Genomic DNA, 135506 nt, shown 5'->3' on the forward strand with positions numbered 1-135506 from the left:
ATATGGGGTCTATGGGGCCAGTTATGGGGTTTATTGGGGGGGTAATGGGTTCTATGGGGTCTATAGGGGGGGGTAATGGGTTCTATGGGGTCTATAGGGGGGGTTTATGGGGGGGATATGGGGTCTATGGGGGGGTTATAGGGGAGTTATGGGGGGATATGGGGTCTATGGGGTCTATGGGGGGGATATGGGGTCTATGGGATCTATAGGGTCTATGGGGGGTTATGGGACCTATAAGGGGGGATATGGGGTCTATGGGGTAATTATGGGGGCATTATGGGGGATATGGGGGCATTATGGGGTCTATGGGGGGGTTATGGGACATATAAGGGGGGGATATGAGGGGGATATGGGGTCTATGGGGTCGTTATGGGGTCTATGGGGGGGATATGGGTCTATAGGGTTATTATGGGGTCTATGGGGGGGATATGGGGTCTATGGGGGAATATGGGGGGATATGGGGGGATATAGGGGGGATATGGGGGGATATAGGGGGATATGGGGGGGTATAGGGGGGATATAGGGGGGAAATGGGGTTATTATGGGGGGATATGGGGTATAGGGGGGATATAGGGGGATATAGGGGGGTATAGGGGGATATGGGGGATATAGGGGGGATATGGGGGGATATGGGGGGGATATGGGGGGATATAGGGGGATATAGGGGGGAAATAGGGGGGATATTGGGGGGATATAGGGGGGAAATGGGGTTATTATGGGGGGAAATGGGGTATAGGGGGGATATAGGGGGGATATGGGGGATATGGGGGGATATAGGGAGATATGGGGGGGATATGGGGGGAATTAAAGGGGAAATATGGGGTTATTATGGGGGAATATGGGGTATAGGGGGGATATGGGGGGATATGGGGGGGAATAGGGGGATATAGGGGGATATGGGGGGATATATGGGGATATAGGGGGATATGGGGGGATATGGGGGGAAATAGGGGATTTGGGGGGATATGGGGGGATATAGGGGGGATATGGGGGGGATATGGGGGATATAGGGGGGATAGGGGGGATATAGGGGGGATATGGGGGGATATGGGGCGATATGGGGGATATAGGGGGGATATGGGGGGATATAGGGGGGATATAGGGGATATATGGGGGATATAGGGGGGATATGGGGTTATTATGGGGGGAAATGGGGTATAGGGGGGATATGGGGGGATATAGGGGGGATATGGGGGGATATGGGGGGATATGGGGGGGGAAATGGGGGGATATGGGGGGGAATAAGGGGGGTTGGGGGGGGAAATAGGGGGGCAGGGGGGATATAGGGCGGATAAAGGGGGGATATAGGGGGGAAATGGGGTTATTATGGGGGGAAATGGGGTATAGGGGGGATACAGGGGGGATATAGGGGGGATTTGGGGGATATGGGGGGATATGGGGGGGATATGGGGGGATTTGGGGGGAATTAAAGGGGAAATATGGGGTTATTATGGGAGAATATGGGGTATAGGGGGGATATGGGGGGATATAGGGGGGATATGGGGGGATATAGGGGGGATATGGGGTTATTATGGGGGAATATGGGGAAATAATGGGGTAAATGGGGGGATATAGGGGATTTGGGGGGACATGGGGGGATATAGGGGGGAAATGGGGGGATATGGGGGGATATAGGGGGATATATGGGGGGATATGGGGGGGAAATGGGGTTATTATGGGGGAAATAAGGGGGAAATAGGGTAAATGGGGGGATATAGGGGGATATGGGGGGATATGGGGGGATATAGGGGGGAAATAGGGGGAGAAGTGGGGGAGGAAATGGGGTAAATGGGGGATATGGGGGGGATATAGGGGGGATTTGGGGGGATATGGGGGGGATATGGGGGGATATGGGGGGATATATGGGGATATAGGGGGGATATGGGGGGGATATGGGGGGATTTAGGGGGGATATGGGGGGATTTGGGGGGAATTAAAGGGGAAATATTGGGGTTAGTATGGGGGAATATGGGGTATAGGGGGGATATGGGGGGATATAGGGGGGATATGGGGGGATATAGGGGGATATGGGGGGGGAAATAGGGGGGATATGGGGGGGAAATAGGGAGATATATGGGGGATATGGGGGGATATGGGGGGATATAGGGGGGATATAGGGGGATATGGGGGGATATGGGGGATATAGGGGGATATGGGGGGATATAGGGGGGATATGGGGGATATGGGGGGGATATAGGGGGGATATAGGGGGATATGGGGGATATAGGGGGGGATATAGGGGGATATGGGGGATATAGGGGGATATGGGGGGATATAGGGGGGATATGGGGGATATGGGGGGGATATAGGGGGGATATAGGGGGATATGGGGGATATGGGGGGGATATAGGGGGGATATAGGGGGATATGGGGGATATAGGGGGATATGGGGGGATATAGGGGGGATATGGGGGATATATGGGGATATAGGGGGGATATGGGGAGATATAGGGGGGATATGGGGGGTTATAGGGGGGATATAGGGGGATATGGGGGGATATAGGGGGATTTGGGGGGGATATGGGGGGATATGGGGGGGGGAAATAGGGGTATATGGGGTTATATAGCGATTATATGGAGTTATATGGGGTTATATGAGGATTATATGGGGGGATATGGGTATTATATAGGGATATATGGGGTTCTATGGGGTTTATATGGGGTTATATGGAGGGATATGGGGTTATATGGGGGTTATATGGGGTTATATGGGGTCCTATGAGGTTATATGGGGTTCTATGGGGGTTATATGGGGGTTATATGGGGTTATATGGGGCTTATATGGGGTTATATAGGGGATATATGGGGTTATATGGGCGTATATGGGGTTATAATGGCATTATATGGGGTTATATGGGGGTTCTATGGGGATCTATGGGGGTTCTATGGGGGGATATGGGGTTATATGGGCGTATATGGGGTTATATAGAGATTATATTGGGGATTATATAGGGGGTATATGGGGTTATATAGGGTTATATGGGGGTATATGGGGTTCTATGGGGTCCTATGGGGTTATATGGGCGTATATGGGGATATATGGGGTTATATCGCGTTATATGGGGTTATATGGGGGTTATATGGGGTTATATAGGGGGGGATATGGGGGGATATAGGGGGATATAGGGGGATATGGGGGGATATGGGGGGATATGGGGGGATATGGGGGGGGGAAATAGGGGTATATGGGGTTATATAGGGATTATATGGAGTTATATGGGGTTATATGAGGATTATATGGGGGGATATGGGAATTATATAGGGGTATATGGGGTTCTATGGGGTTTATATGGGGGGATATGGGGTTATATAAGGTTATATAGGGGTATATGGGGTTATATGGGGTTATATGGGAAGATATGGGGCTATATGGGGGGATATGGGGGTTAAATGGGGTTATATAAGGGTATATGGGGTTCTATAGGGGTATATGGGGTTCTATGGGGTTATATGGGGTTATATGGGGGTTATATGGGGTTATATCGGCGTATATGGGGTTATATAGAGATTATATGGGGTTTATATGGGGGTTATATGGGGTTATATGGGGTTATATGGGGGTATATGGGATTATAAGGGGGTATATGGGCGTATATGGCGTTATAATGGCTTTATATGGGGTTATATGGGGTTATATGGGGTTATAATGGGGTTATATGGGGGTTATATGGGGTTATATGGGGTTCTATGAGGTTATATGGGCTTATATGGTGGGATATGGGGTTATAATGGCGTTATATGGGGTTATATGGAGTTATAATGGCGTTATATGGGGTTATATGGGGGTTATATGGGGTTATATGGGGTTATATGGTGGGATATGGGGTTATATGGGCGTATATGGGGTTATAATGGGGTTATATGGGGGTTATATGGGGTTATATGGGGATATATGTGGTTTTATAGGGGTATATGGGGTTCTATGGGGTTCTATGAGGTTATATAGGGGTTATATGGGGGGATATGGGGTTCTATGGGGTTATATGGGGTTATATGGGGTTATATGGGGTTATATGGGATTATATGGGGTTATATGGGGTTATATGGGGTTATATGGGGTTATAATGGGGTTCTATGGGGTTCTATGGGGTTATATGGGGCTTATATGGGGTTATATGGGGTTATATGGGGTTATATGGGGTTATATGGGGTTATATGGGGGTTATATGGGGTTATATGGGGTTATATGGGGTTATATGGGGGTTATATGGGGTTATATGGGGTTATATGGGGTTATATGGGGGTTATATGAGGTTATATGGGGTTATATGGGGTTATATGGGGTTATATGGGGTTATATGGGGGTTATATGGGGGTTATATGGGGTTATATGGGGTTATAACGGGGTATATGGGTGTTAAATGGGGTTTTTAATGGGGTTCTATGGGGTTCTATGGGGGTTCTATGGGGTTATATGGGGTTATATGGGGTTATATGGGGTTATATGGGGCTTATATGGGGTTAATATGGCGTTATATGGGGTTATATGGGGTTATATGGGGTTATATGGGGTTCTATGGGGTTATATGGGGGGATATGGGGTTCTAATGGGGTTATATGGGGTTATATGGGGTTATATGGGGTTATATGGGGTTATATGGGGGTTCTATGGGGTCCTATGGGGTTATATGGGGGGTATATGGGGTTATATGGGGTTATATGGGGGTTATATGAGGTTATATGGGGTTATAAGGGGTCTATGGGGTTATATGGGGGTTCTATGGGGTTCTATGGGGTTATATGGGGTTATATGGGGTTATATGGGGTTCTATGGGGTTATATGGGGTTATATGGGGTTATATGGGGTTATATGGGGGTTCTATGGGGTTCTATGGGGTTCTATGGGGTTATATGGGGTTATATGGGGTTCTATGGGGTTATATGGGGTTATATGGGGTTATATGGGGTTATATGGGCGTATATGGGGTTATATGGGGTTATATGGGGGTTATATGGGGTTATATGGGGTTATATGGGGTTATATGGGGTTATATGGGGTCCTATGAGGTTATATGGGGTTCTATGGGGGCATATGGGGTTATAATGGCGTTATATGGGGTTATATGGGGGTTATATGGGGTTATATGGGGGTTATATGGGGTTCTATGGGGTTCAATGGGGTTCAATGGGGTTATATGGGCGTATATGGGGTTATAATGGCGTTATATGGGGTTATATGAGGTTATATGGAGGGATATGGGGTTATATGGGGTTATATGGGGTTATATGGGGTTATATGGGGTCCTATGAGGTTATATGGGGTTCTATGGGGTTATATGGGGGTTATATGGGGTTATAATGGGGTTCTATGAGATTATATGGGGTTCTATGGGGTTATATGGGGTTATATGGGGTTATATGGGGTTATATGGGGGGATATGGGGTTATATGTGCGTACATGGGGTTATATGGGGTTATATGGGGGTTCTATGGGGTCCTATGGGGTTATATGGGGGGTATATGGGGTTATATGGGGTTATATGGGGTTCTATGAGGTTATATGGGGGTTATATGGGGTTCTATGGGGGTATATGGGGTTCTATGGGGTTATATGGGGTTATATGGGGTCTATGGGGTTATAAGGGGTTTATATGGGGGTTATATGGGGTTATATGGGGTTATATGGGGGTTATATGGGGGTTATATGGGGTTATATGGGGGTTATATGGGGTTATATGGGGTTATATGGGGTTATATGGGGTTATAATGGCGTTATATGGGGTTATATGGGGTTATATGGGGTTATAATGGCGTTATATGGGGCTATATGGGGTTATATGGGAATTATATTGGGGGATATGGGGGTTATATGGGGTTATATGGGGTTATATGGGGGTTCTATGGGGTTCTATGGGGTTATATGGTGGGATATGGGGTTATATGGGGTTATATGGGGTTATATGGGGTTATATGGGGTTATATGGGGTTCTATGGGGTTCTATGAGGTTATATAGGGGTTATATGGGGTTATATGGGGTTATATGGGGGGATATGGGGTTATATGGGCGTATATGGGGTTATATGGGGTTCTATGGGGGTATATGGGGTTATATGGGGTTATATGGGGGTATATGGGGTTATATGGGGGGAGATATGGGGTTATATAGGGGGATATGGGGGTATATGGGGTTCTATGGGGATATATGGTGTTATATGGGGTTATATGGGGTTATATGGGGTTATATGGGGGTTATATGGGGTTATATGGGGGTTATATGGGGTTATAACGGGGTATATGGGTGTTAAATGGGGTTATAATGGGGTTCTATGGGGTTCTATGGGGTTATATGGGGGGAGATATGGGGTTATATGGGGGGATATGGGGGTATATGGGGTTCTATGGGGATATATGGTGTTATATGGGGTTATATGGGGGTTATATGGGGGTTATATGGGGTTATATGGGGGGTATATGGGGTTATATAGGGGATATATGGGGTTATATGGGGTTATATGGGGGTTATATGGGGTTATATGGGGGTTATATGGGGGTATATGGGGTTATATAGGGGGTATATGGGGTTCTATGGGGTTCTATGGGGGTATATGGGGTTCTATGGGGTTCTATGAGGTTATATAGGGGTTATATGGGGGGATATGGGGTTATATGGGGTTATATGGGGTTATATGGGGTTATATGGGGTTATATGGGGTTATATGGGGTTATATGAGGTTATATGGGGTTCTATGGGGTTCTATGGGGTTATATGGGGTTATATGGGGTTATATGGGGGTTATATGGGGGTTATATGGGCGTATATGGGGTTATATGGGGTTATATGGGATCCTATGGGGTTATATGGGAGTATATGGGGTTATAGTGGCGTTATATGGGATTATATGGGGTTATATGGGGTTCTATGAGGTTATATGGGGTTATATGGGGCTATATGGGGTTATATGGGGTTATATGGGGGTTCTATGGGGTTATATGGGGTTATATGGGGTTATATGGGGTTATAATGGCGTTATATGGGGTTATATGGGGTTCTATGGGGTTCTATGGGGTTATATGGGGGGTATATGGGGTTTATATGGGGTTATAATGGGGTTATATGGGGTTATATGGGGTTATATGGGGTTCTATGGGGTCCTATGGGGTTATATGGGGTTATATGGGGTTATATGGGGGTTATATGGGGTTATATGGGGTTATATGGGGTTATATGGGGTTATAATGGGGTTATATGGGGTTATATGGGGTTATATGGGCATATATGGGGTTATAATGGCGTTATATGGGGTTATATGGGGTTATATGGGGTTATATGGGGTTATATGGGGGTATATGTGGTTATATGGGGTTATATGGGGTTATATAGGGGGTATATGGGGTTATATGGGGTTATATGGGGTTATATGGGGGTTATATGGGGTTATAACGGGGTATATGGGTGTTAAATGGGGTTATAATGGGGTTCTATGGGGTTCTATGGGGTTATATGGGGTTATATGGGGGTTATATAGGGTTATATGGGGTTATATGGGGTTATATGGGGTTATATAGGGTTATATGGGGTTATATGGGGTTCTATGGGGTTATATAGGGGTTATATAGGTGGTATATGGGGTTCTATGGGGTTCTATGGGGTTCTATGGGGTTCTATGAGGTTATATGGGGTTATATGGGGGTTATATGGGGGTTATATGGGGTTCTATGGGGTTATATGGGGTTATATGGGGGGATATGGGGTTATATGGGATTATATGGGGTTATATGGGGTTCTATGAGGTTATATGGGGTTATATGGGGTTCTATGGGGGGATATGGGGTTATATGGGGGTTATATGGGGTTATATGGGGTTATATGGGGGGTATATGGGGATTATATGGGGTTATATGGGGTTATATGGGGGTTCTATGGGGTCCTATGGGGTTATATGGGGGGTATATGGGGTTCTATGGGGTTCTATGGGGTTCTATGGGGTTCTATGGGGTTATATGGGGTTATATAGGGGTTATATGGGGTTATATAGGGGTTATATGGGGTTATATGGGGTTATATGGGGTTATATGGGGTTATATGGGGTTATATGGGCGTATATGGGGTTATATGGGGTTATATGGGGTTATATGGGGTTATATGGGGGTTATATGGGGTTATATGGGGGTTATATGGGGTTATATGGGGGTTATATGGGGTTATATGGGGTTATATGGGGTTATATGGGGTTCTATGGGGTTATATAGGGTTATATGGGGTTATATGGGGTTATATGGGGTTATATGGGGTTATATAGGGTTATATGGGGTTATATGGGGTTCTATGGGGTTATATAGGGGTTATATAGGTGGTATATGGGGTTCTATGGGGTTCTATGGGGTTCTATGGGGTTCTATGAGGTTATATGGGGTTATATGGGGTTATATGGGGGGATATGGGGTTATATGGGATTATATGGGGTTATATGGGGTTCTATGAGGTTATATGGGGTTATATGGGGTTCTATGGGGGGATATGGGGTTATATGGGGGTTATATGGGGTTATATGGGGTTATATGGGGGGTATATGGGGATTATATGGGGTTATATGGGGTTATATGGGGGTTCTATGGGGTCCTATGGGGTTATATGGGGGGTATATGGGGTTCTATGGGGTTCTATGGGGTTCTATGGGGTTCTATGGGGTTATATGGGGTTATATAGGGGTTATATGGGGTTATATAGGGGTTATATGGGGTTATATGGGGATTATATGGGGTTTATATGGGGTTCTATGGGGTCCTATGGGGTTATATGGGGTTCTATGGGGTTATATGGGGGTTATATGGGGTTCTATGGGGTTATATGGGGTTATATGGGGTTACATGGGGTTATATAGGGTTATATGGGGATATATGGGGATATATGGTGTTATATGGGATTATATGGGGTTCTATGAGGTTATATGGGGTTATATGGGGTTATATGGGGGTTCTATGGGGTCCTATGGGGTTATATGGGGTTATATGGGGTTATATGGGGTTATATGGGGTTATATGGGGGTTATATGGGGTTATATGGGGTTATATGGGGGTTATATGGGGTTATATGGGGTTATATGGGGTTACATAGGGGTTCTATGGGGTTCTATGGGGTTATATAGGGGATATATGGGGTTATATGGGGTTATATGGGGTTATATGGGGTTCTATGGGGCTTATATGGGGTTATATGGGGTTATATGGGGTCCTATGGGGTTGTATGGGGGGTATATAGGGTTATATGGGGTTATATGGGGTTATATGGGGGTTCTATGGGGTTATATGGGGTTATATGGGGTTATATGGGGTTCTATGGGGTCCTATGGGGTTCTATGGGGTCCTATGGGGTTATATGTGCGTATATGGGGTTATAATGGGGTTATATGGGGTTCTATGGGGTTCTATGGGGTTACATAGGGGTTCTATGGGGTTCTATGGGGGTTATATAGGGGTTATATGGGGGTTCTATGAGGTTATATGGGGTTCTATGGGGGTTATATGGGGTTATATGGGGGATATATGGGGTTCTATGGGGTTATATGGGGTTATATGGGGTTACATAGGGGTTCTATGGGGTTCTATGGGGTTATATAGGGGATATATGGGGTTATATGGGGGTATATGGGGGTATATGGGCGTATATGGGGTTATATGGGGTTATATGGGGTGATATGGGGGTATATGGGGTTCTATGGGGTTATATGGGGTTATATGGGGTTACATAGGGGTTCTATGGGGTTCTATGGGGTTATATAGGGGATATATGGGGTTATATGGGGGTATATGGGGGTATATGGGCGTATATGGGGTTATATGGGGTTATATGGGGTGATATGGGGGTATATGGGGTTCTATGGGGTTATATGGGGGTTATATGGGGTTATATGGGGTTATATGGGGTTCTATGGGGTTCTATGGGGTTCTATGGGGTTATATGGGGTTATATGGGGTTATATGGGGGTTATATGGGGTATATGGGTGTTAAATGGGGTTATAATGGGGTTCTATGGGGTTATAATGGGGTTATAATGGGGTTATATGGGGTTATATGGGGTTATATGGGGTTATATGGGGTTATATGGGGTTATAATAAGGTTCTATGGGGTTCTATGGGGTTCTATGGGGTTCTATGGGGTTCTATGGGGTTCTATGGGGTTCTATGGGGGTTATATGGGGTTATATGGGGTTCTATGGGGTTATATGGGGTTATAGTGGGGTTATAATGGGGTTATATGGGGTTATATGGGGTTCTATGGGGTTATATAGGGGTTATATGGGGTTATATGGGATTATATGGGGTTATATGGGGTTCTATGGGGGAATATGGGGTTATATGGGGGTTATATGGGGTTCTATGGGGGTTATATGGGGTTATATGGGGTTATATGGGGTTATATGGGGTTATATGGGGTTATATGGGGTCTATGGGGTTCTATGGGGTTATATAGGGGGTATATGGGGGGATATAGGGATGCGATTGGACGTCAATCACTCTTGGAGGGGGGCGGGACCACGAACCCAACCAACCAATCACAACACAAGGTGGGCGGGACCAAGAGCGAAACCAACCAATGACTCACCACGGAGGTGTTGAGTCCCGCCATGTGGGCGGAGCTGATTGGTCGGCACCGTCCCACCCCCCCGCTCCTACAGGCTCCGATTTGGGTCAGAACCGAACCCGGATCCGTCGCCGCTTTGACGTCACCCAAAGCCACGGCCCAGGCGCACGAACTGACCAACCACAGGAACGCCAGGAGTGACGTCACCAGCAGGTCCTATGGGGCACAGACCCATAGATGTGGGGCTGGGACCCATAGATAGAGCTGCTATGGGGCTGGGACCCATAGATGTGGGGCAGACCCATAGATAGAGCTGCTATGGGGCTGGGAGCCATAGATATGGGGCTGGGACCCATAGATAGAGCTGCTATGGGGCTGGGACCCATAGATATAGGAGTTATGGGGCTGGGACCCATAGATATAGGAGTTATGGGGTATGGGACCCATAGATGTGGGGCTGGGACCCATAGATATGGGGCTGGACCCATAGATATGGGGCTGGGACCCATAGATGTGGGGCTGGGACCCATAGATGTGGGGCTGGACCTATAGATGTGGGGCTGGGACCCATAGATAGAGCTGCTATGGGGCTGGGACCCAGAGATATGGGCTCTATGGGGCTGGACCCATAGATGTGGGGCAGACCCATAGATGTGGGGCAGATGTGGGGCTGGGACCCATAGATATGGGAGTTATGGGGTTGGGACCCATAGATGTGGGGCTGGGAGCCATAGATGTGGGGCTGGGAGCCATAGATAGAGCTGCTATGGGGCTGGGACCCATAGATGTGGGGCTGGGAGCCATAGATATGGGGGATCTATGGGGCTGGGACCCATAGATGTGGGGCTGGGACCCATAGATAGAGCTGCTATGGGGCTGGGACCCAGAGATATGGGAGCTATGGGGCTGGGACCCATTGATATGGGGCTGGGACCCATAGATATGGGCTCTATGGGGCACAGAGACCCAGAGATGTGGGGCTGGGACCCATAGATGTGGGGCTGGGAGCCATAGATATGGGAGCTATGGGGCTGGGACCCATAGATAGAGGTGCTATGGGGCACAGAGACCCATAGATGTGGGGCTGGGACCCATAGATGTGGGGCTGGACCCATAGATAGAGCTGCTATGGGGCTGGGACCCATAGATATAGGAGTTATGGGGCTGGGACCCATGGATGTGGGGCTGGGAGCCATTGATATGGGAGCTATGGGGCTGGGACCCATAGATATAGGGCTGGGACCCATAGATGTGGGGCTGGGACCCATAGATGTGGGGCTGGGACCCATAGATGTGGGGCTGGGACCCATAGATGTGGGGCTGGGACCCATAGATATAGGACTTATGGGGCTGAGACCCATAGATAGAGCTGCTATGGGGCTGGGACCCATAGATGTGGGGCTGAGAGCCATAGATGTGGGGCTGGACCCATAGATGTGGGACTGGGACCCATAGATGTGGGGGATCTATGGGGCTGGGCCCCATAGATATGGGGCAGATGTGGGGCTGGACCCATAGATAGAGCTGCTATGGGGCTGGGACCCATAGATATAGGGCTGGTAGCCATGGATGTGGGGCTGGGACCCATAGATGTGGGCTCTATGGGGCTGGGACCCATAGATATGGGGCTGGGACCCATATGGGGCTGGGACCCATAGATATGGGCTCTATGGGGCTGGGACCCATAGATGTGGGGCAGACCCATAGATAGAGCTGCTATGGGGCTGGGACCCATAGATGTGGGGGATCTATGGGGCTGGACCCATAGATGTGGGGCTGGGACCCATAGATAGAGCTGCTATGGGGCTGGGACCCATAGATATGGGAGTTATGGGGCTGGGACCCATGGATGTGGGGCTGGGAGCCATTGATATGGGAGCTATGGGGCTGGGACCCATAGATATAGGGCTGGGACCCATAGATGTGGGGCTGGGACCCATAGATGTGGGGCTGGGACCCATAGATGTGGGGCTGGGACCCATAGATATGGGCTCTATGGGGCACAGAGACCCAGAGATGTGGGGCTGGGACCCATAGATGTGGGGCTGGACCCATAGATGTGGGGCTGAGACCCATAGATGTGGGGCTGGACCCATAGATGTGGGGCTGGGACCCATAGATGTGGGGCTGGGACCCAGAGATGTGGGGCTGGACCCATAGATGTGGGGCTGGACCCATAGATAGGGGCACTATGGGGCACAGAGACCCATAGATGTGGGGCAGACCTATAGATGTGGGGCAGACCCATAGATGTGGGGCAGACCCATAGATGTGGGGGATCTATGGGGCTGGGACCCATAGATGTGGGGCTGGGAGCCAGAGATGCGGGGCTGGGACCCATAGATAGAGCTGCTATGGGGCTGGGACCCATAGATGTGGGGCTGGGACCCATAGATGTGGGGCTGGGACCCATAGATGTGGGGCAGACCCAGAGATGTGGGGCTGGACCCATAGATGTGGGGCTGGGACCCATAGATGTGGGGGATCTATGGGGCTGGGACCCATAGATGTGGGGCTGGACCCATAGATGTGGGGCTGGGAGCCATAGATGTGGGGCAGACCCATAGATGTGGGGCTGGACCCATAGATATAGGAGTTATGGGGTTGGGACCCATAGATGTGGGGCTGGGAGCCATAGATGTGGGGCAGACCCATAGATGTGGGGCAGACCCATAGATGTGGGGCTGGGACCCATAGATATGGGGCTGGACCCATAGATATGGGCTCTATGGGGCTGGGACCCATAGATGTGGGGCAGATGTGGGGCTGGGACCCATAGATATGGGAGCTATGGGGCTGGGACCCATAGATGTGGGGCTGGGACCCATAGATGTGGGGCTGGACCCATAGATGTGGGGCTGGACCCATAGATGTGGGGCTGGACCCATAGGTGTGGGGCTGGACCCATAGGTGTGGGGCTGGGACCCATAGATGTGGGGCAGACCCATAGATAGAGCTGCTATGGGGCTGGGACCCATAGATGTGGGGGATCTATGGGGCTGGGACCCATAGATATGGGAGTTATGGGGCTGGACCCATAGATGTGGGGCTGGGAGCCATAGATATGGGGGATCTATGGGGCTGGGACCCATAGATGTGGGGCTGGGAGCCATAGATATGGGGGATCTATGGGGCTGGGACCCATAGACATAGGAGTTATGGGGCTGGGACCCATAGATGTGGGGCAGATGTGGGGCTGGGAGCCATAGATATGGGGCTGGACCCATAGATGTGGGGCTGGGACCCATAGATGTGGGGCTGGGACCCATAGATATGGGCTCTATGGGGCACAGAGACCCAGAGATGTGGGGCTGGGACCCATAGATATGGGCTCTATGGGGCACAGAGACCCAGAGATGTGGGGCTGGGACCCATAGATATGGGCTCTATGGGGCACAGAGACCCAGAGATGTGGGGCAGATGTGGGGCTAGGACCCATAGATGTGGGCTCTATGGGGCTGGGACCCATAGATGTGGGGCTGGACCCATAGATAGAGCTGCTATGGGGCTGAGACCCATAGATAGAGCTGCTATGGGGCTGGGACCCATAGATGTGGGGCTGGGACCCATAGATATGGGAGTTATGGGGCTGAGACCCATAGATAGAGCTGCTATGGGGCTGGGACCCATAGATGTGGGGCTGGGACCCATAGATGTGGGGCTGGGACCCATAGATGTGGGGCAGACCCATAGATAGAGCTGCTATGGGGCTGGGACCCATAGATGTGGGGCTGGGACCCATAGATGTGGGGCTGGGAGCCATAGATGTGGGGCTGGGACCCATAGATAGAGCTGCTATGGGGCTGGGACCCAGAGATGTGGGGCAGACCCATAGATAGAGCTGCTATGGGGCTGGGATCCATAGATATGGGCTCTATGGGGCACAGAGACCCAGAGATGTGGGGCTGGGACCCATAGATATGGGCTCTATGGGGCACAGAGACCCATAGATGTGGGGCTGGGATCCATAGATATGGGCTCTATGGGGCACAGAGACCCAGAGATGTGGGGCAGACCCATAGATAGAGCTGCTATGGGGCTGGGACCCATAGATATGGGAGTTATGGGGCTGGGACCCATAGATATGGGGCTGGGAGCCATAGATATGGGGGATCTATGGGGCTGGGACCCAGAGATGTGGGGCTGGGACCCAGAGATGTGGGCTCTATGGGGCACAGAGACCCAGAGATATGGGGCTGGGACCCATAGATATAGGCCAGGATCGACGTCACCAGCAGGTCCTATGGGGCACAGAGACCCACAGATGTGGGGCAGATGTGGGGCAGACCCATAGATATGGGACAGATGTGGGGCAGACCCATAGATAGAGCTGCTATGGGGCTGGGAGCCATAGATGTGGGGCTGGGAGCCATAGATGTGGGGCTGGGACCCATAGATGTGGGGCTGGGACCCATAGATATTGGGGGTGACCCAAAGCCACGGCCCAGGCGCACGAACTGACCAACCACAGGAACGCCAGGAGTGACGTCACCAGCAGGTCCTGTGGGGCACAGAGACCCATAGATGTGGGGCAGACCCATAGATGTGGGGCTGGACCCATAGATGTGGGGCTGGGAGCCATAGATGTGGGGCTGGACCCATAGATGTGGGGCTGGGAGCCATAGATGTGGGGCTGGACCCATAGATATAGGAGTTATGGGGCTGGGACCCATAGATGTGGGGCAGACCCATAGATGTGGGGCAGATGTGGGGCTGGGACCCATAGATGTGGGGCTGGGACCCAGAGATGTGGGGCTGGGACCCATAGATGTGGGGCTGGGAGCCATTGATGTGGGGCTGGGACCCATAGATGTGGGGCAGACCCATAGATGTGGGGCTGGACCCATAGATAGAGCTGCTATGGGGCTGGGACCCATAGATGTGGGGGATCTATGGGGCTGGACCCATAGATGTGGGGCTGGACCCATAGATAGAGCTGCTATGGGGCACGGTATGGGGCTGGGACCCATAGATATAGGAGTTATGGGGCTGGGACCCATAGATGTGGGGCTAGGACCCATAGATGTGGGGCTGGACCCATAGATGTGGGGCTGGGACCCATAGATAGAGCTGCTATGGGGCTGGGACCCATAGATGTGGGGCTGGACCCATAGATGTGGGGCTGGACCCAGAGATGTGGGGGATCTATGGGGCTGGGACCCATAGATATGGGAGTTATGGGGCTGGGACCCATAGATATGGGGCTGGGACCCATTGATATGGGGGGTCTGGGACCCATAGATGTGGGGCTGGGACTCATAGATGTGGGGCTGGACCCATAGATATGGGGGATCTATGGGGCTGGGACCCATAGATAGAGCTGCTATGGGGCTGGGACCCATAGATGTGGGGCTGGGACCCATAGATAGAGCTGCTATGGGGCTGGGACCCATAGATATGGGAGTTATGGGGCTGGGACCCATAGATGTGGGGCTGGGACCCATAGATGTGGGGCAGACCCATAGATGTGGGGCTGGGACCCATAGATGTGGGGCTGGGAGCCATAGATGTGGGGCTGGACCCATAGATGTGGGGCAGACCCATAGATGTGGGGCTGGGAGCCATAGATGTGGGGCTGGGACCCATAGATGTGGGGCTGGGACCCATAGATATAGGACTTATGGGGCTGGGAGCCATAGATATGGGGCAGACCCATAGATGTGGGGCTGGGACCCATAGATGTGGGGCTGGGACCCATAGATGTGGGGCTGGACCCATAGATGTGGGGCTGGACCCATAGATGTGGGGCTGGGACCCATAGATATAGGACTTATGGGGCTGGGAGCCATAGATATGGGGCAGACCCATAGATGTGGGGCTGGGAGCCAGAGATGTGGGGCAGATGTGGGGCTGGACCCATAGATAGAGCTGCTATGGGGCTGGGACCCATAGATGTGGGGCTGGACCCATAGATGTGGGGCAGACCCATAAATGTGGGGCTGGGACCCATAGATGTGGGGCTGGACCCATAGATGTGGGGCTGGGACCCATAGATGTGGGGCTGGGACCCATAGATGTGGGGCTGGGACCCATAGATGTGGGGCTGGACCCATAGATAGAGCTGCTATGGGGCTGGGACCCATAGATGTGGGCTCTATGGGGCTGGGACCCATAGATGTGGGGCTGGACCCATAGATAGAGCTGTTATGGGGCTGGGATCCATAGATATGGGCTCTATGGGGCTGGGACCCATTGATATGGGGGGTCTGGGACCCATAGATGTGGGGCTGGACCCATAGATGTGGGGCTGAGACCCATAGATGTGGGGCTGAGAGCCATTGATATAGGGCTGGGAGCCATAGATAGAGCTGCTATGGGGCTGGACCCATAGATGTGGGGCAGACCCATAGATGTGGGGCTGGACCCATAGATGTGGGGCAGATGTGGGGCTAGGACCCATAGATGTGGGCTCTATGGGGCACAGAGACCCAGAGATGTGGGGCTGGACCCATAGATGTGGGGCTGGGACCCATAGATGTGGGGCTGGACCCATAGATGTGGGGCTGGACCCATAGATATGGGAGTTATGGGGCTGGACCCATAGATGTGGGGCTGGACCCATCGATAGAGCTGATATGGGGCTGGGACCCATAGATGTGGGGCTGGGAGCCATAGATATGGGGCAGATGTGGGGCTAGGACCCATAGATGTGGGCTCTATGGGGCTGGGACCCATAGATGTGGGGCTGGGAGCCATAGATATGGGGGATCTATGGGGCTGGGTCCCATAGATGTGGGGCAGACCCATAGATAGAGCTGCTATGGGGCTGGGACCCATAGATGTGGGGCTGGGACCCATAGATGTGGGGCTGGGACCCATAGATAGAGCTGCTATGGGGCTGGGACCCATAGATGTGGGGCAGACCCAGAGATGTGGGGCAGATGTGGGGCTGGGACCCATAGATGTGGGGCACAGAGACCCAGAGATGTGGGGCTGGACCCATAGATGTGGGGCTGGGACCCATAGATGTGGGGCTGGGACCCATAGATGTGGGAGTTATGGGGCTGGACCCATAGATGTGGGGCTGGACCCATAGATAGAGCTGCTATGGGGCTGGGACCCATAGATGTGGGGCTGAGAGCCATAGATGTGGGGCTGAGAGCCATAGATGTGGGGCTGGGACCCAGAGATATGGGGCTGGACCCATAGATAGAGCTGCTATGGGGCTGGGACCCAGAGATGTGGGGCTGGGAAAGTGCTATGGACTATGGGACCCATAGATGTGGGGCTGGGACCCAGAGATATGGGAGTTATGGGGCTGGGACCCATGGATGTGGGGCTGGGAGCCATTGATATGGGAGCTATGGGGCTGGGACCCATAGATATGGGGCTAGGACCCATAGATGTGGGGTATGGGATGCTATGGGGGCATGATATGGGGCCCCATAGATCCCAGCCCCATAGCTCCCAACCCCCTTCCCATTAAACCCCATAGATCCCCAGCCCCATAGATCCCAGCCCCATAGATTCCAGCCCCATAGATCTATGGGTCCCATTGACCCCAGCCCCATAGATCCCCAGCCCCATAGATCCCCAGCCCCATAGATCTCTACCTCCCCCATTAAACCCCATAGATTCCAGCCCCATAGATCCCCAGCCCCATAGATCCAGCCCCATAGATCTCTACCTCCCCCATTAAACCCCATAGATTCCAGCCCCATAGATCCCCAGCCCCATAGATCCAGCCCCATAGATCCGGGCCCCATAGATCCCAGCCCCATAGATCTATAGGCCCCATAGATCCCAGCCCCATAGATCTATGGGTCCCATTGACCCCAGCCCCATAGATCTATGGGTCCCATTGACTCCAGCCCCATAGATCAATAGGCCCCATAGATCCAGCCCCATAGATTCCAGCCCCATAGATCTATGGGTCCCATTGACCCCAGCCCCATAGATCCCAGCCCCATAGATCTCAACCCCCCCCCATTAAACCCCATTAAACCCCATAGATTCCAGCCCCATAGATCCCAGCCCCATAGATCTCAGCCTCATAGATCTATGAGTCCCATTGACCCCAGCCCCATAGATCCCTACTCCCCCATTAAACCCCATAGATTCCAGCCCCATAGATCCGGGCCCCATAGATTCCAGCCCCATAGATCCCAGCCCCATAGATCCCAGCCCCATAGATCTATGGGTCCCATTGACCCCAGCCCCATAGATCAACAGGCCCCATAGATCCCAGCCCCATAGATCCCAGCCCCATAGATCAATAGGCCCCATAGATTCCAGCCCCATAGATCTATGGGTCCCATTGACTCCAGCCCCATAGATCCCCAGCCCCATAGATCCAGCCCCATAGATCTCAACCCCCCCCATTAAACCCCATTCAACCCCATTAAACCCCATAGATCCCAGCCCCATAGATCCCAGCCCCATAGATCTATGGGTCCCATAACAGCCCCATAGCTCCCAGCCCCATAGATCTCAACTCCCCCCATTCAACCCCATTCAACCCCATAGATCCCAGCCCCATAGATCCCAGCCCCATAGATCAATAGGCCCCATAGATCCCAGCCCCATAGATCTATGGGTCCCATAGCTCCCAGCCCCATAGATCTATGGGTCCCATAACAGCCCCATAGCTCCCAGCCCCATAGATCTCAACCCCCCCCATTAAACCCCATAGATTCCAGCCCCATAGATCCGGGCCCCATAGATCCCAGCCCCATAGATCAATAGGCCCCATAGATCCCAGCCCCATAGATCTATGGGTCCCATTGACCCCAGCCCCATAGATCAACAGGCCCCATAGATCCAGCCCCATAGATCAATAGGCCCCATAGATCTATGGGTCCCATTGACTCCAGCCCCATAGATCAACAGGCCCCATAGGTCCCAGCCCCATAGATCTCTACCCCCCCCATTAAACCCCATTCAACCCCATAGATCCCAGCCCCATACATCCAGCCCCATAGATCCCAGCCCCATAGATCTATGGGCCCCATAGATCCCAGCCCCATAGATCTATGGGTCCCATTGACCCCAGCCCCATAGATCAACAGGCCCCATAGATCCAGCCCCATAGCTCCCAGCCCCATAGATCTATGGGTCCCATTGACCCCAGCCCCATAGATCAATAGGCCCCATAGATTCCAGCCCCATAGATCTATGGGTCCCATTGACCCCAGCCCCATAGATCCAGCCCCATAGATCCCAGCCCCATAGATCTCAACGCCCCCCCATTAAACCCCATTCAACCCCATTAAACCCTATAGATTCCAGCCCCATAGATCCCAGCCCCATAGATCCCCAGCCCCATAGATCCAGCCCCATAGATCCAGCCCCATAGATCTCTATCCCCCCCCATTAAACCCCATTCAACCCCATTCAACCCCATTAAACCCCATAGATCCCAGCCCCATAGATCCCAGCCCCATAGATCTCTATCCCCCCCCATTAAACCCCATTCAACCCCATTAAACCCTATAGATTCCAGCCCCATAGATCCCAGCCCCATAGATCCCAGCCCCATAGATCTCTACTCCCCCCCATTAAACCCCATTAAACCCCATTAAACCCCATTAAACCCCATTCAACCCCATTAAACCCCATAGATCCCAGCCCCATAGATCCCAGCCCCATAGATCTCTATCCCCCCCATTAAACCCCATTCAACCCCATTCAACCCCATTCAACCCCATTCAACCCCATTCAACCCCATTCAACCCCATTCAACCCCATTCAACCCCATTCAACCCCATTAAACCCCATTCAACCCCATTCAACCCCATTAAACCCCATTCAACCCCATTAAACCCCATTCAATCCCATTAAACCCCATTCAACCCCATTCAACCCCATTCAACCCCATTCAACCCCATTAAACCCCATTAAACTCCATTCAACCCCATTCAACCCCATTCAATCCCATTCAACCCCATTAAACCCCATTCAACCCCATTCAACCCCATTCAACCCCATTCAATCCCATTCAACCCCATTCAACCCCATTCAACCCCATTCAACCCCATTAAACCCCATTAAACTCCATTCAACCCCATTCAACCCCATTCAACCCCATTCAACCCCATTCAACCCCATTCAACCCCATTAAACCCCATTCAACCCCATTCAACCCCATTCAACCCCATTAAACCCCATTCAACCCCATTCAATCCCATTCAACCCCATTAAACCCCATTCAACCCCATTCAACCCCATTCAACCCCATTCAACCCCATTCAACCCCATTCAACCCCATTCAACCCCATTAAACCCCATTAAACCCCATTCAACCCCATTCAACCCCATTCAACCCCATTCAACCCCATTAAACTCCATTCAACCCCATTCAACCCCATTCAACCCCATTAAACCCCATTCAACCCCATTCAACCCCATTAAACCCCATTCAACCCCATTCAATCCCATTCAACCCCATTAAACCCCATTCAACCCCATTAAACCCCATTCAACCCCATTCAACCCCATTCAACCCCATTCAACCCCATTAAACCCCATTCAACCCCATTCAACCCCATTCAACCCCATTCAACCCCATTAAACTCCATTCAACCCCATTCAACCCCATTCAACCCCATTAAACCCCATTCAACCCCATTCAACCCCATTAAACCCCATTCAACCCCATTCAATCCCATTCAACCCCATTAAACCCCATTCAACCCCATTAAACCCCATTCAACCCCATTCAACCCCATTCAACCCCATTCAACCCCATTAAACCCCATTCAACCCCATTCAACCCCATTCAACCCCATTCAACCCCATTCAACCCCATTAAACTCCATTCAACCCCATTCAACCCCATTCAACCCCATTCAACCCCATTCAACCCCATTCAACCCCATTCAACCCCATTAAACCCCATTCAACCCCATTCAACCCCATTCAACCCCATTCAACCCCATTGAACCCCATTCAATCCCATTCAACCCCATTCAACCCCATTAAACCCCATTCAACCCCATTCAACCCCATTCAACCCCATTCAATCCCATTCAACCCCATTCAACCCCATTAAACCCCATTCAACCCCATTCAACCCCATTCAACCCCATTCAACCCCATTCAACCCCATTAAACTCCATTCAACCCCATTCAACCCCATTCAACCCCATTCAACCCCATTCAACCCCATTCAACCCCATTCAACCCCATTAAACCCCATTCAACCCCATTCAACCCCATTCAACCCCATTCAACCCCATTGAACCCCATTCAATCCCATTCAACCCCATTCAACCCCATTAAACCCCATTCAACCCCATTCAACCCCATTCAACCCCATTCAATCCCATTCAACCCCATTCAACCCCATTCAACCCCATTCAACCCCATTCAACCCCATTCAACCCCATTCAACTCCATTCAACCCCATTCAACCCCATTCAACCCCATTCAACCCCATTCAACCCCATTCAACCCCATTCAACCCCATTCAACCCCATTCAATCCCATTCAACCCCATTCAACCCCATTCAACCCCATTCAATCCCATTCAACCCCATTAAACCCCATTAAACCCCATTCAATCCCATTAAACCCCATTCAACCCCATTAAACCCCATTAAACCCCATTCAATCCCATTCAACCCCATTCAATCCCATTAAACCCCATTCAACCCCATTAAACTCCATTCAACCCCATTAAACCCCATTCAACCCCATTCAACCCCATTCAATCCCATTCAACCCCATTCAACCCCATTCAACCCCATTCAACCCCATTCAACCCCATTAAACCCCATTCAATCCCATTCAACCCCATTCAACCCCATTCAACCCCATTCAACCCCATTAAACCCCATTAAACCCCATTAAACTCCATTCAACCCCATTCAACCCCATTCAACCCCATTCAACCCCATTCAACCCCATTCAACCCCATTAAACCCCATTCAATCCCATTAAACCCCATTAAACCCCATTCAACCCCATTAAACCCCATTCAACCCCATTCAATCCCATTCAACCCCATTCAACCCCATTAAACTCCATTCAACCCCATTCAACCCCATTAAACCCCATTAAACCCCATTAAACCCCATTCAATCCCATTCAACCCCATTCAACCCCATTCAACCCCATTCAACCCCATTAAACCCCATTCAACCCCATTAAACTCCATTCAACCCCATTCAACCCCATTCAACCCCATTCAATCCCATTCAACCCCATTCAACCCCATTCAACCCCATTAAACCCCATTCAACCCCATTCAACCCCATTCAACCCCATTAAACCCCATTCAATCCCATTCAACCCCATTCAACCCCATTCAACCCCATTCAACCCCATTAAACCCCATTAAACCCCATTCAACCCCATTCAACCCCATTCAACCCCATTCAATCCCATTCAACCCCATTCAACCCCATTCAACCCCATTCAACCCCATTCAACCCCATTCAACCCCATTCAACCCCATTCAACTCCATTCAACCCCATTCATTCATTCATTCATTCATTCATTCATTCATTCATTCATAAAATGAACCTACAATCCTTGGGGCGGGATTTCCTGGCCGGAAGTGGGCGGGGCGACAGATGTAAGCAGCCAATGAGATTGGAGAATAAAGGAAAGCGGAAACCGCCACCGTGACGTAAAACTGAGCGGCCGACGAATGGTCGCCGACCAGGAACACGCGCTCGGGGGGCGTGGCCGGAAGACAGGAAGGAGCCTCGAAATACACCTGGTGCAGCCTATCAGAGAGCGAGGAGACAGGAAGGGGGCGGGGTTAGTGAGGGGAGGAGCCAATCAGAGAGCGGGGAGGCAAAGGGGGGCGGGGTTAGAGCAGGGAGTGGGCGGGGCTTAGGCCGGAAGCAGGAAGACGCGCGCCTATGGGAACCCGGAAGTAGGAAGTGCCCGCAAGTGGGAGCGCTGCTGGAACCGGAAGGGGTGGGGTTAGTGAGGGATGGAGCCAATCAGAGAGCGGGGAGACAGAAGGGGGCGGGGCTAGAGGCAGAAGTGGGCGGGGCTTGGGCCGGAAGCAGGAAGTGCTTGCTAGAGGGAGTGCTGCTGGAACCGGAAGAGGCGGGACTAAAGCCAGAAGGAGCCTATCAGAGAGCAGGGAGATAGGAAGGGGCGGGGTTAGTGAGGGGAGGAGCCAATCAGAGAGCGGGGAGGCAAAAAGGGGCGGGGTTAGAGCAGGGAGTGGGCGGGGCTTGGGCCGGAAGCAGGAAGTGCCCGCAAGAGGGAGGGGTGCTGGAACCGGAAGGGGCGGGGTTATAGCTGAAAGGAGCCTATCAGAGAGCGGGGAGATAGGAAGGGGCGGGGTTAGTGAGGGGAGGAGCCAATCAGCGGGGATACAGGAGGAGGTGGGGTTAGTACAAAAGTGGGCGGGGCTAGAGCCGGAAGCAGGAAGTGCTTGAGGGAGTGGTGCTGGAAGCGGAAGAGGCGGGGTTAGAGCTGGAAGGAGCCAATCAGAGAGCAGGGAGTCAGGAAGGGGCGGGGTTAGTGAGGGGAGGAGCCAATCAGAGAGCGGGGAGGCAAAAAGGGGCGGGGTTAGAGCAGGGAGTGGGCGGGGCTTGGGCCGGAAGCAGGAAGTGCTTGCTAGAGGGAGCAGTGCTGGAACCGGAAGGGGCGGGGTTAGTGAGAGAAGGAGCCAATCAGAGAGCGCGGAGGCAAAAAGGGGCGGGGCTAAAGCCGGAAGCAGGAAGTGCTAGCTAGAGGGAGAGGTGCTGGAAGCGGAAGGGGCGGGGTTAGAGCTGGAAGGAGCCAATCTGAGAGCAGGGAGATAGGAAGGGGCGGGGTTAGTGAGGGGAGGAGCCAATCAGAGAGCGGGGAGATAGGAGGGGGCGGGGCTAGAGGCAGAAGTGGGCGGGGCTTGGGCCGGAAGCAGGAAGTGCTAGCTAGAGGGAGTGGTGCTGGAAGCGGAAGAGGCGGGGTTAGTGAGGGATGGAGCCAATCAGAGAGCAGGGAGATAGGAAGGGGCGGGGTTAGTGAGGGAAGGAGCCAATCAGAGAGCGGGGAGGCAAAAAGGGGCGGGGTTAGAGCAGGGAGTGGGCGGGGCTTGGGCCGGAAGCAGGAAGTGCTTGCTAGAGGGAGGGGTGCTCAAACCGGAAGGGGCGGGGTTAGAGCCGGAAGAAGCCAATCTGAGAGCAGGGAGATAGGAAGAGGCGGGGTTAGTGAGGGGAGGAGCCAATCAGAGAGCGGGGAGACAGGAGGGGGCGGGGTTAGAGCCGGAAGCAAGAGGACGCGCGCCTATGGGAACCCGGAAGTAGGAAGTGCCTACAATAGGGTAGGATGCTAGAACCGGAAGGGGCGGGGTTAGTGAGGGGAGGAGCCAATCAGAGAGCAGGGAGATAGAAGGGGGCGGGGCTAGAGGCAGAAGTGGGCGGGGCTTGGGCCGGAAGCAGGAAGTGCTAGCTAGAGGGAGGGGTGCTCAAACCGGAAGAGGCGGGGTTAAAGCCGGAAGAAGCCTATCAGAGAGCAGGGAGATAGGAAGGGGCGGGGTTAGTGAGGGGAGGAGCCAATCAGAGAGTGGGGAGACAGAGAGGGGCGGGGTTAGTGAGGGGAGGAGCCAATCAGAGCGGGGAGGCAAAAAGGGGCGGGGTTAGTGAGGGGAGGAGCCAATCTGAGAGCAGGGAGATAGGAAAAGGCGGGGTTAGTGAGGGAAGGAGCCAATCAGAGAGCGGGGAGGCAGGAGGGGGCGGGGCTAAAGCCGGAAGCAGGAAGTGCTTGCTAGAGGGAGGGGTGCTCAAACCGGAATAGGCGGGGTTAGAGCTGAAAGCGGCCTATCAGAGAGCGAGGAGACAGGAAGGGGCGGGGTTAGTGAGGGGAGGAGCCAATCAGAGAGCGGGGAGGCAAAAAGGGGCGGGGTTAGAGCAGGGAGTGGGCGGGGCTTGGGCCGGAAGCAGGAAGACGCGCGCCTATGGGAACCCGGAAGTAGGAAGTGCCCGCAAGTGGGAGAGCTGCTGGAACCGGAAGGGGCGGGGTTAGTGAGGGATGGAGCCAATCAGAGAGCGGGAAGACAGGAAAGGGCGGGGTTAGTGAGGGAAGGAGCCAATCAGAGAGCGGGGAGACGGGAGTGGGCGGGGCTAAAGCCGGAAGCAGGAAGTGCTAGCTAGAGGGAGGGGTGCTCAAACCGGAAAAGGCGGGGTTAAAGCTGGAAGGAGCCAATCAGAGAGCGGGGAGGCAAAAAGGGGCGGGGTTAGTGAGGGAAGGAGCCAATCAGAGAGCGAGGAGGCAAAAAGGGGCGGGGTTAGAGGCAGAAGTGGGCGGGGCTAGAGCCGGAAGCAGGAAGTACCCGCAAGAGGGAGAGGTGTTGGAACCGGAAGGGGCGGGGTTAGTGAGGGATGGAGCCAATCAGAGAGCAGGGAGATAGGAAGGGGCGGGGTTAGTGAGGGGAGGAGCCAATCAGAGAGCGGGGAGATAGGAGGGGGCGGGGTTAGAGCCAAAAGCAGGAAGTGCCATTAAAGGGGGCACTACAGACCCCCAACCTCTCCCATATCCCCCCATCACCATGGACCCTCCCCTCCAACCTTGTGCCTTTCTGCCCCATAGCTGCCCCATAGCTGCCCCATAGCTGCCCCATAGCTGCCCCATAGCTGCCCAATAGCTGCCCCATAGCTGCCCCATAGCTGCCCCATAGCTGCCCTATAGCTGCCCCATAGCTGCCCCATAGCTGCCCCATAGCTGCCCCATAGCTGCCCCACAACTCATCCATAGACCCCTATGGACCCCCAGTTCATCTCTATGGCTCCTCTGCCCCCCAAGCCCTATAGACCCCACCCCACATCCCACCCTATAGTCCTACAGACCCCTCCCCCTCCAACCTTGTGCCTTTCTGACCCATAGCTGCCCCATAACAACCCCATACCTGCCCTATAGCTGCCCTATAGCTGCCCCATAGCTGCCCCATAACAACCCCATACCTGCCCTATAGCTGCCCTATAGCTGCCCCATAACAACCCCATACCTGCCCTATAGCTGCCCCATAGCTGCCCCATAACAACCCCATAGCTGCCCTATAGCTGCCCCATAGCTGCCCCATAACAACCCCATAGCTGCCCCATATCTGCCCTATAGCTGCCCCATAGCTGCCCCATAACAACCCCATAGATACCCCATAGCTGCCCCATAACAACCCCATAGCTGCCCTATAGCTGCCCCATACCTGCCCTATAGCTGCCCCATAGCTGCCCTATAGCTTCCCCATAGCTGTGCTATAGCTGCCCCATAGCTGCCCTATAGCTGCCCCATAGCTGCCCCATAACAACCCCATACCTGCCCTATAGCTGCCCCATAACAACCCCATAGCTGCCCCATAGCTGCCCCATACCTGCCCTATAGCTGCCCCATAACAACCCCATAGCTGCCCCATAGCTGCCCTATAGCTGCCCCATAGCTGCCCTATAGCTGCCCCATAACAACCCCATAGCTGCCCCATAGCTGCCCCATACCTGCCCCATAACAACCCCATAGCTGCCCCATAGCTGCCCCATAGCTGCCCCATAGCTGCCCTATAGCTGCCCTATAGCTTCCCCATAGCTGTGCTATAGAAACCCCATAGCTGCCCCATAGCTGCCCTATAGCTTCCCCATAGCTGTGCTATAGAAACCCCATGCCTGCCCCATAGCTGCCCCATAGCTGCCCCATAGCTGCCCCATAACAACCCCATAGCTGCCCTATAGCTGCCCCATAGCTGCCCCATAGCTGCCCTATAGCTGCCCCATAACAACCCTATAGCTGCCCCATAGCTGCCCTATAGCTTCCCCATAGCTGTGCTATAGCTGCCCCATAGCTGCCCCATAGCTGCCCCATAGCTGCCCCATAACAACCCCATAGCTGCCCTATAGCTGCCCCATAGCTGCCCCATAACAACCCCATAGCTGCCCCATAACAACCCCATAGCTGCCCCATAGCTGCCCCATAGCTGCCCCATAGCTGCCCCATAGCTGCCCTATAGCTGCCCCATAGCTGCCCCATAACAACCCCATACCTGCCCTATAGCTGCCCCATAGCTGCCCCATAACAACCCCATAGCTGCCCTATAGCTGCCCCATAGCTGCCCCATAGCTGCCCCATAGCTGCCCCATAGCTGCCCCATAGCAACCCCATAGCTGCCCCATAGCTGCCCCATAGCTACCCCATAGCTGCCCCATAGCTGCCCCATAGCTGCCCTATAGCTGCCCCATAGCTGCCCCATAACAACCCCATACCTGCCCTATAGCTGCCCCATAGCTGCCCCATAACAACCCCATAGCTGCCCTATAGCTGCCCCATAGCTACCCTATAGCTGCCCCATACCTGCCCTATAGCTGCCCCATAGCTGCCCTATAGCTGCCCCATACCTGCCCCATAGCTGCCCCATAGCTGCCCCATACCTGCCCTATAGCTGCCCCATACCTGCCTCATAGCTGCCCTATAGCTTCCCCATAGCTGTGCTATAGAAACCCCATAGCTGCCCCATAGCTTCCCCATAACAACCCCATAGCTGCCCCATAGCTGCCCCATAGCTTCCCCATAGCTGCCCCATAGCTGCCCCATAACAACCCCATAGCTGCCCCATAGCTGCCCCATAGCTGCCCTATAGCTGCCCCATAGCTGCCCCATAGATACCCCATAGCTGCCCCATAGCTGCCCCATAGCTGCCCCATAGCTGCCCCATACCTGCCCTATAGCTGCCCCATAGCTTCCCCATAGCTGCCCCATAGCTGCCCCATACCTGCCCTATAGCTGCCCCATACCTGCCCTATAGCTGCCCCATAGCTGCCCCATAGCTGCCCCATAACAACCCCATAGCTGCCCCATAGCTGCCCCATAGCTGCCCCATAGCTGCCCCATAACAACCCCATAGCTGCCCCATAGCTGCCCCATAACAACCCCATAGCTGCCCTATAGCTGCCCCATAGCTGCCCCATAGCTGCCCTATAGCTTCCCCATACCTGTGCTATAGAAACCCCATAGCTGTGCTATAGCTGCCCCATAGCTTCCCTATAGCTGCCCAATAGCTGCCCCATAGCTGCCCCATAGCTGCCCCATAGCTGCCCTATAGCTGTCCCATAGAGACCCCATACCTGCCCCATAGCTGCCCCATAGCTGCCCCATAGCTGCCCTATAGCTGCCCCATAACAACCCCATAGCTGCCCTATAGCTGCCCCATAGCTGCCCCATAGCTGCCGCATAGCTGCCTCATAGCTGCCCCATAGCTGCCCCATAGCTGCCCTATAGCTGCCCCATAACAACCCCATAGCTGCCCTATAGCTGCCCCATAGCTGCCCCATAGCTGCCCTATAGCTGCCCCATAGCTGCCCCATAACAACCCCATAGCTGCCCCATAGCTGCCCTATAGCTGCCCCATAGCTGCCCCATAGACACCCCATAGACGCCCCATAGCTGCCCCATAGCTGCCCTATAGCTGCCCCATAGCTGCCCCATAGCTGCCCCATAGACACCCCATAGACGCCCCATAGCTGCCCCATAGCTGCCCCATAGCTGCCCCATACACACCCCATAACTGCCCTATAGCTGCCCCATACCTGCCCCATAACAACCCCATAGCTGCCCCATAGCTGCCCCATAACAACCCCATAGCTGCCCCATAGCTGCCCCATAGCTGCCCCATAGACACCCCATAGACGCCCCATAGCTGCCCCATAGCTGCCCTATAGCTGCCCCATAGCTGCCCCATAGCTGCCCCATAGACACCCCATAGACGCCCCATAGCTGCCCCATAGCTGCCCCATAGCTGCCCCATACACACCCCATAACTGCCCTATAGCTGCCCCATACCTGCCCCATAACAACCCCATAGCTGCCCCATAGCTGCCCCATAACAACCCCATAGCTGCCCCATAGCTGCCCCATAGCTGCCCCATAGCTGCCCTATAGCTGCCCCATAGCTGCCCCATAACTCACCTGAAGGGGTATTCGAAGGCCACGGGGATGCTGGGTCGGCTGAGGTTGGGGGTGGGACATTCGATGCTGAGGCGAAAGGAGCCCCCATAACCCCCACACGTCCCAAAGGCGAAGATGGAGAACAGCTGCAAATAGGGGGGGATATGGGGGGTTATGGGGGTTATGGGGGATATATGGGGGGATATGGGGGATAAATGGGGGCATATAAGGGTTCTATGGGGGGATATGGGGATCTATGGGGGTTATGGGGGGATATGGGGATCTATGGGGGTATATGGGGGGATATAGGGTTCTATGGGGGTATATGGGGGATCTATGGGGGGACATGGGGGGATATGGGTGGTCTATGGGGGGATATGGGGGCATATAAGGGTTCTATGGGGGGATATGGGGATCTATGGGGGTATATAGGGGATCTATGGGGGGATATGGGGATCTATGAGGAGATATGGGGGGATATGGGGATCTATGGGGGGATAAGGGGGTTCTATGGGGGGATATGGGGATCTATGGGGGGGATATGGGGGGATATGGGGATCTATGGGGGGATATGGGGGGATATAGGGGGTCTATGGGGGGATATGAGGGATCTATGGGGGGATATGGGGGTTCTATGGGGGGATATGGGGGGATATGGGGGATCTATGGGGGGATATGGGGGGGATATGGGGGGTTATGGGGGCATATAGGGGTTCTATGGGGGGATATGGGGGGATATGGGGGATATAGGGGGATCTATGGGGGGATATGGGGGATCTATGGGGGGATATAGGGGGATATAGGGGTTCTATGGGGGGATATGGGGGGTCTATGGGGGGATACGGGGGCATATAGGGGTTCTATGGGGGGATATGGGGGGATATAGGGGGTCTATGGGGGATATATGGGGGGATATGGGGGGATATGGGGATCTATGAGGAGATATGGGGGGATATGGGGGATCTATGGGGGATATATGGGGGTTATGGGGGCATATAGGGGTTCTATGGGGAGATATGGGGGGATATAGGGGTTCTATGGGGGGATATGGGGGGGTTATGGGGGATATGGGGGATAAATGGGGGGATATGGGGGTCTATGGGGGGATATGGGGGATCTATAGGGGATCTATGGGGGGATATGGGGGCATATAGGGGATCTATGGGGGGATATGGGGGATTTATGGGGGGCATGGGGGGATTTGGGTGGTCTATGGGGCAATATGAGGGTTCTATGGGGGGATATGGGGGTTCTATGGGGGGATATGGGGGAGATATGGGGATCTATGGGGGGATATAGGGGATCTATGGGGAGATATGGGGGATCTATGGGGGGATATGGGGGGATATTGGGATCTATGGGGGCATATAGGGGTTCTATGGGGGGATATCGGGGATCTATGGGGGGATTTAGGGAATCTATGGGGAGATATGGGGGATCTATGGGGGGATATGGGGGTTCTGTGGGGGGATATAGGGGGATATGGGGATCTATGGGGGGATATTGGGGTTATATGGGGGGATATTGGGGATCTATGGGGGGATGTGGGGGATCTATGGGGGGATATGGGGGGATATGTGGATCTATGGGGGGATATGGGGGTTCTATGGGGGGATATAGGGGGATATGGGGATCTATGGGGGGATATGGGGGGATATGGGGGATCTATGGGGGGATATGGGGGCATATAGGGGATCTATGGGGGGATATGGGGGCATATAGGGGTTCTATGGGGGGATATGGGGGATCTATGGGGGGATATGGGGGATCTATGGGGGGGATATGGGGGGGATTAATGGGGGATTAAAGGGGGATTAGGATTAATGGGGAGGAGGAGATTATATGGGGGGTTATGGGGGATCTATGGGGGGATATGGGGGATCTATGGGGGGATATGGGGGATCTGTGGGGATCTATGGGGGGATATAGGGGTTCTATGGGGGTCTATGGGGGGATATGGGGGATCTATGGGGGGATATGGGGGGATATAGGGGGTCTATGGGGGGATATGGGGGGATAAGGGGGTTCTATGGGGGGATATGGGGATCTATGGGGGGATATGGGGATCTATGGGGGGATATGGGGGATCTATGGGGGGATATGGGGGATCTATGGGGGGATATGGGGGTATATGGGGGGATATGGGGGGATATGGGGGGGATATGGGGGGATATGGGGGATCTATGGGGGGATATGGGGATCTATGGGGGGATATGGGGATCTATGGGGGGGATATGGGGGGATATGGGGGATCTATGGGGGGATATGGGGGATCTATGGGGGGATATGGGGGTTCTATGGGGGGATATGGGGGTTCTATGGGGGGATATGGGGGATCTATGGGGGGATAGGGGGGCTATGGGGCCAGATTTTGGGTCCATTTCCCCCATTTCTGGGTTAATTTCCTCCATTTTTGGGTTAATTTCCTCCATTTTGGGTCAATTTCCCCCATTTCTGACCCCATTTTCCCCATTTTTGGGTCAATTTCCCCCATTTTTGGGTCAATTTCCCCCATTTTAGGCTCCATTTCCTGCATTTTTGTGTTAATTTCCTCCATTTTTGGGTCAATTTCCCCCATTTTTGGGTCAATTTCCTCCATTTTGGGTTAATTTCCTTCATTTCTGGGTTAATTTCCTCCATTTTTGGGTCAATTTCCCCCATTTCTGACCCCATTTTCCCCATTTCTGACCCAAATTCCCCCATTTTTGCCCCAAATTCCCCCATTTCTGCCCCTATTTCCCCCATTTTTGCCCCAATTCTCCCATTTTTGCCCCAATTTCCCCCATTTCTGCCCCAATTCCCCCCATTTCTGGCCCTATTTCCCCCATTTTTGCCCCAATTTCCCCCATTTTTGCCCCTATTTCCCCCATTTTTGGGTCAATTTCCCCCATTTTTGCCCCAATTTCCCCCATTTTTGCCCCAAATCCCCCATTTCTGACCCATTTTTACCCAAATTCCCCCATTTTTGCCCCAATTTCCCCCATTTTGCCCCAAATTTCCCCATTTTTGCCCCAAATTTCCCCATTTCTGACCCATTTTGCCCCAAATTCCCCCATTTTTGCCCCAAATTTCCCCATTTCTGACCCATTTTGCCCCAAATTCCCCCATTTTTGCCCCAATTTCCCCCATTTTTGCCCCAAATTTCCCCATTTCTGACCCCATTTTGACCCAAATTCCCCCATTTTTGCCTCAAATCCCCCATTTTTGACCCCATTTTGACCCAAATTTCCCCATTTTTGCCCCAAATTCCCCCATTTTTGCCCCAAATTTCCCCATTTCTGCCCCTATTTCCCCCATTTTTGCCCCAAATTTCCCCATTTCTGCCCCTATTTCCCCCATTTTTGCCCCTATTTCCCCCATTTTTGCCCCAAATTCCCCCATTTTTGCCCCAAATTCCCCCATTTCTGCCCCAATTTCCCCCATTTTTGCCCCAAATTTCCCCATTTCAGCCCCAATTTCCCCCATTTCTGCCCCAAATTCCCCCATTTTTGCCCCAAATCCCCCATTTTTGACCCCATTTTGCCCCAAATTCCCCCATTTTTGCCCCAAATTTCCCCATTTCTGCCCCTATTTCCCCCATTTTTGCCCCAAATTTCCCCATTTCTGCCCCTATTTCCCCCATTTTTGCCCCTATTTCCCCCATTTTTGCCCCAAATTCCCCCATTTTTGCCCCAAATTCCCCCATTTCTGCCCCAATTTCCCCCATTTTTGCCCCAAATTTCCCCATTTCAGCCCCAATTTCCCCCATTTCTGCCCCAAATTCCCCCATTTTTGCCCCAAATCCCCCATTTTTGACCCCATTTTGCCCCAAATTCCCCCATTTTTGCCCCAAATTTCCCCATTTCTGCCCCTATTTCCCCCATTTTTGCCCCAAATTTCCCCATTTCTGCCCCTATTTCCCCCATTTTTGCCCCTATTTCCCCCATTTTTGCCCCAAATTCCCCCATTTTTGCCCCAAATTCCCCCATTTCTGCCCCAATTTCCCCCATTTTTGCCCCAAATTTCCCCATTTCAGCCCCAATTTCCCCCATTTCTGCCCCAAATTCCCCCATTTTTGCCCCAAATCCCCCATTTTTGACCCCATTTTGCCCCAAATTCCCCCATTTTTGCCCCAAATTCCCCCATTTTTGCCCCAATTTTCCCCATTTTTGCCCCTATTTCCCCCATTTTTACCCCAAATTCCCCATTTCTGACCCCATTTTGACCCAAATTCCCCCATTTCTGCCCCAAATCCCCCAATTTTTGCCTGAAATTCTCCCATTTTTGCCCCAATTTTCCCCATTTTTACCCCAAATTCCCCCATTTTTGCCCCAATTTCCCCCATTTTTGCCCCAAATTTCCCCATTTCTGACCCCATTTTTTACCCAAATCCCCCCATTTTTGCCCCATTTTTGACCCAAATTTCCCCAGTTTTGCCCCATTTCCCCCAATTCTGACCCTATTTTGCCCCAATTTCCCCCATTTTTGCCCCAATTTCCCCCATTTTCGCCCCAAATTTCCCCATTTCTGACCCCATTTTTTACCCAAATTCCCCCATTTTTGCCCCAATTTCCCCCATTTTTGCCCCAATTTCCCCCATTTTTGCCCCAAATCCCCCATTTCTGACACATTTTTACCCCAATTCCCCCATTTTTGCCCCAAATTCCCCCATTTTTGCCCCAAATTTCCCCATTTCTGCCCCCATTTCCCCCATTTTTGCCCCAATTTCCCCCATTTTTGCCCCAATTTCTCCCATTTTTACCCCAAATTCCCCCATTTTTACCCAAATTCCCCCATTTTTGCCCCATTTCCCCCATTTCTGACCCATTTTTGCCCCAAATTTCCCCATTTCTGCCCCTATTTCCCCCATTTTTTACCCAATTTCCCCCATTTTTGCCCCAAATCCCCCATTTCTGACCCCATTTTGCCCCAAATTTCTCCATTTTTGACCCAAATTTCCCCATTTTTGCCCCAAATTCCCCCATTTCTGCCCCAATTTCCCCCATTTTTGCCCCAAATCCCCCATTTCTGACCCCATTTTGCCCCAAATTCCCCCATTTTTACCCCAAATTCCCCATTTCTGACCCATTTTTTACCCAAATTCCCCCATTTTTGCCCCAAATTCCCCCATTTTTGCCCCAATTTCCCCCATTTTTGCCCCATTTTCGCCCCATTTTCGCCCATTTCTGCCCCTATTTCCCCCATTTTTGCCCCAATTTCCCCCATTTTTGCCCCTATTTCCCCCATTTTTGCCCCTATTTCCCCCATTTTTGCCCCAATTTCCCCCATTTTTGCCCCTATTTCCCCCATTTTTGCCCCAAATCCCCCATTTTTGACCCATTTTGACCCAAATTCCCCCATTTCTACCCCAAATTCCCCGATTTTTGCCCCAATTTCCCCCATTTCTGCCCCAAATCCCCCATTTCTGACCCCATTTTGACCCAAATCCCCCCATTTTTACCCCAAATTCCCCATTTCTGACCCATTTTTGCCCAAATTCCCCCATTTTCGCCCCATTTTCTCCCATTCTCACCCACTCCAGCACTTTGATGAAGCCCAGCGGCTCCTTCAGAACCCGGAAGTTGCCCCCGGCCACCAACTGCAACGAGGGGGGGGGGAGAAATCGACGTCATCATGACGTCACACCTCCGCCCCGTGACGTCACGCCCCGCCCCGTGACGTCACGCCCCGCCCCCAATGCTGCATCACTCCCCCCCCCCCCCCCCATCCATCCATAGAACGATGCTGCCGCATTAAACCCCTCCCCCCCCCCCCCCCCCCTTTTTATTGCCCCCCCCCCCTTTTATTGCCCCCCCCCCCCTTATCAAATCCACCCCCCCGGGGTAAATCGACCCCCCCGGATCCATTTGGACCCTTCCCGAAGCCATAAAACCCCCCCTTAAGGGAGAAAAACGCCTCCGAACTGACCCCCCCCCCCCATCGAGCCCACACAAACCCCCCTCCCTCCCCCCCCCTTCCCACCCCCCCACCCCTCCATCCACCCCACGACCCCCCTCGCCCCCCCCCACCCCCCCACCCGTCGCCCCCCCCTCTAATCCCTCCCCGTTTTGCAATCCGAGCCCCCCCCCCTTATCCATCCCCCCCCCCTCTTTATAAGGTGGGGGCTCGTTGCAAAACGACCCCCCCCGTGCAATGGACCCCCGTGTCCGGTGCATCTAATGCATGTGAGTTACCCCCCCTACGACCCTCCTGAGACCCCCAAATTGGGGGGTTAAATTAAGGGGGGGGGGGGGGGGGGGTTGTTATTATCGTACCTGATTCACCACCTCCATGGCTGCGGCTGAGGGGGAGACGCAGCGCCGCGGGGGGGGGAGCGGCCGAGGGGGGAACAGCCGAGAGGGGGAGGAGATTGGAACAGCCAAAGAGGAAGGGCGGAAGTGACGTCAGGAAGGGGGAGAGGGCGGCGCCATCTTAGTTCTGGGTAATAGGAATGAATGGGGGAGAATGGAACAGCCGCTCGGGGGGGGAGCGGCCAATGTTACAACAGCCAGGAAGGAAGGGCGGAAGTGACGTCAAGAAGGGGGAGAGAGCGGCGCCATCTTAAGACGCCATCTTAGTTGTGGGCAATAAGGATGAATGGGGGGGGGGGAGCGGCCCATGGGGGAACAGCCGAAGGGGGAGGAGATTAGAACAGCCTGGGAGAAGGGCGGATGTGACGTCAGGAAGGAGGAGAGGGCGGCGCCATCTTAAGTGTGGGTAATAGGAATGAATGGGGGGAGAATGGAACAGCCGCGGGGGGAGGAGATTGGAACAGCCAAAGAGGAAGGGCGGAAGTGACGTCAGGAAGGGGGACAGGGCGGCGCCATCTTAAGTGTGGGTAATAGGAATGAATGGGGGGGAATGGAACAGCCGCGGAGGGGGAGAGCGGCCAATGTTAGAACAGCCAAAGAGGAAGGGCGGAAGTGACGTCAGGAAGGGGGAGAGGGCGGCGCCATCTTAAGACGCCATCTTAGTTGTGGGCAATAAGAATGAATGGGGAGGTGGGATGCGGCCAATGGGGGAACAGCCAAAGAGGAAGGGCGGAAGTGACGTCAAGAAGGGGGAAAGAGAGGCGCCATCTTAGGACGCCATCTTAGTTGTGGGCAATAAGGATGAATGGTGAAGGGGGGGGAGGGGCCACTGAAGGAACAGCCGAGGGGGGAGGAGATTGGAACAGCCGGAAAGGAAGGGCGGAAGTGACGTCAGGAAGGGGGAGAGGGCGCCGCCATCTTAGTTGTGGGTAATAGGAATGAATGGGGGGAGAATGGAACAGTCGCAGGGGGAGGAGATTAAAACAGCCAAAGAGGAAGGGCGGAAGTGACGTCAAGAAGGAGGAGAGGGCGGCGCCATCTTAAGACGCCATCTTAGTTGTGGGTCAATAACAATGAATAGGGAGGGGGGGAGCGGCCAATAGGGGAACAGCCAAAGAGGAAGGGCGGAAGTGACGTCAAGAAGGAGGAGAGGGCGGCGCCATCTTGAGACGCCATCTTAGTTGTGGGCAATAAGGATGAATAGGGAGGGGGGGAGCGGCCAATGGAGGAACAGCCAAAGAGGAAGGGCGGAAGTGACGTCAAGAAGGGGGAGTGGGCGCCGCCATTTTAAGACGCCATCTTAGTTGTGGGTCAATAACAATGAATAGGGAGGGGGGGAGCGGCCAATGGGGGAACAGCCAAAGAAAAAGGGCGGAAGTGACGTCAGGAAGGAGGAGAGGGCGGCGCCATCTTAAGTCGCCATCTTAGTTGATGGCAATAAGGATGATTTGGGAAGGGGGGGAGCGGCCGAGGGGGGAACAGCCGAGAGAGGGAGGAGATTGGAACAGCCGGAAAGGAAGGGCGGAAGTGACGTCAAGAAGGGGGAGAGGGCGGCGCCATCTTAAGTGTGGGTAATAGGAATGAATGGGGGAGGAATGGAACACCAAGGAGGGGGGGGGAGCGGCCAATGTTAGAACAGCCAAAGAGGAAGGGCGGAAGTGACGTCAAGAAGGGGGAAAGAGAGGCGCCATCTTAGGACGCCATCTTAGTTGTGGGCAATGGGGTTGAATGGGGAGGGGGGGAGCGGCCAATGGGGAAACAGCCGAGAGGGGAGGAGATTGGAACAGCCAAAGAGGAAGGGCGGAAGTGACGTCAAGAAAGGGGAGAGGGCGGCGCCATCTTAAGTGTGGGTAATAGGAATGAATGGGGGGAGAATGGAACAGCCGCGGGGGGAGGAGATTGGAACAGCCAAAGAGGAAGGGCGGAAGTGACGTCAAGAAAGGGGAGAGGGCGGCGCCATCTTAAGTGTGGGTAATAGGAATGAATGGGGGGAGAATGGAACAGCCGCGGGGGGAGGAGATTGGAACAGCCAAAGAGGAAGGGCGGAAGTGACGTCAAGAAGGGGGAGAGGGCGGCGCCATCTTGAGACGCCATCTTAGTTGTGGGCAATAAGGATGAATAGGGAGGGGGGGAGCGGCCAATAGGGGAACAGCCAAAGAGGAAGGGCGGAACTGACGTCAAGAAGGGGGAAAGAGAGGCGCCATCTTAGGACGCCATCTTAGTTGTGGGCAATAAGGATGAATGGGGAAGGGGGGGAGCGGCCAATGGGGGAACAGCCGAGGGGGGAGGAGATTGGAACAGCCGGAAAGGAAGGGCGGAAGTGACGTAAGGAAGGAGGAGAGGGCGGCGCCATCTTAAGTGTGGGTAATGGGGTTGAATGGGGAGGGGAAGAGCGGGAGAAGGAGGGCGGAAGTGACGTCTGGTATGGGGGGAATCGGGCGGAAGTGATGTCAGGAAGGTGGAGAGGGAGGCGCCATCTTAGTTGTGGGCAATAAGAAGGGGGGAAGAAGAGAGGGAAAGAAGGGCGGAAGTGACGTCAGGAATGGAGAGAGAGCGGCGCCATCTTAAGTGTGGGCACCGAGGGAACTGTGGGGGGGAGTAGGGCGGAAGTGACGTCAGGAAGGGGGAGAGGGCGGCGCCATCTTAAGTGTGGGCAATGGGGATGAAGGGGGCGGGGCTTGTGAAAGGGGGCGGGGCTTATGGGTTATATAGAAGACATACAAGAGATTTTTGGGGTCATTTAGGGTTTATTTGGGGTCATTTTGGGGTTATTTGGGGTTTATTTGGGGTTATATGGGGTCAATTGGGGGTTCTATGGGGTTCTATGGGGTTCTATGGGGTTATATGGGGGTTATATGGGGTTCTATGGGGTTCTATGGGGGTTATATGGGGGTTATATGGGGTTATAAGGGGGTTCTATGGGGTTCTATGGGGTTCTATGGGGTTCTATGGGGTTATATGGGGTTATATGGGGGTTATATGGGGTTCTATGGGGTTATATGGGGTTATATGGGGTTATATGGGGTTATAATGGGGTTCTATGGGGTTATATGGGGGTTATATGGGGTTATATGGGGTTATATGGGGTTATATGGGGTTATATGGGGGTTATATGGGGGTTATATGGGGTTATATGGGGTTCTATGGGGTTCTATGGGGTTATATAGGGGATATATGGGGTTATATGGGGTTATATAGGGGATATATGGGGTTATATGGGGGTTATATGGGGTTATATGGGGTTATATGGGATTATATGGGGTTATATGGGGTTCTATGGGGTTATATGGGGTTCTATGGGGTTCTATGGGGTTTTATGGGGGTTATATGGGGTTATATGGGGGTTATATGGGGGTTATATGGGGTTATATGGGGTTCTATGGGGGTTATATGGGGTTATATGGGGTTTTATGGGGGTTCTATGGGGTTCTATGGGGTTATATGGGGGTTATAGGGGGTTATTTGGGGTTATATGGGGTTATATGGGGTTATATGGGGGTTATATGGGGTTATTTGGGGTTATATGGGGTTATATGGGGTTATATGGGGGTTATATGGGGTTATATGGGGGTTATATGGGGTTATATGGGGTCATATGGGGGTTATATGGGGTTCTGTGGGGTTCTATGGGGTTCTATGGGGGTTATATGGGGTTATATGGGGGTTATATGGGGGTTATATGGGGTTATATGGGGTTATATGGGGTTATTTGGGGTTATATGGGGCTTATATGGGGTTATTTGGGGTTCTATGGGGTTCTATGGGGTTATATGGGGTTATATAGGGGATATATGGGGTTATATGGGGTTATATGGGGTCATTTGGGGGTTATATGGGGTTATATGGGGGTTCTATGGGGTTCTATGGGGTTCTATGGGGTTATATGGGGGTTATATGGGGTTATATGGGGTTATATGGGGTTATATGGGGTTATATGTGGGATATATGGGGTTCTATGGGGTTCTATGGGGTTATTTGGGGTTATTTGGGGTTATATGGGGGTTATATGGGGGGTATATGGGGGTTATATGGGGTTCTATGGGGGTTATATGGGGTTATATGGGGGTTATATGGGGTTATATGGGGTCATTTGGGGGTTCTATGGGGTTCTATGGGGTTCTATGGGGTTATATGGGGTTCTATGGGGTTCTATGGGGGTTCTATGGGGTTATATGGGGTTCTATGGGGTTCTATGGGGTTATATGGGGGTTCTATGGGGTTCTATGGGGTTCTATGGGGTTATATGGGGTTCTATGGGGTTCTATGGGGGTTCTATGGGGTTATATGGGGTTCTATGGGGTTCTATGGGGTTATATGGGGTTATATGGGGTTCTATGGGGTTCTATGGGGTTATATGGGGTTATAATGGGGTTCTATGGGGTTATATGGGGGTTCTATGGGGTTATATGGGGTTATATGGGGTTCTATGGGGTTCTATGGGGTTCTATGGGGTTCTATGGGGTTCTATGGGGTTCTATGGGGTTATATGGGGTTCTATGGGGTTATAATGGGGTTCTATGGGGTTATATGGGGTTATATGGGGTTATAATGGCGTTATATGGGGTTATATGGGGTTATATGGGGGTTATATGGGATTATATGGGGTTATATGGGGGTTCTATGGGGTTATATGGGGTTATATGGGGTTATATGGGGTTCTATGGGGTTATATGGGGTTATATGGGGTTATATGGGGTTCTATGGGGTTATATGGGGGTTATATGGGGGTTATATGGGGGTTATTTGGGGTCATTTGGGGTTGGGGTCATTTTTGGGGCAATTTCAGCCTTTTTGGGTCATTTAGGGCAATTTTGGGCTTTTTTGGGGTCCCTTTTGGGGTTTTTTGGTCCCTTTTAGGTTCTTTTTGGGCCCATTTTGGGGCAATTTTATCCCTTTTTGGGTCACTTTGGTCCCTTTTAGGGTCTTTTGGGCTCCATTTTGGGTCATTTTCGTCCCTTTTTGGGTCATTTTGGTCCCATTTGACGTCATTTCGAGGCCCATTTTGGGTCAATTTTGTCCCTTTTTGGGTCATTTTGGGCCCTTTTAGGGTTTTTTGGGCTCCATTTTGGGGCAATTTTGTCCCTTTTTGGTCATTTTGAGGCTCATTTTGGGGCAATTTCAGCCTTTTTTGGGTCATTTTGGGCCCTTTTAGGGTCATTTCGGGTCCATATTTGGGTCAATTTCTGCCCTTTTTGGGTCATTTTGGTCCCTTTTGGCATTTTTTGGGCCATTTTGGTCCCTTACTTTGGGTCAATTTGGGCCATTTTCAGGGATTTTGGGCTCCATTTTGGTTCATTTTGGGGTTTTTTGATCCCTTTTAGGGTTTTTTGGGCTCCATTTTGGGTCAATTTCGTCCCTTTTTGGGTCATTTTCGGTCCTTTTGGGTTTTTTTGGATCCCTTTTAGGGTTTTTTGGGCTCCATTTTGGGACAATTTTGACCCTTTTGGGGTCATTTTCAGGCCCATTTTGGGGCAATTTCTGCCTTTTTGGGTCATTTTGGTCCCTTTTGGCATTTTTTGGGGCCATTTTGGTCCCTTATTTTGGGTCAATTTGGGCCATTTTCAGGGATTTTGGGCTCCATTTGGGGGTTTTTTGGTTCATTTTAGGGTTTTTTGATCCCTTTTAGGGTTTTTTGGGCTCCACTTTGGGTCAATTTTGTCCCTTTTTGGGTCATTTTGGGCCCTTTTGGGGTTTTTTTGACCCCTTTTTGGGGTTTTTGGGCTCCATTTTGGGGCAATTTCGTCCCTTTTTGGTCATTTTCGGCCCTTTTAGGGTTTTTTGGGCTCCATTTTGGGTCAATTTTGTCCCTTTTTGGGTCATTTCGATCCCTTTTGGGGTCATTTTGAGGCCCATTTTGGGTCAATTTTGTCCCTTTTTGGGTCATTTTGGGCCCTTTTGGGTTCTTTTTGGGCCCATTTTGGGGCAATTTTGTCCCTTTTTGGGTCATTTTGGGCCCTTTTAGGGTTTTTTGGGGTCCATTTTGGGGTTCTTTTTGGTCCCTTTTAGGTTCTTTTTGGGCCCATTTTGGGGCAATTTTGTCCCTTTTTGGGTCATTTTGGGCCCTTTTAGGGTTTTTTGGGCCCATTTTGGGGCAATTTTATCCCTTTTTGGGTCATTTTGGGCCCTTTTAGGGTTTTTTGGGCTCAATTTTAGGTGAATTTCGTCCCTTTTTGGGTCATTTTGGTCCCATTTGACGTCATTTTGAGGCCCATTTTGGGACAATTTTGACACTTTTTGGTCATTTTCGGCCCTTTTGGGGTTATTTTCAGGCCCATTTTGGGTCAATTTAGTCCCTTTTGGGGGCAATTTCTGCCTTTTTGGGTCATTTTGGTCCCTTTTGGCATTTTTGGGGCAATTTTGGTCCCTTACTTTAGGTCAATTTGGGCCATTTTCAGGGATTTTGGGCTCCATTTGGGGTTTTTTTGGTTCATTTTAGGGTTTTTTGATCCCTTTTAGGGTTTTTTGGGCTCCACTTTGGGTCAATTTTGTCCCTTTTTGGGTCATTTTGGGCCCTTTTGGGTTCTTTTTGGGCCCATTTTGGGGCGATTTTGTCCCTTTTTGGGTCATTTTGGTCCCTTTTAGGGTTTTTTGGGGTCCATTTTGGGTCAATTTCGTCCCTTTTTGGGTCATTTTCGGTCCTTTTGGGTTTTTTTGGATCCCTTTTAGGGTTTTTTGGGCTCCATTTTGGGGCAATTTTGTCCCTTTTTGGTCATTTTGAGGCCCATTTTGGGGCAATTTCTGCCCTTTTTGGGTCATTTTGGTCCCTTTTGGCATTTTTTGGGGCATTTTGGTCCCTTATTTTGGGTCAATTTGGGCCATTTTCAGGGATTTTGGGCTCCATTTTGGGGTTTTTTGGTTCATTTTGGGGTTTTTTGATCCCTTTTAGGGTTTTTTGGGCTCCATTTTGGGTCATTTTCGGCCCTTTTTGGGGTTTTTGGGGTCCCCTATTTATAACGGGTCAGCAGCTCGTCCAGCAGCTCCTCACACATCAGCAGCGTCCGCGGGAGATGGAAGCAGCCTAAACCAGTAGATCCCATTAGATCCCATTACATCCCATTAGATCCCATTATATCCCATTAGATCCCATTAGATACCATTAAATCCCATTATATCCCAATATATCCCATTATATCCCATTATATCCCATGAGATCCCATTACATCCCATTAGATCCCATTACATCCCATTATATCCCATTACATCCCAATATATCCCAATATATCCCGTTAGATCCCATTAGATTCCATTAGATCCCAGTATATCCCAATATATCCCAATATATCCCATTATATCCCATTATATCCCATTAGATCCCATTAGATCCCATTAGAACCCAGTATATCCCATTAGACCCCATTAGATCCCATTAGATCCCAATATATCCCAATATATCCCAGTATATCCCAATATATCCCATTATATCCCTATATATCCCATTATATCCCATTATATCCCATTATATCCCAATATATCCCATTATATCCCAGTATATCCCATTCTATCCAATTAAATCCCAGTATATCCCATTAGATCCCATTATATGCCATTATATCCCATTAAATCCCATTACATCCCATTACATCCCAGTATATCCCAGTATATCCCAATATACCCCAATATATCCCAATATATTCCATTACATACCATTATATCCCATTACATCCCATTACATCCCATTACATCCCATTACATCCCATTACATCCCATTAGATCCCATTACATCCCATTACATCCCATTACATCCCATTACATCCCATTAAATCCCATTAAATCCCATTAAATCCCATTATATCCCATTATATCCCATTACATCCCATTATATCCCATTACATCCCATTGTATCCCATTAAATCCCATTAAATCCTATTAAATCCCATTACATCCCATTACATCCCATTCAATCCTATTAAATCCCATTAAATCCCATTAAATCCCATTACATCCCATTAAATCCCATTATATCCCATTAAATCCCATTAGATCCCATTAAATCCCATTAAATCCCATTAAATCCCATTAAATCCCATTACATCCCATTACATCCCATTAAATCCCATTATATCCCATTACATCCCATTATATCCCATTACATCCCATTAAATCCCATTACATCCCATTAGATCCCATAATATCCCATTAAATCCCATTAAATCCCATTACATCCCATTAAATCCCATTACATCCCATTAGATCCCATTGAATCCCATTAGATCCCATTAAATCCCATTACATCCCATTAAATCCCATTATATCCCATTACATCCCATTACATCCCATTGGATCCCATTAGATCCCATTACATCCCATTAAATCCCATTAGATCCCATTAAATCCCATTACATCCCATTAAATCCCATTAAATCCCATTAAATCCCATTACATCCCATTACATCCCATTAAATCCCATTACATCCCATTACATCCCATTACATCCCATTAAATCCCATTAAATCCCATTATATCCCATTATATCCCATTATATCCCAATATATCCCATTAAATCCCATTACATCCCATTACATCCCATTACATCCCATTACATCCCATTAAATCCCATTAAATCCCATTAAATCCCATTACATCCCATTACATCCCATTACATCCCATTAAATCCCATTAAATCCCATTATATCCCATTACATCCCATTAGATCCCATTACATCCCATTAAATCCCATTAAATCCCATTACATCCCATTACATCCCATTACATCCCATTACATCCCATTACATCCCATTACATCCCATTACATCCCATTATATCCCATTAAATCCCATTAAATCCCATTACATCCCATTAAATCCCATTGAATCCCATTAAATCCCATTAAATCCCATTACATCCCATTAAATCCCATTAAATCCCATTAAATCCCATTACATCCCATTACATCCCATTACATCCCATTAAATCCCATTATATCCCATTAAATCCCATTACATCCCATAATATCCCACCTTTATAGGGTCCCCCCTTGATGCTGAGGGCGACGGATCCATCGTAGGCCAAGTAACCGAACCATTCCCCGTGTACGGGGTCACGGAACTGACACGGAACACGGATCAGAACACGCGTGTGCAAACACACGCACACACGTATGACCACCCCACCTCCCCATAAGACCCCATAAGCCCCCCATAGGACCCCATAGACCCCATATAAGATCCCATACCCCCCATAAGGCCCCATATATGACCTCAAACCCCCATAGGACCCCATAACACGTATGACACACGCGTGTTCTCACCCTGTTCCACGTGTATTGGACCCCATATATGACCCTTCCCCCCATAAGACCCCATATATGACCCCATAACCCCCCCATATGACCCCATAGCCCCCGCATAGGACCCCATAAGCCCCCATACCCCCCATAGGACCCCATAACACGTATGACACACGCGTGTTCTCACCCTGCTCCACGTGTATTGGACCCCATATATGACACTCCCCCCCATAAGACCCCATAACCCCCCCATAGGACCCCATAGCCCCCATATAAGCCCCCATACCCCCCATAGGACCCCATAACACGTATGACACACGCGTGTTATCACCCCGCTCCACACGTATTGAACCCCATATATGACCCTCCCCCCTATAAGACCCCCATAAGACCCCATAACCCCCCCATATATGACCCCATACCCCCATATAAGCCCCCATACCCCCCATAAGGCCCCATATATGACCCCATCCCATAGCACACGTATGACACACGCGTGTTCTCACACTGTTCCATGCGTATCTGACCCCATATATGACCCTACCCCCCATAAGACCACATATATGACCCCATAACCCCCCCATAGAACCCCATAGCCCCCATTTAAGCCCCCATACCCCCCATAGGACCCCATAACACGTATGACACACGCGTGTTCTCACCCTGTTCCACGTGTATTGAACCCCATATATGACCCTCCCTCCCATAAGACCCCATATAAGACCCCATACCCCCCCATATCCCCCATATAAGCCCCCATACCCCCCATAGGACCCCATAACACGTATGACACACGCGTGTTCTCACCCTGTCCCACGTGTATTGGACCCCATACATGACCCTTCAGCCCCTATAAGACCCCATAACCCCCCCATAGGATCCCATAGTCCCCATATAAGCCCCCATACCCCCCATATAAGCCCCATATATGACCCCATCCCATAGCACACGTATGACACACGCGTGTTCTCACCCTGCTCCACGTGTATTGGACCCCATATATGACCCTTCAGCCCCCATAAGACCCCATAAACCCCCATAGGACCCCATAGCCCCCATATAAGCCCCCATACCCCCCATAGGACCCCATAACACGTATGACACACGCGTGTCCTTACCCTGTCCCACGCTTATTGAACCCCATATATGACTCTCCCGCCCATAAGACCCCATATATGACCCCATACCCCCATATAAGCCCCCATACCCCCCATAAGGCCCCATATATGACCCCATCCCATAGCACACGTATGACACACGCGTGTTCTCACACTGTTCCATGCGTATCTGACCCCATATATGACCCTACCCCCCATAAGACCCCATATATGACCCCATAACCCCCACATAGGACCCCATAGCCCCCATATAAGCCCCCATACCTCCCATAGGACCCCATAACACGTATGACACACGCGTGTTCTCAACGTGTCCCATGCGTATTGAACCCCATATATGACCCTCCCCCCCATAAGACCCCATATATCACCCCATACCCCACATATGACCCCCATATATGACCCCAAACTCCCATATCCCCCATAGGACCCCATAACACGTATGACACACGCGTGTCCTCACCCTGTCCCACGCGTATTGAACCCCATATATGACTCTCCCGCCCATAAGACCCCATATATGACCCCATACCCCCATATAAGCCCCCATACCCCCCATAAGGCCCCATATATGACCCCATCCCATAGCACACGTATGACACACGCGTGTTCTCACCCTGCTCCACGTGTATTGAACCCCATATATGACCCTCCCCCCCATAAAACCCTCATAAGACCCCATAACCCCCCCATAGGACCCCATAGCCCCCATATAAGCCCCCATACCCCCCATAGGACCCCATAACACGTATGACACACGCGTGTCCTCACCCTGCAGCACGTGTATTGGATCCCATATATGACCCTTCAGCCCCCATATAAGCCCCCATAACCCCCCCATAGGACCCCATAGCCCCCATATAAGCCCCCATACCCCCCATAGGACCCCATAACACGTATGACACACGTGTGTCCTCACCCTGCTCCACGCGTATTGAACCCCATATATGACTCTCCCGCCCATAAGACCCCATATAAGACCCCATACCCCCCATATGACCCCCATATATGACCTCAAACCCCCATACCCCCCATAGGACCCCATAACACGTATGACACACGCGTGTTCTCACCCCGCTCCACACGTATTGAACCACATATATGACCCTCCCCCCCATAAGACCCCATAACCCCCCCATAGGACCCCATAGCCCCCATATAAGCCCCCATACCCCCCATAGGACCCCATAACACGTATGACACACGCGTGTTCTCACCCTGCTCTACGTGTATTGGACCCCATATATGACCCTACCCCCCATAAGACCCCATATATGACCCCATACCCCCATATAAGCCCCCATAAACCCCCATAGGACCCCATAAGACCCCATACCCCCCCTTATAAGCCCCCCATACCCACATATAAGACCCCATAGCCCCCCATATAAGACCCCATACCCCCCATAAGACCCCATAGCCCCCATATAAGACCCCATATCCCCCATATAAGACCCCATACCCCCCATAAGACCCCATATCCCCCACATAAGACCCCATAACCCCCCCATAGGACCCCATAAGCCCCCATATAAGACCCCATACCCCCCATATAAGACCCCATACCCCCCCATAGGATCCCATAAGACCCCATAACCCCCATATAAGCCCCCATACCCCCCATAGGACCCCATAAGCCCCCATATAAGCCCCCATATAAGCCCCATACCCCCCATAGGACCCCATAAGCCCCCATATAAGCCCCCATATAAGCCCCATACCCCCCCATATGACCCCAAATCCCCCATATAAGCCCCCATATAAGCCCCATACCCCCCCATAGGACCCCATAGCCCCCATATAAGCTCCCATACCCCCCATATAAGACCCCACACCCCCCCATAGGACCCCATAAGCCCCCATATAAGACCCAATACCCCCCCATATCCCCCATATAAGACCCCATATCCCCCCCATAGGACCCCATAAGACCCCATACCCCCCCATAAGACCCCATACCCCCCCATAAGACCCCATATAAGACCCCATACCCCCCCATACCCCCATATAAGACCCCATATCCCCCATATAAGACCCCATAACCCCCCCATAGGACCCCATAAGACCCCATATCCCCCCATAATCCCCATAAGCCCCCATATAAGACCCCATACCCCCCATATAAGACCCCATACCCCCCCATAGGACCCCATAAGACCCCATACCCCCCCATAAGACCCCATAAGCCCCCATATAAGACCCCATACCCCCCCATATCCCCCATATATGACCCCATATCCCCCATATAAGACCCCATAACCCCCCAATAGGACCCCATAAGACCCCATAGCCCCCATATAAGCTCCCATACCCCCCATATAAGACCCCATACCCCCCCATAGGACCCCATAAGCCCCCATATAAGCCCCCATATAAGCCCCATACCCCCCCATATGACCCCATACCCCCCCATAGGACCCCATAAGCCCCCATACCCCCCATAGGACCCCATAACACGTATGACACACGCGTGTCCTCACCCTGTCCCACGCGTATTGAACCCCATATATGACTCTCCCGCCCATAAGACCCCATATATGACCCCATACCCCCATATAAGCCCCCATACCCCCCATAAGGCCCCATATATGACCCCATCCCATAGCACACGTATGACACACGCGTGTTCTCACCCTGCAGCATGTGTATTGGATCCCATATATGACTCTCCCCCCCATAAGACCCCATAACCCCCCCATAGACCCCATATAAGCCCCCATACCCCCTATAGGACCCCATAACACGTATGACACACGCGTGTTCTCACCCTGTTCCACGTGTATTGGACCCCATATATGACTCTCCAGCCCCCATAAGACCCCATAACCCCCCCATAGGACCCCATAGCCCCCATATAAGCCCCCATACCCCCCATAAGGCCCCATAAATGACCCCATCCCATAGCACACGTATGACACACGCGTGTTCTCACCCTGTTCCATGGGTATTGGACCCCATATATGACTCTCCCGCCCATAAGACCCCATATATGGGGTGTATTGGACCCCATATATGATCCTCCACCCCATAAGACCCCACATAAGCCCCCATACCCCCCATAGGACCCCATAACACGTATGACACACGCGTGTTCTCACCCTGCTCTACGTGTATTGGACCCCATATATGACCCTCCCCCCCATAAAACCCTCATAAGACCCCATAACCCCCCCATAGGACCCCATAGCCCCATATAAGCCCCCATACCCCCCATAGGACCCCATAACACGTATGACACACGCGTGTTCTCACCCTGCAGCACGTGTATTGGATCCCATATATGACCCTTCAGCCCCCATATAAGCCCCCATAACCCCCCCATAGGACCCCATAGCCCCCATATAAGCCCCCATACCCCCCATAGGACCCCATAACACGTATGACACACGCGTGTTCTCACCCTGTCCCAGGCGTATTGGGCCACGTGTTGGAAGCGGCGCAGGTAGCGTGTCCTTCCCGTGTGCGCGAAGGCCGTGAGCAGCGCCAACATGGCCTCCAGCTGCGGCCACCACAGCTTCATCCCCGCCTCCAACTGCCCCAGGGGGGGGCAATTAGTTACCCCTGGGGCAATTAGAACTGCCCCTGGGGTAATAACTACTGCCCTATGGGGGCTCAATGGGACCCTATGGGGGCTCAATGGGACCATATGGGGCTCAATGGGACCCCAGGGTAATAATAACTGCCCCTGGGGCAATTAGAACTGCCCCTGGGGTAATAACTACTGCCCTATGGGGGCTCAATGGGACCCTATGGGGGCTCAATGGGACCATATGGGGCTCAATGGGACCCCAGGGTAATAATAACTGCCCCTGGGGCAATTAGAACTGCCCCTGGGGTAATAACTACTGCCCTATGGGGGCTCAATGGGACCCTATGGGGGCTCAATGGGACCATATGGGGCTCAATGGGACCCCAGGGTAATAATAACTGCCCCTGGGGCAATTAGAACTGCCCCTGGGGTAATAACTACTGCCCTATGGGGGCTCAATGGGACCCTATGGGGGCTCAATGGGACCCTATGGGGCTATATGGGACCCTATGGGGCTCAATGGGACCCCAGGGTAATAATAACTGCCCCTGGGGTAATAAGAATTGCCCCTGGGGCAATTAGAACTGCCCCTGGGATAATAACTACTGCCCTATGGGGGCTCAATGGGACCCTGTGGGGGCTCAGTGGGACCCTATGGGGGCTCAATGGGACCCTATGGGGCTCAATGGGACCCCAGGGTAATAATAACTGCCCCTGGGGCAATTAGAACTGCCCCTGGGGTAATAACTACTGCCCTATGGGGCAATACAACTGCCCTATGGGGGCTCAATGGGACCCTATGGGGCTCAATGGAACCCTATGGGGCTAAATGGGACCCCAGGGTAATTATAACTGCCCCTGGGGTAATAAGAATTGCCCCTGGGGCAATTAGAACTGCCCCTGGGGTAATAACTACTGCCCTATGGGGGCTCAATGGGACCCTATGGGGGCTCAGTGGGACCCTATGGGGGCTCAATGGGACCCTATGGGGCTCAATGGGACCCCAGGGTAATAATAACTGCCCCTGGGGTAATAAGAATTGCCCCTGGGGCAATTAGAACTGCCCCTGGGGTAATAACTACTGCCCTATGGGGTAATACAACTGCCCTATGGGGGCTCAATGGGAACCTATGGGGGCTCAATGGGACCATATGGGGCTAAATGGGACCCCAGGGTAATAATAACTGCCCCTGGGGCAATTAGAACTGCCCCTGGGGTAATAACTACTGCCCTATGGGGTAATACAACTGCCCTATGGGGGCTCAATGGGACCCTATGGGGCTATATGGGACCCTATGGGGCTATATGGGACCCTATGGGGCTCAATGGGACCCCAGGGTAATAATAACTGCCCCTGGGGTAATAAGAATTGCCCCTGGGGCAATTAGAATTGCCCCTGGGGTAATAACTACTGCCCTATGGGGTAATACAACTGCCCTATGGGGGCTCAGTGGGACCCTATGGGGCTCAATGGGACCCCAGGGTAATAATAACTACCCCTGGGGCAATCAGAACTGCCCCTGGGGTAATAACTACTGCCCTATGGGGGCTCAATAGGACCCTATGGGGGCTCAATGGGACCCTATGGGGCTCAATGGGACCCCAGGGTAATAATAACTGCCCCTGGGGTAATAAGAATTGCCCCTGGGGCAATTAGAACTGACCCTGGGGTAATAACTACTGCCCTATGGGGGCTCAATGGGACCCTATGGGGGCTCAATGGGACCCTATGGGGCTCAATGGGACCCTATGGGGCTAGAAGGGACCCCAGGGTAATAATAACTGCCCCTGGGGTAATAATAACTGCCCCTGGGGCAATTAGAACTGCCCCTGGGGTAATAACTACTTCCCTATGGGGGCTCAATGGGACCCTATGGGGGCTCAATGGGACCCTATGGGGCTATATGGGACCCTATGGGGCTCAATGGGACCCCAGGGTAATAATAACTGCCCCTGGGGTAATAAGAATTGCCCCTGGGGCAATTAGAACTGCCCCTGGGGTAATAACTACTGCCCTATGGGGTAATACAACTGCCCTATGGGGGCTCAATGGGAACCTATGGGGGCTCAATGGGACCATATGGGGCTAAATGGGACCCCAGGGTAATAATAACTGCCCCTGGGGCAATTAGAACTGCCCCTGGGGTAATAACTACTGCCCTATGGGGTAATACAACTGCCCTATGGGGGCTCAATGGGACCCTATGGGGCTATATGGGACCCTATGGGGCTATATGGGACCCTATGGGGCTCAATGGGACCCCAGGGTAATAATAACTGCCCCTGGGGTAATAAGAATTGCCCCTGGGGCAATTAGAATTGCCCCTGGGGTAATAACTACTGCCCTATGGGGTAATACAACTGCCCTATGGGGGCTCAGTGGGACCCTATGGGGCTCAATGGGACCCCAGGGTAATAATAACTACCCCTGGGGCAATCAGAACTGCCCCTGGGGTAATAACTACTGCCCTATGGGGGCTCAATAGGACCCTATGGGGGCTCAATGGGACCCTATGGGGCTCAATGGGACCCCAGGGTAATAATAACTGCCCCTGGGGTAATAAGAATTGCCCCTGGGGCAATTAGAACTGACCCTGGGGTAATAACTACTGCCCTATGGGGGCTCAATGGGACCCTATGGGGGCTCAATGGGACCCTATGGGGCTCAATGGGACCCTATGGGGCTAGAAGGGACCCCAGGGTAATAATAACTGCCCCTGGGGTAATAATAACTGCCCCTGGGGCAATTAGAACTGCCCCTGGGGTAATAACTACTTCCCTATGGGGGCTCAATGGGACCCTATGGGGGCTCAATGGGACCCTATGGGGCTATATGGGACCCTATGGGGCTCAATGGGACCCCAGGGTAATAATAACTGCCCCTGGGGTAATAGCAATTGCCCCTGGGGCAATTAGAACTGCCCCTGGGGTAATAACTACTGCCCTATGGGGTAATACAACTGCCCTATGGGGGCTCAATGGGACCCTATGGGGGCTCAATGGGACCATATGGGGCTAGAAGGGACCCCAGGGTAATAATAACTACCCCTGGGGTAATAAGAATTGCCCCGGGGGCAATTAGAACTGCCCCTGGGGTAATAACTACTGCCCTATGGGGGCTCAATGGGACCCTATGGGGGCTCAGTGGGACCCTATGGGGGCTCAATGGGACCCTATGGGGGATCAATGGGACCCCAGGGTAATAATAACTGCCCCTGGGGTAATAAGAATTGCCCCTGGGGCAATTAGAACTGCCCCTGGGGTAATAACAACTGCCCTATGGGGGCTCAATGGGACCCTATGGGGGCTCAATGGGACCATATGGGGCTAAATGGGACCCCAGGGTAATAATAACTGCCCCTGGGGTAATAAGAATTGCCCCTGGGGCAATTAGAACTGCCCCTGGGGTAATAACTACTGCCCTATGGGGGCTCAATGGGACCCTATGGGGGCTCAATGGGACCCTATGGGGCTATATGGGACCCTATGGGGCTCAATGGGACCCCAGGGTAATAATAACTGCCCCTGGGGTAATAAGAATTGCCCCTGGGGTAATAAAACCTACCCCTGGGGTAATAACTACTGCCCTATGGGGGCTCAATGGGACCCTATGGGGGCTCAATGGGACCCTAAGGGGCTATATGGGACCCTATGGGGCTCAATGGGACCCCAGGGTAATAATAACTGCCTCTGGGGTAATAAGAATTGCCCCTGGGGCAATTAGAACTGCCCCTGGGGTAATAACTACTGCCCTATGGGGGCTCAATGGGACCCTATGGGGGCTCAATGGGACCCTATGGGGCTCAATGGGACCCCAGGGTAATAATAACTGCCCCTGGGGCAATTAGAACTGCCCCTGGGGTAATAACTACTGCCCTATGGGGGCTCAATGGGACCCTATGGGGGCTCAATGGGACCCTATGGGGCTAAATGGGACCCCAGGGTAATAATAACTGCCCCTGGGGTAATAAGAACTGCCCCTGGGGCAATTAGAACTGCCCCTGGGGTAATAACTACTGCCCTATGGGGGCTCAATGGGACCCTATGGGGGCTCAATAGGACCCTATGGGGGCTCAATGGGACCCTATGGGGCTCAATGGGACCCCAGGGTAATAATAACTGCCCCTGGGGTAATAAGAATTGCCCCTGGGGCAATTAGAACTGACCCTGGGGTAATAACTACTGCCCTATGGGGTAATACAACTGCCCTATGGGGGCTCAATGGGACCCTATTAGGGCTATATGGGACCCTATGGGGGCTCAATGGGACCCTATGGGGCTCAATGGGACCCCAGGGTAATAATAACTGCCCCTGGGGTAATAAGAATTGCCCCTGGGGCAATTAGAATTGCCCCTGGGGTAATACAACTGCCCTATGGGGTAATACAACTGCCCTATGGGGGCTCAATGGGACCCTATGGGGCTATATGGGACCCTATGGGGCTCAATGGGACCCCAGGGTAATAATAACTGCCCCTGGGGTAATAAGAATTGCCCCTGGGGCAATTAGAACTGCCCCTGGGGTAATAACTACTGCCCTATGGGGGCTCAATGAGACCATATGGGGGCTCAGTGGGACCCTATGGGGCTATATGGGACCCTATGGGGCTCAATGGGACCCCAGGGTAATAATAACTGCCCCTGGGGTAATAGGAATTGCCCCTGGGGCAATTAGAACTGCCCCTGGGGTAATAACTACTGCCCTATGGGGGCTCAATGGGACCCTATGGGGGCTCAATGGGACCCTATGGGGCTATATGGGACCCTATGGGGCTAAATGGGACCCAGGGTAATAATAACTGCCCCTGGGGTAATAAGAATTGCCCCTGGGGTAATTAGAACTGCCCCTGGGGTAATAACTACTGCCCTATGGGGGCTCAATGGGACCCTATGGGGGCTCAGTGGGACCCTATGGGGGCTCAATGGGACCCTATGGGGCTCAATGGGACCCCAGGGTAATAATAACTGCCCCTGGGGTAATAAGAATTGCCCCTGGGGCAATTAGAACTGCCCCTGGGGTAATAACTACTGCCCTATGGGGGCTCAATGGGACCCTATGGGGGCTCAGTGGGACCCTATGGGGACTCAATGGGACCCTATGGGGCTCAATGGGACCCTATGGGGCTCAATGGGACCCCAGGGTAACAATAACTGCCCCTGGGGTAATAAGAGTTGCCCCTGGGGCAATTAGAACTGCCCCTGGGGTAATAACTACTGCCCTATGGGGGCTCAATGGGACCCTATGGGGGCTCAATGGGACCCTATGGGGCTATATGGGACCCCAGGGTAATAATAACTGCCCCTGGGGTAATAAGAATTGCCCCTGGGGCAATTAGAACTGCCCCCAGGGGCAACTCATGGCCCCTGTTACCCCAGGACCCCCATAACTGCCCCCATGCCCCTCATAATTGCCCCCAGGATCACAATAGCTGCCTCCATTACTCCTATAACTGCCCCCCAAGACCCCTATAACTGCCCCCAGGACCCCCATAACTGCCCCATGACCCCCATAATTGCCCCCATTACCCCCCATAACTGCCCCCATGACCCCCCCCCAGTTACCCCAGGACCCCCTTAACTGCCCCCAAGACCCCCATAATTGCCCCCCGAACCCCCTTAACTGCCCTCACGACCCCCCTAGTTACCCCAAGACCCCCATAACTGCCCCCAGGACCCCCATAACTGCCCCCAGGACCCTCCCAGTAACCCCAGGACCCCCATAATTGCCCCCAGGATCCCCATAACTGCCCCATGACCCCCATAATTGCCCCCATAACCCCCTTAACTGCCCCCAGAACCACCTTAACTGCCCCTATTACCCCAATAACTGCCCCCATTACCCCCTTAACTGCCCCCAAGACCCCCATAATTGCCCCCAGGACCCCCTTAACTGCCCCACGACCCCCATAATTACCCCCATTACCCCCATAACTGCCCCCAGGACCCTCCCAGTTACCCCAGGACCCCCTTAACTGTCCCCATTACCCCCATAACTGCCCCCAGGATACCCCTAGTTACCCCAAGACCCCCATAATTACCCCTAGGACCCCCTTAACTGCCCCCAGGACCCCCATAACTGCCCCATGACCCCCATAATTACCCCCATTACCCCCGTAACTGCCCCCAGGACCCTCCCAGTTACCCCAGGACCCCCTTAACTGCCCCCAAGACCCCCATAATTACCCCCATTACCCCCATAACTGCCCCATGAGCCCCATAATTACCCTCATTACCCCCATAACTGCCCCCAGGACCCTCCCAGTTACCCCAGGACCCCCTTAACTGCCCCCATGCCCCTCATAATTACCCCCAAGACCCCAATAGCTGCCCCCATTACCCCCATAACTGCCCCATGACACCCATAATTGCCCCCAGGACCCCCATAACTGCCCCACGACCCCCATAATTACCCCCATTACCCCCCATAACTGCCCCCAGGACCCCCCCCAGTTACCCCAGGACCCCCTTAACTGCCCCCAAGACCCCCATAACTGCCCCCAGGACCCCCATAACTGCCCCACGACCCCCATAATTACCCTCATTACCCCCTTAACTGCCCCCAAGACCCCCATAATTGCCCCCACGACCCCCTTAACTGCCCTCACGACCCCCCTAGTTACCCCAAGACCCCCATAACTGCCCCCAGGAGTCCATAATTGCCCCCAAGACCCCCATAAATGCCCCCAGGAGTCCATAATTGCCCCCAAGACCCCCATAAATGCCCCCAAGAGCCCCATAACTGCCCCAGGACCCTCTCAGTTACCCCAAGACCCCCATAATTGCCCCCACAACCCCCATAATTGCCCCCATTACCCCCATAACTGCCACATGACCCCCTTAACAGCCCCTATTACCCCCATAACTACCCCCAGGACCCTCCCAGTTACCTCAAGACCCCCATAATTGCCCCCAGGACCCCCATAATTGCCCCCAAGACCCCCATAAATGCCCCCAAGAGCCCCATAACTGCCCCAGGACCCTCCCAGTTACCCCAAGACCCCAATAATTGCCCCCAAGACCCCCATAATTGCCCCCAGGACCCCCATAACTGCCCCAGGACCCCCATAACTACCCCATGACCCCCATAACTGCCCCATGACCCCCATAATTGCCCCCATAACCCCCTTAACTGCCCCCAGAACCACCTTAACTGCCCCTATTACCCCAATAACTGCCCCCATTACCCACTTAATTGCCCCCAAGACCCCTATTACTGCCGCCAGGAGTCCATAATTGCCCCCAAGACCCCCATAAATGCCCCCAAGAGCCCCATAACTGCCCCAGAACCCTCCCAGTTACCCCAAGACCCCGATAATTGCCCCCACAACCCCCATAACTGCCCCATGACCCCCATAATTGCCCCCAGGACCCCCTTAACTACCCCATGAGCCCCATAACTACCCCATGACCCCCTTAACAGCCCCCATTACCCCCATAACTGCCCCCAGGACCCTCCCAGTTACCCCAGGACCCCCTTAACTGCCCCCAAGACCCCCATAATTACCCCCATTACCCCCTTAACTGCCCCATGACACCCATAATTGCCCCCATTACCCCCATAACTGCCCCCAGGACCCTCCCAGTTACCCCAGGACCCCCTTAACTGCCACCAAGACCCCCATAATTGCCCCCACGACCCCCTTAACTGCCCCCACGACCCCCCTAGTTACACCACGACCCCCATAATTACCCCCATTACCCCATAACTGCCCCCAGGACCCTCCCAGTTACCCCAGGACCCCCATAATTGCCCCCAAGACCCCCATAATTACCCCCATTACCCCCATAACTGCCCCCAGGACCCTCCCAGTTACCCCAGGACCCCCTTAACTGCCCCCAAGACCCCAATAATTACCCCCAAGACCCCAGTAGCTGCCTTCATTACCCCCATAACTGCCCCATGACCCCCATAATTGCCCCCATTACCCCCATAACTGCCACATGACCCCCTTAACAGCCCCCATTACCCCCCATAATTGCCCCCAGGACCCTCCCAGTTACCCCAGGACCCCCATAATTACCCCCAGGACCCCCATAACTGCCCCATGACTCCCTTAACTGCCCCCTTTACCCCCATAATTACCCCTAGTACCCCAATAGCTGCCCCACAACCCCCATAATTACCCCCAGGACCCCCATAATTGCCCCCAGAACCCCCATAACTGCCCCCAGGACCCCCTTAACTGCCCCCAGGACCCCCATAACTGCCCCACGACCCCCATAATTGCCCCCATTACCCCCATAACTGCTCCTAGGACCCTCCCAGTTACCCCAAGACCCCCCTAGTTACCCCAAGACCCCCATAATTGCCCCCACGACCCCCTTAACTGCCCCCACGACCCCCCTAGTTACACCACGACCCCCATAATTACCTCTAGGACCCCCATAACTGCCCCCAGGACCCCCATAACTGCCCCCTTTACCCCCATAATTACCCCTAGGACCCCAATAGCTGCCCCACAACCCCCCTAGTTACCCCAAGACCCCCATAACTGCCCCCAGGACCCCCATAACTGCCCCCAGGACCCCCTTAACTGCCCCCATTACCCCCATAACTGCCCCAAGGACCCCCCTAGTTACACCACGACCCCCATAATTACCCCTAGGACCCCCATAACTGCCCCCAAGACCCCCATAACTGCCCCACGACCCCCATAATTACCCCCATTACCCCCATAACTGCCCCCAGGACCCTCCCAGTTACCCCAGGACCCCCTTAATTGCCCCCAAGACCCCCATAACAGCCTCCAAGACCCCCATAATTACCCCTAGGACCCCAATAGCTGCCCCCAGGACCCCCAGAACTGCCCCTATTACCCCCATAACTGCCCCCAAGACCACCCCAGTTACCCCAAGACCCCCATAATTGCCCCCAAGACCCCAATAGCTGCCCCCATGACCCCCATAACTGCCCCATGACCCACATAATTGCCCCCATAACCCCCTTAACTGCCCCCAGAACCGCCTTAACTGCCCGTATTACCCCAATAACTGCCCCCATTACCCACTTAATTGCCCCCAAGACCCCTATTACTGCCCCCAGGAGTCCATAATTGCCCCCAAGACCCCCATAACTGCCCCCAAGAGCCCCATAACTGCCCCCAGGACCCTCCCAGTTACCCCAGGACCCCCATAATTGCCCCCAAGACCCCCATAATTGCCCCCAGGACCCCCATAATTGCCCCCAGGACCCCCATAACTGCCCCCAAGACCCCCATAACTGCCCCACGACCCCCATAATTGCCCCCATTACCCCCATAACTGCCCCCAGGACCCTCCCAGTTACCCCAGGACCCCCTTAACTGCCCCCAAGACCCCCTTAATTGCCCCCATTACCCCCATAACTGCCCCCATTACCCCCATAACTGCCCCCAGGACCCCCCTAATTACCCCCATAACTGCCCCCATGACCCTCACAGTTACCCCAGGACCCCCTTAACTGCCCCCAAGACCCCAATAATTGCCCCCACGACCCCCCTAGTTACCCCATGACCCCCCTAGTTACCCCAAGACCCCCATAACTGCCCCCAGGACCCCCCTAACTGCCCACAGGACCCCCATAATTACCCCCAAGACCCCAGTAGCTGCTCCCATTACCCCCATAACTGCCCCATGACCCCCATAATTGCCCCCAGGACCCCCATAACTGCCCCCAGGATCCCTCAGTTGCCCCAGAACCTGCATAACTTGCCCCACGACCCCCATAACTGCCCCTATTACCCCAATAACTGCCCCCATTACCCACTTAATTGCCCCCAAGACCCCCATAATTTCCCCCAGGACCCCCATAACTGCCCCCAAGACCCCCATAACTGCCCCACGACCCCCATAATTGCCCCCATTACCCCCATAACTGCTCCTAGGACCCTCCCAGTTACCCCAGGACCCCCCTAATTGCCCCCAAGACCCCCATAATTACCCCCAGGACCCTCCCAGTTACCCCAAGACCCCCATAATTGCCCCCAAGACCCCCATAATTGCCCCCACGACCCCCATAACTGCCCCCAAGACCACCCCAGTTACCCCTAGACCCCCAAAATTGCCCCCAGGACCCCAAGAACTGCCCCCAGGACCCCCATAACTGCCCCATGACCCCCATAATTACACCCAGGACCCCCCATAACTGCCCCCAGGACTCCCATAATTACCCCCACGACCCCCATAATTACCCCCATTACCCCCATAACTGCCCCCAGGACCCCCCCCAGTTACCCCAGGACCCCCCTAATTGCCCCCAAGACCCCCATAACTGCCCCAATTACCCCCATAACTGCCCCCAGGACCCCCATAACTGCCCCCAGGACCCCCCTAATTACCCCAGAACCCCCCTAATTTCCCCCCACAACCCCCATAACTGCCCCATGACCCCCATAATTACCCCCATTACCCCCATAACTGCCCCCAGGACCCTCCCAGTTACCCCAGAACCACCTTAACTGCCCCCAAGACCCCCATAATTACCCCCAAGACCCCCATAACTGCCCCATGACCCCCAAAACTGCCCCCAGGACCCCCATAACTGCCTCATGACCCCCATAATTGCCCCCAGGATACCCCTAGTTACCCCAAGACCCCCATAATTACCCCTAGGACCCCAATAGCTGCCCCCAGGACCCCCATAAATACCCCCAGGACCTCCCCAAGTTACCCCAGGACCCCCATAACTGCCCCAAGACCACCCCAGTTACCCCAAGACCCCCATAATTGCCCCCAGGACCCCAAGAACTGCCCCCAGGACCCCCCTAGTTACCCCAAGACCCCCATAATTGCCCCCACAACCCCCATAATTGCCCCCAGGACCCCCATAACTGCCCCCAGGAGCCCCATAATTACCCTCATTACCCCCTTAACTGCCCCCAAGACCCCCATAATTGCCCCCACGACCCCCTTAACTGCCCTCACGACCCCCCTAGTTACCCCAAGACCCCCATAACTGCCCCCAGGAGTCCATAATTGCCCCCAAGACCCCAATAATTGCCCCCAAGAGCCCCATAACTGCCCCAGAACCCTCCCAGTTACCCCAAGACCCCAATAATTGCCCCCAAGACCCCCATAACAGCCTCCAAGACCCCCATAATTACCCCTAGGACCCCAATAGCTGCCCCAAGGACCCCCATAAATACCCCCAGGATCTCCCCAAGTTACCCCAGGACCCCCATAACTGCCCCAAGACCACCCCAGTTACCCCAAGACCCCCATAATTGCCCCCAAGACCCCTATAACTTCCCCCAGGACCCCCATAACTGCCCCTATTACCCCAATAACTGCCCCCATTACCCACTTAATTGCCCCCAAGACCCCTATTACTGCCCCCAGGATCCACATAACTGCCCCCAGGAGTCCATAATTGCCCCCAAGACCCCCTTAACTGCCCCACGACCCCCATAATTACCCCCATTACCCCCATAACTGCCCCCAGGACCCTCCCAGTTACCCCAGGACCCCCTTAACTGCCCCCAAGACCCCAATAATTGCCCCCACGACCCCCCTAGTTACCCCACGACCCCCCTAGTTACCCCAAGACCCCCATAATTACCCCCAGGACCCCCTTAACTGCCCCCTTTACCCCCATAATTACCCCTAGGACCCCAATAGCTGCCCCACAACCCCCATAATTACCCCCAGGACCCCCATAATTGCCCCCAGGACCCCCATAACTGCCCCCAGGATCCCTCAGTTGCCCCAGAACCTGCATAACTTGCCCCAGGACCCCCATAACTGCCCCTATTACCCCAATAACTGCCCCCATTACCCACTTAATTGCCCCCAAGACCCCTATTACTGCCCCCAGGAGTCCATAATTGCCCCCAGGACCCCCATAAATGCCCCCAAGAGCCCCATAACTGCTCCTAGGACCCTCCTAGTTACACCACGACCCCCATAATTACCCCCAGGACCCCCTTAACTGCCCCCTTTACCCCCATAATTACCCCATGACCCCCATAACTGCCCCCAGGACCCCCCTAACTGCCCCCTTTACCCCCATAATTACCCCTAGGACCCCAATAGCTGCCCCCAGGACCCCCATAAATACCCCCAGGATCTCCCCAAGTTACCCCAGGACCCCCATAACTGCCCCAAGACCACCCCAGTTACCTCAAGACCCCCATAATTGCCCCCAGTACCCCAAGAACTGCCCCCACGACCACCTTAACTTCCCCATGACCCCCCTAGTTACCCCACAACCCCCATAATTACCCCCAAGACCCCCATAACTGCCCCATGACCCCCATAACTGCCCCATGACCCCCATAATTGCCCCCATAACCCACATAACTGCCCCCAAGACCCCCATAACTGCCCCACGACCCCCATAATTACCCTCATTACCCCCTTAACTGCCCCCAAGACCCCCATAATTGTCCCCATTACCCCCATAACTACCCCCAGGACCACCCCAGTTACCCCAAGACCCCCATAATTGCCCCCACAACCCCCATAATTGCCCCCAGGACCCCCTTAACTGCCCCCATGACCCCCATAACTGCCCCATGACCCCCATAATTACCCCCATTACCCCCATAACTTCCCCCAGGACCCTCCCAGTTACCCCAGGACCCCCTTAACTGCCCCCAAGACCCCCATAACAGCCTCCAAGACCCCCATAATTACCCCTAGGACCCCAATAGCTGCCCCCAAGACCTCCATAATTGCCCTCAGGACCCCCATAACTGCCCCCATTGCCCCCCATAACTGCCCCCCCCCCCCCTTATTACCCCACCTGTGTGGGGCAGAATCCATCGACGTCACAGAACGCCCTCAGCCCCCACTAATTACCCCCCACCCCTATTAATTACCCCATTAACTACCCCCCACCCCTATTAATTACCCCATTAACTACCCCCCACCCCTATTAATTACCCCATTAACTACCCCCCCACCCCTATTAATTACCCCATTAACTACCCCCCCACCCCTATTAATTACCCCATTAACTACCCCCCACACCTATTAATTACCCCATTAACTACCCCCAGCCCTATTAATTACCCCATTAACTACCCCCCACCCCTATTAATTACCCCATTAACTACCCCCCACCCCTATTAATTACCCCATTAACTACCCCCCACCCCTATTAATTACCCCATTAACTACCCCCACCCCTATTAATTACCCCATTAACTACCTCCCACCCCTATTAATTACCCCATTAACTACCCCCCGTCCACTAATTATCCCCCCCCATTAACTACTCCCCCATAACTACCCTCTACCCCCTAATTACCCCCCCATTAACTACCCCCTCCACCCTAATTACCCCCTAATTACCCCCCCACTCTAATTACCCCCCCACCCCATTAACTACCCCCACCTCCCTAATTACCCCCCAATTACCCTCCCACTCTAATTACCCCCCCACCCCATTAACTACCCCCCACCCCAGACTAATTACCCCCATTTTCTACACCCTCGCCCCACTAATTACCCCCCCACCCCCTAACTACCCCCCTCCCCACACTAATTACCCCCCCACCTCACTAATTACCCCCGCTACCCCCTAATTAACCCCCACCCCACTAATTACCCCCCCACCCCCCGCTAATTACCCCTCCACCCCCTAATTTCGCCCCCATTAATGACCCACCCCCCCATTAACCACCCCTAATTACCCCCCATTAATTGCCCCCCCCCCCCCCCTTATTACCCCACCTGTGTGGGGCAGAATCCATCGACGTCACAGAACGCCCTCAGCCCCCACTAATTACCCCCCACCCCTATTAATTACCCCATTAACTACCCCCCCATTAACCACCCCTACTAATTACCCCCCATTAATTGCCCCCCCCCCCCTTATTACCCCACCTGTGTGGGGCAGAATCCATCGACGTCACAGAACGCCCTCAGCCCCCACTAATTACCCCCCACCCCTATTAATTACCCCATTAACTACCCCCCACCCCTATTAATTACCCCATTAACTACCCCCACCCCTATTAATTACCCCATTAACTACCCCCCACCCCTATTAATTACCCCATTAACTACCCGCCACCCCTATTAATTACCCCATTAACTACCCCCCACCCCTATTAATTACCCCATTAACTACCCCCCACCCCTATTAATTACCCCATTAACTACCCCCCACCCCTATTAATTACCCCATTAACTACCCTCCACCTCTATTAATTACCCCATTAACTACCCCCCACCCCTATTAATTACCCCACTAACTACCTCCCAACACTATTAATTACCCCATTAACTACCCCCCACCCCTATTAATTACCCCATTAACTACCCCCCACCCCTATTAATTACCCCATTAACTACCCCCCACCCCTATTAATTACCCCATTAACTACCCCCCACCCCTATTAATTACCCCATTAACTACCCCCCATAAACCACCCCTACTAATTACCCCCCATTAATTGCCCCCCCCCCCCTTATTACCCCACCTGTGTGGGGCAGAATCCATCGACGTCACAGAACGCCCTCAGCCCCCCATATCGGGGGTCCCAGCCCCATTGAAGGGGCCCATCCACGAATCCCTTTAAGATTCGAGCAGCCAATGAGGGGTCGCGACGGGAGCGGGCGTATCCCAACAACAGCCAACCAGCTTCCAGGGCGTGGCCTAAAGGGAGATTTGGGGGGAAAAAGGGAGATTTTGGGGAAAAAAGAGGGAAAATGGGGTGAATTGGGCCCCAAAATGAGGCAAAAAGGGGAAAATTAGACCCAAAATGAGCCAAAAATGAGCCAAAAGGGGGAAAATTCGACCCAAAATGAGCCAAAAAGGGCAGAATTTGACCCAAAATGAGCCAAAAAGGGCAGAATTAGCCCCAAAATGAGCCAAAAAGGGCTAAATTTGACCCAAAATGAGCCAAAAAGGTCAGAATTAGCCCCAAAATGGGCCTCAAAATGAGCCAAAAAGGGCAGAATTAGACCCAAAATGAGCCTCAAAATGAGCCAGAAAGGGCAGAATTAGCCCCAAAATGATCCAAAAAGGGCAGAATTTGACCCAAAATGAGCCAAAAAGGTCAGAATTAGCCCCAAAATGGGCCTCAAAATGAACCAAAAAGGGCAGAATTTGACCCAAAATGAGCCAAAAAGGGCAGAATTAGCCCCAAAATGGGCCTCAAAAAGAGCCAAAAAGGGCAGAATTTGACCCAAAATGAGCCCAAAAGGGCTGAATTAGCCCCAAAATGACCCAAAAAAGGCAGAATTAGCCCCAAAATGAGCCTCAAAATGAGCCAAAAAGGGCAGAATTGGCCCCAAAATGGGCCTCAAAATGAACCAAAAAGGGCAGAATTTGACCCAAAATGAGCCAAAAAGGGCAGAATTAGCCCCAAAATGAGCCAAAAAAGGAAGAATTAGACCCAAAAGGACCCAAAATGGGCAGAATTAGCCCCAAAATGGGCCTCAAAATGAACCAAAAAGGGGAAAATTAGACCCAAAATGAGCCAAAAATGACCCAAAAGGGGCAGAATTAGCCCCAAAATGAGCCAAAAAGGGCAGAATTGGCACCAAAATGAGCCAAAAATGAGCCAAAAAGGGAAGAATTGGCCCCAAAATGGGCCTCAAAATGAACCAAAAAGGGCAGAATTTGACCCAAAATGAGCCAAAAAGGGCAGAATTTGACCCAAAATGACCTAAAAAGGGCAGAATTTGACCCAAAATGACCCAAAAAGGGCAGAATTAGCCCCAAAATGAGACACAAAATGACCCAAAAAAGACCCAAAATAGACCCCAAAAGGTCCAAAAAATGCAAAAATGGCCCCAAAATGACCCAAAAAGGGCAGAATTAGCCCCAAAATGAGCCAAAAAAGGCAGAATTAGCCCCAAAATGACCCAAAAAAGGCAGAATTAGCCCCAAAAGGACCCAAAATGGGCAGAATTAGCCCCCAAATGGGCCTCAAAATGACCCAAAAAGGGCAGAATTTGACCCAAAATGACCTAAAAAGGGCAGAATTAGACCCAAAAGGACCCAAAATGGGCAGAATTAGTAACAAAATGAGCCCAAATATGAACCAAAAAGGGCAGAATTAGACCCAAAATGAGCCAAAAAGGGCAGAATTAGCCCAAGAATGACCCAAAAAGGGCAGAATTTGACCCAAAATGAGCCCCAAAATGAGCCAAAAAGGGCAGAATTTGACCCAAAATGACCCAAAAAAGGAAGAATTAGACCCAAAATGAGCCAAAAAGGGCAGAATTTGACCCAAAATGGGCCTCAAAATGAGCCAAAAAGGGCAGAATTAGACCCAAAATGACCTAAAAATGACCCAAAAAGGGCAGAATTAGACCCAAAATGAGCCAAAAAGGGCTGAATTTGACCCAAAATGAGCCAAAAATGAGCCAAAAAGGGGAAAATTAGACCCAAAATGAGCCAAAAATGAGCCAAAAAGGGCAGAATTAGACCCAAAATGAGCCAAAAAAGGAAGAATTAGACCCAAAATGAGCTAAAAAGGGCAGAATTTGACCCAAAATGACCCAAAAAGGGCAGAATTAGCCCCAAAATGGGCCTCAAAATGAGCCAGAAAGGGCAGAATTAGCCCCAAAATGAGCCAAAAAGGGCAGAATTAGCCCCAAAATGGGCCTCAAAATGAGCCAAAAAGGGCAGAATTAGACCCAAAATGGGCCTCAAAATGAGCCAAAAAGGGCAGAATTAGACCCAAAATGAGCCAAAAAAGGGAGAATTAGACCCAAAATGAGCCAAAAAGGGCTGAATTGGCCCCAAAATGAGCCAAAAAGGGCTGAATTTGACCCAAAATGAGCCAAAAAGGGCAGAATTTGACCCAAAATGAGCCCCAAAATGAGCCCAAAAGGGCAGAATTGGCCCCAAAATGAACCCCAAAATGACCCAAAAAGGGCTGAATTTGACCCAAAATGGGCAGAATTAGACCCAAAATGAGCCAAAAAGGGCAGAATTAGACCCAAAATGAGCCAAAAAAGGGCAGAATTAGCCCCAAAATGGGCCTCAAAATGAACCAAAAAGGGCAGAATTTGACCCAAAATGACCTGAAAAGGGCAGAATTTGACCCAAAATGAGCCAAAAAGGGCAGAATTAGACCCAAAATGACCTAAAAAGGGCAGAATTAGCCCCAAAATGGGCATCAAAATGAGCCAAAAAGAGAAGAATTGGCCCCAAAATGAGCCCCAAAAGGTCCCATAAAGGGCAAAATGGCCCGAAAAAGGGCAGAATTAACCCAAAATGACCTAAAAAGGGCAGAATTAGACCCAAAATGAGCCTCAAAAAGAGCCAAAAAGGGCAGAATTTGACCCAAAATGACCCAAAAAAGGAAGAATTAGACCCAAAATGAGCCAAAAAGGGCAGAATTAGCCCCAAAATGACCTAAAAATGACCCAAAAAGGGCAGAATTAGACCCAAAATGAGCAAAAAAGGGCTGAATTTGACCCCAAAATGAGCCAAAAAGGGAAGAATTAGACCCAAAATGAGCCAAAAAGGGCAAAATAAGCCCCAAAATGAGCCAAAAAAGGAAGAATTAGACCCAAAATGAGCCAAAAAGGGCAGAATTTGACCCAAAATGAGCCTCAAAAAGAGCCAAAAAGGGCTGAATTCGACCCAAAATGAGCCAAAAAGGGCAGAATTAGCCCCAAAATGAGCCTCAAAAAGAGCCAAAAAGGGCAGAATTAGCCCCAAAATGAGCCCAGAAGGTACCAGAAAAGGCAAAACTGGCCCGAAAAAGGGCAGAATTAACCCAAAAATGACCCAAAAAGGGCAAAATTAGCCCCAAAATGGGCATCAAAATGAGCCAAAAAGGGCAGAATTTGACCCAAAATGAGCCAAAAAGGGCTGAATTTGACCCAAAATGAGCCAAAAAGGCCAAAATTGGCCCAAAAAAGACATAAAAATGGCAGAATTAGCCCCAAAATGACCTAAAAATGACCCAAAAAGGGCAGAATTGGCCCCAAAATGAGCCCCAAAAGGTCCCATAAAGAGCAAAATGGCCTGAAAAAGGGCAGAATTAACCCAAAAATGACCCAAAAAAGGCAAAATTAGCCCCAAAATGAGCCCCAAAATGACCCAAAAAGGGCAGAATTAGCCCCAAAATGACCCAAAAAGGGCAGAATTAGCCCCAAAATGAGCCCCCTCCCCTTATTCTTTACCTGGGTTCTGCAGCCTCCCAACAGCTCCGGGCAGCTCCGTGTCATTGGGGCCCAGATTCTCCAGCACCACTGTGTCCCCGCGCTAATTTGCATAAATTTGCATATTAATTAGGCGATTAATTAACAATAGGGGTCATATTGGACCCCATTGGGGTGAATGGGGGGATATTAGGTGGATTAATAGGGGTTAATAGGGGATTAATTAATTAATAGAAAAATTAATTAATTAATTAATTAATTGAGGTGTTAATTAATTAATTAATTGAGGTGTTAATTAATTAATTAATTGAGGTGTTAATTAATTAGGGGGGGTCATTGATTAATAGAGGGGTTAATTAATTCATTAACTGGGGTGTTAATTAAATGGGGGTTGATTAATTAGAGTGTTAATTAATTAATGAGGGGGGAATTAATTAATTAGGAGGGTAACTTAATTATTTGGGGGGGGTATTAATTAATTGTGGGGTTAATTAATTAATAAGGGGGGTTATGAATTAATTAGGCGGGTGACTTAATTAATTGGGGGGTCATTAATTAATTAGGGGGTTAATTAATTATTTAACTAATTGGGGGGTGAATTAATTAATTGAGGGTTGATTCATTAATTTGAAGGGTAATTAATTAATTAAGGGGGTTAATTACTTAATTAAGGGGGTTAATTACTTAATTAGGGTGTAATCACTTAATTAAGGGGTTTAATTAATTAATTAGGGGGGGTTAATTAATTAATTAGGGGCTAATTAACTAATTACCTTCAGATGCGCCATCATTCGCTGTGCCCCCCATTCCTCCATCAGCTCCATTTCCGGGTCCCGGCCTTCCAGACTCCACAGAACAACTTCCGGGTCACCACCCCCCACTTCCGGGTCCCCTCCCCCCACTTCCGGCTCCCCTCCCCCCACTTCCGGGTTCCTTCCCCCCATTTCCGGCTCCCCTCCCCCCACTTCCGGGTCCCTTTTCCCCATTTCCGGGTCCCCTTTTCCTACTTCCGGGTGTCCCCCCCCAACTTCCGGGTCCCCACCCCCCACTTCCGGCTCCCCTCCCCCCATTTCCGGCTCCCCTCCCCCCACTTCCGGGTCCCCTTTCCCCACTTCCGGGTCCCTTTTCCCCATTTCCGGCTCCCCTCCCCCCACTTCCGGGTCCCTTTTCCTCACTTCCGGGTTCCCCTCCACTTCCGGGTTTCCTTTTCCTACTTCCGGGTCCCCACCCCCCATTTCCGGCTTCTTCTTTCCCATTTCCGGGTCCCCTCCCTTCACTTCCGGGTCCAAACGCCCCTCAACTTCCGGGTTCCCCCCCATTTCCGGCTCTCTCCCCTCCACTTCCGGCTTCCCCCTCCCCACATCCGGGTCCCTTCTCCCCACTTCCGGCTTTCCCCCCTCCACTTCCGGCTTCCCTTTCCTCCCAACATCCGGGTCCCTTCTCCCCACTTCCGGCTTTCCCCCCTCCACTTCCGGCTTCCCCCTCCCCACTTCCGGCTTCCCCCTCCCCACTTCCGGGTTCCCCCTCCCCACATCCGGGTTTTCCCTCCCTACATCCGGGTCCTTCCTCCCCACATCCGGGTCCCTTCTCTCCACTTCCGGCTTTCCCCCCTCCACTTCCGGCTTCCCCCTCCCTACATCCGGGTCCCTTCTCCCCATTTCCGGGTCCTTTCTCCCCACATCCGGGTTTTCCCTCCCCACATCCGGGTCCTTCCTCCCCACATCCGGGTCCTTCCCCGCATTGATCTGATTGGCCACCACGTAAGCCATCATGGCGGCTGCCAGTTCCTCCTTGTTGGGGGTCGCGGCCAATCGGGGCCGCCCCACATTTGGGGGCAGATCCCGGCTCCATTCCCACACCGACAAGGCCCAACGGCGACCTGCGGCCTGGGGGGCACATAGGGACCCATAAGTGGGGGGCCCGGCCCCATAGAGACCCCATGGGGACCCATAGGGACCCATAGAGACCCCATAAGTGGGGGGCCCGGACCCATAGAGACCCCATAGGGACCCATAGGGACCCATAGAGACCCCATAGGGACCCCCAGCCCCATAAGTGGGGGTCTCAGACCCATAGAGACCCCATAGAGACTCCCTGACCCATAAGTGGGGGGCCCGGCCCCATAGAGACCCCATAGGGACCCATAGAGATCCCATAGAGACCCATAGAGACCCCATAGAGACCCATAGGGACCCCATAGGGACCCATAAGTGGGGGGCCCGGCCCCATAGAGACCCCATAGGGACCCATAGGGACCTATAGGGACCCCCAGCCCCATAGAGACCCCATAGAGACCCCCAGCCCCATAAGTGGGGGGCCCGGACCCATAGGGACCCCATAGAGACCCCATAGAGACCCATAGAGACCCATAGGGACCCATAGAGACCCATAGGGACACATAGAGACCCATAGGGACCCATAGAGACCCATAGAGACCCCATAGAGACCCATAGAGACCCATAGAGACCCCATAGGGACCCCCAGCCCCACAAGTGGGGGTCTCAGACCCATAGAGACCCCATAGAGACCCCATAGGGACCCCATAGAGACCCATAGAGACCCCATAGGGACCCATGGAGACCCATAGGGACCCCATAGAGACCCATAGGGACCCATAGAGACCCCATAGAGACCCCCAGCCCCATAGAGACCCCATAGAGATCCATAGGGACCCATAGAGACCCCATAGGGACCCCCAGCCCCATAAGTGGGGGGCCCGGCCCCATAGAGACCCCATAGAGACCCATAGAGACCCATAGGGACCCCATTGAAACCCCATAGAGACCCCATAGGGACCCCATAGAGACCCCCAGCCCCATAAGTGGGGGTCCCAGCCCCATAGGGACCCCATAGAGACCCATAGGGACCCCATAGGGACACATAGGGACCCATAAGTGGGGGGCCCGGCCCCATAGAGACCCCATAGGGACCCATAGGGACCCCATAGAGACCCCCAGCCCCATAGAGACCCCATAGAGACTCCCTGACCCATAAGTGGGGGTCCCAGACCCATAAGTGGGACCTACAGCCCCATAAGTGGGGGTCTCAGCCCCATAGAGACCCCATAGGGACCCATAGAGACCCATAGAGACACATAGGGACACATAGAGACCCATAGAGACCCCATAGAAACCCCCAGCCCCATAGAGACCCATAGAGACCCCCAGCCCCATTGAAACCCCATAGAGAACCCATAGGGACCCCATAGAGACCCCCAGCCCCATAAGTGGGGGTCTCAGACCCATAGAGACCCCATAAAGACCCCCAGCCCCATAAGTGGGACCCCATAGAGACCCCCAGCCCCATAAGTGGGACCCCATAGAGACCCCATAGGGACCCCCAGCCCCATAAGTGGGACCCCATAGAGGCCCCCAGCCCCATTGAAACCCCATAGAGAACCCATAGGGACCCCATAGAGACCCCAGCCCCATAAGTGGGGGTCCCAGCCCCATAGGGACCCCATAGAGACCCATAGGGACCCCATAGGGACACATAGGGACCCATAAGTGGGGGGCCCGGCCCCATAGAGACTCCATAGGGACCCATAGGGACCCATAGAGACCCCATAGAGACCCCCAGCCCCATAAGTGGGGGTCCCAGCCCCATAGGGACCACATAGGGACACATAGGGACCCATAAGTGGGGGGCCCGGCCCCATAGAGACCCCATAGAGACCCATAGGGACCCATAGAGACCCCATAGGGACCCCCAGCCCCATAAGTGGGGGTCTCAGACCCATAGAGACCCCATAGAGACCCATAGGGACCCCATAGGGACACATAGGGACCCATAAGTGGGGGGCCCGGACCCATAGAGACCCCATAGGGACCCATAGGGACCTATAGGGACCCCCAGCCCCATAGAGACCCCATAGAGACTCCCTGACCCATAAGTGGGGGTCCCAGACCCATAAGTGGGACCTACAGCCCCATAAGTGGGGGTCTCAGCCCCATAGAGACCCCATAGGGACCCATAGAGACCCATAGAGACACATAGGGACACATAGAGACCCATAGAGACCCCATAGAAACCCCCAGCCCCATAAGTGGGACCTCCAGCCCCATAGGGACCCCATAGGGACCCATAGAGACCCATAGAGACCCCATAGAGACCCATAGAGACCCATAGGGACCCCATAGAGACCCCCAGCCCCATTGAAACCCCATAGAGAACCCATAGAGACCCCATAGAGACCCCAGCCCCATAAGTGGGGGTCCCAGCCCCATAGGGACCCCATAGAGACCCATAGGGACCCCATAGGGACACATAGGGACCCATAAGTGGGGGGCCTGGCCCCATAGAGACCCCATAGGGACCCATAGGGACCTATAGGGACCCCCAGCCCCATAGAGACCCCATAGAGACTCCCTGACCCATAAGTGGGGGGCCCGGCCCCATAGAGACCCCATAGAGACCCATAGGGACCCATAGAGACCCCATAGGGACACATAGGGACCCATAAGTGGGGGTCCTGGACCCATAGAGACCCCATAGAGACCCCATAGGGACCCATAGAGACCCATAGAGACCCCATAGAGACCCATAGAGACCCATAGAGACCCCATAGAGACCCCCAGCCCCAAAAGTGGGGGTCTCAGACCCATAGAGACCCCATAGAGACCCCATAGGGACCCATAGAGACCCCATAGAGATCCCCAGCCCCATAAGTGGGGGTCCCAGGCCCATAGAGACCCCATAGAGACCCCATAGGGACCCATAGAGACCCATAGAGACCCCATAGAGACCCATAGAGACCCATAGGGACCCCATAGAGACCCCCAGCCCCATTGAAACCCCATAGAGACCCCATAGGGACCACATAGAGATCCCCAGCCCCATAAGTGGGGGGCCCGGCCCTATAGAGACCCCATAGAGACCCATAGGGACCTATAGGGACCCCCAGCCCCATAGAGACCCCATAGAGACTCCCTGACCCATAAGTGGGGGGCCCGGCCCCATAGAGACCCCATAGGGACCCCCAGCCCCATAGAGACCCCATAGAGGCCCCCAGACCCATAAGTGGGACCCCATAGAGACCCCCAGCCCCATAAGTGGGGTCCCAGCCCCATAGAGACCCCATAGAGACTCCCTGACCCATAAGTGGGGGGCCCGGACCCATAGAGACCCCATAGGGACCCCATAGGGACCCCCAGCCCCATAAGTGGGGGTCTCAGACCCATAAGTGGGAGTCCCAGCCCCATAGAGACCCTATAGAGACCCCCAGCCCCATAAGTGGGACCCCATAGAGACCCCCAGCCCCATAGAGACCCATAGAGACCCTCTGACCCATAAGTGGGGGTCCCAGACCCATAAGTGGGACCTACAGCCCCATAAGTGGGGGTCTCAGCCCCATAGAGACCCCATAGGGACCCATAGAGACCCATAGAGACACATAGGGACACATAGAGACCCATAGAGACCCCATAGAAACCCCCAGCCCCATAGAGACCCATAGAGACCCCCAGCCCCATTGAAACCCCATAGAGAACCCATAGGGACCCCATAGAGATCCCCAGCCCCATAAGTGGGGGTCTCAGACCCATAGAGACCCCATAAAGACCCCCAGCCCCATAAGTGGGACCCCATAGAGACCCCCAGCCCCATAAGTGGGACCCCATAGAGACCTCCAGCCCCATTGAAACCCCATAGAGACCCCATAGGGACCCCATAGAGACCCCCAGCCCCATAAGTGGGGGTCCCAGCCCCATAGAGACCCCATAGGGACCCATAGAGATCCCATAGAGACCCCATAGGGACCCCCAGCCCCATAAGTGGGGGTCCCAGACCCACAAGTGGGGGTCCCCAGCCCGATAAGTGGGACCTACAGCCCCATAAGTGGGGGTCCCAGCCCCATAGGGACCCCATAGAGACCCCCAGCCCCATTGAATCCCCATAGGGACCCCATAGAGACCCTATAGAGACCCCCAGCCCCATAGAGACCCCATAGAGACCCCACAGAGACTCCCAGCCCCATAGAGACCCCCAGCCCCATAAGTGGGACCCCCAGCCCCATAGATTGTCCTCACCCTATATCGCTGCTCCCCCGTCGCCCTCCCCAGCTCGTCCAGCCCCATAGCGCAGAAGGCCCATAGGGACCCCATAGAGACCCCATAGAGAACCCCCAGCCCCATAGGGACCCCATAGAGACCCCCCCCAGCCCCATAGGGACCCCATAGAGACCCCATAGAGACCCCCCCCAGCCCCATAGGGACCCCATAGAGACCCCCCCCAGCCCCATAGGGACCCCATAGAGACCCCTAGCCCCATAAGTGGGTCCCCCAGCCCCATAGGGACCCCATAGAGACCCCATAGAGACCCCATAGAGAACCCCCAGCCCCATAGGGACCCCATAGAGACCCCCTCCAGCCCCATAGGGACCCCATAGAGACCCCATAGAGACCCCCCCCAGCCCCATAGGGACCCCATAGAGACCCCTAGCCCCATAAGTGGGTCCCCCAGCCCCATAGGGACCCCATAGAGACCCCATAGACCCCCAGCCCCATAGATTGTCCTCACCCTATATCGCTGCTCCCCCGTCGCCCTCCCCAGCTCGTCCAGCCCCATAGCGCAGAAGGCCCATAGGGACCCCATAGAGACCCCATAGAGACACATAGGTACCCCATAGACCCCCAGCCCCATAAGTGGGACCCCATAGAGACCCCCAGCCCCATCGAAACCCCATAGGGACCCCATAGAGACCCCATAGACCCCCAGCCCCATAGATTGTCCTCACCCTATATCGCTGCTCCCCCGTCACCTTCCCCAGCTCGTCCAGCCCCATAGCGCAGAAGGCCCATAGGGACCCCATAGAGACCCCATAGAGACACATAGGTACCCCATAGACCCCCAGCCCCATAAGTGGGACCCCATAGAGACCCCCAGCCCCATCGAAACCCCATAGGGACCCCATAGAGACCCCATAGACCCCCAGCCCCATAGATTGTCCTCACCCTATATCGCTGCTCCCCCGTCACCTTCCCCAGCTCGTCCAGCCCCATAGCGCAGAAGGCCCATAGGGACCCCATAGAGACCCCATAGAGAACCCCCAGCCCCATAGGGACCCCATAGAGACCCCCTCCAGCCCCATAGGGACCCCATAGAGACCCCATAGAGACCCCCCCCCCAGCCCCATAGGGACCCCATAGAGACCCCTAGCCCCATAAGTGGGTCCCCCAGCCCCATAGGGACCCCCAGCCCCATAAATGGGACCCCCAGCCCCATAGATCCCGCTCACCCTATATCGCTGCTCCCCCATCGCCCTCCCCAGCTCGTCCAGCCCCATAGCGCAGAAGGCCCATAGGGACCCCATAGAGACCCCCAGCCCCATAAGTGGGACCCCCAGCCCCATAGATTGTCCTCACCCTATATCTCTGCTCCCCCGTCGCCCTCCCCAGCTCGTCCAGCCCCATAGCGCAGAAGGCCCATAGGGACCCCATAGAGACCCCATAGAGAACCCCCAGCCCCATAGAGACCCATAGAGACCTCCCCAGCCCCATAGGGACCCCATAGAGACCCCATAGACCCCCAGCCCCATAGAGACCCCATAGATACCCCCAGCCCCATAGATTGTCCTCACCCTATATCTCTGCTCCCCCGTCGCCCTCCCCAGCTCGTCCAGCCCCATAGCGCAGAAGGCCCATAGGGACCCCATAGAGACCCCATAGAGAACCCCCAGCCCCATAGAGACCCATAGAGACCTCCCCAGCCCCATAGGGACCCCATAGAGACCCCATAGACCCCCAGCCCCATAGAGACCCCATAGATACCCCCAGCCCCATAGATTGTCCTCACCCTATATCTCTGCTCCCCCGTCGCCCTCCCCAGCTCGTCCAGCCCCATAGCGCAGAAGGCCCATAGGGACCCCATAGAGACCCCATAGAGAACCCCCAGCCCCATAGGGACCCCATAGAGACCCCATAGAGACCCCATAGAGACCCCCCCCAGCCCCATAGGGACCCCATAGAGACCCCATAGGGACCCCATAGAGACCCCCAGCCCCATAAGTGGGGGTCCCAGACCCATAAGTGGGGGTCCCCAGCCCGATAAGTGGGACCTACAGCCCCATAAGTGGGGGTCCCAGCCCCATAGGGACCCCATAGAGACCCCCAGCCCCATTGAAACCCCATAGGGACCCCATAGAGACCCCATAAAGACCCCATAGAGACCCCCAGACCCATAAGTGGGACCCACAACCCCATAGGGACCCCATAGAGACCCTATAGAGACCCCCAGCCCCATAGAGACCCCATAGAGACCCCACAGAGACTCCCAGCCCCATAGAGACCCCCAGCCCCATAAGTGGGACCCCCAGCCCCATAGATCCCGCTCACCCTATATCTCTGCTCCCCCGTCGCCCTCCCCAGCTCGTCCAGCCCCATAGCGCAGAAGGCCTCGCTGTGTGTGTTACGTTGCAGATGTGTGGGGCGGCCGTCGCGGCTCAGAGCGAAGGCAACGCGGGGGGAACCGGGATTCAATGGGGCACAACGCAGCAGGAACTCACCCCCTACAACAGCAACCGCTATGGGGCAGCCCCACACTTGGGGGGCAGAACAGCCTCTATGGGACAGCCCCACACTTGGGGGGCTGAAATGATGCTATGGGGCAGCCCCACACTTGGGGGGCAGAGCTGCACTTGTGGGTCCCACCCCACACTTATGGGGCAGCCCCACACTTGGGGGGCTGAGATGACGCTATGGGGCAGCCCCACACTTGGGCTGAGATGACACTATGGGGCAGCCCCACATTTGGAGGGCAGAACAACCCCTATGGGGCAGCCCCACACTTGGGGGGCAGAGCTGACGCTATGGGGCAGCCCCACACTTGGGGGGCTGAGCTGATGCTATGGGGCAGCCCCACACTTGGGGGGCAGAGCTGATGCTATGGGGCAGCCCCACACTTGGGGGGTGGAGACACTTGGGGGGCAGAGCTGATGCTATGGGGCAGAGCTGCACTTATGGGGCAAGGTGTCACTTGTGGGTCACACCCCACACTTATGGGGCAGCCCCACACTTGGGGGGCTGAGATGATGCTATGGGGCAGCCCCACACTTGGGGGGCAGAGCTGACGCTATGGGGCAGCCCCACACTTGGGGGGCAGAACGGCCTCTATGGGGCAGCCCCACACTTGGGGGGTGGAGACACTTGGGGGGCAGAGATGATGCTATGGGGCAGAGCTGCACTTATGGGTCCCACCCCACACTTATGGGGCAGCCCCACACTTGGGGGGTAGAGGTGACACTATGGGGCAGCCCCACACTTGGGGGGCAGAGCTGATGCTATGGGGCAGAGCTGCACTTATGGGGCAAGGTGTCACTTGTGGGTCCCACCCCACACTTATGGGGCAGCCCCACACTTGGGGGGCTGAGATGATGCTATGGGGCAGCCCCACACTTGGGGGGCAGAACAGCCTCTATGGGACAGCCCCACACTTGGGGGGCTGAGATGATGCTATGGGGCAGCCCCACACTTGGGGGGCTGAGATGATGCTATGGGGCAGCCCCACACTTGGGGGGCTGAAATGACGCTATGGGGCAGCCCCACACTTGGGGGGCTGAGATGACGCTATGGGGCAGCCCCACACTTGGGGGGGTGGAGGTGACGCTATGGGGCAGCCCCACACTTGGGGGGCTGAGATGATGCTATGGGGCAGCCCCACACTTGGGGGTAGAGCTGCTGCTATGGGGCAGAGCTGCACTTGTGGGTCCCACCCCACACTTATGGGGCAGCCCCACACCTTTGATGGCGGCTTCCAGCAGCTCCGGGCGGCGGAACCTCGGCACCGTTCGGTACAGACGAGAGTACATCCACACCTGCCCCATAGCGACCCATAGAGACCCCATAGCGACCCATAGGGACCCATAGGGACCCATAGAGACTCATAGGGACCCATAGAGACCCATAGAGACCCATAGAGACCCATAGGGACCAATGGGACCCATAGGGACACATAGGGACCCCATAGGGATACATAGGGACCCATAGAGACCCATAGGGACCCATAGGGACCCATAGGGACCCATAGAGACCCATAGGGACCCATAGAGACCCATAGGGACCCATAGAGACTCATAGGGACCCATAGAGACCCATAGCGACCCATAGAGACCCCATAGAGACCCATAGAGACCCCATAGATGCCCCATAGCGACCCATAGAGACACATAGCTGCCCCATAGCTGCCCCATAGAGACCCATAGTGACCCATAGCGACCCACAGCTGCCCCATAGCGATCCACAGCTGCCCCATAGCAACCCATAGAGACCCATAGAGACACATAGCTGCCTCATAGAAGCCCCATAGCTGCCCCATAGCGACCTATAGATGCCCCACAGAGCCCCATAGCAACCTATAGATGCCCCATAGCTGCCCCATAGCGACCCATAGATGCCCCACATCTGCCCCATATCCACCCCACATCTACCCCCCACCTGCCCTATATCCGCCCCATATCCACCCCACATCTGCCCCACATCTGCCCCATATCCACCCCATATCCACCCCATATCCACCCCCCACCCGTCCCATATCTGCCCCATATCCACCCCATATCCCCCCATATCCGCCCCATATCCCCCCATATCCACCCCATATCCCCCCATATCCACCCCATATCCCCCCATATCCCCCCATATCCACCCCATATCCCCCCATATCCACCCCATATCCCCCCATATCCACCCATATCCACCCCATATCCCCCCATATCCCCCCATATCCCCCCATATCCCCCCATATCCCCCCATATCCACCCCATATCCCCCCATATCCCCCCATATCCACCCCATATCCCCCCATATCCACCCCATATCCCCCCATATCCACCCATATCCACCCCATATCCCCCCATATCCCCCCATATCCCCCCATATCCCCCCATATCCACCCCATATCCCCCCATATCCCCCCATATCCACCCCATATCCCCCCATATCCGCCCCATATCCGCCCCACATCTGCCCCACATCTGCCCCACATCTGCCCCACATCTGCCCCACATCCGCCCCACCTGCCTGCCCTGCATCCAGACGTATTTGGTCTCATCGTAGACGCTGCCGTCCTCACTGAGGCACGAAAAGAAACCGCTGGGGGGGGAACAGAGAGTCACCACATGGATATGGGGCAGATATGGGGCACTATGGGTGTCTATGGGTCACTATGGGTCTCTATGGGGCACTATGGGTCTCTATGGTTTGCTATGGGGCAGCTATGGGGTGGCTATGGGGTATCTATGGGGCGGCTATGGGGTAGATATGGGGTGGATATGGGGCAGCTATGGGGTGGCTATGGGGTAGATATGGGGTGGATATGGGGCGGCTATGGGGTGGATATGGGGTGGCTATGGGGCAGCTATGGGGTGGATATGGAGTGGCTATGGGGCAGCTATGGGGTGTCTATGGGTCACTATGGGTCTCTATGGGTCACTATGGGTCTCTATGGTTTGCTATGGGGCAGCTATGGGGTGGCTATGGGGCAGATATAGGGTGGATATGGGGTATCTATGGGGCGGCTATGGGGTAGATATGGGGTGGATATGGGGCGGATATGGGGGGGATATGGGGTGGATGTGGGGTGGATATGGGGTATCTATGGGGCAGCTATGGGGTGGATATGGGGTGACTATGGGGCAGCTATGGGGTATCTATGGGGCAGCTATGGGGTGGATATGGGGTGGCTATGGGGCAGCTATGGGGTCTCTATGGGGCAGCCATGGGGTGGCTATAGGGCAGCTATGGGGTGTCTATGGGTCTCTATGAATCTCTGTGTGTCCCTATGGGTCCCTATGACTCTCTATGGGTCTCTATGCATTGCTATAGGGTAGCTATGGGGCAGTTATGGGTCTGCTACGTGTTGCTATGGGTCAGACCCGTGCTCTGTGGCTCCCTATGGGGTCTCTATGGGTCTCTATGAGTCGCTATGGGGTCTCTATGGGGTTTCTATGGGGCTGGGGGTCTCTATGGGGTCTCTATGGGATCTCTATGGGGTGTCTATGGGGTTGGGGGTCTCTATGGGGTCTCTATGGGTCCCTATGGGTCTCTATGGGGTCTCTATGGGTCCCTATGGGTCTCTATGGGTCCCTATGGGTCCCTATGGTTCTCTATGGGTCTCTATGTGTCCCTATGGGTCTCTATGGGTCTCTATGGGTCCCTATGGGTCTCTATGGGGTCCCTATGGGTCCCTATGGTTCTCTATGGGTCTCTATGGGGTCTCTATGGGGCTGGGGGTCCCTATGGGGTCTCTATGGGTCCCTATGGTTCCCTATGGGTCTCTATGGGTCCCTACGGGTCTCTATGGGGTCCCTATGGGTCTCTATGGGGTCTCTATGGGTCCCTATGGGTCTCTATGGGGTCCCTATGGGTCTCTATGGGTCGCTATGGGTCTCTATGGGGTCTCTATGGGTCCCTATGGGTCTCTATGGGGTCTCTATGGGTTTCTATGGGTCTCTATGGGTCCCTATGGGGTCTCTATGGGGCTGGGGTTCTCTATGGGGTCTCTATGGGTCCCTATGGGTCCCTATGGGTCTCTATGTGTCCCTATGGGGTCCCTATGGGTCTCTATGGGGTCCCTATGGTTCTCTATGGGTCTCTATGGGTCTCTATAGGTCTCTATGGGTCTCTATGGGTCTCTATGGGTCCCTATGGTTCTCTATGGGGTCTCTATGTGTCCCTATGGGGTCTCTATGGGTCTCTATGCGTCCCTATGGGTCCCTATGGGTCTCTATGGGGTCCCTATGGGTCCCTATGGGTTTCTATGGTTCTCTATGGGTCCCTATGGGTCTCTATGGGTCCCTATGGGGCTCTATGGGGTCTCTATGGGTCTCTATGGGTCCCTATGGGTCCCTATGGGTCTCTATGGGTCTCTATGGGTCTCTATGGGTCCCTATGGGTCCCTATGGGTCTCTATGGGGTCTCTATGGGTCCCTATGGGTCTCTATGGGTCCCTATGGGGTCTCTATGGATCTCTATGGGTCCCTATGGGTCTCTATGGGTCCCTATGGGTCTCTATGGGTCCCTATGGGTCTCTATGGGTTTCTATGGTTCTCTATGGGTCCCTATGTGTCCCTATGGTTCTCTATGGCTCCCTATGGGGTCTCTATGGGTCTCTATGGGGTCTCTATGGGTCTCTATGGGTCCCTACGGGTCTCTATGGGTCCCTATGGGTCTCTATGGGTCTCTATGGGTCCCTATGGTTCTCTATGGGTCTCTATGGGTCCCTATGGGTCTCTATGGGTCTCTATGGGGTCCCTATGGGTCTCTATGGGTCCCTATGGGTCGCTAGGGGTCGCTATGGGTCAGACCCGTGCTCTATGGCTCCCTATGGGGTCTCTATGGGTCCCTATGGGTCTCTATGGGTCCCTATAGGTCTCTATGGGTCTCTATGGGGTCCCTATGGTTCTCTATGGGTCTCTATGGGTCTCTATGGGTCGCTATGGGTCAGACCCGTGCTCTATGGCTACCTATGGGGTCTCTATGGGTCCCTATGTGTCCCTATGTGTCCCTATGGGTCTCTATGGGTCTCTATGCGTCCCTATGGCTCCCTATGGCTCCCTATGGCTCCCTATGGGTCTCTATGGGTCCCTATGGGTCTCTATGGGTCCCTATGGGTCCCTATGGCTCCCTATGGGTCTCTATGGGTCTCTATGGGGTCCCTATGGTTCTCTATGGGTCTCTATGGGTCCCTATGGGTCTCTATGGGTCTCTATGGTTCTCTATGGGGTCCCTATGGTTCTCTATGGGTCGCTATGGGTCGCTATGGGTCAGACCCGTGCAGTTCATCGTGTGAGTGCTTCATCCAGAACCCGATGACTTTGTCCAGCTCCTCGGCCACACGGTGACGCCACAAACGCAGCGTGTCCGGGACAGACATGGGGCGCCTCCTATGGGGCAGACCCATAAGTCAGACCCATAACCACCGCTATGGGGCAGACCCATAACCGGAGCTATGGGGCAGACCCATAAGTGACCCCCCCATTCCACTCTATGGGGCAGCCCCATAAGTGACACCCCCCATCCCCTGCTATGGGGCAGCCCCATAAGTGACACCCCCATCCCCTGCTATGGGGCAGCCCCATAAGTGACACCCCCATCCCCTGCTATAGGACAGACCTATAACTGAGACCCACATACAGAGCTATGGGGCAGACCCATAACCGGAGCTATGGGGCAGACCCATAAGTGACCCCCCCATTCCACTCTATGGGGCAGCCCCATAAGTGACACCCCCTATCCCCTTCTATGGGGCAGCCCCATAAGTGACACCCCCATCCCCTGCTATGGAACAGACCCATAAGTGACCCCCCCATCCCCTTCTATGGGGCAGCCCCATAAGTGACACCCCCATCCCCCTCTATGGGGCAGCCCCATAAGTGACACCCCCTATCCCCTTCTATGGGGCAGCCCCATAAGTGACACCCCCATCCCCTTCTATGGGGCAGACCCATAAGTGAGACCCATAACCGTAGCTATGGGGCAGACCCACATCCCCTGCTATGGGGCGGACTCATAAGTGAGACCCACAACCACCGCTATGGGGCAGCCCCATAAGTGACCCCCCATCCCCTGCTATGGGGCAGACCTATAAGTGAGACCCATAACCAGCGCTATGGGGCAGCCCCATAAGTGCCCCCATCCCCCTCTATGGGGCAGCCCCACACCCAGCTCTATGGGGCAGCCCCATAAGTGCCCCCATTCCCCTCTATGGGGCAGCCCCATAAGTGCCCCCATCCCCTTCTATGGGGCAGCCCCATAAGTGCCCCCACACCCAGCTCTATGGGGCAGCCCCATAAGTGCCCCCATTCCCCTCTATGGGGCAGCCCCATAAGTGCCCCCCCCCCCCCCGCCCCATAGCTCGGACCCACCGCCTCGGCCGGTCACGAGACATCTCTGGAAGCCCCGCCCACCTCCGGCCTTGGCCACGCCCCCTCTGCCCCATAGACCACCCCCCCCCCCCAAGAATCACGTGATTCAACATGGCGGCGGCTTCGGGGCTTCTCTGCCCCATAAGTGACCCCATAAGTGACCCCACTGCCCCATAAGTGACCCTATAAGTGCCCTCTCTGCCCCATAAGTGCCCTGTCTGCCCTATAAGTGACACTACTGCCCCATAAGTCCCTCCTCTGCCCCATAAGTGACTCCTCTGCCCCATAAGTGACCCCATAAGTGCCACTACTGCCCCATAAGTGACCCCTAAGTGATTCCTCTGCCCCATAAGTGACCCCATAAGTGCCCTGTCTGCCCCATAAGTGACCCCTCTGCCCCATAAGTGACTCCTCTGCCCCATAAGTGACACCACCGCCCCATAAGTGACCCCATAAGTGACATTACTGCCCCATAAGTGACCCCTCTGCCCCATAAGTGACCCCTCTGCCCCATAAGTGACTCCACCGCCCCATAAGTGCCCTGTCTGCCCCATAAGTGCCCCCACTACCCCATAAATGACCCTATAAGTGCCCAAAATGGCCCCATAAGTGCCCCCTCTGCCCCATAAGTGACCCCATAAGTGACTCCTCTGCCCCATAAGTGATTAGGTGGGATTTTGGTGTCTCTAAGTGGGATTTTGGGGTCCCTATAGGGGATTTTGGGGTCCCTTATGGGACTTTGGAGCCCCCAGACCCATTTTAGGGTCCCTATAGGAGATTTTGGGGTCATTAAGTGGGATTTTGGGGTCAGTAAGTGGGATTTTGGGGTCCCTATGGGGGGTTTTGGGGTCATTAAGTGGGATTTTGGGGTCATTAAGTGGGATTTTGGGGTCCCTATGGGGGGTTTTGGGGTCAATAAGTGGGATTTTGGGGTCCCTATGGGGGATTTTAGGGTCCCTTATGGGACTTAGGAGCCCCCAGACCCATTTTAGGGTCCCTATAGGGGATTTTGGGGTCCCTATGGGGGGTTTTGGGGTCCCTATGGGGGGTTTTGGGGTCAATAAGTGGGATTTTGGGGTCAATAAGTGGGATTTTGGGGTCCCTTATGGGACTTAGGAGCCCCCAGACCCATTTTAGGGTCCCTATAGGGGATTTTGGGGTCCCTTTTAGGGTCTTTATGGGGGTCTTTGGTGACCCCAGACCCATTTGTAGGGTCTTTAAATGGGATTTTGGGGTCCCTTATGGGACTTTGGAGCCCCCAGACCCATTTTAGGGTCCCTATAGGGGATTTTGGGGTCATTAAGTGGGATTTTGGGGTCAATAAGTGGGATTTTGGGGTCCCTTATGGGACTATGGAGCCCCCAGACCCATTTTAGGGTCCCTATAGGGGCTTTTGGGGTCATTAAGTGGGATTTTGGGGTCCCTATGGGGGATTTTAGGGTCCCTTATGGGACTTTGGAGCCCCCAGACCCATTTTAGGGTCCCTATAGGGGATTTTGGGGTCATTAAGTGGGATTTTGGGGTCCCTATGGGGGGTTTTGGGGTCAATAAGTGGGATTTTGGGGTCCCTTATGGGACTTTGGAGCCCCCAGACCCATTTTAGGGTCCCTATAGGGGATTTTGGGGTCCCTTTTAGGGTCTTTAGGGGGGTCTTTGATGCCCCCAGACCCATTTTAGGGTCCCTATAGGGGATTTTGGGGTCCCTTTTAGGGTCTTTATGGGGGTCTTTAGAGCCCCCAGACCCATTTTGGGGTCCCTATGGGGTCTTCTGGGGGTCCCTTATGGGACTTTGGAGCCCCCAGACCCATTTTAGGGTCCCTATAGGGGATTTTGGGGTCATTAAGTGGGATTTTGGGGTCCCTATGGGGGCTTTTAGGGTCCCTTATGGGACTTAGGAGCCCCCAGACCCATTTTGGGGTCCCTATAGGGGATTTTGGGGTCCCTATAGGGGCTTTTAGGGTCCCTTATGGGACTTAGGAGCCCCCAGACCCATTTTAGGGTCCCTATAGGGGATTTTGGGGTCCCTATGGGGGGTTTTGGGGTCTTTAAGTGGGATTTTGGGGTCAATAAGTGGGATTTTGGGGTCAGTAAGTGGGATTTTGGGGTCTTTAAGTGGGATTTTGGGGTCTCTATGGGGGGTTTTGGGGTCAATAAGTGGGATTTTAGGGTCCCTTATGGGACTTTGGAGCCCCCAGACCCATTTTAGGGTCCCTATAGGGGATTTTGGGGTCCCTATTAGGGTCTTTATGGGGGTCTTTGGTGCCCCCAGACCCATTTGTAGGGTCTTTAAATGGGCTTTTGGGGTCCCTTATGGGACTTAGGAGCCCCCAGACCCATTTAGGGGTCCCTATAGGGGATTTTGGGGTCATTAAGTGGGATTTTGGGGTCCCTATGGGGGGTTTTGGGGTCAATAATTGGGATTTTGGGGTCCCTTATGGGACTTTGGAGCCCCCAGACCCATTTTAGGGTCCCTATAGGGGATTTTGGGGTCCCTTTTAGGGTCTTTATGGGGGGTTTTTGGTGACCCCAGACCCATTTTAGGGTCTTTAAATGGGCTTTTGGGGTCCCTTATGGGACTTAGGAGCCCCCAGACCCATTTAGGGGTCCCTATAGGGGATTTTGGGGTCATTAAGTGGGATTTTGGGGTCCCTATGGGGGGTTTTGGGGTCAATAATTGGGATTTTGGGGTCCCTTATGGGACTTTGGAGCCCCCAGACCCATTTTAGGGTCATTATGGGGGTCTTTGGTGCCCCCAGACCCATTTTGGGGTCAACATGTGGGTCCTATGGGGGATTTTGGGGTCTCTAAGTGGGACTTTGGGGTCCCTATATGGCTTTTGGGGTCCCTTTTAGGGTCTTTATGGGGGTCTTTAGAGCCCCCAGACCCATTTTGGGGTCCCTATAGGGTATATTGGGGTCCCTTATGGGACTTAGGAGCCCCCAGACCCATTTTAGGGTCATTATGGGGGTCTTTGGAGCCCCCAGACCCCTTTTAGGGTCATTATGGGGGTCTTTGGAGCCCCCAGACCCATTTTAATGCCCCATATCCCCCCATAACAAACACCTCCATCCAATTCTTCATCCTTTTATTGACTTCAATGGGGTTTTCTCCCCCCATTAACCCCCTTTATAGGGTATATCCCCCCCATATCCCATATAGGGTGTTTCTATGGGGTCCTATGGGTTGGGGTCCCCATTAAGCCGCATGTAGGGCCCTCCATCGATCCAGGGGTCCCCCAGACCCATTTGTAGGGTCTTTAAGTGGGATTTTGGGGTCCCTTATGGGACTTTGGAGACCCCAGACCCATTTAGGGGTCCCTATAGGGTATTTTCGGGTCCCTATAGGGGCTTTTGGGGTCCCTTATGGGACTATGGAGCCCCCAGACCCATTTTAGGGTCCCTATAGGGGATTTTGGGGTCCCTTTTAGGGTCTTTAGGGGGGTTTTTGGAGCCCCCAGACCCATTTTAGGGTCATTAAATGGGACTTTGGGGTCCCTATATGGCTTTTGGGGTCCCTTTTAGGGTCTTTAGGGGGGTCTTTATAGCCCCCAGACCCATTTTGGGGTCCCTATAGGGTATATTGGGGTCCCTTATGGGACTTAGGAGCCCCCAGACCCATTTAGGGGTCCCTATAGGGGATTTTGGGGTCCCTATAGGGGCTTTTAGGGTCCCTTATGGGACTTAGGAGCCCCCAGACCCATTTTGGGGTCCCTATAGGGGATTTTGGGGTCCCTTTTAGGGTCTTTATGGGGGTCTTTAGAGCCCCCAGACCCATTTCTAGGGTCCCTATAGGGGCTTTTGGGGTCAATAAGTGGGATTTTGGGGTCCCTATGGGGGATTTTGGGGTCCCTTATGGGACTTTGGAGCCCCCAGACCCATTTTGGGGTCCCTATAGGGGATTTTGGGGTCCCTTTTAGGGTCTTTAGGGTGGTCTTTGATGCCCCCAGACCCATTTTAAGGGTCATTAAATGGTATTTGGGGGTCACTTATGGGACTTTGGAGCCCCCAGACCCATTTTAGGGTCCCTATAGGGGATTTTGGGGTCCCTATGGGGGATTTTAGGGTCCCTTATGGGACTTAGGAGCCCCCAGACCCATTTTAGGGTCCCTATAGGGGATTTTGGGGTCATTAAGTGGGATTTTGGGGTCCCTATGGGGGGTTTTGGGGTCAATAAGTGGGATTTTGGGGTCCCTTATGGGACTTTGGAGCCCCCAGACCCATTTCGGGGTCCCTATAGGGGATTTTGGGGTCCCTATAGGGGATTTTGGGGTCCCTTATGGGACTTTGGAGCCCCCAGACCCATTTTAGGGTCATTATGGGGGTCTTTGGTGCCCCCAGACCCATTTTGGGGTCAACATGTGGGTCCTATGGGGGATTTTGGGGTCTCTAAGTGGGACTTTGGGGTCCCTATATGGCTTTTGGGGTCCCTTTTAGGGTCTTTATGGGGGTCTTTAGAGCCCCCAGACCCATTTTGGGGTCCCTATAGGGTATATTGGGGTCCCTTATGGGACTTTGGAGCCCCCAGACCCATTTTAGGGTCCCTATAGGGTATTTTGGGGTCCCTATAGGGGCTTTTAGGGTCCCTTATGGGACTTTGGAGCCCCCAGACCCATTTTGGGGTCCCTATAGGGGATTTTGGGGTCCCTTATGGGACTTTGGAGCCCCCAGACCCATTTTAGGGTCCCTATAGGGGATTTTGGGGTCCCTTTTAGGGTCTTTAGGGGGGTTTTTGGTGCCCCCAGACCCATTTTTAGGGTCTTTAAGTGGGATTTTGGGGTCTTTAGGTGGGATTTTGGGGTCAGTAAGTGGGATTTTGGGGTCCCTATGAAGGGTTTTGGGGTCAATAAGTAGGATTTTGGGGTCCCTTATGGGTCTTAGGAGCCCCCAGACCCATTTTAGGGTCCCTATAGGGGATTTTGGGGTCTCTAAGTGGGATTTTGGGGTCCCTATGTGGGCTTTTAGGGTCCCTTATGGGACTTTGGAGCCCCCAGACCCATTTTAGGGTCATTATGGGGGTCTTTGGAGCCCCCAGACCCATTTTAGGGTCATTAAATGGGACTTTGGGGTCCCTATATGGCTTTTGGGGTCCCTTTTAGGGTCTTTATGGGGGTCTTTAGAGCCCCCAGACCCATTTTTGGGGTCCCTATGGGGTCTTCTGGGGGTCTCTTATGGGACTTTGGAGCCCCCAGACCCCTTTTAGGGTCCCTATAGGGGATTTTGGGGTCATTAAGTGGGATTTTGGGGTCAATAAGTGGGATTTTGGGGTCCCTTATGGGACTTTGGAGCCCCCAGACCCATTTTGGGGTCCCTATAGGGGATTTTGGGGTCATTAAGTGGGATTTTGGGGTCAATAAGTGGGATTTTGGGGTCCCTTATGGGTCTTTGGAGCCCCCAGACCCATTTTAGGGTCCCTATAGGGGCTTTTGGGGTCATTAAGTGGGATTTTGGGGTCATTAAGTGGGATTTTGGGGTCCCTATGGGGGGTTTTGGGGTCAATAAGTGGGATTTTGGGGTCCCTTATGAGACTTTGGAGCCCCCAGACCCATTTTAGCGTCCCTATAGGGGATTTTGGGGTCATTAAGTGGGATTTTGGGGTCTTTAGATGGGACTATGGGGTTCCTATGGGGTCTTTTATGGGACTTTGGAGCCCCCAGACCCATTTTAGGGTCATTAAATGGGACTTTGGGGTCCCTATATGGCTTTTGGGGTCCCTTTTAGGGTCTTTATGGGGGTCTTTAGAGCCCCCAGACCCATTTTGGGGTCCCTATGGGGGATTTTAGGGTCCCTTATGGGACTTAGGAGCCCCCAGACCCATTTTGGGGTCCCTATAGGGGATTTTGGGGTCCCTTTTAGGGTCTTTATGGGGGTTTTTGGTGACCCCAGACCCATTTTTAGGGTCTTTAAATGGGATTTTGGGGTCCCTTATGGGACTTTGGAGCCCCCAGACCCATTTTAGGGTCCCTATAGGGGCTTTTGGGGTCATTAAGTGGGATTTTGGGGTCAATAAGTGGGATTTTGGGGTCCCTATGGGGGGTTTTGGGGTCAATAATTGGGATTTTGGGGTCTTTTATGGGACTTTGGAGCCCCCAGACCCATTTTAGGGTCCCTATAGGGGATTTTGGGGTCCCTTTTAGGGTCTTTATGGGGGTCTTTAGAGCCCCCAGACCCATTTGTAGGGTCTTTAAATGGGATTTTGGGGTCCCTTATGGGACTAAGGAGACCCCAGACCCATTTTGGGGTCCCTATAGGGGCTTTTGGGGTCATTAAGTGGGATTTTGGGGTCAATAAGTGGGATTTTGGGGTCCCTATGGGGGGTTTTGGGGTCAATAAGTGGGATTTTGGGGTCCCTTATGGGACTTTGGAGCCCCCAGACCCATTTAGGGGTCCCTATAGGGGATTTTGGGGTCCCTATGGGGGGTTTTGGGGTCATTAAGTGGGATTTTGGGGTCAATAAGTGGGATTTTGGGGTCCCTATAGGGGATTTTGGGGTCCCTTATGGGACTTAGGAGCCCCCAGACCCATTTTAGGGTCATTATGGGGGTTTTTGGTGCCCCCAGACCCATTTTGGGGTCAACATGTGGGTCCTATGGGGGATTTTGGGGTCTCTAAGTGGGACTTTGGGGTCCCTATATGGCTTTTGGGGTCCCTTTTAGGGTCTTTATGGGGGTCTTTAGAGCCCCCAGACCCATTTTGGGGTCCCTATAGGGTATATTGGGGTCCCTTATGGGTCTTTGGAGCCCCCAGACCCATTTTAGGGTCATTATGGGGGTCTTTGGTGCCCCCAGACCCCTTTTAGGGTCATTATGGGGGTCTTTGGAGCCCCCAGACCCATTTTAGGGTCATTATTGGGGTCTTTGGAGCCCCCAGACCCATTTTAATACCCCATAACCCCCCATAACAAACACCTCCATCCAATTCTTCATCCTTTTATTGACTTCAATGGGGTTTTCTCCCCTTATTTGCCCCCCATATCCCATATAGGGTGTTTCTATGGGGTCCTATGGGTTGGGGTCCCCATTAAGCCGCATGTAGGGCCCTCCATCGATCCAGGGGTCCCCCAGACCCATTTGTAGGGGCTTTAAATGGGATTTTGGGGTCCCTTATGGGACTATGGAGCCCCCAGACCCATTTTAGGGTCCCTATAGGGGATTTTGGGGTCATTAAGTGGGATTTTGGGGTCAATAAGTGGGATTTTGGGGTTCCTATGGGGTCTTTTATGGGACTTTGGAGCCCCCAGACCCATTTTAGGGTCCCTATAGGGGATTTTGGGGTCCCTATAGGGGCTTTTAGGGTCCCTTATGGGATTTTGGAGCCCCCAGACCCATTTAGGGGTCCCTATAGGGGATTTTCGGGTCCCTATAGGGGCTTTTAGGGTCCCTTATGGGTCTTTGGAGCCCCCAGACCCATTTTAATACCCCATATCCCCCCATAACAAACAGCTCCATCCAATTCTTCATCCTTTTATTAACCTCAATGGGGTTTTCTCCCCTTATTTGCCCCCCATATCCCATATAGGGTATTCTATGGGGTCCTATGGGTTGGGGTCCCCATTAAGCCGCATGTAGGGCCCTCCATCGATCCAGGGGTCCCCTTGCAGGGACGTATTTGACCCCACAACCATCCGGGATCAGTCGTTTCTGAGCCACCATCTCCTCGAAGGCGTCAGCGTTGAATTTGGTGAAACCCCATTTCTTCGAGATGTGGATCTATGGGGCACGGAGGAGAATAGGGGGGTCAATGGGGGATATAGGGTGGGATATGGGGTCCTATAGAGGGATATGGGGGTGTATGGGGTCCTACAGGGGGATATGGGGGTGTATGGGGTCCTATAGGGGGATATGGGGTCCTATAAAGGGATATAGGGGTCAGTGGGGTCCCATATAGGGGGATATGGGGTCCCATAGGGGGATATGGGGTCCTATAGGGAGATATGAGTCCCATATAGGGGGATATGGGGGGATATGGGGTCCTATAGGGGGATATGAGTCCCATATAGGGGGATATGGGGGTCAATGGGGTCCCATATAGGGGGATATGGGGTATATGGGGTCCCATAGGGGGATATGGGGTCCTATAGGGGGATATGGGGGCAATGGGGGGATATGGGGTGGGATATGGGGGTCAATGGGGGGATATGGGGTCCTATAGGGGGATATGGGGTGGGATATGGGGTCCTATAGGGAGATATGGGGTGGGATATGGGGGTCAATGGGGGGATATGGGGTCCTATAGAGGGATATGGGGCACGAAGGAGAATAGGGGGGTCAATGGGGGGATATGGGGTCCTATAAAGGGATATGGGGGGCAATGGGGGGATATGGGGTTCTATAGGGGGATATGGGGTCCTACAGGGGGATATGGGGGGATATGGGGTGGGATATGGGGATCAATGGGGTCCGATAAGGAGATATGGGGGTCCCATAGGGGGATATGGGGTGGGATATGGGGGTGTATGGGGGGATATGGGTGTGGAGATGTGGATCTATGGGGCACGGGCGAGAATAGGGGGGTCAGTGGGGAGATATGGGGTCCTATAGGGGGATATGGGGATCAATGGGGTCCTATATGGGGGGATATGGGGTCCTATAGAGGGATATAGGGCACGGAGGAGAATATGGGGGTCAATGGGGTCCCTTATAGGGGGATATGGGGTCCTATAGGGGGTATGGGGTCCCGCAGGGAGATATGGGGGGATATGGGGGTCCCATAGGGGAATATGGGGTATATGGGGTCCTATAGGGAAATATGGGGGGCAATGGGGGTCATATGGGGTCCTCCCTATAGCGACACCCAGTGGCCTGGAGGTGCAATTACACCCCATAGAACCTCCCTATAGCGACACCCAGTGGCCAGGAGGTGTAATTACACCCTATGGGACCTCCCTATAGCGACACCCAGTGGCCAGGAGGTGTAATTACACCTCATAGAACCTCCCTATAGCGACACCCAGTGGCCAGGAGGTGTAATTACACCTCATAGAACCTCCCTATAGCGACACCCAGTGGCTAGGAGGTGCAATTACACCCTATGGGACCTCCCCAATAGGGGGCTTTGGGGTCTCATAGGGGCATATAGGATCCTATAGGGTTCTATGGGGGCCCTATAGGGGTTCTATGGGGTCCCCGTTACCTTCTGCCTGCCGGGGAACTTGAACTTGGCCCTTCTTAAGGCCTCCACCACGTGTTCCTTGTTCTGCACCTTGGTGCGGATGGACATGATCACCTATAGGGGATAGAGGGGGTATATAGGGTTATATGGGGGGATATGGGGTTATATGGGGGGATATGGGGTTATATGGGGGGATATGAGGGTATAAGGGGTTATATGGGAGGATATGGGGTTATATGGGGGGATATGGGGTTATATGGGGGGATATGGGGGGATATGGGGTTATATGGGGGGATATGGGGATATATGGGGGGATATGGGGTTATATGGGGGTTATATGGGGTTATATGGGGGTTATATGGGGTTATATGGGGGGTATATGGGGTTATATGGGGGTATACAGGGTTATATGGGAGGATATAGGGTTATATGGCGGGAGATAGGAGGGCTATATGGGGTTATATGGGGAGATATGGGGGGATATGGGGTTATATGGGGGGAGTTAGGGGGGTTTTGGGGGGTTATATGGGGTTAAATGGGGTTATATGGGGCTATATGGTGTTATATAGGGGTATATGGGGTTATATAGGAATATATAGGGTTATAGGGGAGGATATAGGGTTATATGGCGGGAGATAGGAGGGCTATATGGGGTTATATGGGGAGATATGGGGGTATATGGGGGGATATGGGGTTATATGGGGGGATATGGGGTTATATGGGGGGATATGGGGTTTATATGGGGGGGATATGGGGTTATATGGGGGGATATGGGGTTATATGGGGGGATATGGGGTTATATAGGGTTATATGGGAGGATATGGGGTTATATGGTGGGAGATAGGAGGGTTATATGGGGTTAAATGGGGTTATATGGGGTGATATGGGGTTATATGAGGGGATATGGGGTTTATATGGGGTTATATGGGGGGATATGGGAGTTATATAGGAGTATATGGGAGTATATAGGGTTATATAGGGGTATATAGGGATATATAGGGTCATATAGGAATATATAGGGTCATAAAGGATTCTATAGGGGTTATAGGGGAATATGGACATGATTTACCTGACCAATATGAACACGAGCCACCGTGCCCTGCGGCTTCCCAAAGGCTCCACGCATCCCTGTCTGCAGCCTATAGGATATATAGGATTATATAGGGTTATATAGGGGATACATGGGGTTATATGGGGGGATATAGGGTCAAATGGGGGTTATATGGGGGGATATAGGGGTTATAGGGGGATATGGGGTTATATGGGGCTTCCCAAAGGCCCCACGCATCCCTGTCTGCAGCCTATAGGATATATAGGATTATATAGGATTATATAGGGTTATATAGGGGATATATGGGGGGATATAGGGTCAAATGGGGGTTATATGGGGGGATATGGGGGTTATAGGGGGATATGGGGTTATATAGGGCTTCCCAAAGGCCCCACGCATCCCTGTCTGCAGCCTATAGGATATATAGGATATATAGGGTTATATAGGGGATATATGGGGTTATATGGGGGGATATAGGGTCAAATGGGGGTTATATGGGGGGATATGGGGGTTATAGGGGGATATGGGGTTATATGGGGCTTCCCAAAGGCCCCACGCATCCCTGTCTGCAGCCTATAGGATATATAGGATTATATAGGGTTATATAGGGGATATATGGGGTGATATGGGGGGATATAGGGTCAAATGGGGGTTATATGGGGTTATATGGGGGGATATGGGGGTTATAGGGGGATATGGGGTTATATGGGGCTTCCCAAAGGCCCCACGCATCCCTGTCTGCAGCCTATAGGACATATAGGATTATATAGGGTTATATAGGGGATATATGGGGTTATATGGGGGGATATAGGGTCAAATGGGGGTTATATGGGGGGATATGGGGGTCATAGGGGGATATGGGGTTATATGGGGCTTCCCAAAGGCCCCACGCATCCCTGTGTGCAGCCTATAGGATATATAGGATTATATAGGGTTATATAGGGGATATATGGGGTTATATGGGGGGATATAGGGTCAAATGGGGGTTATATGGGGGGATATAGGGGTTATAGGGGGATATGGGGTTATATGGGGCTTCCCAAAGGCCCCACGCATCCCTGTCTGCAGCCTATAGAATATATAGGCTTATATAGGGTTATATAGGGGATATATGGGGTTATATGGGGGGATATAGGGTCAAATGGGGGTTATATGGGGGGATATAGGGGTTATAGGGGGATATGGGGTTATATGGGGCTTCCCAAAGGCCCCACGCATCCCTGTCTGCAGCCTATAGGATATATAGGATTATATAGGGTTATATAGGGGATATATGGGGTTATATGGGGGGATATAGGGTCAAATGGGGGTTATATGGGGGGATATAGGGGTTATAGGGGGATATGGGGTTATATGGGGCTTCCCAAAGGCTCCACGCATCCCTGTCTGCAGCCTATAGGATATATAGGATTATATAGGGTTATATAGGGGATATATGGGGTTATATGGGGCGATATAGGGTCAAATGGGGGTTATATGGGGGGATATGGGGGTTATAGGGGGATATGGGGTTATATGGGGCTTCCCAAAGGCCCCACGCATCCCTGTCTGCAGCCTATAGGATATATAGGATTATATAGGGTTATATAGGGGATATATGGGGTGATATGGGGGGATATAGGGTCAAATGGGGGTTATATGGGGTTATATGGGGGTTATAGGGGGATATGGGGTTATATGGGGCTTCCCAAAGGCTCCACGCATCCCTGTCTGCAGCCTATAGGATATATAGGATTATATAGGGTTATATAGGGTTATATAGGGGATATATGGGGGGATATGGGGTCAAATGGGGGTTATATGGGGGGATATAGGGGTTATAGGGGGATATGGGGTTATATGGGGCTATATGGTGTTATATGGGAGGATATGGGGGTATATGGGGTTATATAGGGGCAGCCTATAGGGGATATAAGAGTCATATAGGGTTTTATATAGGGTCAAATAGGTGCTATAGGGGATTATATGAGGTTATGAGGTGTAATAGCTCAGTATGGCCACTAGGTGGCGCTGTAGTGTCCCTATAAGGTACTATGGGGTTCTATAGGGTTTGTGGGGTTCTACAGAGTTCTATAGGGTTCTATGGGGTATTATAGGGCTCTATAGGGCTCTATGGAGTTCTACAGAGTTCTATAGGGTTCTATGGGGTATTATAGGGCTCTATAGGGCTCTATGGAGTTCTACAGAGTTCTATAGGGTTCTATGGGGTATTATAGGGCTCTATAGGGCTCTATGAGGTTCTATAGGTATTATAGGGTTCTTTGGGGTACTATAGGGTTCTAGGGGGCTCTATGGAGTTCTATGGAGTCCTGTAGGGTTCTACAGGGCTCTCTGGGAATCTATAGGGTTCTATAGGGCTCTATAGAGTTCTATGGGGTTCTGTGGGTTCTACAGGGTTCTATAGGGCTCTATGAATTCCTATAGGATTCTGTGGGGTATTATGGGATTCTATGGGGTTCTATAGAGTTTTATGGGGTTCTATAAGATCCTATAGGGTTCTATGGGGTCCTATGGGGTTCTATAGGGTTGTATGGGTTCTATGGGGTCCTATAGGACTCTATGGGATTCTATGGGGTTCTATAAAATCCTATAGGGTTCTATGGGGTCCTATGGGGTTCTATAGGGTTGTATGGGTTCTATGGGGTCCTATAAGACTCCATGGGATTCTATGGGGTTCTATAAGATCCTATAGGGTTCTATGGGGTCCTATGGGGCTCTATAGAGTTCTATGAAGATCTATGGGGTTCTATAAGATCCTATAGGGTTCTATGGGGTCCTATAGGACTCTATGGGATCTATGGGGTTCTATAAGATCCTATAGGGTTCTATGGGGTCCTATGGGGTTCTATAGGGTTGTATGGGGTCCTATAGAGTTGTATGGGTTCTATGAGGTCCTATAGGACTCCATGGGATTCTATGGGGTTCTATAAGATCCCATAGGGTTCTATTGGGTCCTATGGGGTTTTATGTCCCCCCGGCCCCTATGGGCGCCCTATATAGTGACTGTGTGCCCTATAGGGCGCCCTACACAGCCGGGGGGGGTCACTGTGCGCAGCCATTGCACGCCGGGACCCCATTGAAATGAAGGGGCCACGGCCGGCTTAATTAACTGCGGGGGGGTTAATTAGGGTAATTAGTAGGTCAGAAACCCCATAGAGACCCCTATAGAGACCCACAGTGCCCCATAGAGAACCCATAGTGCCCCATAGAAACCCCTACAGACCCACAGAAACCCCATAGTGCCCCATAGATACCCCTATAGACCCAGAGTGCCCCATAGAGACCCCATAGTGCCCCATAGAGGCCCCTAAAGACCCATAGAAACCCCATAGTGCCCCATAGATACCCCTATAGACCCACAGTGCCCCATAGAGGCCCCTACAGACCCACAGAAACCCCATAGTACCCTATAGAGACCCCTATAGACCCACAGTGCCCCATAGAGAGCCCATAGTGCCCCATAGAGGCCCCTACAGACCCACAGAAACCCCATAGTGCCCCATAGAGACCCCTATAGACCCACAGTGCCCCATAGAGACCCCATAGTGCCCCATAGAGGCCCCTACAGACCCATAGAAACCCCATAGTACCCTATAGAGACCCCTATAGACCCATAGTGCCCCATAGAGAACCCATAGTGCCCCATAGAGGCCCCTATAGACCCAGAGTGCCCCATAGAGACCCCATAGTGCCCCACAGAGACCCCTATAGACCCACAGTGCCCCATAGAGAGCCCATAGTGCCCCATAGAGGCCCCTACAGACCCATAGAAACCCCATAGTACCCTATAGAGACCCCTATAGACCCACAGTGCCCCATAGAGACCCCATAGTGCCCCATAGAGGCCCCTACAGACCCATAGAAACCCCATAGTACCCTATAGAGTCCCCTATAGACCCACAGTGCCCCATAGAGACCCCATAGTGCCCCATAGAGTCCCCTACAGACCCATAGAAACCCCATAGTACCCTATAGAGACCCCTATAGACAAACAGTGCCCCATAGAGAGCCCATAGCAACCCATGCAGGCCCCTATAAGACCCATAGAACCCCACAGTGCCCCATAGAGGACCCTATAGACCCATAGAAACCCCACAGTACCCTATAGAGACCCCTATAGACCCACAGTGCCCCATAGAGACCCCATAGTGCCCCGTAGAGGCCCCTACAGACCCATAGAAACCCCATAGTACCCTATAGAGACCCCTATAGACCCACAGTGCCCCATAGAGAGCCCATAGTGCCCCATAGATACCCCTATAGACCCAGAGTGCCCCATAGAGACCCCATAGTGCCCCACAGAGACCCCTATAGACCCACAGTGCCCCATAGAGACCCCATAGTGCCCCATAGAGGCCCCATAGAGGCCCCTACAGACCCATAAAAACCCCATAGTACCCTATAGATACCCCTATAGACCCACAGTGCCCCATAGAGACCCCATAGTGCCCCACAGAGGCCCCTACAGACCCATAGAAACCCCATAGTACCCTATAGAGACCCCTATAGACCCACAGTGCCCCATAGAGACCCCATAGTGCCCCATAGAGGCCCCTACAGACCCATAGAAACCCCATAGTACCCTATGGAGACCCCTATAGACCCACAGTGCCCCATAGAGACCCCATAGTGCCCCATAGAGGCCCCTACAGACCCATAGAAACCCCATAGTACCCTATAGAGACCCCTATAGACCCACAGTGCCCCATAGAGAGCCCATAGCAACCCATGGAGGCCCCTGTAAGACCCATAGAACCCCACAGTTCCCCATAGAGACCCCTATAGACCCACAGAAACCCCATAGTGCCCCATAGAGGCCCCTATAGACCCACAGTGCCCCATAGAGACCCCGCAGTGCCCCATAGAGGCCCCTACAGACCCATAGAAACCCCATAGTACCCTATGGAGACCCCTATAGACCCACAGTGCCCCATAGAGAACCCATAGCAGCCCATGGAGGACCCTATAAGACCCTTAGAACCCCACAGTGCCCCATAGAGGCCCCTATAGACCCATAGAAACCCCATAGCGCTCCATAGAGACCCCACAGACCCATAGAAACACCTACAGACCCATAGAAACCCCATAGAGACCCCTATAGACCCACAGTGCCCCATAGAGGCCCTGACTTCTACTTCGAGGGTCCGCCATCTTGTTTTAGGCACCACCCCTTCACTTCCGGGTCCAACCCCTTCACTTCCGGTTGCCGCCATCTTGTTCTAGGCCCTGCCCCTTCACGTCCAGGCCCCTCCCTCTACTTCCGGGTCCATCCCCTTCACTTCCTGGTTTCTCCCCTTCATTTCCGGGTGCCGCCATCTTGTTTTAGGCCCCACCCCCAGCTTCTGAGTGCCGCCATCTTGTTTTAGGCCCCGCCCCTTCACTTCCGGGTCCAACCCCTTCACTTCCGGTTGCCGCCATTTTGTTCTAGGCCCTGCCCCTTCACTTCCAGGACTCTCCCTCTACTTCCGGGTCCCTCCCCTTCACTTCCTGGTTTCTCCCCTTCATTTCCGGGTGCCGCCATCTTGTTTTAAACCCCATCCCCAGCTTCTGAGCGCCGCCATCTTGTTTTAGGCCCCGCCCCTTCACTTCCGGGTCACTCCCCTTTACTTCCGGGTGCCGCCATCTTGTTTTGGGTCCCACTCCTTCGCTTCCTGGACCCTCCCCTTCCAAGTGCCGCCATCTTGTTTTAGGCCCCACCCCCAGCTTCTGAGTGCCGCCATCTTGTTTTAGGCCCCGCCCCTTCACTTCCGGGTCCAACCCCTTCACTTCCGGTTGCCGCCATCTTGTTCCAGGCCCCTCCCCCTAACTTCCGGGTCCCTCCCCTTCACTTCCTGGTTTCTCCCCTTCACTTCCGGGTGCCGCCATCTTGTTTTAAGCCCCACTTCCGGGTCCCTTCCCATTACTTCCGGGTCACCTGTCGGCTCCGGCGCAGGACAACATCTTATTGATACGGATGACGTGGAAGGGGTGGAGCCTGACCCGGATGTGGAATCCGTCCTTCCCGCAGCTCTTCACCATGTATTTGTTGGCGCAGATACGGGCGGCCTCCAGGGCTACAAACAGCGACACCAACAGGTCAGGAGGTGGAATTACACCCAATTGAATCACGTTATAGCGCCCCCCAGTGGTCAGGAGGTGGAATTACACCCTATGGGATCCCATTATAGCGACACCAAGTGGTCAGGAGGTGGAATTACACCCTATGGGATCCCATTATAGCGACACCCAGTGGTCAGGAGGTGGAATTACACCCAATTGAATCACGTTATAGCGCCCCCCAGTGGTCAGGAGGTGGAATTACACCCTATTAGATCCCATTATAGCGACACCCAGTGGTCAGGAGGTGGAATTACAACCCATAGGATCCCATTATAGCGACCCCCAGTGGTCAGGAGGTGGAATTACACCCCATAGGATCCCATTATAGCGACACCCAGTGGTCAGGAGGTGTAATTACACCCCACAGGATCTCATTATAGCGACACCCAGTGGTCAGGAGGTGGAATTACACCCTATGGGACCTCCCCAATAAGGGGATATAGGGTCCAATGGGGGGGATACTGGGGCCCCATAGGGAGATATAAGGTTTTATAGAAGGATATGAGGTGGGATATGGGGGACAAAGGGGGGATTTGGGGTCCCATAGGGGGATATGGGGTCACATAGGGGGATATGGGGGGCAATGGGGGGCTTTGGGGTCCATAGGACCGTCATTACACCCAATATAATCAAGTTACAGCGCCCCCCAGTGGTCAGGAGGTGTATTTACACCCCATAGGATCCCATTATAGCGACACCAAGTGGTCAGGAGGTGGAATTACACCCCATAGGATCCCATTATAGCGACACCAAGTGGTCAGGAGGTGGAATTACACCCAATATAGGGTCACATAGGGAGATATGGGGTTTTAGAGGGGGATATAGGGGTCAAAGGAAGTATATGGGGGGATTTGGGGTCCCATAGGGAGATATGAGTTTCCCATAGGGAAATATGGGGTTTTATATGGGTATATGGGGGTCAAAGGGGGGATTTGGGGTCCCATAGGGGGATATGGGGACCCATAGAGGGATATGGGGTTTTATGGGGTGGGATATGGGGGTCAAAGGGAGGAATTGGGGTCCCATAGGGGGATATGGGGACCCATAGGGGGCAATGGGGGGCTTTGGGGTCCATAGGATGGTCATTACACCCAATATAATCAGGTCACAGCGACACCCAGTGGTCAGGAGGTGTAATTACACCCCATAGGATCTCATTATAGCGACACCAAGTGGTCAGGAGGTGGAATTACACCCTATGGGATCCCATTATAGCGACACCAAGTGGTCAGGAGGTGGAATTACACCCAATATAGGGTCACATAGAGAGATATGGGGTTTTATAGGGGGATATGGGGGTCAAAGGGGGGATTTGGGGTCCCATAGGGGGATATGAGAATCCCATAGGGAAATATGGGGTTTTATATGGGGATATGTGGTGGGATATGGGGGTCAGAGGAGGTATATGGGGGGATTTGGGGTCCCATAGGGAAATATGGGGTTTTATGTGGGGATATGGGGGTCAAAGGGGGGATTTGGGGTCCCATAGGGGGATATGGGGACCCATAGGGGGCAATGGGGGGCTTTGGGGTCCATAGGACCGTCATTACACCCATTATAATCACGTTATAGCGACACCTAGTGGTCAGGAGGTGGAATTACACCCAATGGGATCCCATTATAGCGACACCAAGTGGTCAGGAGGTGGAATTACAACCCATAGGATCTTATTATAGCGACACCCAGTGGTCAGGAGGTGGAATTACAACCCATAGGATCTTATTATAGCGACACCCAGTGGTCAGGAGGTGGAATTACACCCTATGGGATCCCATTATAGCGACACCAAGTGGTCAGGAGGTGGAACTACACCCTATGGGATCCCATTATAGCGACACCCAGTGGCCAGGAGGTGGAATTACACCCTATGGGATCCCATTATAGCGACACCAAGTGGTCAGGAGGTGGAATTACACCCTATTAGATCCCATTATAGCGACACCAAGTGGTCAGGAGGTGGAATTACACCCCATAGGATCACGTTATAGCGCCCCCCAGTGGTCAGGAGGTGGAATTACACCCTATGGGATCTTATTATAGCGACACCAAGTTGTCAGGAGGTGGAATTACACCGTATGGGATCTCATTATAGCGACACCCAGTGGTCAGGAGGTGTAATTACACCCTATGGAATCCCATTATAGCGACACCCAGTGGTCAGGAGGTGGAATTACACCCAATTGAATCAGGTTATAGTGACACCCAGTGGTCAGGAGGTGGAATTACACCCAATATAGGGTCACATAGGGAGATATGGGGTTTTATAGGGGGATATGGGGGTGAAAGGGGGGATTTGGGGTCCCATAGGGGGATATGGGGTGGGATATGGGGATATGGGGTGGGATATGGGGGTCAAAGGAGGTATATGGGGGGATTTGGGGTCCCATAGGGGGATATGAGGATCCCATAGGGAAATATGGAGTTTTATATGGCGATATGGGGTGGGATATGGGGGACAAAGGGGGGATTTCGGGTCCCATAGGGGGATATGGGGTTTTATGGGGTGGGATATGGGGGTGAAAGGGGGGATTTGGGGTCCCATAGGGGGATATGGAGACCCATAGGGGGATATGGGGGGCTTTGGGGTCCATAGGACCGTCATTACACCCCATAGAATCAGGTCACAGCGACACTTAGTGGCCAATAGGTGTAATTACACCCCAAAGGATCTTATTATAGCGACCCCCAGTGGTCAGGAGGTGGAATTACACCCAATGGGATCTCATTATAGCGACACCAAGTGGTCAGGAGGTGTAAATACACCCGCCCCATATCCCCCTATGGGACCCTATAATTCTATGGGACCCCATATCCCCCTATGGGACCCCATATAACCCTATGGAACCCTATATAACCCTATGGGACCCCATATCCCCCTATGGGACCCCATATAACCCTATGGGACCCCATATCCCCCTATGGGACCCCATATCTCCCTATGGGACCCCCATATTTCACCCCATAGACTTCTATGGAACCCCCATATACCCCCATATTTCACCCCATAGACTTCTATGGGACCCCATTGACCCCCATATCCCCCTATGGGACCCCATATCTCCCTATGGGACCCCCATATACCCCCATATTTCACCCCATAGACTCCTATGGGACCCCATTGACCCCCATATCCCCCTATGGGACCCCATATCTCCCTATGGGACTCCCATATACCCCCGTATTTCACCCCATAGACTTCTATGGGACCCCATTGACCCCCATGTCCCCCTATGGGACCCCATATCTCCCTATGGGACCCCCATATTTCACCCCATAGACTTCTATGGGACCCCACTGACCCCCATATCCCCCTATTGGACCCCATATCTCCCTATGGGACCCCCATATTTCACCCCATAGACTTCTATGGGACCCCATTGCACATATCCCCCTATGGGACCCCATATAACCCTATGGGACCCCATATAACCCTATGAGACCCCAAAACACCCCACTGGGGAGCTCCCATAGGGCGTAATTACACCTCCCGACCAACAAATGCTAATGAGCTACAAACTAATGAATATGCTAATTAATGAATAGTTAATTAATGTTAATTACCTTCGGAGCTGAGCTGTTCGTATTCATCAGACACCATGTGGCCGCATAATGGGAACTCATCCACTTTGGCTTTTTTCCGGCCCAGGTCGAAGATACGGATCTTAGGGTCTGAAATAGGGCAAGAATGGGATTCTATGGGGCTGCCCCACATATTCAGCCTCCCTATGGGGCTGCCCCATATATTGGGCCTCCCTATGGGGCTGCCCATATATTGAGCCTCCCTATGGAGCTGCCCCTTATGTTGATTCTCTATTGAATGCCCATTGAGTCTCTCTATGGGGCTGCCCCATATATTGACCCCACTATGGGGCTGCCCCATATATTGGGCCTCCCTATGGGGCTGCCCCATATGTTGGGCCTCCCTATGGGGCTGCCCCATATATTGAGCCTCCCTATGGGGCTGCCCCTTATGTTGATTCTCTATTGAATGCCCATTGAGTCTCCCTATGGGGCTGCCCCATATATTGACCCCGCTATGGGGCTGCCCCATATATTGAGCCTCCCTATGGGGCTGCCCCATATATTGACCCCGCTATGGGGCTGCCCCATATATTGAGCCTCCCTATGGGGCTGCCCCATATGTTGGTCCTCCCTATGAGGCTGCCCCATATGTTGAGTCTCTATTGAATGCCCATTGAGTCTCTCTATGGGGCTGCCCCATATATTGACCCCGCTATGGGGCTGCCCCACATATTGGGCCTTTCGATGGGGCTGCCCCATACGTTGATTCTCTATTGAATGCCCATTGAGTCTCCCTATGGGGCTGCCCCATATATTGACCCCGCTATGGGGCTGCCCCACATCTTGGGCCTCCCTATGGGGCTGCCCCATATGTTGGTCCTCCCTATGGGGCTGCCCCATATATTGAGCCTCCCTATGGAGCTGCCCCATATGTTGATTCTCTATTGAATGCCCATTGAGTCTCCCTATGGGGCTGCCCCATATATTGACCCCGCTATGGGGCTGCCCCATATATTGAGCCTCCCTATGGAGCTGCCCCACATATTGGGCCTCCCTATGGGGCTGCCCCATATGTTGGGCCTCCCTATGGAGCTGCCCCATAAGTTGAGTCTCTATTGAATGCCCATTGAGTCTCCCTATGGGGCTGCCCCATATATTGACCCCGCTATGGGGCTGCCCCATATATTGAGCCTCCCTATGGGGCTGCCCCATATGTTGGTCCTCCCTATGGGGCTGCCCCATATGTTGGTCCTCCCTATGGAGCTGCCCCATATGTTGATTCTCTATCGAATACCCATTGAGTCTCCCTATGGGGCTGCCCCATATATTGACCCTGTTATGGGGCTGCCCCATATATTGAGCCTCCCTGTGGGGCTGCCCCATATATTGACCCCGCTATGGGGCTGCCCCATATATTGAGCCTCCCTATGGGGCTGCCCCATATGTTGGGCCTCCCTATGGGGCTGCCCCATATGTTGGGCCTCCCTATGGAGCTGCCCCTTATGTTGATTCTCTATTGAATGCCCATTGAGTCTCCCTATGGGGCTGCCCCATATATTGACCCTGTTATGGGGCTGCCTCATATGTTGGGCCTCCCTATGGGGCTGCCCCATATATTGAGCCTCCCTATGGGGCTGCCCCATATATTGAGCCTCCCTGTGGAGCTGCCCCATATGTTGATTCTCTATTGAATGCCCACTGAATCTCCCTATGGGGCTGCCCCATATATTGACCCCGCTATGGGGCTGCCCCACAACTTGACCCCGCTATGGGGCTGCCCCATATGTTGGGCCTCCCTATGGGGCTGCCCCATATATTGAGCCTCCCTATGGAGCTGCCCCTTATGTTGATTCTCTATTGAATGCCCATTGAGTCTCCCTATGGGGCTGCCCCAGATATTGACCCCACTATGGGGCTGCCCCATATATTGAGCCTCCCTATGGGGCTGCCCCATATATTGACCCCGCTATGGGGCTGCCCCATATATTGAGCCTCCCTATGGAGCTGCCCCATATGTTGATTCTCTATTGAATGCCCATTGAGTCTCCCTATGGGGCTGCCCCATATATTGACCCCGCTATGGGGCTGCCCCATATATTGAGCCTCCCTATGGGGCTGCCCCATATGTTGGTCCTCCCTATGGGGCTGCCCCATATGTTGGGCCTCCCTATGAGGCTGCCCCATATGTTGAGTCTCTATTGAATGCCCATTGAGTCTCTCTATGGGGCTGCCCCATATATTGACCCCGCTATGGGGCTGCCCCACAACTTGACCCCGCTATGGGGCTGCCCCACACTTACCCGGCACCCCCCGACAGAAGCGGGACTTGGGGTAGGGTTTGTTCTTGCAGTACCTGTAACTGGGGGGGGGAGAGGAAAGTTAGGGGGCAGGAGCCCCATAGAAACCCCATAGAGACCCCTATAGACCCATAGAGAACCTATAGACCCATAGGAACCCCATATCACCCCATAGAGGCCAATATAGCCCCATAGAAACCCCATAGAAACGCCTAAAGCCCCATAGAAACCCCATAGTGCCCCATAGAGGCCGCTATACACCCATAGAAACCCCACAGCGTCCCATAGAGACCCATATAGACCCACAGAAACCCCATAGCGCCCCACAGAGACCCCTATAGACCCATAGAAACCCCATAGCACCCCATAGAAACCCCTAAAGACCCATAGAAACCCCATAGAGCCCCATAGAGACCCCATAGCGCCCCATAGAGGCTCCTATAGACCCATAGAAACCCCACAGAGACCCCATAGCGACCCCACAGCCCCATAGAAACCCCATAGTGTCCTATACAGAACCCTATAGACCCATAGAAACCCCACAGAGACCCTTACAGCCCCATAGAAACCCCTATAGACCCATAGAAACCCCTATAGACCCACAGAAACCCCATAGTGCCCCATAGAGACCCACAGTGCCCCATAGAAACCCCGTAAAAACCCATATAGACCCATAGAAACCCCATAGACCCCATAGAAACCCCTATAGACCTATAGAAACCCCATAGAGAACCCATAGCACCCCATAGAGGCCTACATAGGCCTACAGCCGCCCCATAGAGGCCTATAGAGCCCCATAGCGACACCATAGAGCCCCATAGAGACCCCTATAGACCCACAGTGCCCCATAGAAACCCCATAGAAGCCGCTATAGACCCATAGAGACCCCATAGAGCCCCATAGAGGCCTACATAGGCCTACATCCGCCCCATAGAGGCCATAGAGCCCCATAGCGCCCCATAGAGACACCATAGCGCCCCATAGAGACACCATAGAGCCCCATAGAAACCCCATAGCTCCCCACAGAGACCCCTATACACCCACAGAAACCCCATAGACCCTACAGAGCCCCATAGAAACCCCATAGTGCCCCATAGAAACCCCATAGGGGCCCCATAGAGGCCTACATAGGCCTACAGCCGCCCCATAGAGGCCTATAGAGCCCCATAGAGACCCATAGAAACCCCATAGCGCCCCATAAGAGCCCCATAGACCCCATAGAGGTCCCTATAGACCCATAGAAACCCAATAGAGAACCCATAGCACCCCATAGAGGCCTACATAGGCCTACAGCCACCCCATAGAGAACTATAGAGCCCCATAGAGACCCATAGAAACCCCATAGAGCCCCATAGAGACCTATAGAAACCCCATAGCTCCCCATAGAGACCCCTATAGACCCACAGTGCCCCATAGAAACCCCATAGAAGCCCCTATAGACCCATAGAGCCCCATAGAGGCCTACATAGGCCTACATCCGCCCCATAGAGGCCTATAGAGCCCCATAGCGACACCATAGAGCCCCATAGAAACCCCATAGCGCCCCATAGAGACCCCTATAGACCCACAGTGCCCCATAGAAACCCCATAGAAGCTCCTATAGACCCATAGAGACCCCATAGAGCCCCATAGAGGCCTACATAGGCCTACAGCCGCCCCATAGAGAACCATAGAGCCCCATAGCGCCCCATAGAGACCTATAGAAACCCCATAGCGCCCCATAAGGGCCCCATAGAGACCCATAGACCCCATAGAGGTCCCTATAGACCCATAGAAACCCCATAGAGAACCCATAGCACCCCATAGAAGCCTACATAGGCCTACAGCCGCCCCATAGAGAACCATAGAGCCCCATAGAGACCTATAAAAACCCCATAGCTCCCCATAGAGACCCCTATAGACCCACAGTGCCCCATAGAAACCCCATAGAAACCCATAGAGACCCCATAGAGCCCCATAGAGGCCTACATAGGCCTACAGCCGCCCCATAGAGGCCTATAGAGCCCCATAGCGCCCCATAGAGACACCATAGAGCCCCATAGAGACCTATAGAAACCCCATAGCTCCCCACAGAGACCCCTATAGACCCATAGTGCCCCATAGAAACCCCAAAGAGCCCCATAGAGGCCTACATAGGCCTACATCCGCCCCATAGAGGCCTATAGAGCGCCATAGCGCCCCATAGAGACACCATAGAGCCCCATAGAGACCCACAGAAACCCCATAAGGGCCCCATAGAGACCCATAGACCCCATAGAGGTCCCTATAGACCCATAGAAACCCCATAGAGAACCCATAGCGCCCCATAGAGGCCTACATAGGCCTACAGCCACCCCATAGAGTCCTATAGAGCCCCATAGCGCCCCATAGAGACCCACAGAAACCCCATAGCACCCCATAGAAACCCCATAGAAGCCCCTATAGACCCATAGAGACCCCATAGAGCCCCATAGAGGCCTACATAGGCCTACATCCGCCCCATAGAGGCCTATAGAGCCCCATAGCGCCCCATAGAGACCCACAGAAACCCCATAGCGCCCCATAGAAACCCCATAGAAGCCCCTATAGACCCATAGAGACCCCATAGAGCCCCATAGAGGCCTACATAGGCCTACATCCGCCCCATAGAGGCCTATAGAGCCCCATAGAGACCCATAGAAACACCATAGAGCCCCATAGAAACCCCATAGCGCCCCATAAGGGCCCCATAGAGACCTATAGAATCCCCATAGTTCCCCATAGAGACTCCTATAGACCCATAGTGCCCCATAGAAACCCCATAGAGCCCCATAGAGCCCCATAGAGGCCTACATAGGCCTACAGCTGCCCCATAGAGGCCTATAGAGCCCCATAGAAACCCCATAGCGCCCCATAAGGGCCCCATAGAGACCCATAGACCCCATAGAGGTCCCTATAGACCCATAGAAACCCCATAGAGAACCCATAAAGCCCCATAGAGGCCTACATAGGCCTACAGGCGCCCCATAGAGAACTATAGAGCCCCATAGCGCCCCATAGAGACACCATAGAGCCCCATAGAGACCTATAGAAACCCCATAGCTCCCCATAGAGACACCTATAGACCCACAGTGCCCCATAGAAACCCATAGAGACCCCATAGAGCCCCATAGAGGCCTACATAGGCCTACATCCGCCCCATAGAGGCCTATAGAGCCCCATAGCGCCCCATAGAAACTCCATAGCTCCCCATAGAGACCCCTATAGACCCACAGTGCCCCATAGAAACCCCATAGAAGCCCCTATAGACCCATAGAGACCCCATAGAGCCCCATAGAGGCCTACATAGGCCTACAGCCACCCCATAGAGGCCTATAGAGCCCCATAGCGCCCCATAGAGACACCATAGAGCCCCATAGAGACCTATAGAAACCCCATAGCTCCCCATAGACCCACAGTACCCCATAGAAACCCCATAGAAACCCATAGAGACCCCATAGAGTCCCATAGAGGCCTACAGAGGCCTACATCCGCCCCATAGAGGCCTATAGAGCCCCATAGAGACCCACAGAAACCCCATAGCGCCCCATAGAAACCCCATAGCGCCCCATAAGGGCCCCATAGAGCCCCATAGACCCCATAGAGGTCCCTATACACCCATAGAAACCCCATAGAGAACCCATAGTGCCCCATAGAGGCCTACAGCGGCCTATAGATCCCCCCATCGCCCCGCCCCCCAACCAGCCCCCCCATAACCCCCCCCACCCCCTCCATATGACGTAACGGTGACGTCATCCGCACGCCGTGACGTCACATTTAAGCGCCGCTCACCACCGCGCCGGCCGCCGCCCCATGTTTCCTCCCCGCCGCCCGACGCCGAAAGGCCGCGGCGCCGCCCGCTCCACGCTTATATACCCCCGACCTATGACAACTTCCGGTCACGCCCATCGACTTCCGGCATTATCCCCCTCGCAGCCAATCCGATGCGTTGATTGCCCACTTCCGGTTCCGCCCGCTTGAGTCTAATTCGCCACCTTGGTTGTCTATCATAGGACTTCCGGTTTTCACTCCTACTTCCGGCGGCGCTCTAGCCGCTTTGGAGGACTCGCTAACATAAGCGCTCTAGCTCCAGTTTACCATAGAGAGGTGGATCAGCCAATGGGAGAGCGCGCTGTGGGCACGCGCAGTGAGTCCCTCCGCCTGCCCAGCGCTGATTGGACGGAGAGAGCGGCTCGGTTTGCTGAGCGCTGATTGGCGGACGTTCGGACTCATTTACATATTAATGAAGAGGGCGTGGCCTCGCTTAAAGGGGCCGCGTCACAATTTCCCCCCTACGGATACATATATGGGGAACTCCAGCCCCATAGCGCCCCATATAGAGCCCCATAAGTGCCCCCCCCGCCCCATAAGTGACCACCCGAGCCCCATAAGTGCCCCCCCAGCCCTATAAGTGACCCCTCCAGCCCCATAAGTACCACCCCAGACCCATAAGTGCCCCCTCCTGCCCCATAAGTGACCACCCCAGACCCATAAGTAACCCCCCCAGACCCATAAGTGCCCCCTCCTGCCCCATAAGTGCCCCCCCAACCCCATAAGTGACCCCTCCAGCCCCATAAGTGACCCCCCCAGCCCCATAAGTGCCCCCCCAGCCCTATAAGTGACCCCTCCAGCCCCATAAGTACCACCCCAGACCCATAAGTGTCCCCTCCGCCCCATAAGTGACCCCCACCACCCTCAGCCCCACACATTTGGGCCCCCCCTGCCCCATAAGTGCCCCCCCCAGCCCCATAAGTGACCCCTCCAGCCCCATAAGTGACCCCTCCTGCCCCATAAGTGACCCCCCCAGACCCATAAGTGCCCCCTCCTGCCCCATAAGTGCCCCCCCAGCCCCATAAGTGACCCCTCCAGCCCCATAAGTGCCCTTCTCTGCCCCATAAGTGCCCCCCCAGCCCCATAAGTGACCCCTCCAGCCCCATAAGTGCCCTTCTCTGCCCCGTAAGTTCCCCCTCCTGCCCCATAAGTGCCCCCCCAGCCCCATAAGTGACCCCTCCAGCCCCATAAGTGCCCTTCTCTGCCCCGTAAGTTCCCCCTCCTGCCCCATAAGTGCCCCCCCAACCCCATAAGTGACCCCTCCAGCCCCATAAGTGCCCCCTTCCCGCCCCATAAGTGACCCCCCCAGCTCCATAAGTGCACCCTCCTGCCCCACAAGTGCCCCCCCGCCCCATAAGTGACCCCCACCACCCTCAGCCCCACACATTTGGGCCCCCCCTGCCCCATAAGTGACCCCTTCAGCCCCACAACTGCCCCCCCCAGCCCCATAAGTGCCCCTTCAGCCCCATAAGTGCCCCCCCAACCCCATAAGTGACCCCTCCAGCCCCATAAGTGACCCCCCCAGACCCATAAGTGCCCCCCCAACCCCATAAGTGACCCCCCTGCCCCATAAGTGACCCCTCCAGCCCCATAAGTGCCCTTCTCTGCCCCATAAGTTCCCCCCCAGCCCCATAAGTGACCACCCCCGGCCCCATAAGTGCCCCCCCGCCCCATAAGTGACCCCCACCACCCTCAGCCCCACACATTTGGCCCCCCCCCGCCCCATAAGTGACCCCCCCCAGCCCCATAAGTGACACCCCCAGCCCCATAAGTGCCCCCTCCTGCCCCATAAGTGACCCCCCCAGACCCACAAGTGACCCCTCCTGCCCCATAAGTGCCCCCTCCAGCCCCATAAGTGACCCCCCCAGACCCATAAGTGCCCCCTCCAGCCCCATAAGTGCCCCCCCCAGACCCATAAGTGCCCCCTCCTGCCCCACATGCCCCCCCCCGCCCCATAAGTGACCCCTTCAGCCCCATAAGTGCCCCCCCACCCCATAGATCACACATTTACACCCCCCCAACCCTCAGCCCCACACATTTGCCCCCCCCTGCCCCACAACTGCCCCCCCCCGGCCCCATAAGTGCCCCCCAGCCCCATAACTGCCACATCTGCCCCATAAGTCCCACATCAGCCCCATAATTCCCCCCTCCAGCCCCATAACTGCACCCCCCCCCGACCCATAAGTGACCCCTTCAGCCCCATAAGTGCCCCCCCAACCCCATAAGTGACCCCTCCAGCCCCATAAGTGACCCCCCCAGACCCATAAGTGCCCCCCCAACCCCATAAGTGACCCCTCCAGCCCCATAAGTGCTCCCTCCGCCCCATAAGTGACCCCCACCACCCTCAGCCCCACACATTTGGGCCCCCCCTGCCCCATAAGTGCCCCCCCCAGCCCCATAAGTGACACCCCCTGCCCCATAAGTGTCCCCCAGACCCATAAGTGACACCCCAGACCCAAAAGTGCCCCCCCATCCCAATAAGTGTCCCCCCCCCGCCCCATAAGTGCCCCTCCAGCCCCATAAGTGCCCCCCATCTACTTCAGCCCCACACATTTGGGCCCCCCTAGCCCCATAAGTGCCCCCCATCCGACCCATAAGTGCCCCCTCCTGCCCCATAATTCCCCCCTCCAGCCCCATAAGTGACCCCTCCAGCCCCATAAGTGCCCCCCCAACCCCATAAGTGCCCCCCCAACCCCATAAGTGACCCCTCCAGCCCCATAAGTGCCCCCCCAACCCCATAAGTGACCCCTCCTGCCCCATAAGTGCCCCCCCAACCCCATAAGTGACCCCTCCAGCCCCATAAGTGCCCTTCTCTGCCCCATAAGTTCCCCCCCAGCCCCATAAGTGCCCCCCCCCAGCCCCATAAGTGCCCCCCCGCCCCATAAGTGACCCCCACCACCCTCAGCCCCACACATTTGGGCCCCCCCTGCCCCATAAGTGCCCCCCCCAGCCCCATAAGTGACACCCCCCGCCCCATAAGTGTCCCCCAGACCCATAAGTGACACCCCAGACCCAAAAGTGCCCCCCCATCCCAATAAGTGCCCCCCTCTGCCCCATAAGTGCCCCTCCAGCCCCATAAGTGCCCCCCATCTACTTCAGCCCCACACATTTGGGCCCCCCCAGCCCCATAAGTGCCCCCCATCCGACCCATAAGTGCCCCCTCTGCCCCATAATTCCCCCCTCCAGCCCCATAAGTGCCCCCCCTGCCCCACAACTGCCCCCCCCCCGGCCCCATAAGTGCCCCCCCTGCCCCACAAGTGCCCCCCCAGCCCCATAAGTGCCCCCCCCACAGCGCTCCAAAAAAATGTCCTTTTTAATTGTTCAAAATAGCACAAAAACGACAGCGATGGGGGGGGGGGGGTCTGGGGGGGGGGGGATGACGATGGGGGGGGGGTTGGGTTGTGGGGTGGGGGTTTATAATACACGGACCCCCCCCCCTGCCCCATAGATTGGGGTGGGGGGGTGGGGGGGGCACTTGGGGGTCCTGGCCCCATAGCGTGGGGTTGGGGGGGGTTATGGGGTGGGGGGGGGGGACACACGTCATCCCGCGGTGGCAATGGGGTAAAAAAGGGCCCCCCCCACCCCCCATCTCGGCCCCACAGCTCCCCATAGCCTCCCCATAAGTGTCGCCCCATAAGTGTGGGGCAGGGGGGGGAAGGGGGGGGGGTCCTTCACTGCCCATCGGATTTCGGCTTCTTTGGAGCGGATTTCCTATGGGGAGAAAAGGGGGAGATGTGGGGCTGCCCCATAGCGAGCGCTGCCCCATAGGGCAGCCCCATAGCGCCCCATAGGGCAGCCCCATAGCGCAGCCCCATAGCGCCCCATAGGGCAGCCCCAGAGCACCTCCCCTGTCAGCCCCATAGCGCCCCATAGGGCAGCTCCATAGCGTCCCATAGGGCAGCCCCATAGCACCCCATAGGGCAGCCCCATAGCGCCCCATAGGGCAGCCCCATAGCACCCCATAAGGCACAGCCCCATAGCGGCCCCCCCCAGCCCCATAACGCCCCATAGGGCAGACCCATAGCACCCCATAAAGCACAGCCCCATAGCGGGCCCCCCCCAGCCCCATAGCGCCCCATAGGGCAGCCCCATAGCGCCCCATAGGGCAGACCCATAGCACCCCATAAAGCACAGCCCCATAGCGGCCCCCCCCAGCCCCATAGTGCCCCATAGGGCAGCCCCATAGCGCCCCATAGGGCAGACCCATAGCACCCCATAAAGCACAGCCCCATAGCGGCCCCCCCCCAGCCCCATAGCGCCCCATAGGGCAGCCCCATAGCGCCCCATAGGGCAGCCCCATAGCGCCCCATAAGGCACAGCCCCATAGCGGCCCCCCCCAGCCCCATAGCGCCCCATAGGGCAGCCCCATAGCACCCCATAAGGCACAGCCCCATAGCGGCCCCCCCCAGCCCCATAGCGCCCCATAGGGCAGCCCCATAGCGCCCCATAGGGCAGCCCCATTGCGGCCCCCCCCCAGCCCCATAGCGCCCCATAGGGCAGACCCATAGCGCCCCATAGGGCAGCCCCATAGCGCCCCATAGGGCAGCCCCATTGCGGCCCCCCCCCAGCCCCATAGCACCCCATAGGGCAGACCCATAGCGCCCCATAGGGCAGCCCCATAGCGCCCCATAGGGCAGACCCATAGCACCCCATAAGGCACAGCCCCATAGCACCCCATAGGGCAGCCACATAGTGCCCCCCTTTGCCCCATAGGGCAGCCCCATAGTGGCCCTCCCCCAGCCCCATAGCGCCCCATAGGGCAGCCCCATAGCACCTCCCCTGTCAGCCCCATAGCGCCCCATAGGGCAGCCCCATTGCGGCCCCCCCCCAGCCCCATAGCGCCCCATAGCGCAGCCCCATAGCGCCCCCCTGTCAGCCCCATAGCGCCCCATAGGGCAGACCCATAGCGCCCCATAGGGCAGACCCATAGCACCCCATAAGGCACAGCCCCATAGTGGCCCCCCCCAGCCCCATAGCGCCCCATGGGGCAGCCCCATAGCGCCCCATAGGGCAGCCCCATAGCACCCCATTAAGCACAGCCCCATTGCGGCCCCCCCCAGCCCCATAGCGCCCCATAGGGCAGCCCCATTCCGGCCCCCCCCCAGCCCCATAGCGCCCCATAGGGCAGCCCCATAGCAGCCCCTCCCCAGCCCCATAGCGCCCCATAGGGCAGCCCCATAGCACCCCATAGGGCAGCCCCATAGCGTTCCATAGGGCAGCCCCATAGCACCCCATAAGGCACAGCCCCATAGCGGCCCCCCCCAACCCCATAGCGCCCCATAGGGCAGCCCCATAGCGCCCCCCTGTCAGCCCCATAGCGCCCCATAGGGCAGACCCATAGCACCCCATTAAGCACAGCCCCATAGTGGCCCCCCCCAGCCCCATAGCGCCCCATAGGGCAGACCCATAGTGCCCCATTAAGCACAGCCCCATAGTGGCCCCCCCCAGCCCCATAGCGCCCCATAGGGCAGACCCATAGCACCCCATTAAGCACAGCCCCATAGTGGCCCCCCCCAGCCCCATAGCGCCCCATAGGGCAGACCCATAGTGCCCCATAGGGCAGACCCATAGCACCCCATAAGGCACAGCCCCATAGCGGCCCCCCCCCAGCCCCATAGCGCCCCATAGGGCAGACCCATAGCACCCCATAGGGCAGCCCCATAGCGCCCCACACTCACATGTCGGGGGAGGACAGCGGCCGCTTGGTGGCAGGTTTGGCCCCGGCGCCATCTTTGCTGGATTCTATGGGGCAGAGATGTGGGGTGAGGGGGGGAACATCAGCCCCATAGGACCCATAGGACCCACATGGAGTTGTGGGCACAGGACCCCACAGCAGACCCCATCACCAACCCCCCCCCCCATAACGACCCCATGATGACCCCATACATACCCTATAATGACCCTATAAGGACTCAATGACCCTATACAGACCCTATATACCCCATATAACCCCATATTAACCCCATACAGACCCTATATGGACCGTATATGTTCCTATACTCACCCTGCAGCCACTGCACCTGGGTTGCGGGTCCATAATGACCCCATACAGACCCCATAGACCCTATATAGGCCCTATAGACCCCATATAGACCCCATACAGACCCCATATAACCCCATACAGACCCCATATACCCCATACAGACCCCATATAACCCCATACAGACCCCATATAGACCCCATACAGACCCCATATAACCCCATACAGACCCCATATACCCCATACAGACCCCATATAACCCCATACAGACCCCATATAACCCCATACAGACCCCATACAGACCCTATACGACCCCATACTCACCCTGCAGCCACCGCACCTGCATAGCAGGCCCATAATGACCCCATATACCCCATATACAGACCCCATATACCCCATAATGACCCCATACAGACCCCATAGACCCTATATAGGCCGTATAGACCCCATACAGACCCCATATAGACCCCATACTTACCCTATAAGACCCCATATAACCCCATACAGACCCTATAGAGGCCCTATAAGACCCCATACTCACCCTGCAGCCACCGCACCTGGGTTGCGGGCCCATAATGACCCCATATACCCCATATACAGACCCCATATACCCCATATACCCCATACAGACCCCATACAGACCCCATATACCCCATATACAGACCCTATAAGACCCCATATACCCCATACAGACCCCATATACCCCATATACAGACCCTATAAGACCCCATATACCCCATACAGACCCTATAGACCCCATACTCACCCTGCAGCCACCGCACCTGCGTGGCGGGCCCATAATGACCCCATATACCCCATACAGACCCTATAGAGGCCCTATATAACCCTATATTGACCATATACAGACCCCATACAGACCCCATACTCACCCTGCAGCCACCGCACCTGGGTTGCAGGCCCATACAGACCCCATATACCCCATACAGACCCCATACTCACCCTATAGACCCCATACAGACCCCATACAGACCCCATATGACCCCATACAGACCCTATAAGACCCCATACTCACCCTGCAGCCACATAATGACCCAATACAGACCCCATAGACCCTATATAGGCCCTATAGACCCCATATAGACCCCATACAGACCCCATATACCCCATACAGACCCCATATACCCCATACAGACCCCATACAGACCCCATATAACCCCATACAGACCCCATACAGACCCCATACGACCCCATACAGACCCTATAAGACCCCATACTCACCCTGCAGCCACATAATGACCCAATACAGACCCCATAGACCCTATATAGGCCCTATAGACCCCATATAGACCCCATATACCCCATACAGACCCCATATAACCCCATACAGACCCCATACAGACCCCATATAACCCCATACAGACCCCATATACCCCATACAGACCCCATATAACCCCATACAGACCCCATACAGACCCCATATACCCCATACAGACCCCATACAGACCCTATACGACCCCATACTCACCCTGCAGCCACCGCACCTGCGTGGCGGGCCCATAATGACCCCATATACCCCATATACAGACCCCATATACCCCATAATGACCCCATACAGACCCCATATACCCCATATAGACCCCATACAGACCCCATATACCCCATACAGACCCCATACAGACCCCATATACCCCATATACAGACCCCATATACCCCATACAGACCCCATATACCCCATACAGACCCCATATACCCCATACAGACCCCATATACCCCATATTGACCCTATAAGACCCCATATAACCCCATACAGACCCCATACAGACCCCATACAGACCCCATATACCCCATATAACCCCATACAGACCCTATACGACCCCATATAACCCCATACAGACCCCATACTCACCCTATAAGACCCCATATAACCCCATACAGACCCCATACTCACCCTATAAGACCCCATATAACCCCATACAGACCCCATACAGACCCCATATACCCCATACAGACCCCATACAGACCCCATATAACCCCATACAGACCCCATACTCACCCTATAAGACCCCATATAACCCCATACAGACCCTATAGAGGCCCTATAAGACCCCATACTCACCCTGCAGCCACCGCACCTGTGTAGCGGGCCCGTAATGACCCCATACAGACCCCATATAACCCCATACAGACCCCATACGACCCCATACAGACCCTATAAGACCCCATACTCACCCTGCAGCCACATAATGACCCAATACAGACCCCATAGACCCTATATAGGCCCTATAGACCCCATATAGACCCCATACAGACCCCATATACCCCATACAGACCCTATAGACCCCATACAGACCCTATACGATCCTATTACTCACCCTGCAGCCACCGCACCTGCGTGGCTGGCCCGTAATGACCCCATATACCCCATATACAGACCCCATATACCCCATACAGACCCCATATACCCCATACAGACCCCATACAGACCCCATACTCACCCTATAAGACCCCATATAACCCCATACAGACCCCATACTCACCCTATAAGACCCCATATAACCCCATACAGACCCCATACTCACCCTATAAGACCCCATATAACCCCATACAGACCCCATACTCACCCTATAAGACCCCATACAGACCCCATACAGACCCCATACTCACCCTATACGACCCCATATAACCCCATACAGACCCCATACTCAACCTATAAGACCCCATATACCCCATACAGACCCCATACTCACCCTGCAGCCACCGCACCTGGGTTGCGGGTCCATAATGACCCCATACAGACCCCATAGACCCTATAGACTCTATATAGGCCCTATAGACCCCATACAGACCCCATACTCACCCTATAGACCCCATACTCACCCTGCAGCCACCGCACCTGGGTTGCGGGTCCATAATGACCCCATAATGACCCAGTATAGACCCCATAACCCCACATTAACCCCATATAACCCCATACAGACCCCATATACAGACCCTATAAGACCCCATATACCCCATACTCACCCTATAGACCCCATACTCACCCTGCAGCCACCGCACCTGCGTGGCTGGCCCGTAGCCCTTGTCGTTGCCATAACCCCACAATAACCCCATACAGACCCCATATAACCCCATACAGACCCCATACTCACCCTATAAGACCCCATACTCACCCTGCAGCCACCGCACCTGGGTGGTGGGCCCATAATGACCCCATAACCCCACATTAACCCCATACAGACCCCATATACCCCATACAGACCCCATAACCCCACATTAACCCCATACAGACCCCATATACCCCATACAGACCCCATATACCCCATACAGACCCCATACAGACCCCATATAACCCCATACAGACCCCATACAGACCCCATATAACCCCATATAACCCCATACAGACCCCATACAGACCCCATATAACCCCATACAGACCCCATATACCCCATATACCCCATACAGACCCCATATACCCCATACAGACCCCATACAGACCCCATACAGACCCCATATACCCCATACAGACCCCATACAGACCCCATACAGACCCCATAATGACCCCATATACCCCATATAGAGGCCCTATAAGACCCCATACTCACCCTATAAGACCCCATACAGACCCTATAGAGGCCCCATAGAGGCCCTATAGACCCCATACAGACCCTATAGACCCCATACTCACCCTGCAGCCACCGCACCTGCGTGGCGGGCCCGTAGCCCTTGTCATTGCCATAACCCCACAATAACCCCATAATGACCCCATATACCCCATATACAGACCCTATAAGACCCCATATACCCCATACAGACCCCATACAGACCCCATATAACCCCATACAGACCCCATATAACCCCATACAGACCCCATATACCCCATACAGACCCCATATAACCCCATACAGACCCCATATACCCCATACAGACCCCATATACCCCATAGAGGCCCTATAGACCCCATACTCACCCTGCAGCCACCGCACCTGTGTGGCGGGTCCGTAGCCCTTGTCATTGCCATAACCCCATATAACCCCATACAGACCCCATATAACCCCATACAGACCCCATACTCACCCTATAAGACCCCATACTCACCCTGCAGCCACCGCACCTGGGTGGTGGGCCCATAATGACCCCATATACCCCATACAGACCCCATATACCCCATATAGAGGCCCTATAGAGGCCCTATAGACCCCATAGAGGCCCTATAGACCCCATACAGACCCTATACGACCCCATACTCACCCTGCAGCCACCGCACCTGTGTTGCGGGCCCATAATGACCCCATATACCCCATATAACCCCATACAGACCCTATATGGACCCTATAGACCCCATACTCACCCTATATGACCCCATACTCACCCTGCAGCCACCGCACCTGCGTGGCTGGCCCGTAATGACCCCATAACCCCACATTAACCCCACAATAACCCCATACAGACCCCATATACCCCATACAGACCCCATATAGCCCCATATTGACCATATACAGACCCTATAGACCCCATACTCACCCTGCAGCCACCGCACCTGCGTGGCTGGCCCGTAGCCCTTGTCGTTCCTGGCAGCGATGCGGAAGATGATGGCGGGTTTGGTGCTGTGGTCGATGTGGGCGCTGGCCAGGCTGGCGGCCGGGACCAGGCACGCGGGGCTGGGGCCGCAATAGACCCTCATAAAGGCCATGGGGGCGGCCCCCCCCCCACCGCCGGACCCACCCCCTATAGGGGTCGACCCCCCCCCGGCGGTGCCCCCAGCCCCCCCCTGGATGGCCAGGTACACTGAGTATTCCTGAACGCGGCCGGCGGGGGCTGAGGGGGGCTCCCATGTCAGGTGGGCTCCGTCCGGGCTCTGATAAGAGATAAGAGAGAGATAAGAGGGGAGAGAGATTAGATGGGGGAGATAAAGGGAGGAAGGGGGGCTGCGGGGTGCTATGGGGTATCTATGGGGCAATATGGGGTATCTATGGGGGCTCCCATGTCAGGTGGGCTCCATCCGGGCTCTGATAACAGATAAGAAAGAGAGATAAGGGGGGAGAGATGAGATGGGGGGCTGTGGGGCACTATGGGGCACTATAGGGTGCTATGGGGCAGTATGGGGTATCTATGGGGTATCTATGGGACACTATGGGGTGTCTATGGGGCACTATGGGGTGCTATGGGGTATATATGGGGGCTCCCACGTCAGGTGGGCTCCATCCAGGCTCTGATAACAGATAAGAGAGAGAGATAAGGGGGGAGAGATTAGATAGTGATATATAGGGTATCTATGGGGCACTATGGGGCAGTATGGGGCGCTATGGGGTATCTATGGGGTGTCTATGGGGCAGTATGGGGCACTATGGGGTATCTATGGGGGCTCCCATGTCAGGTGGGCTCCATCCGGGCTCTGTCAATGATAAGGGGGGAGAAAAAGTAAGGGGACAATCTATGGGGCAGTATGGGGTGCTATGGAGTATCTATGGGGCAGTATGGGGTATCTATAGGTCACAATGGGTCACTATGGGGCATCTATGGGTCACTATGGGTCACTATGTGTTATCTATGGGTTACTATGATGTATCTATGGGTCACAATGGGTCACTATGGGGCTCTATGGGGTCATTATGGTTCTCTATGGGTTATCTATGGGTCACTATGGGGTATCTATGGGGCACTATGGGTCACTATGGGTTATCAATGGGTCACTATGGGGTATCAATAGGGCTCTGTGGGTAACTATGGGGTATCTATGGGTCACTATGGGGCTCTACAATGTATCTATGGGTCCCTATGGGGTATCAATAGGGCTCTATGTGTCACTATGTGTTATCTATGGATCACTATGGGGCTCTATGGGGTATCTATGGGTCACTATGAAGCTCTATGATGTATCTATGGATCACTATGGGGCTCTATGGGGTATCTATGGATCACTATGGGGTTCTATGATGTATCTATGGGTCACTATGGGGTCTCTATGGGTCACAGTGGGGCTCTATGATGTATCTATGGGGCACTATGGGGCTCTATGCGTTATCTACGGGTCACTATGGGGTCTCTATGGGTCACAGTGGGGCTCTATGGGGCTCTATGATGTATCTATGGATCACTATGGGGCTCTATGGGGTATCTATGGGTCACTATGAAGCTCTATGATGTATCTATGGATCACTATGGGGCATTACAGGGTATCTATGGGTCACTATGGGTCACTATGGGGCTCTATGGGGTCTCTATGGGGTCTCTATGGGGCACTATGATGTATTTATGGGTCACTATGGGTCACTATGATGTATCTATGGGTCCCTATGGGGTATCTATGGGGTCTCTATGGGTCCCTATGGGGTATCTATGGGGTCTCTATGGGGCACTGTGTTATCTATGGATCACTATGGGGCTCTATGATGTATCTATGGATCACTATGGGGTTCTATGATGTATCTATGGATCACTATGGGGCTCTATGGGGTATCTGTGGGTCACTATGGGTCACTATGTGTTATCTATGGGGCACTGTGTTATCTACGGATCACTATGGGGCTCTATGGGGCACTATGGGGTATCTATGGGTCCCTATGGGGTATCTATGGGGTCTCTATGGGTCACTATGTGTTATCTATGGGTCACAATGGGTCACTATGGGGTCTCTATGGGTCACTATGGGGTATCTATGGGTCACTATGGAGCTCTATGGGGTCTCTATGGGTCTCTATGGGTCACTATGGGGCTCTATGGGTCACTATGGGTCACTATGTGTTATCTATGTGTTATCTATGGGTCACTGTGTTATCTATGGGTCACTATGGGGCTCAATGGGGCACTATGGGGTCTCTATGGGTCATTATGGGTCCCTATGGGGCTCTATGGGTTACCTATGGGTCACTATGTGTTATCTATGGGTCACTATGGGTCTCTATGGGGCACAATGATGTATCTATGGGTCTCTATGGGTCCCTATGGGGTCTCTATGGGTCCCTATGGGGCACTATGGGGTCTCTATGGGGCACTATGGGGTATCTATGGGGTCTCTATGGGTCCCTATGGGGTATCTATGGGGTCTCTATGGGGCACTATGATGTATTTATGGGTCTCTATGGGGCACTATGATGTATCTATGGATCTCTATGGGGCACTATGGGGTATCTATGGGTCACTATGGGGTCACTATGGGGCTCTATGGGTTACCTATGGGTCACTATGAAGCTCTATGATGTATCTATGAGTCACTATGGGTCACTATGATGTATCTATGGATCACTATGGGGCTCTATGGGGTATCTATGGATCACTATGGGGTATCTATGGGTCCCTATGGGGTATCTATGAGTCTCTATGGGGCACTATGGGGTATCTATGGGTCCCTATGGGGTATCTATGAGTCTCTATGGGGCACTATGGGGTATCTATGGGTACCTATGGGGTATCTATGGGTCTCTATGGGTCCCTATGGGGTATCTATGGGTCTCTATGGGGCACTATGGGGTCTCTATGGGTCCCTATGGGGTCTCTATGGGTCGCTATGGGTCTGTCCGTACCTTGCTGATCTTGATGGCGCAGGGTGCCCCGGGGAAGCCGGGCAGACACGTTTTGAAGGCGCTGACGTCGGAGAAGGGGCCGCGGCCGCACGCGTTCAACGCGCACACGCGGAACTTGTACGCGGTGCCGGGCTGAAGCTCCGCCCTACGGAGCGAGGAGTGGTCGGGGGGGAACTGCTCCTCCTATGGGGAGATATGGGGAGATAGATGGGGTTATAGGGGGGGATATATGGGGTTATAGGGGGGAGATATGGGGAGATATGGGGGGATATGGGGGGGAGATATGGGGTTATAGGGGGGGATATGGGGTTATAGGGGGGGATATGGGGAGATATGGGGTTATAGGGGGGGATATGGGGGGAGATATGGGGTTATAGGGGGTAATAGGGAGGATATGGGGGAGGTATGGGGTTATAGGAGGGAGATATGGGGTTATAGGAGGGAGATATGGGGTTATAGGGGGGATATATGGGGTTATAGGGGGAGATATGGGGGGTTATGGGGGGCTGCAGCTCCGCCCTACGCAGCGAGGAGTGGTCGGGGGGGAACTGCTCCTCCTATGGGGAGATATGGGGAGATATATGGGGTTATAGGGAGTTATAGGGGGTTATAGGGGGGATATGGGGAGATATGGGGGATATGGGGGAGATATGGGGTTATAGGGGGGGATATGGGGTTATAGGGGGGAGATATGGGGAGATATGGGGGGATATGGGGGAGATATGGGGAGATATGGGGGGATATGGGGGGAGATATGGGGTTATAGGGGGAGATATGGGGGGTTATGGGGGGAGATATGGGGTTATAGGGGGGAGATATGGGGTTATAGGGGGGAGATAGGGGGTGATAGGGGGGAGATATGGGGTTATAGGGGGGATATGGGGGGAGATATGGGGGGAGATATGGGGTTATAGGGGGGATATGGGGAGATATGGGGTTATAGGGGGTTATAGGGGGGAGATATGGGGTTATAGGGGGGGATATGGGGTTATAGGGGGGAGATATGGGGAGATATGGGGGGATATGGGGGAGATATGGGGTTATAGGGGGGAGATATGGGGTTATGGGGGGGTTATGGGGGGAGATATGGGGTTATAGGTGGTAATAGGGGGGAGATATGGGGTTATAGGGGGGGATATGGGGTTATAGGGGGGAGATATGGGGTTATAGGGGGGAGATATGGGGTTATAGGGGGGAGATATGGGGTTATAGGGGGTTATGGGGGGCTGCAGCTCCGCCCTACGGAGTGAGGAGTGGTCGGGGGGGAACTGCTCCTCCTATGGGGAGATATATGGGGAGATATGGGGTTATAGGGGGTTATATGGGGTTATAGGGGGGATATGGGTGAGATATGGGGTTATAGGGGGGGATATGGGGGGTTATGGGGGGCTGAAGCTCCGCCCTACGCAGCGAGGAGTGGTCGGGGGGGAACTGCTCCTCCTATGGGGAGATAGATATGGGGAGATATGGGGTTATAGGGGAGATATATGGGGAGATATGGGGTTATAGGGGGTAATAGGGGGGAGATATGGGGTTATAGGGGGGAGATATGGGGGGATATGGGGTTATAGGGTGGTTATGGGGGGACATATGGGGCTATAGGGGGTTATAGGGTGGTTATGGGGGGAGATATGGGGTTATAGGAGGGAGATATGGGGTTATAGGGGGTAATAGGGAGGATATGGGGGAGGTATGGGGTTATAGGGGGAGATATGGGGTTACAGGGGGTTATAGGGGGGTATATGGGGGAGGTATGGGGTTATAGGAGGGAGATATGGGGTTATAGGGGGTAATAGGGAGGATATGGGGGAGGTATGGGGTTATAGGAGGGAGATATGGGGTTATAGGAGGGAGATATGGGGTTATAGGGGGGAGATAGGGGGTTATAGGGGGGAGATATGGGGTTATAGGGGGGGATATGGGGGGTTATGGGGGGCTGCAACTCGGCCCTACGGAGCGAGGAGTGGTCGGGGGGGAACTGCTCCTCCTATGGGGAGATAGGGGGAGATAGGGGGTTATAGAGGGTAATAGGGGGGATATAGGGGGCTATGGGGGGAGATATGGGGTTATAGGGGGGATATGGGGTTATAGGGGGGAGATATGGGGAGATATGGGGGGATATGGGGGAGATACGGGAAGATATGGGGGGATATGGGGGAGATATGGGGTTATAGGGGGGAGATATGGGGAGATATGGGGGGATATGGGGGAGATATGGGGAGATATGGGGGGATATGGGGGAGATATGGGGTTATAGGGGGGATATGGGGAGATATGGGGGGATATGGGGGAGATATGGGGTTATAGGGGGAGATATGGGGTTATAGGGGGGATATGGGGAGATATGGGGGGATATGGGGGAGATATGGGGTTATAGGGGGGAGATATGGGGTTATAGGGGGAGATATGGGGAGATATGGGGGGATATGGGGGAGATATGGGGTTATAGGGGGGAGATATGGGGTTATAGGGGGGGATATGGGGTTATAGGGGGATATATGGGGTTATAGGGGGGGATATGGGGTTATAGGGGGGAGATATGGGGTTATAGGGGGGAGATATGGGGTTATAGGGGGGGATATGGGGGGTTATGGGGGGCTGAAGCTCCGCCCTACGGAGCGAGGAGTGGTCGGGGGGGAACTGCTCCTCCTATGGGGAGATATGGGGAGATATATGGGGTTATAGGGGGTTATAGGGGGTAATAGGGGGGATATGGGGTTATAGGGGGTTATAGGGGAGATATATGGAGAGATATGGGGAGATATGGGGTTATAGGGGGGAGATAGGGAGTGATAGGGGGAGATATGGGGTTATAGGGGGGAGATATGGGGTTATAGGGGGGGATATGGGGTTATAGGGGGGGATATGGGGGGATATATGGGGTTATAGGGGGTTATAGGGGGGAGATATGGGGGGATATGGGGTTATAGGGGAGATATATGGGGAGATATGGGGAGATATGGGGTTATAGGGGGTTATAGGGGGCAGATATGAAGGAGATATGGGGAGATATGGGGTTATAGGGGGGAGATATGGGGTTATAGGGGGGGATATGGGGTTATAGGGGGGATATGGGGGGAGATATGGGGTTATAGGGGGAGATATGGGGGGTTATGGGGGGAGATATGGGGTTATAGGGGGGAGATATGGGGTTATAGGGGGGAGATAGGGGGTGATAGGGGGGAGATATGGGGTTATAGGGGGGATATGGGGGGAGATATGGGGGGAGATATGGGGTTATAGGGGGGATATGGGGAGATATGGGGTTATAGGGGGTTATAGGGGGAGATATGGGGGAGATATGGGGAGATATGGGGTTATAGGGGGAGATATGGGGGGTTATGGGGGGAGATATGGGGTTATAGGGGGGAGATATGGGGTGATAGGGGGAGATATGGGGTTACAGGGGGGGATATGGGGAGATATGGGGGGCTACAATGTCACAGCAACACAACACCATGACACAACGACACAACAACACAATGTCACAACAATACAACAACGCAACACAATGACACAATGACACAACAACACAATAACACAACCCAACACAACACCACAACAACACAACCCCCCGTTCTATCCCCCCACTGACGTCACTGGTGGCGTTGCTGGGCGGCAGGAAGAAGTGTGAACACAACACAACGACACAACACAATAACACAACACAATGACACAACCCAACACAATGTCACAACACAACACAATGACACAACGACACAACCCAACACAACACAACAACACAACAACACAACCCAACACAACAACACAACAACACAACATCACAATAACACAACCCAACACAACCCAACACCACAACAACACAACCCAACACAACACAACAACACAACGACACAACAACACAACCCAACCCAACAACACAACCCAACACAACGACACAACGACACAACACAACAACACAACATCACAATAACACAACCCAACACAATGACACAACAACACAATGACACAACACAACAACACAACCCCATATCCCCCCCCCACTGACGTCGCTGGTTGCGTTGCTGGGCGGCAGGAAGAAGTGTGAACACAACACAACAACACAACGACACAACACAACAACACAACGACACAACAACACAACAACACAACCCAATGACACAACAACATGACACAACAACACCACACCACACCACAACACAACACGACACAACAACACAATGACACAACACAACAACCCAATGGTACAACACAACGACACAACAACACAACATAACATGACACAACAACACAACACAGCACAACGACCCAACATAATGACACAACACAACACAACACAACACAACCCCATATCCCCCCACTGACGTCGGTGCTGGCGTTGCTGGGTGGCAGGAAGAAGCGTGAACACAACACAACGACACAACAACACAACAACACAACGACACAACAACACAACAACACAACACAACACAACAACACAACACAATAACACAACACAACAACACAACACCATGACACAACAACACAACAACACAACAACACAACACAACAACACAACAACACAACACAACACAACGACACAACAACACAACAACCCAACAACCCAACACAATAATACAACACAACGACACAACAACACAACCCAACACAACCCAACACCACAACAACACAACCCAACACAACACAACGACACAACACAACAACACAACACAATAATACAACACAACGACACAACACAACCCAACAACCCAACACAATAATACAACACAACAACACAACCCAACACAACGACACAACAACACAACAACCCAACAACCCAACACAATAATACAACACAACACAACAACACAACACAACACAACAACACAACACAATAATACAACACAACGACACAACACAACACAATAATACAACACAACGACACAACACAACACAACAACACAACAACCCAACAACCCAACACAATAATACAACACAACAACACAACCCAACGACACAACAACACAACAACACAACAACCCAACACAATAATACAACACAACGACACAACCCAACACAACGACACAACAACCCAACACAATAATACAACACAACGACACAACACAACACAACAACACAACAACCCAACAACCCAACACAATAATACAACACAACGACACAACACAACACAACACAACGACACAACAACACAACCCCATATCCCCCCACTGACGTCGCCGGTTGCGTTGCTGGGCGGCAGGAAGAAGTGTGTGACGACGGCGGTGGTGCCGCGGATGACGCCCACGTCGAACCACTGCGGCTCCTTCTTGGGGGGCGGCGCCTTCGGGGGGGACGTGCCCGGCTCCACCTTCTGTGGGACCCACACAGGGATGGTCAGAGACCCATAGAGACCCATAGAGACCCACAGGGACACACTGAGACCCATAGAGACCCATAGAGACCCACAGGGACCCACACAGGGACAGTCAGAGACCCATAGGGACCCATAGAGACCCCATAGGGACCCATAGGGACCCCATAGAGACCCATAGAGACCCACAGGGACCCCACAGGGACCCACACATGGACAGTCAGAGCCCATAGAGACCCATAGAGACCCATAGAGACCCCATAGAGACCCCATAGAGACCCACACAGGGACAGTCAGAGACCCATAGAGACCCACAGGGACCCACACAGGGACAGTCAGAGCCCATAGAGACCCATAGGGACCCCATAGAGACCCACACAGGGACAGTCAGAGACCATAGAGACCCATAGGGACCCCATAGAGACCCACACAGGGACAGTCAGAGACCCATAGAGACCCATAGAGACCCATAGGGACCCACACATGGACAGTCAGAGACCCATAGAGACCCACAGAGACCCCACAGAGACCCATAGGGACCCATAGAGACCCATAGGGACCCATAGAGACCCATAGGGACCCACACAGGGACAGTCAGAGACCATAGGGACACATAGGGACCCATAGGGACCCCATAGAGACCCATAGGGACCCACACAGGGACAGTCAGAGCCCATAGAGACCCATAGAGACCCATAGAGACCCATACATGGACAGTCAGAGCCCATAGAGACCCATAGAGACCCATAGAGACCCACACAGGGACAGTCAGAGACCCATAGAGACCCATAGAGACCCAAAGAGACCCATAGAGACCCATAAAGACCCCATAGAGACCCACAGAGAGCCCATAGAGACCCATAGGGACCCACACATGGACAGTCAGAGCTCATAGGGACCAACAGAGACACATAGAGACCCACCACAGAGACCCATAGAGAGCCCATAGAGACCCACAGTGCCCCACTGAGAGCACACAGGGCCCCATAGAGACCTACTGAGAGCCCATAGAGCCCCATAAAGCCTTACAGAACCCCACAGAGATCCCATAAAGCCCCATAGTGCCCCATAGAGACTCCATAGAGCCCCATAAAGTTCCACAGCACCCCACTGAGAGCACATAGGACCCCACAGAGCCCCACAGAGATCCTATAGAGATCATACAGCCCCATAGAGACCCCATAGAGCCCATAGAGCCCCACTGAGCCACACTCAGAGCACATAGGGCCCCATAGAGAGCCATAGAGACCCCACAGCGCCCCATAGAGACCCACTGAGCCCCATAGAGACCCCATAGAGCCCCATAAAGCCTTACAGAACCCCACAGAGATCCCATAAAGCCCCATAGTGCCCCACAGAGACTCCATAGAGCCCCATAAAGCCCCACAGCGCCCCACTGAGAGCCCATAGATACCCCATAGAGCCCCACAGAGATCCTATAGAGCCCCACTGAGAGCCCATAGAGATCATACAGCCCCATAGAGACCCCATAGAGCCCACAGAGCCCCACTGAGCCACACTCAGAGCACATAGGGCCCCATAGAGACCCATAGAGACCCCACAGCGCCCCACTGAGAGCCCATAGAGATCATACAGCCCCATAGAGACCCCATAGAGCCCATAGAGCCCCACTGAGCCACACTCAGAGCACATAGGGCCCCATAGAGAGCCATAGAGACCCCACAGCGCCCCATAGAGACCCACTGAGCCCCATAGAGACCCCATAGAGCCCCATAAAGCCTTACAGAACCCCACAGAGATCCCATAAAGCCCCATAGTGCCCCACAGAGACTCCACAGAGCCCCATAAAGCCCCACAGCGCCCCACTGAGAGCCCATAGATACCCCATAGAGCCCCACAGAGATCCTATAGAGATCATACAGCCCCATAGAGACCCCATAGAGCCCATAGAGCCCCACTGAGCCACACTCAGAGCACATAGGGCCCCATAGAGAGCCATAGAGACCCATAGAGACCCCACAGCGCCCCACTGAGAGCCCATAGAGATCATACAGCCCCATAGAGACCCCATAGAGCCCACAGAGCCCCACTGAGCCACACTCAGAGCACATAGGGCCCCATAGAGAGCCATAGAGACCCCACAGCGCCCCACTGAGAGCCCATAGAGATCATACAGCCCCATAGAGACCCCATAGAGCCCCACAGTGCCCCACTGAGAGCACACAGGGCCCCATAGATCCCCACTGAGAGCACACAGGGCCCCATAGATCCCCACTGAGAGCACACAGGGCCCCATAGATCCCCACTGAGAGCACACAGAGCCCCATAGAGACCTACTGAGAGCCCATAGAGCCCCATAAAGCCTTACAGAACCCCACAGAGATCCCATAAAGCCCCATAGTGCCCCACAGAGACCCCACAGAGCCCCATAAAGCCCCATAGTGCCCCAGAGAGACTCCATAGAGCCCCATAAAGCCCCACAGCGCCCCACTGAGAGCCCATAGAGCCCCATAGAGCCCCACAGAGATCCTATAGAGCCCCACTGAGAGCCCATAGAGATCATACAGCCCCATAGAGACCCCATAGAGCCCATAGAGCCCCACTGAGCCACACTCAGAGCACATAGGGCCCCATAGAGAGCCATAGAGACCCCACAGCGCCCCATAGAGACCCACTGAGCCCCATAGAGACCCCATAGAGCCCCATAAAGCCTTACAGAACCCCACAGAGATCCCATAAAGCCCCATAGTGCCCCATAGAGACTCCACAGAGCCCCATAAAGCCCCACAGCGCCCCACTGAGAGCCCATAGAGATCATACAGCCCCATAGAGACCCCATAGAGCCCATAGAGCCCCACTGAGCCACACTCAGAGCACATAGGGCCCCATAGAGAGCCATAGAGACCCCACAGCGCCCCACTGAGAGGCCATAGCGCCCCATAGAGACCCCATAGAGCCCCATAAAGCCTTACAGAACCCCACAGAGATCCCATAAAGCCCCATAGTGCCCCACAGAGACTCCATAGAGCCCCATAAAGCCCCACAGCGCCCCACTGAGAGCCCATAGATACCCCATAGAGCCCCACAGAGATCCTATAGAGCCCCACTGAGAGCCCATAGAGATCATACAGCCCCATAGAGACCCCATAGAGCCCACAGAGCCCCACTGAGCCACACTCAGAGCACATAGGGCCCCATAGAGAGCCATAGAGAGCCCACAGCGCCCCATAGAGACCCACTGAGCCCCATAGAGACCCCATAGAGCCCCATAAAGCCTTACAGAACCCCACAGAGATCCCATAAAGCCCCATAGTGCCCCACAGAGACTCCATAGAGCCCCATAAAGCCCCACAGCGCCCCACTGAGAGCCCATAGAGCCCCATAGAGCCCCACAGAGATCCTATAGAGCCCCACTGAGAGCCCATAGAGATCATACAGCCCCATAGAGACCCCATAGAGCCCATAGAGCCCCACTGAGCCACACTCAGAGCACATAGGGCCCCATAGAGAGCCATAGAAACCCCACAGCGCCCCACTGAGAGCCCATAGAGATCATACAGCCCCATAGAGACCCCATAGAGCCCACAGAGCCCCACTGAGCCACACTCAGAGCACATAGGGCCCGATAGAGACCCATAGAGACCCCACAGTGCCCCACTGAGAGCCCATAGGGCCCCATTGAGAGCCCATAGCGCCCCACTGAGAGCCCATAGAGCCCCATAGATAACCCATAGTTCCCCCCCCCGCCCCATAGAGCCCCCCCCCGCCCCATAGATCCCCCCCTTACCACAGTGACCCCCTCGATGCCGTTGGCCACCTCGGTGAGCGCGGCGGCCGCCTGCAGTTTGGCCGGGCTGGGACCCACAGCGCTGGGGGGGGGCGCAAAGGGGCTGGGGGGGGCCAGGCCTGGGGGGAGAATTATGGGGGGGGGGGGGTTAGTGTTGAGACCCCCAATAACCCCCCAGTGGGGGCAGAGACCCCCAAGTGCAGCCCCCCAATACACACATAGCGGGTGTGTCCCTTTAAGAGACCCCTCCCCAAATATATTAATGGACCCCCCCCCATATGGGAGCCCCCCAGCAAATATGGACCCCCCCACCCACATATGGGCCCCCCCCTCAATATATGGGACCCCCCCCCAATATATGGGACTCCTCCAACATATGAGGACCCCCCCCAACAAATACAGACCCCACCCCATATATGGGACCCCCCCCTATATATGGGACCCCCACCCAACATTTGAGAGCCCCCCCCCAATATGGGCCCCCCCCCCACCTATGAGATCCCCCCCAACATATAGGACCCCCCCCAACACATTGAACCTCCCCCCAACATAAGGGCCCCCCCCAACAAATACGGCCCCCCCCCCCTCCACATGAGACCCCCTCCCCAACATATGGGACCCCCCCCAACAATTACAGCCCCCTCCCCCCCTTTGGGACCCCCCACCACCTATGAGACCCCCACCCAACATATAGGACCCCCCCCAACAAATACAACCCCCCCCCCCAAACAAATACAGCCCCCATACATACGGGACCCCCTTAACATATAAACCCCCCCCCCTAATGAGACCCCCCCCCCAACATATAGGACCCCCCCCCAACATATAGGACCCCCCCAACATATTGGACCCCCCCCAACAAATAAACCCCCCCCCCTCAAACAAATACAGCCCCCGTACATATGGGACCCCCCTAACATATAGGACCCCCCCCCATATGAGACCCCGCCCCCCAACATATAGGACCCCCCCCCCAACAAATACAGCCCCCCCCCCCCCAAACAAATACAGCCCCCATACATATGGGACCCCCTTAACATATAAGACCCCCCCCCATATGAGACCCCCCCCCCAACATAGAGACCCCCCCCCAACAAATACAGCCCCCCCCCCCCTCAAACAAATACAGCCCCCATACATATGGGACCCCCATAACATATAAGACCCCCCCCCATATGAGACCCCGCCCCCCAACATATAGGACCCCCCCCCAACAAATACAGCCCCCCCCTCAAACATATACAACCCCCATATATATGGGACCCCCATAACATATAAGACCCCCCCCATATGAGACCCCCCCCAACATATAGGACCCCCACCACATATTGGACCCCCCCCAACAAATACAGCCCCCCCCCCCCTCAAACAAATACAGCCCCCATACATATGGGACCCCCTAACATATAGGACCCCCCCCCACAACATATAGGACCCCCACCACATATTGGACCCCCCCCAACAAATACAGCCCCCCCCTCAAACATATACAACCCCCATACATATGGGACCCCCATAACATATAAGACCCCCCCCCATATGAGACACCCCCCCCCAACATATAGGACCCCCCCCAACAAATACAACCCCGCCCCCCTCAAATACAGCCCCTGTACATATGGACCCCCCCAATATATAAGACCCCCCCATATGAGACCCCCCCCCCAGCATATTGGACCCCCCTTCAACAAATACAGCCCCCCCCCCTCAAACAAATACAGCCCCCATACATATGGGACCCCCCCAATATATAAGACCCCCCCCCATATGAGACCCCCCCCCAACATATAGGACCCCCACCACATATTGGACCCCCCCCCCTCAAACAAATACAGCCCCCATACATATGGGACCCCCCCAATATATAAGACCCCCCCCCATATGAGACCCCCCCCCCTCAAACAAATACAGCCCCCATACATATGGGACCCCCCTAACATATAAGACCCCCCCCCATATGAGACCCCCCACCCAACATATTGGACCCCCCCCCCTCAAACAAATACAGCCCCCATACATATGGGACCCCCCTAACATATGAGACCCCCCCCCCCAACATATGGGACCACCCCCCAACATATTGGACCCCCCCCAACAAATACAGCCCCTGTACATATGGGACCCCCTTAACATATAAGACCCCCCCCCATATGAGACCCCCCCCCACAACATATAGGACCCCCCCCTTTTGGGACCCCCCACCACCTATGAGACCCCCCCCCAACATATAGGACCCCCCCCAACAAATACAACCCCCCCCCCCAAACAAATACAGCCCCCATACATATGGGACCCCCCCAATATATAAGACCCCCCCCCATATGAGACCCCCCCCCTCCCATATATGAGACCCCCCCCCCCATAATGACTCACCATCAGCCCCCGGGGGGGCCGCTGAGCAGCACTGCGGTTCCCCCCCCCCCTCCAGCAGCTCCGGCTCCGCCGCCCCCCATGTCGCCCCCCCCCCCAATCCGTTGGTGTCTCCGGGTGGGGGGGGGGCCGTTTGTGGGGGGGGGTCGTTGAGGCTGTCGGCCGGAGCCAGAGCTTCGGTGGGGGGGGGCGGCACCGGGACGGGGGGGGTGGGGGCTGGGGGGGGGGGCGTGGGGGTGGGGGGGCGCTGGGGGGGGTGTGGGGGGGTTGAGGGGGGGGGGCGGGTTGGACCAGGGCGGCCAGTTCCTGGGGGGTCAGAACTAAAGGGAGGGGGGGGGCGACGGGGGGGGGGTCAGGGTGGGTCGGGGGGGGGGTCGTCGAGTTGCCCCCCCCCCCTCCTGCGGGGCCGCCGGGTTCGGGGGCGTCCAATGGTTCAGCTGGGTCTGTGGGGGGGGGGGGTTAATATTAATGTAATAAATAACAACTACGGGCAGCACACAAATGGGACCCCCCCCATTTTGTGCCCCCCCCCCCCCATTGCTCACCCATCATGGCCTGGGACCCCCCCCATTTGTGCCCCCCCCCCCCCCCATTGCTCACCCATCATGGCCTGCAGGGTGGCCTGGATAGACCCCCCCCCTTCCTTCCCCCCCCCCCCCCTTTATGCCCCCCCCCCCCCAATTCTCACCCATGATGGTCTGCAATACAACCTGGACCCCCCCCCCATTTAGAGCCTCCCCCATTTAATGCTCCACCCCCCCCCCATTTAAAGCCCCCATAACCCCCCATATCCCCCCATAAACCCCATATCCCCCCCTATAAACCCCATATCCCCCCTATACCCTATATCCACCCCTATAAACCTCATATCCCCCCCTATAACCCCATATCCTCCCCCCATATCCCCCCTATAACCCCCCATGTCCCCCCCTATAACCCCATTATCTCCCCCCATATCCCACCTATAACCCCATATCCACCCCTATAAGCCCATATCTCCCCCCTATAAGCCCATATCCCCCCTATAAACCCATATCCCCCTAAAACATATCCCCCCCTATAAGCCCATATCCCCCCTATAACCCCATATCCCCCTATAACCCTATATCCACCCCTATAAACCTCATATCCCACCCTTTAACCCATATCTCCCCCATATCCCCCCTATAACCCCATATCCACCCCTATAACCCCATATCTCCCCCCATATCCCCCCTATAACCCCATATCCACCCCTATAACCCCATATCTCCCCCCATATCCCACCTATAACCCCATATTCACCCCTATAACCCCATATCCCCCCCTATAAACCCCATATCCCCCCCTATAAACCCCATATCCCCCCTATAAACCCCATATCCCACCCTATAACCCCATATCTCCCTCATATCCCCCATATAACCCCATATCTCCCCCCATAACCCCCCATGTCCCCCCTATAACCCCATATCTCCCCCCATATCCCACCTATAACCCATATCCACCCCTATAAACCCCATATCTCCCCTCATATCCCCCATATAACCCCATATCCCCCCCCATATAACCCCCCATGTCCCCCCTATAACCCCATATCCACCCCATAAACCCATATCCCCCCTATAAACCCCATATCCCCCCTATAACCCCATATCCCCCCTATAAACCCCATATCCCCCCAATAACCCCATATCCCCCCCTATAAACCCCATATCTCCCCCATATAAACCTCATATCCCCCCCTATAACCCGATATCCCCCCTATAACCCCATATCTCCCCCCATATCCCCCATATAACCCCATATCCCCCCCTATAAACCCCATATTCCCCCCTATAACCCCATATCTCCCTCCTATAACCCCATATCTCCCCCCTATAAGCCCATATCCCCCCTATAACCCCCCATAACCCCCTGTATAACCCCACATCCCCCCCTATAACCCCATATCCCCCCCTATAACCCCCTATCTCCCCTCATATCCCCCATATAACCCCATATCCCCCCCTATATAACCCCCCGTCTCCCCTATAACCCCATATCTCCCCCCATATCCCCCCCTATAACTCCATATCCCCCCCCATAACCCCCCATATCCCCCCTATAACTCCATATCCCCCCCTATAAACCCCATATCCCCCCCTATAACCCCATATCTCCCCCTTAACCCCCCATTACACCCCCCAATTTAGTGACCCCCCCCATTTAAAGCCCCCCCATGTAATGCAGCCCCCTCCCCATATATCACTGACCCATGCATGGGTGCTGTGTGTCCTGCATTGCCGCATGCAGCGCCATGTCCTGCCCCCCATTTAAGCCCCCCCCCC

The 135506-nt window shown here is 53.9% G+C and overlaps 4 protein-coding genes and 1 non-coding gene across 10 annotated transcripts; 1 reads left to right on the top strand and 4 right to left on the bottom strand.

Annotated features, from left to right (window-relative positions):
• Window positions 1-10429: 10429 nt before the first annotated feature.
• LOC146751108 (synaptophysin-like) lies at window positions 10430-35638 on the bottom strand. Its single transcript, XM_085535588.1, has 5 exons — window positions 35590-35638; window positions 34848-34913; window positions 29357-29481; window positions 22995-23196; window positions 10430-10740 (listed from the first exon to the last, which is right to left on the bottom strand). The coding sequence occupies exons 1-5, from the start codon at window positions 35605-35607 to the stop codon at window positions 10450-10452; spliced, it is 702 nt and encodes a 233-aa protein (XP_085391714.1). The 5' UTR covers window positions 35608-35638; the 3' UTR covers window positions 10430-10449.
• A 3229-nt stretch (window positions 35639-38867) lies between these two features.
• On the top strand, window positions 38868-41782 carry LOC146751109 (uncharacterized). Its single transcript, XM_085535586.1, is given in 3 exon segments — window positions 38868-39422; window positions 39425-39751; window positions 41757-41782. Coding segments are annotated over 3 exon segments (678 nt in total). The 5' UTR covers window positions 38868-39097.
• A 671-nt stretch (window positions 41783-42453) lies between these two features.
• RENBP (renin binding protein) lies at window positions 42454-82467 on the bottom strand. The gene is made up of 11 exons (XM_085535587.1): window positions 82404-82467; window positions 81309-81422; window positions 78555-78630; window positions 77282-77357; window positions 75880-76052; window positions 68323-69435; window positions 67571-67652; window positions 63904-64079; window positions 49370-49501; window positions 44583-44670; window positions 42454-42643 (listed from the first exon to the last, which is right to left on the bottom strand). Exons 1-11 carry the CDS (start codon window positions 82424-82426, stop codon window positions 42570-42572), a joined length of 2127 nt encoding a protein of 708 aa, XP_085391713.1. The 5' UTR covers window positions 82427-82467; the 3' UTR covers window positions 42454-42569.
• A 6845-nt stretch (window positions 82468-89312) lies between these two features.
• On the bottom strand, window positions 89313-108320 carry RPL10 (ribosomal protein L10). Of its 6 annotated transcripts, XM_085535590.1 has the most exons (8): window positions 108269-108320; window positions 104483-104541; window positions 102222-102329; window positions 98476-98614; window positions 92580-92649; window positions 91532-91624; window positions 89922-90108; window positions 89313-89388 (listed from the first exon to the last, which is right to left on the bottom strand). In XM_085535590.1, the coding sequence occupies exons 1-7, from the start codon at window positions 108289-108291 to the stop codon at window positions 89953-89955; spliced, it is 648 nt and encodes a 215-aa protein (XP_085391716.1). In that variant the 5' UTR covers window positions 108292-108320; the 3' UTR covers window positions 89313-89388; window positions 89922-89952. The 6 variants fall into 6 exon arrangements, with proteins under 6 accessions (XP_085391716.1, XP_085391715.1, XP_085391717.1 ...); XM_085535589.1 differs by having other exon boundaries at window positions 89313-90108; XM_085535591.1 differs by having other exon boundaries at window positions 89313-90108; window positions 108252-108320.
• Window positions 95526-95676, bottom strand: LOC116653641 (small nucleolar RNA SNORA70). Its single transcript, XR_004307843.2, has one exon. It is a non-coding gene; the product is annotated as a small nucleolar RNA SNORA70 (small nucleolar RNA).
• Window positions 108321-135506: the final 27186 nt, after the last annotated feature.

Source organism: Coturnix japonica, unplaced genomic scaffold, assembly GCF_054131305.1.
Source record: "Coturnix japonica strain WE unplaced genomic scaffold, WE-NBRP24 Scf136, whole genome shotgun sequence".
NCBI lineage: Eukaryota > Metazoa > Chordata > Aves > Galliformes > Phasianidae > Coturnix > Coturnix japonica.

Coding starts and splice junctions, on each gene's coding strand:
- RENBP (XM_085535587.1), bottom strand. CDS start 82,426: ATGTCTCGTGACCGGCCGAGGCG. Junction 78,631..81,308: donor TCACACGATGAACTGCACGG/GTCTGACCCATA, acceptor TTCCCCCCCCAG/CGGTTTCTTTTCGTGCCTCA. Junction 64,080..67,570: donor TGGGAGGCTGCAGAACCCAG/GTAAAGAATAAG, acceptor ATCTCCCTTTAG/GCCACGCCCTGGAAGCTGGT.
- RPL10 (XM_085535590.1), bottom strand. CDS start 108,291: ATGGGGCGGCGGCCGGCGCGGTG. Junction 92,650..98,475: donor TCCTGCGCCGGAGCCGACAG/GTGACCCGGAAG, acceptor TATATCCTATAG/GCTGCAGACAGGGATGCGTG. Junction 90,109..91,531: donor AGTTCCCCGGCAGGCAGAAG/GTAACGGGGACC, acceptor CGTGCCCCATAG/ATCCACATCTCGAAGAAATG.
- LOC146751108 (XM_085535588.1), bottom strand. Junction 23,197..29,356: donor GCCTTCGAATACCCCTTCAG/GTGAGTTATGGG, acceptor GCTCTCTGATAG/GCTGCACCAGGTGTATTTCG. Junction 10,741..22,994: donor GAAATCCCGCCCCAAGGATT/GTAGGTTCATTT, acceptor TGTGCCCCATAG/GACCTGCTGGTGACGTCACT.